The sequence below is a fragment of the Semicossyphus pulcher genome, unplaced genomic scaffold, assembly GCF_022749685.1.
Source record: "Semicossyphus pulcher isolate SPU_LCO1_2020_fin unplaced genomic scaffold, fSemPul1.0.p SCAF_2, whole genome shotgun sequence".
In the NCBI taxonomy this organism is placed as follows: Eukaryota; Metazoa; Chordata; class Actinopteri; order Labriformes; family Labridae; genus Semicossyphus; species Semicossyphus pulcher.
This window is the reverse complement of record NW_027211693.1, coordinates 18,081,946-18,226,124: the sequence shown is the minus strand read 5'-3', so window position 1 is coordinate 18,226,124 and position 144,179 is coordinate 18,081,946. Positions and strand designations below refer to the sequence as shown.

General features: G+C 42.2%; 1 protein-coding gene across 3 annotated transcripts; it reads left to right on the top strand.

Moving 5' to 3' along the window:
- The first annotated feature begins 30,004 nt into the window (after nt 1-30,004).
- On the top strand, nt 30,005-142,059 carry mid2 (midline 2). 3 transcript variants are annotated; one of them, XM_069669640.1, is made up of 11 exons: nt 30,005-30,016; nt 69,197-70,083; nt 93,469-93,534; nt 94,994-95,089; nt 107,447-107,554; nt 115,408-115,556; nt 117,650-117,777; nt 117,920-118,063; nt 125,654-125,815; nt 140,645-140,852; nt 141,194-142,059. In XM_069669640.1, the coding sequence occupies exons 2-11, from the start codon at nt 69,253-69,255 to the stop codon at nt 141,615-141,617; spliced, it is 2,316 nt and encodes a 771-aa protein (XP_069525741.1). In that variant the 5' UTR covers nt 30,005-30,016; nt 69,197-69,252; the 3' UTR covers nt 141,618-142,059. The 3 variants fall into 3 exon arrangements, with proteins under 3 accessions (XP_069525741.1, XP_069525740.1, XP_069525742.1); XM_069669639.1 differs by lacking the exon at nt 30,005-30,016 and adding an exon at nt 47,077-47,276; XM_069669641.1 differs by lacking the exons at nt 30,005-30,016; nt 93,469-93,534 and adding an exon at nt 47,077-47,276.
- Nucleotides 142,060-144,179: the final 2,120 nt, after the last annotated feature.

Genomic DNA, 144,179 nt, shown 5'->3' with positions numbered 1-144,179 from the left:
AAAGCAATGATATATAATATGGCTGCCTCCAGCAGTTTTTGAGCGACAAAGAGGAACAGTGCGCTGCTAGCTAAGAGTGAAACTTAAGTCAGAGCTGGCAAAACGTCAGGATTCAGTGCTTCGTAATCGCACATTTTGAAGCTGTACTTTTTCAATATCTAAATATTTAAAGTTTCATTATGTTAAAAGGTCTGGGTTTCTCTTACATTCTTTAGCTAACATAGGATGTCCAAAAGCCGAGCTGCAGCTAACGCTAGGTTAGCTTGTTTGGTACTCAGCTTGTTTTAAGGTTAGGCTCCTTCAGTCTGTAGCCAGGGACTACAACAAGAGCAACCATATCACATCCATACAGAATAGTTATACAGTCTCCAGCTGTTATATAATAATTTTTTTATGTAGCCTGCTAATGTCAATGGGGTACTGGCTGTTAGCTAATACTCAAGTCTAGATATCAGAATTTCTTATCAGGAAGGAAAATATGGTATGGGAACACCTCTAGAAATCATCAACCTGTCACTATTCTCTCATTCCCATTGAAATAAAAAACACGTGAATTCAAATGTATTAGAGTTTGGATACAAAAATAAAGCATCAAGGGCAAAAGGTGTTCTTTCAGAATGCCTGCAGAGGGGAACACTGACAGTGTCATCCCAGCCTTTTAGTGTGTCGCTGTGACAGCCTGTCAAACTGTCACATCCAGCTGAGTCCAGAGAAGTGCGGGTCTCACAGAGATGTGCTGACAAACAGCAAGCAGACAGGCAAAAAGGCAGAGGGTGAGACAGGCAGATCAGCATTTACTCGGGAACAGAGCAGCTTCTCCTCTGTCATCTCATGGCAGATAAGATTCTTCAGCAGTCAGGTATTCAGGCCTCGCTGGTGGGCTGTTTTCTTGGCAGAAAGCTGGACCAGGCTGTCAGTCAGATTAGAGCTGTGAGCCGACGGTGGGAGTGCAGTCCCGTCCTCTGGAGGGACAGCCGTTAGAAAGATCAGCAAATCCCCAAAACAGAGCGTGCGCACACACACACATGCACAGACACACACATGTGCTCGCACACACAACCCCCACTGAAGAATGAAGGGACGAGATCAGGCCGGGTCATGGGAGGCTCTTTTGAAAAAGAAAAAACCTCCTATGGGAGACTGCTGCCTCCTCTGTGCCCTTCATGCACATGTGCATGCATTTATACTCGAAAAAACACACACACTTAGACATCCTGTCCCCTCCTCCAAAAAAGAGAAAGGAAAACAATGACAAATGGTTGCATATACAATGTTCATGGGTCAGTGATTCTAACTGCAGGTTCTGGGTACTCCAGTAGCGTCTCTGTACATTTTGTCACAGTGTGTGCTCTTACATTTTTTAAAAAGTATAATTGAAATTATTAACGCCAAGATGTGCCAAGATATAGAAAACACAAGACTGAAGACGAGGGTTTCACCTCATCTCCATAATTGATTAATTTGTCAACTGATGAATCAATAAAGAATCTTTACTAATCAATCTTTTCTATGGGTTTGTTTGCACAGATGATGTAAGAAAATGTCAGTTCAATCTTTTGAAGAACAAGATGCTAATCTCTTAATCTTGCCGGACAATATATTTTATGCATGGAAAAATGTTTTGGAAAAGTTCTTTATGTAATAAAAATATATTGCATCTTTTCATATCACGACGTAAATACATTTGCCATATATATGAATAAATATTTTTCCTGACACATACATTTGCATTCACAGAACCAGCTGACTAGCAATAATTCCAGCCTTGTGATATTATCACTCCACGCCACTGGAGTCATTTTATTAAAGGCAGATTGCATGACCGAAGGGACGTGTGCTGCATTTAGAGCAGGGGGGCTGAAGCTCTGTATGACTGCGTGAGCCAACACAGGGGGCAGAGATGTTGTAATGCTCAGCAGGACTTGCTCCAAATCGTCTTAAACTACCTTAACTGTGTTTACACTCAGGTGGAAAACAACTGGTAGCAATTTTCACAAATACTACCCTGTAGCCTTCAGCTGTGTATTAAGAGAAGAAAAGGTTTCTATCCCCTCTGCTTCTGTACCTGGTGATTCCTTCCCTTCATCCTCAGATGAAACAGTTAATCCTTTCTTTGGAGATGCCAGGCTCTTGTGGGAAAATGTCCTTTCATTGTTTAAACGTTCCACGTGATTCTTTTTCTTCTGGTGGTGCACAGATTGGGAACAAATAGTCCAATATTGTCTGGTCGGATTAAGCCTAATCCAGTTTGTACACACAGGCCTTACTTGAACTTGTTGGTCAAATCATCACCTATGTATGTTGTAAGTGGAGACATGTGAAAGATGGACTGTTTTATCCTGCGTGAGTGGAGTGGAGTGTATTCAAATGCCCTTAAAGGAAGTAGTCTGTTCTTGCAGTGCAATAATACCCAATATTTACATGCGCAAAGGTTACATTAGTTTGAATAGGAGCTGAATTAATGATGACATCGACCTCTGCTTGTCCTCTGTTACTACTTGTTCTCCTTGTAATCACAGCAGGAGGAGGACACAGAGCAACAGTGAGATCTTCTTCCCTTAATTCACGCTGATAAATGACTCCTAACCTCTCAGTGTCTGTCTGACCTCTGCTGCCAAACTGCAAAGTAAGGACTTCCATGCACATGCATAAGCATACCCAATTCCCCTTCCTGCTCGCCTCTCCGTCTGTCTCCTCCTCCTCCTCCTCTCTGCCTTTCCATCTTATTGTGTCCCCCTCTCCCGTATTCAGATTCATTCGACACACACACACACACACACCCCGCCTACAAACATGATCTAAATCTTCCCTTTGTAGTTTCTAATCATCTCCCTAGCAGGCCATATCCGTTCTCCGCGCTCTGCTGCCACTTTCCAGCCAGATTATCTGTTTTGTGTCCTCCGCTGTGTTGATCGGAATGTTAATTATTAGGTTTATGGCGAGATGAGACAATTTGTTACAAGCATACGCTGCGAAAATTAGAAGGTCACGTCCATTTTTTCCAGTGACCCGCGCTAATTGCTTAACCTCATAGTCCGCCAGTAGAGCTGCCAGAACAGCTGACCAACAAAACATCCTCATTTATCTGAATCTCTTCTGACTCTCCTGAGGGGGTGGAGGCTCTAATCAATGTGTCTTGTATATTTACATGAATGAATAATGGCTGTTGGTTTATGGTTTCACAGTAGTGATGATGCATTTATAATCGAGTGTGGTTTATACTATAAAGCAATTAGCTATGTGAGATCTCTGTATAGTCTGCATTCTACGTACTCAGGTTATTATGCCCACATAATTACAGTCGCCTAATAATATTTGGAGGGACTCTAATTTCATACACCATGTCTGCCACTCTGTAATTCCCTCGTTATTCAGAGATGCTTGGTTTGTGAAGTTGTGTCATGAACAAAACCAAACATAAATCCATTCAATTACTTTTTTTTAGAAAGGCCACATTTGAAAAAAACGTGCCACAAGGCCTGAATTATCCATTTCAAATGTCTGACATGTAAAGCTACTAATTTCAATGTTTTTAGACATAGAGGAGAAGTAAGTTGTTTTTTCATTCAACACAATGGCTGTGTTCCAATACGGGGGCTGCATCCTTCGAAGGGCGTTTTTAAAGGCTGATTGCGTCGCAGCAGCGCGTCAAATGCTGTCTCATTTCGAAGGCTCCTTTTCCCGGGCCACAAAGGATCCATCGGGTGCATCCTTCACAGCCCAATCTATCCTTTAGATTCGCGGCCAAGGAATACGCTTTTAAATGTAAAAGTTTTTGGTTTCAATCGAATAGCTAGTGTCGCACATAGGAGCGGCTGTGGCTCAGAGGTAGTCGGCCATCTTTCAATCGGAAGGTTGGCGGTTTGATCCCCAGCTCCCTCAGTCTACATATCGAAGTGTCCTTGGGCAAGACGTTGAACCCCAAATTGTTCCCAGTGGCATAGCCAACAGTGTGTGAATGTGAAGACTGATTGACAGTTCGGCACTTTACGTAGCAGCCTCCGCCATGTGAATGAATGAGGGTGAATGGGCGAATGTTACATGTGGTGTACAAGCAGCTTTGAGTGGTCGCAAGACTAGAAAAGCGCTATAAGTACAGTCCATTTACCATTTACGTGTTAAAAATAAGGAAAGGGCCCTTCAAACAAATTATCTCTAAAATAATAGGTTAAGTTACGTGACGTTAGCTATGCTAGCTAGTTAGCCGGCTAGCTACCTGTTGTTTCCTCATTTCAGTTCGGCCTTAGCGAATAGCTCATCCTCATCCGCGTCCTTCAAAGGATGCAGCCCCTGAATTGAGACACAGCTCATGTTTCATTAAATATCTTTTTAAAAATGTTCCAATAAAATCTGCATTTCTTGGCTTAGAAACAGGCAAAGGACTAATATGTTAACAACTGAACTGTAAGGTCTTATAACTGATAACTGAATAAGGGCCAGATAGGTCTTTAAAGGGGCATGATTTGGACCGGGGTCGCCAACTGAATAGGTCTGTTGGATGTTATATTCCTTACATGTTTTGAGCACACTGTGTTCACAAAGTCTAAGGCAAGGATGATTCACAGGACCAAAGAGCGTGGAGAGTGAGTTGGCATTGCGTGACCTGCAGACCAAAATAGATCTTTTACTTTAGAAACACAGGGCAAGAGCGTCATCCCTCCCTAACCTGCGGTGACATCTTTTCATAGTGATTTCCGAGCTAAACCTGAGAGTGCTGAAAGCTTAAACGCTGAGCTCCAAGATTATATGATCAAGTCGGATAAAACTCAATAGGACTGGAGGGCTGAACTAGTTAGATTATCAGTTTTATTTTAGGAATCCGCTGCAGCCTGGAATTAAGGAGTTGACCTCTTGATCGGAAATAAATTAGAGTAGGCAGGGTAAAAGTTATGTCTCTTGTACGATATTGGATACAAAACTTTTGATCTGTGTTTAAAACTTTCAAACTCTGACTGAATCTTCTAAATCAAAGATGACAGCACTTTAAAAAGAGAGGCAGAGCAGATCTCGTTGGCCATCCCTTAGGGCCGATCGGGTCAGATGTTATCACACAAAGCAGGCTTTTACTGATCTGGAACCAGCCTTGTTGCTCTCATAGGCTGGACCATCTCCAGCACTCTTGCCCACCTCCTCCAGAATTTGCTTTTTCACACACAAAATAAAGACTCTCTATGTTGCGTCATGGCTTTTTTCAGATCCCGGGGTTGAATTCCACGACTGACGACAGAGGAAACTATTCTCAGAAAACCCTAACAAAAGCAGCCCGAGCATCCTGGGAAAATGCCGGCAGCCCACACCCTCAACCCTCCTCCTCATCACATGCCACCCCTAGTTTTATGCAGTTGCACTTGAGGACATGATCTAAGATAAAAACGCTTTTATTCAGGCAGCGTGTTTGCGTATACAGTTATCTCTGAATGTGCCTGGGTGTTGTCTGTCTTTCATATGTGCTGACATACAAACGACGCCGATGATGATTGTGTTTGAATGGGTCGAGATAATGAAGTGGAGCCTTTATGTTAAATTTTCATCACAGCACCGCTGCCTGTGTGACTACATAATTGCACCCTTTACACTTTCACTTCTGAGCGGAGAGACCCAAGGGGATTGGTTAAAGGCTGTTTTCACTGCGTTAGTCTTTGATATCCATATAGATTCTACGCAGTCGCGTTCATCTCATCTCCTGCAGGCCGTGGGACAAGAAAAGATTCATCTTTCTGTTTTTTGCTCAAAGCTGTTTGAAGTGAATTTTTCTGACTGGATCTAAGACACTTTTTACTCTGTGGACAGACTTTTGATGAAATATTTCATCAGCTTGTGACACACTTGTGCCTACTTGAGTGCCACATAATTTCTGTTACTTGTTAATGTTTATTTTAATGTTCTTGGCTGTGATGTCGGCTTTATCCATACATTCCCCATTAGAGTAATTGAAATGGTAATAAAACCATTGTATAAATCCCCCAATAACACTCACAAAGTATTGCATTGGTCAGTCAGTTTGGTTGGGCTGTCCATCAATCACTTGCGTGTTGTACTGATTTAGACTCTTGTCCTGTCAGCCAGTATTCACACATTGTAGGCCTGGGGCAAGTCTTTGCAACTTGCACTTTTCATTAATCATTTGTCTTTTGATTCATCAATTGCATCGCTAATAACCAAAGATGTTGTCTAACAAACAGTCCAAAACCCCAAATATTGAATTTGCAATATTATAGCAGCAAATCCTAACATGTGAGTGGCAGGTAGCAGTTTATGTTGTGAATATTTGCTCGGTTAATAACCTAAATGTCTAAGAAATTGTCAGATTTGATTATCTATTGACTAATCATATAATCAACACAAAGGAAGTACTTAAGTAGGAAAAACTCAGGATACCACATACTATGTGAGTTCAACATGATATTAAGCAGGTGTGCATCAACAAGTGCTTCACCCATCACCGAATTAAGCCATCAATTCTTCAGGAAGGGTAATCTCTTCAGATTGACAGCATTTGAAAGAGAAGCGGACAGCATATTGAGCCTGAGCCTCTCATGTATTTCCCATGGGATCTTGCCTGTGCCTCCAAATGCAGCATGGCATACAGTATCTGGCCCCGCTCTGCCTCGTAATTAGATCCTTACTGCTTTGAATTAAACAGTCCAGAGGCGGCAGGATATCTCTGCCCACTCACAAGTTAATGGTGCTGCATTTCTCACAGAATGACGAGGCTTCACGAGTGACTCTATCTTCAAATACATCTTTTCCAACTGCTTGAAATGTTCTATTTCCAGAGAGTTAGATCAGAAGATTGATACCACTCTTGTGTTTATGATAAATATGAAGCTATTGTCAGGACACTTTAAGCTTAGTTCAACACAATGACTTATAATGAGTAAACAGCTCATTCACCTGACAGCCCCTCTTTATTCACAATTTACTTCTTTTCATTCATCACTGGTTTATTAAAAACTTGCCTGTCAAAAGAACAAGTTGCAGCTTTGTGGGATTGGGTGCTTAGCTAGCTGTGTCTCTCTCGCTAGCTAACAGTCTCCTGGCACTAGCTTAAAATGTATGCATAAATCTCCTCAAAAAATGTTGTATTCTTCCTATACAATGATAAACCATCTTGTAAATTAAGCATTCCCTTGATAGAAGAATTTTTTGTCCCTGAACATGTTTGTCCTTGAAATTTGCCAAAACAAATGACTAATTAATTAGCTAAAACCGCTTACATCAAAGAGAACAGCGCCTCAAAGGGTACATGGAGTGCTAATTCCCTTTGCTAGGCTACTATCCAACTGCTTTAGCTAGCTAACCGTGGGTAACAACAGGGATTAAACTGCTGCTAAGAAGCTGGAGAGAAGTTAGCAACTGTTAGCAACTGCGCAAGTCTTCTTATGTTTTGTGTTAGGTGTGTGTGTAACCTTGTAGGAGTTGCGTGCTGTCGCTATAGTTCACCAGCTAATATAGGTGCTTGAGTAAACTCTGTAACAAAGTTGACTCACTTGAATCTGTTATCCAATGAAAGATAATGAAAAGACTTGACGTTACAGTACTTATCAAGGTGAATCAAAACAGATTTCCCTCCCACTGTTTGCTTCTCCTGTAACAGCTCGCGGTCGTTCTCAGCCTCCCTTACTATGAAAGTTTGATGTTCCCTTCATATAATGTTTTCACACATTTCTCACCAGCCTCTTTTTGAAGAATGTTTTTGCCTCACTTTCTTACAAAGACTCTCTGAAATATCCCCTGGTGTGATGAGTTACTTTTGTTCTTGAATTAGGGTAGCGTTTAATGTTTACCAATCACTGCCAAACCACCAGAGACGCAGTCCTATTCTCTATCTCTCCCACTGATCTCAACTAACTAGGGAGATGCTAATAATTAATGACATTTTGGAAATCTCTTTCAAGATGCTGTTGGAAACCGCACAAGAGGGGGAAAGAAGGAGCGTAAAATAGCTCGGAGCTTGCAGCAAAAACAAAAAATCAGCCAAGGAATCAAATGGGAGTTTATTTTAGCTGTAGAGAATCAAATTGGAGCGTTATTGCCATCAAAAACATCACTGTGACCCATTTAAGGTTCCAGCTAACGATTGAAAAGACACCCGTGTAAGGAAGGGATTAGTTTTGGAAAAAAAGTACATGAAAGATGTCATCGCAGAAGCGGTAGTGACACCACATTTAATTTGGAAGAATTCATTTAAAGAAGAAAAAACACGCTCGTCTTCCACTGAATCCTTAAATAGTGGATATGAGGCTAATGTTAAACCCGTATTGTTGATATCTGCACGATATGGTCGACCTTTACTGTCTTTAAATTCCCACTGGTCCCATTTTGTCCCAAGTTTAAAAAGTAGTGAGATTTTACACCAGAAAAGATCAGCGATAACTTAAATCCCATGCAGGCCATTGAACATTTTGTGCGAGAATCATTTAATTTAGCAGAAAACAGCCGTACCATTAAAGTCATTTAAATGTTGGATGGGCCTGGTGGAGTAGACACAGGAGAGTGCTGCAGCCTGGAGGACATGAGATAGATGAAACAGATGGAGGGAGAAGCAGTCGAGCAGGGAGGACATAAAGGCAGAATAAGTAGAGGAGTAAGGGACAGTTTGTCACTCAGTGTGGGCTCCCGTTAGCCAGATATCCTAAGCAGCAATTATGCTGTATACCCACACACGCAGACATGCAAAGCTGGGGCCTTTGTCCTCCGAAGCAGAGCCCTGTTTCATAATGCATTCACAGTACAAGGCTCCTGCCAGCCCGACTGTATTGAATTTCAGCAACAACAGCTCCTATAGCGCTGCGATTCAATACTGCAGAGGAATAGAGCAGAACGTGGAGCTTTTATCGGTTTCTCTGCTCCATCAGGACTATGTGTTTCATTTTACAGCTATAGGTGGCATGTTTATGTAACCTCTACTCTTGAGTGTACACTGTAGTTTGCACCAAACCTGTGTGGGCATGTGTGTGTGTGTGTGTGTGTGTGTGTGTGTGTGTGTGTGTGTGTGTGTGTGTGTGTGTGTGTGTGTGTGTGTGTGTGTGTGTGTGTGTGTGTGTGTGTGTGTGTGTGTGTGTGTGTGTGTGTGTGTGCAGAATCACAGGATGTTTTATTCTGATAGCTCGATGGGAACATTCTTGTTATTGTGAGAAAGATATGTTAGGAATATCTGACGGCACCGTGTCCAAATGTAATTGGAAATGAGTTTTGCATTTTGATTGGTGTCTAGTGTTGCTTGAAACATTTCCTCCGCTTCATGTGTAACAGTATTCAAATTTATCCCCGTACATATATTAAAAATGTAATTCTTGAAATTTCTACAATGGCGCCATAACTTGATTGTTCTTATCAAGTTTGATCATAATAACTATCAGAGTAATTGTCATTGTCACACTGATCAAATAACTGTTAATAATGAGTTATAATGAGTAATAATGAGCTTATGATGTCTTTTAGGAGTTAATAAGTTATAATTTATTTCAATAATGTTCTGATTTCTATTTATTTGTGTTAATATGTAGTTCATCTCTTATGAGAACTTGTCATGGCTTCCTCTTAAATGCTGCCCTTCATATATTCTTCAGTGTTTTTTCTCTGCTATTTTGAAGTAAATCGCCTTTTTATCTCATCTTTTTGTGCGTGAAAACACTTGAATTCTTGCGTATAATATGTGTACTTCATAAGTTAGATGCCAGCTCTCATACAGCCTAGAAGAGTTGTTGTGTTGGAATAGGGAATCAAACAACACCCTATAAAGAATTTAAAGGTAAAAGGTTGAAATGGCTTTATTTTAAATCAGCTTCTGTTCTGTGCTGCATAAAGAGGCTTTACTTAGTAAAACAATCTCCTGTCCGAGGTACGATCACAGCTGGACTCTCGGGTGTATGTGTGTGTTTTTGCATGAGACACTAGATGGCACTATGGATATATAATCCCTGCAAAATCTTGGAGCCTCTCTCATGCTCTCTCTCTCAGTCATACACACAAAGTCAGTTGGATTTTGTTGTGTCACGCAAAAAGGACAATAAATTGTATGTTTTATAGAAGATAATTAAAATCTGACCATCTGTCTGTATTTGTATTTGTGTGTGTTGCCATGTGTATTTCTGCCTGTTTCCAATCTAGCACTGTTTCCAATCTGGTTTCTGTATTTGATTTACTCTTGCAGCCTTGCTGGTTCTATAAAAAGTCAATCCACACTTTGATTGTATTTTTTCATGCTGTATATAAATACTTTACTTCAGCAGCACCAACAAGAGCTGTGATATTTTAAAGATGGATGTGTAATCTGGATGTAACCAAAAGTTGTGTTCATCCTCAGCTAAGGAAGCAGCCTCATAAACGTGCATTTTGTGTCATGCACGTAATCTGCTCCATGTTTGGGATTAGACTTCCCGTTCACAGAGAGGATGCTCTCTCCTCTACTCATTTTATTTCCTCTCGATGCATCTCCTTTCCCTCCCTCCTGCGTTATGTTCTCATCTTTTAAATTTAAATCTGACTTTCATCACCAGAGCTGTCTTCATCCATTGCCCCGTCTTCTTCCCTATTTTCCCCCTCCTGCTTTCCCCTCCTCTCTTCTCTCCCGTACGGTTCCCCTCAGTAATAATCGATGCAATCTAGCAGGCTCTGCCTCGACGCAGCCGAAGCATTCTGAGCTTCAATATGTGAAAGAATTAAAAAACATGACTAGCCAAATTGTTAAATGCACTGAAAACTACATCTGATAAACAATTGTGCTGGACTGTTGTCAAAAGTGCATCTGTAGTTGGCTCATGGAGCATTTTTCAGATATTAAACACGGACTCGTGCGCTGAAGCGTTTGAACATTTTGACAGTTTTGGCCACAGGATTTGGTTGCATGAAAATCGGGTCAGCTTCAAGTTGCCTGCGGTGTGTTTTAGTCACATTGCATGCAACATTACTCTTACAATCTAGTAAATATTTTCTTCTTCAGAAAGCAAAAACTTGAATCATGCCCACTGTAAAGGAAACACTGATCAAGGTCACAACTAAGGAAAAGCATGGTATGCTTTTGCTTAAGATCCACTCGCCATTCTGTTGCTAATCTTACCATTAAATACAGAACAGTTGGAAGTACTTGGAAGTTATTAAAAGTTCTTAACAGCACAAACTTGCTCAAACACTGCTTTAATCAGGCGATGGAATATGAAAAACTTTGGAAGCAACAACAGGATGTTTATGCAGAAGCAACATCACTGGATCCTTTGAAGAAGCTTGTGAAATTTCCTGCAGAAAGAAATTAAACAAAACTTAAAACAGTTTAAAAAAGTGAATTTTATCACGGATGACCGGCCCATTACATTTGTTAAGAAGATTGTGTTTCATCTCTAAACTGATCTCATCTCCGGCCGTGCTACACGCGCCAAAGAAACAGGAAACTGCTCACACACATCTGCTCACTCCAGTTTCTGTGTTTCTTTTGTAACACTTGGAAACAGTTGGGGAATCAAACAGCTGACGTGTGGATCTCAAACATGCTTCCTGTGACATCACGGTGCCCGACAGGACACTCTCGATATGTTGCAAAAAGCAACCATACAGGCCAAAGATGTTTAGCATTAAAGACCTAAAAATAAAAAGTAAAGCATTCTGGCTTGATGTAACATCTGACAGCTGGTCATTCTGTACGCAGCTTTGTTTCAGACTCGAATGTCTCAACAACTATCGGATGGATTGCCATGAAAGTTTGAAGAGACAGTCGTGGTCCCAAAGGGAAGAGGCCTCCTGCCTTCAGTCACCCTGACATTCTCTCTAGTGCGACCAAGAGGATGACATTGTTGCTTTATAGCAAAATGTATTTACTTTCATACTAGCTGTAAATAATTTAGGCGTGTATTAAGCCTCAAAGGGTCACTGGTTGAGCTCAGCAGTTAAATGTACAGATGCTACAGTGCTCGATGAGGCGGCCCCGGGATCGACTCCCACCCTTGGCCCTTTGCCGCGTGTCATCCCCACTCTCTCTCCTACTGTTTCCAACACTATCCACTGCCCTCTGTGTCTCTCAATAAAGGCAAAAATCCTTTATTTTTAAGACTGAGTGCAACATAGTAAATGAGCAATGATCACTTTTATGTACACTGTCTTTTATATGTGTCGTAGGCTGAACGCTATTGTTGAGAATTGACAACAAACAGCTCTATAATCGAACTAGAAAAATGCCTGTGAAGTCAATTACAGAATGTTTTCAGATGTACCCTGCTTGATGTTCCTGATTAGCAATCTTTCAACCTGAACGGTGTAGCATGCTGCAGCTTAATCTAATCTATAACATAAACGGTACGAATAATTTGTGATTGTTTCAACCCCGAGGTCTCAGGGCTGCAGCCGTGGTTCAAGCCTGCTCTGAGTCGGGTTATATTTGCTATAACATATCAGTGTGTTTAAAAGCACTGCCTACTGACCAAACAGTTCTCCTGATCCTGGAGCTGTGCGAGCAGAAAGGGTCTCTTAGGACGATAAGAGTATCATTTTTACATGAGTGAATAACTCATCCTTCATCATCCTTCAGCAGCGACTGATTGAATCCCCAAAGCCTTCCACTTATAAGATATAAAAGTAAGCCTGCTTACCTCTTTGAATTACGGTTTTTAGATTTATTTTTCATTTGCACCAAAGCTCGTTTGACACTGTAAGGATTGCAGATGAAAGCATAAGGCTATTATTGTCAGACCACAATAAGAATACATCTGAGAAACTCAATTTGCACAGAATACGGTGGGTCTCTTTTAGCCAGCTGTCCTTCATGCTGTAGCCCGCATTATGTGTTTTACTTCTACAGTGTTTTATATTTTAGTTTGCTCTTTTTTAGAATATGCCTCTTGCTGCTGGTTGACTTTGCGATTGATCATATGCTGCAATCATAGCCCCCATCCTCACTAGAATAGGAAACCCTGGGTTTATAACCACCATTGTGTAGCCACTTAATGCGATTCAAGGCTTAATGAAACCAGATAACAAAACCATATCCTGGGTATGTTTAACTTAGGCTCTGCTGATTTGTAAAGCATCATGTCATTAACAAACTGGTCATCCAAACCGCCCTGGCAAGAACTGTTGGTTTTTTCCTCTCCGTGACCTTTTCTCAAACAAAAGCTAACAGATCAATCCCAGAGGTAGCTCTATTAGCTTTAAACAAGCACATGATTATCAGCTCCACTGTTTACCCACACTAATTAGAGCACTTCACAGTCAAGAGAGTTGTCTGCCAGTGTGTATGTCTGTGTCTGCGTGTGTGTGTGTGTGTGTGTGTGTGTGTGTGTGTGTGTGTGTGTGGACTCAGGATGGCCGCTAACCTCACAACAAGACTGCTAGAAGTGATACAACAACAGCTTATCCTCTCTCCACAGGAAGGAGAGAAATAAGTAATTGATTTTATTTCAGAGGAAGGAACTGTATACCTGGATAAGTAAGAGAGAGGCTTGTTGGTTAAGTGATTTATAAAGTCCAATACAGATGGCTGTTAGAAGTGGGCTGGAGGCAGCGGCACTCTTCAAGGTGTCTTTGAGTAAAGTTACCAGCGCAGCAATATTTTAAAGATGAGTACTAGCAAAAAGGCCCCGAAGAAAAACTATGACATAGCAGTGTAGGCCTTGTAACAGGAAATGAAAGAAAGAACCATATTCACCATATTCAAGTGGCAGCCATCTTCCTCTGACTTCAAGCGCAGACTGGAAAGCTCAATGCTATTTAATTTAGACTACTGTATTCAGGTTACCAAGTTGTACTTTTGGCATCTGACAATTGTTAGCATTCTGCTGCTTCATGATACACGAGCAACTCGAAACACAATGTATATTAAAGATCTGGAGCAACGTCAGGTCATATTTTGAGGTTAAACAAAATATTTGATAACCTATTAGCTACTGTAAGGCAGTGGCTAATGCTAGCAGTCAACCACTTACTAGCTAAGATTAGAACTTGCTAGGAAGTAAATTACTAGCTAGCATTACATCAGTTAAAAATGCACACATATCCTGTTGTAACTATTGTGTAACACTACCAAAAAAAGAAATAGCATTAAGCCACTTCCTAGCTAACTGTAATGTAAAGCTGCTTTCCCACTGGTCTAAACACCCAGCTTTTTTGCTTAGTGGGAAAGGTTACAATGGGCATTCAGACCCGGGTCAAATGACTCTGCAGTAGACCCAGGTTATTATCGCCTCGGCTCCGATCGGCATTGCTGGGAACACAATACCTGTGTTGATATGATAATCTCCGCCCCCTTTCCGGCGCGATGCTATGCTCCGTAGGTATCTTCTTCGACTCCTTGTCATCTCAGCTACAAATTCCGCCCGTCTCCGTCCAAGCAGCGCTCGAACATTGTTCCAAATTTGTTGGCACTCAGTTTATACACAGACTGAATCAGCAATAGATACAATAAAGACCTAACCACCGTAACATCTTCACTGTTTACTAACCCTGTCTCTGGGCGTTTGTGACATCAGACGGTGACGCAGCAGAAAAGAGGGCGACAGGAGGATGCTCCACTGGCAATGGGAACAGGGACAATCTGCATTTATAAATGGGTCTTCCCGGGTCTGAGAAACCTGCATCAGCACGCTAAATTTAGGTGGGAAAGGGGTATAAGATAGTTAACGCCTGAATGCTAACATGAGATGGTTGACTGTAGTTGAGGATTATTTCCCCCTCCAGATTACATCGTCTTTTCAGTTGCTGATCAATACAAATGAAATAAAATGATAATGATTTGTCAGATTTAATTTATACCTCCTCCAAAATCATCTTTATATTATCTCAACAGCATTAGGACTTCCTACCCGGAGCATGACTTGCAACATTACTTTTACAAAGAAAATGGCCGCCCTATGAATATGGTCAGCGACAGGCTTTACTAGGCTTGATTTAAATGCAAGCACAGAATTTAATCTCCTTCCAGAGAAAAAGGCAATTTGGTTGATGAAAACTTAATTTAAGACTTTAATTTAAAAAGCAGAGAATACTGAACATCTACACTTTCTTTGTAGTCGCCCTTCCCTAGCAAGAGATTTAACAGATACATTCGATACAAGAAGCATGCAGGTTTCTAGTCTGATGTATCTTTTAGAAATCAGGTTGTTTCTCTGAGTTTGGAGGACAGTCCGATCTAATAGTTAAATCCAGACACTAGAGCGGAGATTAGACCCTCTGATCCAATCATACTGTCTCTGAGAAATATGGTCAACCGTTCTATCAATATATAACTTAAACTCTATCTCAGGTAACCATTTGGTAATCTTTTTTTGTGATTTTAGAGTCATAAGAGCTATACATTTTCATTCACAGATAGTTTTATTTTAAGCTAGGGATATTATTCAGTGATTATTTTGTAGTGTTATCAGCTTCTAATATTACCTCTAACTAAAAAGATGCATTCAGTGCAAACTGCAGCCCATATTGCCTGTGGGACTCGGTGTACTCCCGTTGATTACAGTAACATAATCATGGTTTCATTGCACCCTAGAGGCCCTGTGTTACAGAAAATCCTCCCAATATGGCTGTAACACAAAGTAAGCCAAACCCACTGCACCTGCAGAGAAGTTTCATTGCCCTATTGCGTGACAAAGCAGAGACACATCAGTATTAATGGGAAGTAATGGCCTCAACATGCTAGTCAGGGACGTCAGCATGTTAAGACTAACAGCCCGTCCAAACCACTGCTGTGGAAATACCAGGCCTTTCTGGGGAAATGAATGAGAACATGTCCCGAGATTCTAGCCCAGACACAATTTGGTCTTTCACTTTAAGCATTTAACTCAGAGTGGACAGATGGTTCTAGAAACATGTTAATTTCTGAGCTTACAAGACAGCACTTTCTCAAAGGCAGCACACTTGAATCAAATATTAATTCTCTCTTCTCAAAGACCCCATGGCGTTGGTCTGCAGTGATGTCCATTCTGTTTGCCGTCGATTGGCTGGACAGAAGAGACCCTTTTGTTGGATCAAAAACACAGAGGGCTGCCTTTATCCGTGTGTGCATCATCCACCACATGCTTGTGCAAACACATGTGGTTTCTCACATGCATGTGTGCAACCATCACTTCAAACAAGTCGTAGTTGTAGCTGTAGCCCTTTTCAAAAAGGCCCTTTGATACTGCATGTAAGATCTCCTGCTCTGGGTGTTTGGCTGCTCTCCTCATGCAGCTATGAAGGACAGTCCATTTATTCATGTCCGTTCCCAGAGCCCCAGCAGCCCTGCTCCCCAACGCTCCCTCAAAGAGCATGAACAAAGGGCATATTCTGTCACAAGAGAGCAGAGAGCAGGCGAAAAGTGTGTGTGCATGTGTGTGAGCGAGAGTACATTAAAGTTGTAGTGAGAGACTGTGCATGCATAAAGTTGAATGGTTCTTGTGTGTATCTGTGTGTCTGTCATGTGCATATGTGACATCCGCTAACTCAAGGGGAATACCGCCCAGATATTCAGCCACTGTTCTCTGTAAAACTTTGTTCTGCACAAAGGGCCCGTTTCATGCTCGGCTCTTTAGAAACTTATACATCAAAAATGCGACGGGGTGGGTAATGGGCTGCATTGTGACAGACTCGCTCGGGGCTCTTTGTCCTTGGTTCGACTCATGGGAACCAGGTACTGTTGTGACTTGTGAGGCTCGTGTTTCTGGTGTCAGTCATATCAGAGTGTAAAATCCCACATTATGAACAGATACCATATGTGTGAAGTCATTGCGGGTCATTTTAGTTTTAATTGCCGCATGTCCCAAAGGGGCCGAAACTCTCAATATTCTCACGTACTCCCAGGGAACTTTGATGCCTTTGCTGAAGCTACTTTATCTTCACTGGAACTTTAAGTGTTGGATGAGTCATAGGGATACTTACTTATGATTTCAGAAACAACAGGAGTGCATACTTTACTAGATGGAAATATCTACTGTCTGTTTGTTCTCAGAGCCCCCCTACCAGTGAGTTAGACATTTCCTACAGTTTCATGTGAACAAAGATGATAGATTTTGCAATGACTTCAGTCAGTGCAGCACATAAGAGGCATGCTGTTCTCTATGTTTCCCATCCCTTTAAGATAACAGGAATGAAAGCAGCCATAGCAAGATTCCAGCCTTGACTGAAGTCATCGCAAAATCTATCATTGTTGTTCACGTGAAACAGTAGGAAATATAGGAAACAGGCACTCAGAACTGTAGCTTTGTTGTAATGAACTGTCACTAGTACATATGATGCGCCAGTGCCAACTGTTGTCAAAAAATGTTTGTGTCACAGTTACCAGAAGCCACGTTGATGCCTTCAAAGAGCAAAGTTTCAGTTTACTACCAAAGAAGACTTGAAAAATTTTCCCATTGGACTGTACCAATGATGATAACAAATAATGAATCATTTACCAGATAATCTGCCAAAAGTTTCTGATACATTTACCAATCCTTAGGTCTAACATAGGAGAGCCATCATAGCAATGATGATCAAATTCTGCCATTATGGGATTCTCGGTTTTGCTAAGTAATGATAGACGACATAAAGAAAACTGGAAACAAGACTAGGTCAAAACCTAGTGGCTGACCGCATCGGGTCAATGTGCACTTTTGTGGGACATGTTCCTTTTCATTGAAAATGCATGGAAACAGATTCGTTTTCACAACACTGGCATCACACACACGCATCTCACGCGTCGGAAATGTAGAGAATAGGAGGCATGCGATTTTTAACGCAAGCCGTGTGCGGTTCTCGGTCAAAATACACAATGAAAATAAATTGTGATGAGTCCTGTTGACCTCTGACAGCAATATTAACATCTTTTCCTGTCGTTAAAGTCACCGGCATGGAGAGTAAAGTAGGTCAACACTTTCGGTATGCTTTTTCAAAGTAAAAGCCCGATCTGGAATTCTGACTCCCCTCGTTGTACGCAATGCTTTTATTTTGAAGTGTTTCCCGGGCCGTTGTTGTTATTTCTTTTACTTTATTTGGCTCTGAAAGTACCGTCACTCACTCACTCTCTCACTCAGTCACATACAGACCCATGTGTAGGGCTGACCCCGGCAGTCAGCCAAAAAAATGCCTAGTAACACCATTCAATAAGGATAGACATGGTGTGTGACCTTGCCGAGCCGTTCCACTGCAAACCTTTTTCCCAGCTTCAGCTAATGCTCTCACAAAGCGAGTGAAGAGTTTTAAACATGATTACTTTTGCTATTAATGATTAATGATGAGCTGACAAACCTTCACATCATTGTATGTAAAAGTATGTCACAGCAATGTCTTTGGGATTTGTCATTAGGTCCAATAATAAATGTAATCTAGTAAGTGAAAATCAAGAGGTTAAATCCTGCCCTCGACTATAAATCTGTTCCTACACTGGAGGCATGTTTGGTCGGACCTTCACCTTCACGTAAAAGCATAAATCCAGTTTATATCCCAGAGGTACCAGCCTTGCTTCTACCATTACCAGAAACTTTGCTCTTCATCTATTGTTTATAGCACAACTCTCAGCTTCGCCTTCTTGAGAATTCACAAAGTTCACTTGTTGGCTCTTCGGGGACGTGTTCATGTTCGTGTTCTGAAATTTAGACTGAATCTGAAATTGCAGTTTGGTTAAAAAAAGATTTTATCATTAAACTTCTAACTTCATATAATTCTGCTGGGATCTCAACTCTGCTGGGCCAATTTCAACTGAACTTTTAAATACTTTTAAATAAAGGGGACACTAGTTTCTAAAATTAATGCACATTTTGAAGGCAGCATTAGACTCCCACTCTCCCATTTCTCAGCCCATTCACTGAACCCGCTCCATTTTTTCTTCTTTAAATTTAATTTGGGTGCGTGCTTGGGTATTTGGGGCTTCCTTTTATCTGAGCCGTGGCAGAATGAAAATGAAGGCTTTTTTCTGAATTTATGTAATAAATCCTAAACTGACTCATAACTCATATAGTTCATTCAAAAGTACAATACATTTCCGTCTTGTCGAGAAGTTCATTCTCAATTTAGATGAAATTATCCAAAGCATTGTGGCGCGCATCATTGTGTGTGCATGCTTCAGCAAACACGCTGTCCCTCTCTCTGCCAGGGATGAGCAGCAGCATTTCCCAAACCCTGTCACGTCGCCTCCTTGCCTGCATGTGCACACCTCTCTCCATCCTCCACCAGGCTCCATGCCTCATTCTGACCCTTCACAGGCTGCGTGCCCGTGGATAAAGGGAGAAAATTACACCGAAATAGGCCTGAAAACATGCTCAAGCACCTCTCCACAAAGCCAGCCATCTGTAATCTTCTTCTTGGCATTGTTTGGCACCCTTTCTTTTATTCCTCCTTTCTTTGTCTCCCTCCTACTGTTTTCGTAACACCACTGAGTCAGTTGAAATGTGGGCCACTTGTGACTCTGCTTCACACTAGTAGTGGTTTTTGCTTGAGGTTGGAGTGAGTCGTTTTAAAAGCTGTCGTGTTCTGGAGGAAAGTGCAGAACGCGTTCACGTAGTACCCCAGCGAGCCACTGTAAATCTGGGGATTTTTAAAGGACACGCAGAACAGCATTCATATTCATGCATGGTGATCAAATGTAAACGATTACCCGTAGGATTATGGCAGCAGCAGCAACGTTTTCTCTCGCTCCCGGATTTTAGCATCCTGACTCTTTTCCTGGCTGTGCAGGGCTGCAGTTTAAACATCAAAGCCGTAGCGACGGATTTTGGCTCAGAAATGCAACAAGAGCAGATATTTTGTAGTGTACTGCTCATCTTCCCTGACTCATAAATCTGTGTTCTGTAATTGCTGCCATATTTGATTTTTAGTGTTCACAAAAAGCACTTAAAGATGCATGATATAGGACATCAAATATACAGTACAAATTCACACAAGAAGCTATTTACAGCATCACAAGTGGAATACCAATTACAACTGCATGTAGAAGCAGCCCTCGTTTTACTTCACTTTATAGTAGGACTGCACTGTATAGAGCTTTTAATGATTGATAAAACAGCTGAAGACAAGCTGATGATGCATTATTTATCGATTCCGTCTTTGTTCACTGAGCCTGTCTTCATTGCCTCTTCCTCTGTGAGGAAAACAGTCAATGCCTAACTCCGCTCCAGCAACAAATCAATGGCAAGTCTTCCTGATCAAAGAGCGGGACACATCCTTAACACAACATCAGGCTATGTATGAAATATTTAGATGGCAAGAGGAAGACAGTAGAGCGAGAACAGGAGCTGCAGGAAGCACTGCAGAAGGAACAAGCTGACTCCCACTCAGCAACCTTCTCCTCCAGGTGGTGTGTTTGATGTGGGCTCGTAAATGTGCTGCTTAAATAGCTTTCGTTTACTGTTCTGTTCCACTTTTTCTCCTCTTTCTCCAGCCTCTTATTCTGACTGTAGTTCTCTCTCATAAGCGTTAGACATCTGTCCATCCCATAAGTAGTCTTGGCCCAAATATGACTCCCATGCTCAGAGTAATGATGGCTCAATAATCCATGTGTTCTCTGTGTTCTCTCCTTTTTTGGGTCTGGTGCTGTGCTATTTCTTAAATAGTACACTCACACTGGAGTTTTTCAGAAGATGAGAAAGTAGTGATTTATTTTGCTGCACAAAGTCTGGTTTGCACATCAAAAAAAGAAGGCTATTAGATGTTCTTTACAAATAAGGAGCTTATTAATAATGTAATAGAACTGAGCCAATGTTAGCATGTTGCATTCAGGCTATGCTTTCATCTGTGATGAGATACTGTTCACTGGAACAGCTTGCTCCCATACTGAAGAAATAAACAATGAATCATTTCAGACTTGCATTACATTTACATAAAATTAACATAACACTATAGAGATGTAATTGTTATCTGTCTGGTGAGATGGTGGTTACTAGAGTTATCTGATACCAGATTGGGAGGTAAAGAAACTACTTTTATAGCATCTCATCTACTTAATCTACAGAGAAACAGGTTTAGCTTTAGCTCCAAACAAAGTAGCAGGGTGTCATCATAAAGTGGAGCACACCGAGAACATATGGTTAATTAAAACATAATGCAGCAGTCGAAAATGAGCTGGTGGCATTTCTTTTGATAAAGATACTCTTTGAAACGTGCTAGCTCTGCAGCCCAGCAGCTAACAAAGCTCAGCTGTGAGTGGTTACAGACTAGCTTAACGATTATCTGACACAGCGTTAGAGGAAGAGCAGCCAGTGGCTTAAAGATGCCGATACAGCTGAGTTACCTGCTAAATAAAACATAGGCTGACCTAGCAAGATAATGCGCTAAACACATAGCGCTCCAAGCTAACCATCAGTGTTACCCCCAACATGTGCTGTATTTCTAAAGTGCCAGTGGCCCAATTATTTAAGTTTAGTTAGAGTAAAGATTAATTCTTAAGGCATGTTTTTCAAATATGCAATGGATACATAAAATGTCTTTTTTGATTAGACTACATTTTCTTCACTACCTCCCAAAGCGATTGAGAAATGCTGAGTTTGTAGATGTGAGTGTGGTTGAAAGCATATTATCAAGTGTGAATTAAGTGGGTGGTTTATTGTGAAAGTGGATGACCATGAGCAATTGTTAGCAGCTAGTGTGCTAGCTGTTAGCACAGAAAATGTCTTGTTACACAATCCACCGCATTACTGTGTAGAAAGGATGCCAGGAGCATATACAGAACATGAATATAACGAACACTTATTACAAGAGAAAGAAGTATTGAATAATATATTTGTATGAGATACTGATAACGATTTACATTATGAATTTATAGTAGTTTAAATAAGACATTCTGTGCATTAAGTAGTATGACACCTAAAATTAGACTCATTTGAGAGGCACTTCTATAAGCTGATGCTTCATTCAAAGCTGATGGAGGAGTATGTGCTCTGCAGTAATGATGCCCCGGTGAGAGTTTGAGCATGAAGAGAGGAACAGCTGCTTGGTAGAAAGCCATTGTTTTTGTGTGTTTGGTTAAACCACAGAAATATGCACATTCGGCAGCAGGGGAACAACAACGCTGTTTGTGCAGCTTGTTTAGGCTTCTGCTCGTTCCAAGGAAGTCCTCCGCACATGACTGATGTGTCAGATTGTGATAAGATCTGTCACAAAAATCATTATCTCATTGTTGACAGTAGTGTAGTTGAACATGTGATCGTGCAGTAATTGTCCAAGTGATTCTGTGTTGTAGGTACAGTGTGTTTGAGAGGCAGAAACTGAAAAGATTTATGATTTTTACAACCGGTTTAGCATTAAAGCTGCTCTCCCAAGCGACCTCTCAAGGTCACACCACTCCTACACAGAATAACAAATAGGGCAGAGTTTTTTTGATCCGTATTAAAAAAGCGTCTACAGAAACTCAAACTGGGAATAATTCTCTTTAAATTTAGAACAAGGTTGCTTTTTCTTGTCATAAGTCATAGTTGTTGGTTTTGTCTGGGAACTCTGCAGCTCATAGAATAAAGATCAGCTCAGCAGCTTTGCAGGTTATTAGCGTAGCAGCCAGGCTAAAGATGGCCCTGTCATGAAAGGCAGTTCTGCTGCTCTGTGGCTGAATTCAGCAATGCTAACAGATTCTGAGCCTGACTTTGAGCTAACTCTGTAAAGTTGGAGGTTCTTAGTTAAAAGGCGAGCCCTGTCCTCAGAGTACAGATGCTACAGAAAGCCTTGGAGCTGATAATTAAAAGTGCATCCGACTGAGGAAAAAGAGTCGACAGTCATTAAGGTGAGAGGTTCGGCCTTATTGAACAGTCCACACAGGGACTGAGACCTGGACGTAGCTGGCGCCCCATTACAGAGGAGGTTGGTTATGAGCCACGAGTGCACAGCACAGTCCAAGTTCATTAAATCATCCAGTCCCTCTCATTAATTTTACAAAGCTAAACTCATAATGTAATTTAGTGCAAATGTCAAGCTCAAGAGCGAGGAGTGACTACAGCTCACTCATACAGACGCTGCCACATTTACAGAAGTGCACAGGATGAGAGGTGTTACGACTGCTGTAAAGAAAGCTCTATTTTTTATGAATTCTCAGAACTTTACGACTAACTTATAAATAAATGTCTCATAAAATGTTATATAGTTCCAAAGAAAGTAAAGCTCTGTAGGCTTGTAATTCAGTCTGTAATGGTAATTCATCAATGTACCAAACAATTTGATTTCACAACACTGCATCATATTAATAGGTCCATAAATTTAGACCATAAATTTGGTCTCTTATTGGAGAGTATAAGAGTGTCGAGACAAGACACGATTTTCTCCATAAAATGTACATAAAGTGCAGTGATTAAATACAGACCCAGCTAATGACATGACTCTAATCTATGCATGCAAGCACAAAGAATACAAGACAATTTACCAGTTTTTTGTCCGTAAAACATATGAGTTCCGACCAAGTAATCTGATTGGATAAGAGAGTGCTGATATAGAGAACAATCACTAGGACTTTTCACTGTGTATCACTCCGCCTCAGCCAGGTGTTCTGAACACTGTTAATTAACGTTACAGCAGACCGTGTATGTCTTCATTGATCAAGCTGGTACCTCTGAGGGCGTTTTCACATTAGATATGATTTCTTCGTACAGTACCCGAGTACTGTTGCCCCCCCACCCCCCACCGGTCAGCTTTCACATTAGTCATTTCGTTCCGTACACTTGCAGTAGGACTCTGAAGCATTAGGTGGCGGTAATGTACCTTAAAAACAAGGAGAAGAAGAAGAGGAGTATCATCAACTACGGAACATTGTTTATGTTGTCGTTTCAGTGTAGAAAAGCATGTGAATCACATGATCCCAAGCCCATATAGTGGAGCCGACCTTCATACTATGCCTACTATTATTCATATTTTGGAGAAAATCTCAAGAACAACCCTCTCGCCTACATTCCTACGGTATCAGCCCTAGCCGTGCAGTTCAGAGGATGAGATCGGCAGTGCTGCGTGCATACGCGGATTTCGGAGACATTATAAGAAGCAGTCCACTTCTGTGTTTTGGTACAGTAGCTTTCCACCTGATGCGTAATGTACCCTAGTACACATGAACCGTACTCGAGACCACCTTTTCAAGTGGACGAAGGTACGGATCAACGAACCGTGCCCGAGTACGGTACACAGTATTCACACTAATGAAACGAACCGGACTTTGGGGTCAAGTGTAACCTGGGCCCGGGTCTCTACTGTGAAAGCCCCCTGAATCACACTGCAGACTGTTATTTCAATGGTTGATGGTAAATTAAACCTACAGATCAATGTACATGATAAAAAAAAAAACAGCTGATCTGTGGTAACCAGTAGACAGAGTGCAGGAGAATGTTTGGGTTGCTTGGCAACAAACGTCCAGTTTCAGTTAAGTTGTGGAGCTAGTTGAGTTGGTGGCGCAAAAAGTAATCTACTAGTTTACTACTATTTGCTGCTTGTTTAACTGTTGTATAAAAGCAATATCACACTCGAGGTTGTGATGTTATACTGAATATCAGCACGGCTGTGATTATCTGCGAATCCCAGCCATGATCATATTCAGCGAAACATCACTCCGTCTCTTGTGATATTGCTTAAAGAATAAGAGAATTCAGTAAATGACCCAAACTATTTTCATTTTATTTTTTATAGTGTTGATATTTTATTTTGAAAAAACACACACTATCCTTTTTCTACAGGCCAGCAAAAAAAAGCACTGTGAGTTTTAAAAAAAAGACCTGCTTTCCTCATGCTGGGAAAGATTGTGATGGTTGACGTACAATGTTTGTATTCTGCTGCGAGTGAGGTCATACCAGGAAACGTGGCGAGGATGTGTGAGTTTCCCTGGCAATACAAAGTGGCTCCTGTGTGTTGTGGTGGAGCTGATAATGAGCATGGATGTGTGTGTTGTGTGTGCTGAGCTAATTCTGGAAAAGGCAACCAACGCCCTTTCTCATAAAACCGATGCCCCAGGGTTTGAAAGAGTGTCCCAACAAGTTACCACCAAACTCTTTCTAGCAAACTTTATGACATCATGACAAAAAAAGACGGCAAATCCTTTCTGGAATTTCTTTATGGCAACACCAACTTATTGATACTGTTTGTTGCTTTGCTCTGTTGCATCAAAGCCCTGACAGTTAATTTATTGCCTGTATTTGAAAATGAATGAGTGGAGTGAGCACAGCGACAGCCTCTGTTCAGGCAGGATAATTGAATGAAGTGAACCAGTCATCACTCTTGTCCTTTGTGTTTTATTTGAGCCAAACTGTGTCAGCGGGGTTCAAAACTCATTAGCCTGTGTACGTTACACCGCCGACATTATCTGTGTGTGATCCTCCCTTTTGGCATATTAATAGTTGATTTGTGATGGCCCAGAAAAGGGAGCCATTTTAATGTGATCAAGATGGATAGGGTGTTGGCGGAATATTTAATGGTGTTTGTCAAGTATTAAGTGGGTTTGTGACCAGAGAGTGATCACCTCCAGCATTTAGACTTCATAGAAAGTGGTTAGAAAAACTAAAGGACAGCTCATGTCAATTGGCGAGCAAACAGTAGAGGTCTGTGGCTGTACTGGGCGGATCCCGGTGGCCACCTCCAGGAAACTGTGGTTGTGAGTCGTGGAAAAGTACTCACAACTTGTGAGCTACTTGTCAGCTGACTCTTCTTGAATGGATTACAGAACTTAACATCTATCACACAACCAGGACGACAGAAATATGGGTGATGCCCTAGCATGATTTTTGGGTGTCCATCCTTCAAGTTGGACTTCCATAACTTTGCTTTGTCCTTGTAATCGATACGTGGACAATTGGCAGGGTAAATAAACATAATATAAAATGTTGAAATGCACACAGCATCAGGGTTTAGAGGAATCTCATTCACTAACAGGTTCTTGAAATTTCATGGTCGCGTCTTATCTGCTTGCGATCAGAAAGGCCTTTCATCTACATCAAAGGTTTCTTTCTGTTCAACACATGTTGCACAGGGTAAGCTTTATTTGCTCACAACGACCACTGGCTAATGTGGAAAAAAACGATCCATTTTCCAACACCAATTTAGAGTTTTACTTTTGATCTAGGGTCTCTCCAGCACTGCTAGTGAAGTTTTAAGGTGACAGAAAACACAAACCAAGGTGAAGAATGGTGAGTTATTTATCTCGAAAGAATTATCCCATTGTGCAACACTTGAATTAAATCTGAGCTTTAACAATCCCTTCACTTTTTGTCTGATGATTTGACGCTACCAATTCTTTCCCCACTATTGTCTGTTTTTCACAGCAGGGTAAGTAACAAGCAAATATCAACAAGTTGGATTGTGTCAAATCACTCTGCCTCGACAAGAACATATCTATGACCTGAAAGAAATGGAATCCCTGAGATATTGTATTGGTTTTTATTATATATTGGATATACAGGCAGAGAATTGAGGGCTTATACAATAACTTTTCTACCAGTAAGTGATGGAAGTGAAAGAGAAAAGCAAGTGGACGAAAGGAGAGTGGAATAAGAATGGAAGTGCTATTTTGATCACAGGTTGATGACAAATCTGTTTCCGAGTTCAATTGATATTTCTCTTTGTATTGAGATGGACCACCGGCATCACCAGCCCTATTAATTGTTGTATGAATGTGCTGACCCCTAACTTTGATTGGCACAACTGTTTCCATTCAGAGGATCCAAACAGTTTCCCTTTGGTTAAAACATTGGGAAGAGCAAAGGGTACATCAACTTCTATCGTATTAGATGGAGGATAGGATGTCTTGTTTGGGTTGCTGCAGGGCATTGCTACGAGCCATTAGGTCCTTTTAGAACAGTCGTGAGAGCTGTGTCTGTATTCTCAGCAGGAGGCTGAGCATGTTTATAGTGGCTGTTTGACGCTGCCATGGTTGTCCCTTGTCACTGGGTCCCTTTTTGATCTAAATAGACAAGATTTCAAGGCCCAGCCGAAGGGAGGAGAGTGTATTAAGTTGGGGTCTTCTAAAATCACTTCTCTGTCCTCTGCAGATGGTCTAAACCTGAAGGCAGAGCTTCAAATTAACCAGACAGTCTACCTTTAAACCTTCAACTATGGCTTTGGCTTTGGGCTTTAGCTCATGACCGAAAGAACAGGACTTCAAAAACAAGCAGAGAAAAGTAGTCCCCTCCTAAGAGTGTATGGCCTAACCCTCAGAGATAGAGTAAGGAGTTCAGACATCCAGAGGGAGCTCGGAGCTTAGCCGCAGCTGCTTCCTTGAAAGGAGTTAGTTTAGGTGGCCTGGGCCTCTGATAAGGATCCCTTCTGGGCACACTTTGGAAGTTCTTTTGGCACGTCCAACTGGTAAGAGACCCCCGGGTAGTCCCAGAACAGGCTGGAGGAATTATATATCTCATCAGACTCGAGAAGGCTCAGGATCCCTGAGGAGGAGCCGGAAGACTTAGCTGGGAACAGAAATACCCTCTTTAACCTGCTGCCATTGGGAAGAATGGATGGATGGATGGAAGTCGTCAATCAGTAAAGCAATGTTTGATCAAATTAATGCATGTTGGTGGAAACTTTCAACTCACTATTTTACTGTGCTACAGTTTCTAGAAAAAGACATCAATGGTGGGTTTGGGAACACGTTGACAGATCTATATATAGCTCCTCATAGTAACGTAATATTCATAATTCTGGCAGGTTGGACCCAAATGGCGTCCCCCTATTGAAATATATGTGTTATGATTGGATCTCATTCTGTTCTGTTGGAGGTAATGAGGGCCTTTTCTCCATCTCATCAGTTATGTTGCAATTTGGCTTGAACTTCAGTTGAGAAGCTTTCCACCTGCAGTATCTCACATTGTCTTTGATTGGCGAGGGGACGTGATAAAAGCATCAATCAACAAAACCAGTGCACCAGGAAATGCAAGGTGTATTGCCAAAATCTGTTGGGCAAGATTGTCAATTGGTTGAATTTACATTTAAATTAGTGTTCTCCCAATCCATGTCGTCTGTGCGAGGCTGTAAGATTTGCTGTGCATTTTCTTTGTACATCTGCTAATTGATACTACAGCTCAGATAGGCCATTCTCCCCTGTCATTACTTAGCACGAGCAGATGGTTCATTTATGCTGGTACAGACTCTAATCTAACATTTACATTTAGATATAAGAAATTAACTGGCACTAACATCCAGAGCTGTTAGAAATGAGTCCAATTATCGAAGTACCAATGATTATGTATCATAAAGATCTTAAATGTAGAAAAGTAAATGAAAGAAACAGTATCAAGAAAAGTGTGCAGTGGGAGTTTTGTTCATTCCTACTATTTTTAGAGTGACTTGGTTTCATAATAGCTATGTGCCTTGCATCACTTTGTCACCCATTGACAGGCCTCTTCTCCTTTTACTGTCTCTTTTTAGGCGACCATTATGCTGACGTGTGTATTGATGCACATCAGTGATTAAGAGACAGTGATGGTGGACAACAGAGGGAGGAGAGATTGGCAGCATGCAAGCCACTTTGTTCATAATTAATCATGATTTTGTTAGCACACCTCATGTGAATTAGTTAATATGCTAAATAATGAGCTGTATTGAAAATTAATGAATGTTTTGGGTGATTTATACCCGTAATTCATTATCAGTGTGCAGCAAATAGAACCTAATTGAAAACCATGAATTAAGCGATCACTCAGATGTACCCAGCTTATTGTTGGAATAGCTTCAAACTGTGATTCTTGTTGTTTCAGCGACACAGAAACATTGAAATTGATTAAACTTTGCATAATGTGGCGCTGGGTTAGCTCAGTGGTTAAGGTGCGCGTCCTCATGCTTCGAGGCACAGCCCTCGATGCAGCGGCAACAGGTTGGACTCCGACCTTCGGCCCTTTGCTGCAGGTCATCCCCCACTCTTTTTTTCACACCAAATCTATCCACTATCCTGTCGATACAGGGGAAAAAAGCCCTTGAAAAAAAAAAAACTCAACATTTGGTGAGTAATAAAACATGTCACCAAAGCCGTCATTATAATCCTAGTCCTTACTTTTACTGTTTTCAAGTCACTGAGTTGTTAAGAAAATCAAGGGAATTCAATAAGATACAAGTAGTGTCAAATTAACCCAAACAGCTTGTGCACCAGCATCAAAAAGCTCAAGTGTAGCAGAATTGTTCTTAGTTTTTAGTGAATATTTCAAATCCCCTATTATCCAGGTATTGAGCTTTACAATCTGTATGTATTTTCAGCACAGCTGCTCGGCACACTCTCTCTTGCCAAGTCTTCCTCTCTGACGGTCGAGGATGACTCACCGCAATCCCTGCTGAACCGGTTGGGAACAATAGCTTATTAGGAACCCAATGATGAGCCATGTGTTCTGTTTTCTCAGATTATTTTACTCTGACAAAAAAGTCAAACTGCACCTGGCCGGCCCTCGAGTAAACAATGCACTGATTGTCCTTGATGGGGCTTGTTGTGTTGTCTGCCTCTTGTTGCCTCGGTGCGGCTGCTTTCTGGTGTCAAAATGAAACTGCAGCCTCTCTGAGGACTCATGTGAAATTCTGAATATCAAACCGGAGCAATTCTGTAAAACGGTGAACGATTTCCATTTATTTTTTGAAAATAGTGTTTTGACGGAATCTGTGTCCCTGTTGGCTTAACACACGTCTGATTTGGGGCGCAATTGGTTGCTGAACTGCTTGTCTAGATGACACACAGGCTTGTCTGTTAGAAGGATTATTAATGGAAAACTCAGCTTCCAGCACCTACAATATAACACCAAGTTTGTGTGTGTGTGTGTGTGTGTGTGTGGTGGTGGTGGGGGGTTTAAACATTTGTTCGTTCAGCGTGTGCATCTGCCGCTGACTGTTGCTAGTCATTGCAGCCGTCCGCAGCCTACTGTGAAATGATTGTCTGTTTTTGACTCAAACATGGCTTTCATGGTAGTCTGACTTGTTTTCTCATTATCCTCCTCCCCAAACATCCCCTCCTCTCTTTTTCTGCTCATTACGAGTCGTCTGGTTTTCACCTCGTTTTATCCTCATCCCTTTCTCTCATATGTCTCCATCCCTCCCCTCTCTTTCTCTCTCTCTCTATTGCCATCTAACTGTGGGTCTCTCTCTGTCTCCCTCTCCAGCCTGTCGTCGTCCACAGCGGTGCCGCTCATTGCTAACTAGGCTGCCTCCGAGCCCACAGGTACGTCCCCTCCCCCTCCCCGTCCTCCCCTTCCTCCACTTCATGCTCTATTTTTAACTCCACTCTGCAGGATCCTTCCCCACGATTCTCCCTCCATAGCCCCGACACACATCTCTGTCAGCTCCTCTCTACCAGTCCAGCCAAGTGCTGGGAGGCTGTAGACCAATACCTGTTTAATGATTTATGTCCATGCACGTTTTATTTTTGTTTTTCATTTGTGGAAAAAGTGTTGTCTTGACATTATTTTAAATATGAATATTGAGTGGCGCAACGCATTCTTTTTTCAGATTACAACATTAGATGCTTTTTCAGCTGGTGACCTGGCCTATTTTTCTTGACATATTTTTAGTCCGATTTTTAGTCCAATATGATAGAATGGGGAGGTGAGGCAGAGGATAGGAGGGAGGAAATGACCAAGGTCTTGATTTGGAATAGAACACAATATGTTTAAGCCTCTGGAAATTTGTTATGAAATGGTTAAAATGCACATTGCAAAGTTAAGAGTCTCAGTAAGCATCTATTAAAATCAACCCTCAATTCAGGAGGGGCGCTGTTGTTGTTCCCTGAGCCAATCACAGCGTATTGGTTGAGTGTTGGAGTGGTTAAAATTAGCAACTGGGCCCCATTCAGACCGACGAACATGGCGAAAGAGCGATGCAGAGTTGGCCTTCTGGTGCCTCAAACTGGGTAGGACAAAATAACCGGCGGTTAGCATGCTAGCGCAGCAGTAACTGGCGGTTAGATAAGATAAGATAATCCTTTATTTGTCCCACAACGGGGAAATTTACAGTGTTACAGCAGCAAAGTGGATAGTGCAACATTACAATAAAGGGTATATAAAAATAAGTAACTAAAGTGTATCCTAAATCATATGTACAGAGCTAATAAGATAATACGCAACAGACCAAAAGAAAAACTAAGTCAGCAAGTGTACAGCAAGAACAAATGAACAAATGGACCATCTGATGTAATAATATATGAGCATGCTAGCGCAAAGCTAACCGTGATGCTGTCGGTGTTAGCTCAGCGGGGTGTCCGTGTTCTCGCACGAGAGAGTGAGAGTGAGCTTCTGGTGACAAAGAGCCCAGGAGGAGGGGCCCAGTTTGAATGTGTTGACAAAATGCGAGGAAAAATCCTCCTTATTATACCTTTAAGACTGACAGACACCTCCCAGCTAGGCACATCACAATGGTGCATGTAGCAAGTGCAAAATCAGTGGATTGCCATCTGAAAATATGGTCACTGGTCACTGAATGGTGACTTTCAAAGTGCTTTGCCATCCAGATCAGAGTTAGCTGTTAGCATACACGTGCACGTTAGCTTGGAGATACCCCTATTTTTTGTCAAGACTATGGTTGCATTGCTAAAAGATAGCTCTGCAGCGTTAGCTAGTTCAAACTGAACTAGCCCGCCGATTCACAAAACCTGTACAGAAAAGTAGATCATCAACAGCCCGAACTAAACTCAGGCAGCCGAAAAAAAGACAACAACGGTGTAAACTTCACAACAAAGCAGGAAATACTTGGCTAAAGGACGAAGCTAACGCTCGGTGTAAACAGCCGAATAGCTTCCGCGTGACTTTTTCTTATGATTGCATCATTGTCGTAAAAAATACCAGAGCATAACGACGCCTATTTCAACCCAATATAGGTGCAATGTACAGAAACTTTAATACAATTATTACAGTTTGGATTGAAACTAGTTTCTAAGTTTTATGTTGCTTATTATTATGCACATTAAACCCTGAATCACATCGCTAAAAGGCTATATAACCATAACCTGCAGAGAGCTACATTAACTTACATTAGAGGCTAACAATGATGAGTGTTATCTGCAGGTATGTTCATTTATGTCCAACATGGTTTGCTTTGTTAAGCTGCCACCTCTCCTCTCCTCTCCTTTCCTTGCATGGAGCCTGGCAGCCGCCTCAGCCCCCCACTGAGCGGAGGCATAATGCACTTGTTGGATTGTAAAGCTGAGGTCCGGAGCCTCGTCAGCCTTTTGTCTTTTAAGACTGCTCGACAGGATTTTCCAAGTGTACATCCTCCTGACAAGAGCTTACAGAACTTAACCTCCTCCAGCGGATGAGTACCACGCTCTCCAAGCTCCCTGTGTTTGTGTGAAAGAGCATATTGTCTTACATACAGGTTGAGCGAGGTGCTGAAGTGTTTTTACACTCCTGTGATGGTAAAGAAAAGCTTTAAATGGATTGAATTGTTCCAAAACCCTGATAGCAAAACTTTCCCTGAGTCACTTTCTTATTGTCGAGAGTTTTGTGCATAATTCATGTTTAAGAATAAATATATTCCTTCTTGTGAAAGTGGGTCAGAAGATCTCTATTGCAGAGACTCACTTTATTCCCCCGGCAAACACAATGTCTCATTAGTATGATGCAGCATGCAGATGCAGCTCTACGAGTTTTTAAGGTGGTATTGACTGGTGTCTTACCCCATCAGAGCAGATCTGTAATAGACATAATGTCAGCTCATTCATGCAGCACTGATTCTAAGTGATATGCTTTCTTTTGAGTCGTCGTCTCCCTTAGGCTTGGATGGCTTAATGGAGGGCACAAATAACAATCTATTTTTCTTCTGAACAAGGCGTTTGGTTTGTCTTTGATGTGAAGCATTTACATCTAATATGAACTTGATCAAGGTTGTGTTTGATACCAAAGGGAGGAGGGACCGAGGGAAAGAAAGGGTAGATTGTGCTCATTTAAAAGCCATTGAAGCCGGGCCTCTGCTATTGGCAAGCATTGTTTTTTAATGATGGCCTCTCAGGGACAGATTACACTTTAAATACATGCTGACTTAAAAGATGAATTTCCATTTTCCTTGTTGTCTGAATCAGACAATTGAGAGGGCTGGCTGTGACTGAGATAAACAACATTTTGTCAGCCTTAAACACACGTTCTGCCTCGATAATGATCCTCATCTGTGTTCCCAGACGTGCCATTTACAGCTCAGGACAGACCGGCCTTGCAGCATTCCTCCCCGATTCTCCCATGCAGAACCCACACAGGTATACGCACGGCGGCGAGAGAATCCATTTGTCAAACCCGCAGTCCTTCACGGCTATAGACAGCCACTGTCAATGGCAGGCTTTTGAGTTATTACGAGCCTTACCCAAAGAAGCATGCGGCCTGTTTTCAGAGAGGCTTTAACACACAAGCAGGCACTCAGAAATACACACACACATTAACTTTCCTCTCTCCCTGCCTGCCTCCCCCGTCGAGGCACATCACACACTCTTCAAGTGCTGAGTCTTTGCCTGTCAAGGAGACACACTCGGCAGCAGATGCAATAGGCCAAGTAGCGGCATGCTGAGATAATGTACACAGCAATGCTGCCAAAGTTGTGATGTTGCATGCAGCATTGAGCCTCGCTTTGAATGAACGGCAATCATTCCTTGCTTCTCCCTTTCACATTTAGAAACATGCACAGTTGGAGCATTAGATTGAAACACGCTCTTCAACAATCAAGTGTATTTAGCATGTAAACACATGTTGTTTTCCTAAATTAGTGATCACAACAGCAGAAACGCCACTTAAAGGATGATTTAGCGACGTTTCTTTCTCTGATTTTTCTGTCTGACATATTTTGGGTAAAAGCAGGAGACCCAAGTATCCGTATCAGCAGGAGCTTTGTAATTTGGCTCTTCTTTATGAGCCACAAGAGTCCCTCTGTCTCTCATCTCTCTGCTCCACTTCTCTGCTCTCCTCCTCCCTCTGATTTCTCTTCCTCACTCATCTTCATTTACTCCTTCGTTTTTTGGGGGGCCCTGGCAAAAGCATAAATAGATTATTAATCATAGAGGGCTTTATTTTCTGTTTCCCACTCATTGCACTTTCATTACCATTCCTCTCCTCTTGTCCAATCCCTCCTCCCTACTCTGGCGAACGGCCTCTGCCGACAGAGCTACCCTGCCGCCCGGCTCGGCCAGGTACAGCACAGGATGAAAGGCTTGCAGCCAGAGCTCTCTTTCAAAGATGCCTTCTGCTGCATCCCTGCTCTCCACGGGCACACGGTCGCCCCTGCCAGGCAGACGGAGAGAAAGAGGGCAGAGGAAGGAGAGAGGGAGGGGAGTAAGGAGAGGGAAAGATTACAAGAGAAACAGCAACAGGAAGTCGAGGAAGAGAGTGCGAGATTAAGATGTGTGTGACTCCAGATGCGGAAGTTGCACCTTGTTTCTGCAGACGATCAAACGCACTCGGGCATCCAGGGGAAGATTTGCGCCCCTGCTTTCACTTTGCTTCCAGTTTGAAGCTCCTCTTGTATATCCGTACTGAGCATGGAGGCCGCCATGGGACCAAAAGGTGTCTTTGAAAGTGTTCCTGACATGTTTTCATCATCTTGGAGTCACACTAAGGTCTGAGTTCAGTTGAGGAAGAAGCATCTTGTGCTTCCAAGAGAATCCAGTGAACGCCGTCCCTTAAGGTGAAATTGAAATAGCTTACTCGGCGTCAGAGCCAAATCAAGTCAGCACTGATTTCCTTTTAGTGTTTTTCACACTGAAACACATAAATCAAAGAGTAACAAGTAACATTTTTGTTCCTGTCAAAAAGAAGATTAATTTCTTGCGAGAAAACTAAATGTAGACTTATTTGTTGCAGCATCTAGCCTGGGGATCAATTGTAAATTCCTTCTTTAAAACTAATCAATGGGACGTGCTGAGTCCCCACTTCAAAAGATATTGGCGCACCACACAGGAAATATGTCCTGCCAACGCTCCGCTACATGGCAGAGCTCCAGAGTTAGCATTTCATTCTACTCAAAATAGTCCCCCCCTCAGCGGCCTAACAGTTTTACTCGACCAAATCAAAACAGTCCAAACAGACTTTTATTAGCTGCTGTCAGAAAAGTCATCGCCTTGGAATAATTGAAAACTTTAAGCGTGAAAAAGAGATTGCATTCGCCGTCAGAATACAAATTTAAAATAACCATCCTTGATAGCATTCTCCTCTGTGATTTGGATGGAGGGCAAGCAGGCGCTGTAGTATACCGACATAAATCTCATCTGAAGACAAGCAAGATAATGCAGTGTAGGTCTGAGCCCAGAGATTTAGCCTCTGGATGCTGCAGTGACAGGAGATACTGAGGGGAGGTAGAGCGGGCAGTAAAACAACTGACAGTCGGTCATTACGAAAGACGCAGGTGGGCAAAAAAATCCATCACGCCGAGACTGGCCCGGACTCTGACAGATGCCTGACGTCTGCCTGATGAAGAGCTCCGCTGTTCCTCAGAGCGATGAGGAGGAGGAGGAGGGGAATAGAGGGGAGAGTAGATGAGTTGGACGATAGGAGGAGGAGCTGCGGAGGAGGAGGTGAGTAGTAATGAAGTCCTGAATCAGGGCATCAGCAGAAAGAAGGGTTGAGCTACTGTATATGTTAATGAAGAGATATGGGGAAAAGTTGAGTCAGTGGTCAGCATTTCATGGAGTAAAAGGAGAAAAGATAAGAGGGGAGGAGAGGATAAGGAAGGGCAGGTTAGGAGAACAAAGCTGGAGACTTTTTTCGCAGCACCTGAAGTCAAGCTGTCATTGGACGTGGCTACATTTAGCGTAACAGCACTTTAACAAGACTGCGTGCAGGTTTCAAAGCAGGCCCGAGCCTGTGTTTTGACAACACCTTTATAGGCTATTTCATGGTGTCTGCTCAAACTGTATGAGAAAATATCCCAAGTGTGAAATTCCACTGCGTTGTTGGCCCGCTCTCAATAACTCAGAGCACTTTATTTAATTTTTTTGTCAATTTTCTCCTCATTTAAAAAGTGTGATATCAAGGTAAATTCTCCACGCCGGGGTAATGTCTGGGTTATAAATGTGCTTTTAAAGGTCGACCAAAGTCCACTGAGACTCTTTTCAAACAAGCTCCGCCGCTGTAACAGTTTCAAGGGAAATGACTGCAATCAAAGGGAACTATTTTATCATACATTCAGCTCCGTCTGCGATACGTGACCTCGATTAGCCAGACCCATCACAAATTCAAATATGAAACCGCTCAGTTCATGCTCAATTTCCAAAGAGTGTAATCGCCGGGCTCGGACCAGAAAGGCTAATGGATGCAATTGGATAGACCTACATCCAATCAGAGCAACAAACCGTGTGAGGTACTGAGCCGTGCAAGACTTATAGAAACATCAGCAGGCAGAGATGAGCTTTGATGGGGTAGCATTTACATACCTGAGAACAAATGATGCTGTTTAACTATTTGAATGTGAAAGTAAAAGGTGTTTTAGTCACTCGACTGAAATATTTGAATAAAACTAAAAAGACTGTGGTTGACTCTTGACTTGAAAGTTCCGAAAAAGTCTGTTCAAACTTGTCAAAAGTGTTTCATGTCCTTGTCGGACCCCTTTCTTTACTGCAGAGCAATGAGATATAACTGCAAATGGGTTGTTATGTTTACAGAGCATTAAGGGTGTAAGTAACACAGTGAGGTTTTAGCTTTAAAAACGGGATTGCCTCATAAAACAGTTGCTTGTGATGCTTGTTTGGCTTTATTACTGCCTTAAGCCAATGTTGCTTTATTTCCTGTTTTAAATAAAAAACACGCTTTTATTTTGAAAGAACATAAAAGACGCACTGCGCATCGTAAAAGAAACGCCAGTGAGGTAAAACACTTTGCTCCAATTAATAAATATTCTTCTGTATTTCTGTGTGTTTTGTAACCAGCTACTAAAGTGATTTTTCTATAATCTTAAAATCATCAGTTAAAGTGTCTGACCATCTTTCGGAGAGATGCTACAAATGCTATCAATGTGAGCCCAAGCATTTCAGAGCAAGTGCCCCAAGACAACATATTAAAGTTTTAGTGTTAGGGCAGTCAGGGAACACAATGATCAAAAACAGACTTCCCATATCTTTGCTCGTCTTGCACAGTCAGGGTAGAGATGTCCTGAAAAAACAGTTGTCTCTTTGCTTGCAGTTATTTTGCAGAATCATTATTTCTGACAGTCTTTGTTCACGCTCAAACTGTCTTCCAAGGAGCCGCAGGTCACTTCACCACACCCTGCTTTTAGAGCTCATTCACCTGAAGTGAACAGGTAGGAATACACCCCATCCTGACGGTTGTCAGGACAGCTGAAAGTCAAGTGGGATTATTGTCGACTTCTCACACGACATGCACGACCACACCTCGCATACGGTATGACGAGCATGTCAAGGGAAAACACCTCAAGCTGTGAGTTTCCTGACGTCTCTTTAAAAAATCATGAGGTCATTCGCCGCTGAACCAAGAATTATGAAATTACAGAAAGTGAGCAGGGCGTGCAATCAGTGCGGTATATGAATAATGAATGAAGGGAGAGATTATGGGGTTTCAGCTGCTCATCCCTTTGGTCTTAAGTATGCATAAATCATCATTTTACTACTACTACTACTACTACTGTATGTTACAGTCAATACTTTTTATTAGCAGGAAAAAATATATAAAGTTAACAAGTAGAAATTCACTTGAAATACTGATTCAGCTGCATGTCTGATACTTGGCCTAACCCCTGTAGCAAATCAAGACTCCACCAATACAGTCAGTATAGGTTTGCATAGATTTGCCCGCGTTATGACGTGAATCATTTTGCTAATGTTAGCATGCTTTTATTTTGAAATTCTACTTGTGAAAGCTGCGGTTATGCACACAATCCTGCACGTAATCACTCATGTCCAAATGGTCCACATGTACTTCCTGTTTACTTCCGTATTACTTCTTTATATTACACACATGAATTGAGGTCTCTATGTATTTGAATAGCTGCTGATACTTGTTCCTTCCATCCCTCCATTAATGTAAATGACTTCTGCGCAGCTAGAATACACGATGGAGTCTTTCCTGCCCGTTTCCTGCTCCATACTATCTCTCAATCTCTAATTATTTCTGCTCTATAGGGTACTCAATCTATCTTTAAGCCAACCTGCGTCTCCTACTTTCCTTCCTACCTACATGTCTTCCTCCTTTCCTTTTAATCCAACATCCGATCAGAGGCCATGAGGAAGAGGGACAACTCGATTAGGGCCTGCACATGTTTACACATTCTGCTTTACACTGTGCCTTCCCCGTTCCTTCTCCGTCTGACCCATATTTTCTCGATGTGCCTCCTCCGTCTTTCTGCTTTTTCTGTCTCCGGTCTTCCTCTCAAGCTCGCTGTGTCTCCTGCTTTTTCTGCAGCAGCAGCTCAGATACACACGCTTTGTTCACCATCAACCACTGACTCTATCCAAACAACACCAGTGAGGTTTTAATGACATGTCAGTATAGTTGATGCTCTAAAACATAATCTGTTAATCTCACTGTTTTGCTTTTTTGCCTTGGACTGCGGTCGTGTTGTGGGTTACGTAATAAACGCTATTAAAAGGGTGTGTTTGAGTGTTTGTGTGAGTGTGTGTGCGCTTCTCCTCCTGTCATCTGCCACCGAAACTGTCCCCAGTGCAGCCTCCCTTTATGTCACCTGATAGTCTGAGAACCGGAGAGCCTCTCAAGTTCACAAATCCAAAGGGGATGAAAAAATACTATTGTAGCACTTCTAACGCAATGTGCAAAATGGCAGGTTTAAGCAGCCAGCTGTTGACAGGGAGCATAAGGTCTTTGCAATAGGGGAAATGAAATTATAAGAGCTCAGCAGGAGAGCCTTATTGATCCACTGTGACAGAGATAAGATGCGAGAGCAGGTTTATAAACGCCTGTAATCCTAAACGACTTCCATGCTACCTGGGGGATTTGAGATACTCATTTCACATAATTCACCTTAACAGCTTATCTAACAACACTAAGCAGTACTCTGACATGCCTGATCCATCATCCAAATGTAATCAAAATAGAGGCCGCACACCAAACACTGAAACCTGACTGGACCTGGACTGGTCTTTTTTTCACCCGTTGTATTTGTAGCGATAGAGGTGCATTTAGACCTGACAGCTATGGTTCGTTTGGACAGGTGAGAACACGGATATCAAACTCTGGTGCAGAACCACCGGACCATGGTCCGCTAGAAAAGACAGGGATCAGTCCATTACCAAGAGAACCACAGTCCAGTTCGATTCAGGTGAGAACATAAATGGACTTAAAGTAGGACCTGATGTAGGAAGCAAACCAAAGAACTGTGCATTGTGGGTTGTTAGCCGGTGCAGAGACAGACACGCAGCCAGGCGACAAGGTGAGTAGAGGGCAAACGACGAGGTGAGGGCTCTGATAGAGATATCAACTCAACTTTTCAACTTTAACTTTATTGTCCCCTGAGGGAAATTTGCTTTACAGGCAGGTAAAAAACATAAAACATAGAAAACACAATCAATCACATTTAGATACAACACTGAAACGGATTGAGGACAACTGAAGGCAGTACCATCATTACATTGTTGAGAAATAAATGCATAATAACTGTTCATTTTTTTACATTTAAATTTTGTTGTGTCATGGCTTGTGTTATGAATGAATTTTTCATCCTGTTGGATTTAGCCTTTGGCAATCTAAATCTCCTGCCAGAAGGTAGGGGCTCAAACTCGGCATGGAGAGGATGATCAGGACACTGTATGATGTCCTGAGCCTTAAAGTTTACCCTCCTGCAAAAGGTTGTAGGCAGATCAGGTAGTGTAACACCAATGATTTTACTGGCAACTTTAACAATGTGTCCTAACCTCTTTTTATCTCCTAATGAGAGGCTGCCCAACCAGGAGATGATGACAAAGGTCAGGACAGATTCAACCATTGAGTGATAAAACATTGACATTAATTTGCTGCACACCCCAAACCGATTGAGCGCTGCTGTGATTTTTTGTAAACATGTCCGTGTTTTCATTAAAAGACCAAACAGTTTCACAAATGCTTATGGAAACGCACAAACTGTTCAGTAAACACTAAAGGAGAATTGAATTTATAGAATAAGGGAACAATGTCGGTTACAAGTTAAAAAAACTTCAGAGTGTTCTCCCTCGTGGAATTTCTGAGCAATCAGAGAGTTTCCTCACGCATCCAAACATTTGGCATGCTGGTCGAAGCTGCCGTGTGAACACAAACCAAACTGGAGGCACAATTATGGAGGCAACTTTAGGTGTGAAATAGTTTTATTGAGTATGAGATATACTGTTTTATAGATCTGAGGTCTGAGTCTGTTCACTAGAATCATGTCGTAATCTGGTTTGTATTCATGTATTGTATTTGGAGGATTGCTTGAAGGTAAAGTTTGTGGGCTGCCATTAAGCGATTTAGCACCGTGCTAGTAAACTCCCACATCTTGCCCTCTTCCTTGTCTGTGAGGTATGGTTCAAACACAAATGGATTTAATATTAATGTACGTCTTTGCCTTAACACTACTGTTGCAGTGAGCCGTTTTTAATCCACCTCTGCAGGTCATTAGGTCACAGTAAAGTAAAATACATAACATTAGTGGCTCAGCGACAGTCAGTTATGTAGCAGCAGTGTGGGACTCACTAATGTGTGCGTGTCCCATTTAGGCTGTGTTATCATCCACACAAGCTATCATCCTGCCTCTGGAGCAGCAGTCTGCTCACTGTGATCCTTTCTGGTGCTACCAGTGTTAAAGTGAACCCAAACCCAACTTGTTGCATTATTATAGAAAAAAAACAGTTCCCATAATCCGACACATTGTGACAGCTGATGAGAAGCTGTGTATTCCCGAGCCGGAGCAGCCACTCGAGCAGAAAACACCACTGTGACATTATGGAAAGACCTTGTTAAAGCTGGATTTGTCTCCTTTTCAGACGGCCATGTTGGTATAAAAGCCCATCAGATGAAGTTATGTAAGTCTCGCAGTGTTGTCATGAAACATTGGGTTGGCTTGGTGTTGGATGGCGCTGCCTTTATGTGCTGGATTTATGCTTTTCATTCTTTTAACAGATGAGCTCGGCCATCTGTCACTTTTCTTTTTTTATACGCGTTGTGCTATTTGTGTGATATTCTGATGCTCTGATATCCTGATTCTAGGTTATTTCTAGGTTATATCAGTGACACAGTGTCACATACTGTATATCTAGTCTACCTCAGAAGAGGTGCTGTTACTCCCAACATGTGCAGATTATGTGTCAAATCTCAGTCAGGTACTGAAATAGTTTTGACAAATTGGTTTTGCATTAATTTTATCAGCTAATCCTAATGAGGCACCCCAAAGCCCCTGAATGCATCTTGGCTCTATAGTGTCTCAGTATTATGTAATATAGATTATAGTCTAGACATATTAATGGCTAAATTAGCAATGGAAATTATGACAAATAGTGCTGGGGGGCTATAAAGGCTGTTAAAATGTGTTTATTTCTGTCAGTGCATCCAGGCTGCAAAGGTCAAATACAGTTAGAAGGATCATTTTCATTGAACATATTGCCTGTGTTAAGTCTCCCTTGTTTCACAAATGAGTTTATTGCATGGATGATAAACACGCACTAACACATTGGCACAGGGATCAAAGCTTTGTCCATCAGAAGGACCTCATAAATTATGTATGTAACAGGTTGAAAGTACAAATTTTGTGTTTATCTTCTCTTTGTTTTTCTGCTGGAAAAACCCGAGTAGTAGTCCCTCCTTTGGCTCTGTGTCTGTGGACAGCCTGTGTCGGGCTCCAGTCTGTCTCCGTGTGCAGCCAGAGGGTGAAGAAGGCAATGTGACTATGATAAGAAAGTCTGGGCATTCCCTCTGCTGAGCACACACACACACACACACACACACACACACACACACACACACACAGAGCCATTGCCGTTCAAAGGAGAGAGTCTTATTTCATCAGACAGGGGTCACCGTGTCTTCAGTTTGGTCTACACTGCCAGCTCCAATCTACTATAGATCTGATCCAGTCACCCATGTGACACAGACCTGACCTGTTCACTGTGTGTGCACGGCTGCACAGTTTAACATCCCTCCGATATCTGTGTCAGACTACATCCCGGAGGAAGCGGTAATATGTATAGATTCAGGCATGTTACTTGAGGCAGCATGTCTGCAGTAACAGAGCTGATTCTTCCAGCAATAGAACGTTTACATTCAGCTAATAAGCAGGTAGAACAGCACACAATGTTTAACTGATGTTTGGAGATCTGAATGAGTCTCATTAAATGCAACAGACTAACAGCATTCGTGACATATTCATTGTGTGTTAGGTCTATTCGGTTGGCTGTGAGAACAGGACGTCTGCAGCCTGACTGTATTGGTGAAAAATACCAGATTTGAGGTGGCGAGACTAATGGAAAGCTGATGGAGCCATGCCACACCCAGCAACTTCTTTGTTTATGCCCTCTGAGTATAACGATCTGTTTACAAGGGCACCGATTTAAAACAAGGAAAAGTACAGCCTTGAGCACATCAACTTTATGTACATTATAAATGTTTACTACCACCGACCTGTAGCATTTTATCACAAGACAATAACAAAGAATATGCATCACTTGTTTGACAAAGCTATTACTGCTCTGCTTTGTGAAGCGATGTGAGATTATTGGTTCATTTGTTGCTGAGTGAGAGTGAGAAAACGGTCATGGTGTCATATTACATCTCCTGCAATCTCGCCAGGTTAACAATGAGTGATTGTAATCACAGATATAATTACAATTGAGTCGATTTGGACTGAAATAGATTGATAGACATGATTACAGAGCGGTGTATATATTAGCACACCTGATACGAAGCAACGCATGAAGGAGAAGAATATTAATAGCTAGATCTCTCTTTGTCAAAGATTCAGATTTTCTGAGGGGAACAAAGGTTTTTTATGTTCCTGCAGTGTGTGGTTTTCTCCATAACTTAATGTAGCTACAGGACACACTGACACACACACACACACACACACACACACACTGCTGCTGTACAATAAGTCCCTGATGAGCTGTGGGCAGAGGGCAGGGAGGGGAAAGAGGAAAAGAGGAGCTGATGCGTTTCCTCTGGACACACACAGTTTGGTGGTGTGGGTGATTTGTCATGCAAGTGTGCACTTCTAAGTGTGTCTGCGGCTGTGTTAGACACACACACACACACACACACACACACACACACACTCAAACATTGTAAAGTACTGGCGCTGATGGTAATTTGATATGTAATATGCCCCACGCTGGGGCCACAGCAGCACAATAGCGAGGCCGAGTCTCCGGTGGCCGGTGTGTTTACTGTCCACAGCAGCCTCCGTCCCCCAGCCTGTCCTCATTCTGTCACTGCTCTTTGTCTTTCACAAGTATTCATCACACTTTTCATCGCGTCTTTTGTTTTCAAGGGCGAGCTTTTTATACATTCTTTGATTATTGAATGTTTATTTGTGAGAGGACACATACGTAGCATGCAAATTCATGTCACACCATAGCAAGTATGTCCCTGGATGCGCCTCTACAATACATATAAAATCAACTACAAATGCCCAATTGACCAGAACAAACGTAACAATAAATACATGCAATAAGAAAATAGGACTAAATATTAATACAGACAGAACAATAGATCCAAAGTATAATACAGTATAACACCATAAAACATCATTAATGCTCCTAAACTGCAGTTTGACAAAACAGTCACTTATCATGAAATCATGTGATCTCCTCATGTGGGAAAATCTGGAGAGACATCCGGACATATTTCAAGTTCTAACAACATATTTGTTAACTCATTATCCTTCATCAGACAACAGCTAACTTTAGCATTAGACGGTATAAAGAGGGCAGGCGTAGATTCCTTGCTAATGCTACTGTTAGCTAGGACTTTGCACTTTTCATACTGTCTAGTTTATTGGCAAGCTAAATTCTTAGCATAGTCTACTTAGTTAGCAAGCTAACGCACACCGCAGTAGCTAACGGGAAAGTTAGCTTGGAAATTTCATCCTGTATTGTGTAACACTTTTGAACAGCCTTGTTAGCTAAGAAATGGTTGATGGCCGATGTCTAACTGTAGCTAATGAGCTAATGTAGCTAATGAGTCATCAAATGTGTTGTTTTAACTTGAGGGGCCCTATCCCTTCAGATTTTCACCATCTGTTGTTGTTTAAGTTAATGATCAATCTGGAAGCAATAATATGATAATAATTTTGATTCACTACGTGTATAGAAGTTGCAACCTGAAAAACAACAGTAGAACATTATAAAAGCATTTGTGCTTCCCACCCTGAGCATGACGTCAGAGAAAAATGTCCTCCATGTAAATATGGCGGACACAATCTAATTTAGCCAACAGACGAAATAATTCATCATTATGTAAATCTCGTAAAGCATTGGCATCGAGACTCTGACCTCGTCAGTCTCTCGGCACAGCAGGGGAAATATAGATATTAACTTTTTCCCCAGAGTTGCTGGTAGTCTGGGATGGATGTGAGGCTTTGAAATGCTGCATGAAAAGCAGCAGCAGTGGCAGGAGTACTAAAAGTATGTGACAGAAACAGCTTTCAGGTGGCAGCAGACATGGGTGCAAAAGAGCAACCAAAGCTTGCACTGCTTCACGAACACGTCCAGAATGATAAGGGTGCTTTGGATACACGTATGCGGCAGTAGAGCATGTCATGTTAGTTTAAAGGCATATTTGAGTTGATGAACCAGTTTGCAAGCTTTGCTCTATTTCTTAGACAGTTGTGTTTGTGTATTCACATTGGAGTGTGGTAGAACAGACAGCTGATACTGCAGCAAGCTAGAATAAAAAAAAAGAAAAAGCATAAAATCAGCTCCTTGCAAAATGTCAATAGCAGTCCTCTGACCAATCACAGCGCAGCATCAAGTGGTTTCCCCACAGAAACTCTGAGTAAACATACATTAGTACAATCCAGCCCACAAATTGCCGAGTTCATTTAGAGTGCTGAACGCTGAAGCTGCCTTTCAGAAGAGACGACTGACAGACATAAAATTCAAGATCCACGTGGTCGGAGAGGATATCAGAGTAAAGACAGCGATGATGGACGCCTGAGGGTGGATACAGGGAATCAATCAGCCCATCAGTCTGTCAGGATTAAAGGGTCAAGGGCCTGGTAAAATGCAAGATATATCCACTGGCTTGTAGCTCGCTGGTTCATTTATACACTAATCACATACAGAAAATATGTTGGATGAAAAGAGACAGTTAACCAATAGTCTAAAACACATAGTGATATATCACTTGATAAGTCTTTGGTTGAACAAATCATAGCGAATTACGTCTGTGTTTTTAAATCATATTCTCTTTTCCTTTAGAAAACATGCTGTCTAGAAACTCACCACCATGGCCTCAGAGTGACAACATTTTCCAGTGTCTTTGTGGAAGAACAGGCACAGCAGATAGACAGATGAAAACAGTGCAGAACAGATCAGCAGAACGATTTGCACCCTGGGAGGCCCGACGTCGCTGCACACAGGAAGAGAGGGTTTGGCAAAGAGACGGTCCACAAACAGTTATCAAGACAAGAGAAGGCATGACTGTGTTTGTAGGTGTATATAATGTAGACAGATAAATATAGCAAACAGTATAAGCTTAGGCGTTCTTGTTGACGTTCGTGGAGCACAGCTGCCTGTGAGGACACACCTTGTCTGCTACTGTTTACCTACAGCAGCCTGCTTCTTTGTAGACTCATTTGATCCCATGTTAAACTATTAGATACTTCCATATTTCAGATATCTATGACATTAGTGTCAGGCAATAATCCTGCCTACTTTTGGTGCCTTAAAACTGTCAGAAATACCTCACAGCTGACTCCAATAAAGGTTGCTTCATTGAACTTCGTATTTAGCCTGCTGCCTTTGATAGCAGAGGAAAATCTTTTGGTATTTGACTTCACCGGCGATGAGACATTTTGGGGGCCAACAGTCAGAGATAGCTCTTCAAAGGATCCTTTGAACTTGGCTTTTAAACGCTGTTGATACAGTAGCAGTTTGTTAAAATGTCAAACACACTTTTCTGAATCTGTAGGGGCCTGAAGCGAGCAGTCATGTGCAACATTTACATCAATATTACATTACTCTGACTGTTTCCTGCATCTGTGTGTTTATGCGAGGCTCCCACAGTGCACGTGAACCTAATGCAGAGAGGAATGCACATGAAATGGTGTTACAAGCGGCGTTAGGTCAGACAGGTGAAGGGCAGGCTGGCAGAGCAGCAAGGTGATGCAGCAGCCTGCTGGAAAGTTCTGCAAAACCTCTTAACCTTTGCACTGTTTCCAAGCAAACGCACACACACCTGCAGGCACACACAGCTGCGCACAAGTTATAATTAATCTCTTGACTCTAAATGTTTGTACTACATGCTGTGTGTCTCCTGAATGTGTATTATCCTGACATATCCTATAAAATACCTTAGTAATTAATGGAAAAAACTGTCATACACACACAAAAACATAAACACATTACTTGGTACGCACACACACGCAATCATGTAATTAATCCAGGAAATTAAAGTGTGATCTCGCCATTATTATAAACCACTTATTCCCCAAATTTAAATCTATGAATATTCTAATTGCTGCCTTCAGGGCCCCTTGTTCGCTATTGGACATGGTATTATCCCTCCATGTTTTACTTATTGATAGCAATGAACAACGCAGGACTTTTAATATATCTGAATCGGGCTTTATTACCCGGGGTTGCATCATTTTCCAGGAGAAGAAAATGAAGAGCGATCTCTGGTCATTAATTCATTCTTCATCCTGAGTGGAAAAGCTGCTGTCATGTTCTCTAAATGCCTCTTTTTAGGTGAATCTAACAGGCTGTGACCTCACTGTTTGACCCTCGTTGCTGGGCAGCAGCGATGGGTTCAGTGGTAAAGAGGTAGCTTTAATCCATAAAGTCACTATCAGCCACTTGGACCTCAGATTTCAATCTGATAATATAAACAAGTGTCACACACTTACACTTTATACTGGTTGTGACGTTTCAGTGACAGACTGAAGTTTGTGGTAACGTGCTCTGAAGCCTCTCTATATGCTGCCTTTTGCTTTTTGTATTGTATGGGTAGGAGGAGCCGCTTTCCTGTGATTGTCTGGCTGCTCTCTCTCTCTCTCTCTCTCTTTCCCTCCCTCCCTCCCTCTCTCTCTCGCTCTCAGTGTGCCTCATTCCCTCTCTCATTTTTCCAAACTTGAATATTCCGCTTGCCTGGGAGCTGTCGCCAGCGGAGCAGTGCAGCCAGCTGACTGACACTGAACGCACCGGGCTGTTTTCTTTTTTTTCCCCCCGCGCCGTGTGGGTCACACTTTCGCGAGGGGATACGGAGGAGTCATCAACAGTAGGCTTTCCCGGCTCGGCTCAACTCCTTGCTGCGTTTCTTCCAACTTCATTTAAGGCTACTTTCAAGATGACAGAAGAAAAGAGTGTTCGGCATGTAAAGCTGGTAGGTGTCTGAGACCCCTCCCCTCCGCGCGCAGAGGTGTCTGGCTCGGTCTGGCTGTGTTGGGGTTCAGCGCTCTGACGCGCCGGGGAGTAGAGACGGAACCGGTGGTTACTTATTTCTAACGTCTGTTAGGATTTTCTTGATGTGTTTCTCAGTGAGCTTTGCCCTGAGTGGACCGAATTGAAACGTGTTTGAATTCGGCTGCTGTTATGTTGCTCAAACTTAGACTTAGGTGGTTTGAATAGAGGGATTCTCGTGTATTATAATGTGTAAAGACACGCGGACCCGAACTGATGTTATGCCATATAAGGACAGAAGAGTGTTGCTCGATACAGAGACAGACAGTAGATCTACGTATGTGTAGTGTGCTGTAAGTGTCATAAGATTACCACGGGGTCATTACCAGTCTTTTTTAGTTAAATTAAATATATAAATTGCTTCGAGTTCGCCTGTAACTCCAATGAGCCCACGAGGCGACTTTACTGTGGGAACCCCTGCTGCGCACAGCATTGCAGACTTGTTATGAGAATGAATAAGCAGACAGATTCATGTGTTGCTGCCATGCAAAGCATGTGGAACAGTTTTAACAAGCACGTGTGTGCCTCTGCTTATTGTGGGGGGTTTTAAGGCTCAGTTGGGGAGCTGGATGCTTTCTGTGCCATGAAATACAGACACGTTGGTTATTGACATTTTATCAGCTTTTATTAGGTGTAGTAAATACACAAGGGTCCTTATAGGCTGTCCAGCTTAATCTGTGTTCCTCCAATAGGAAAGCAGGAACCGGAACTGTTTTTATAGACCCCTCTTTGATATTCAATAGTGCCTTTATCCTTATTTCTTCTTGTCCTAGTTTCACTCTTAATACTCACAAGAAGTTTTGAACAATGCTTTTAACATTAATTAGATGCACTGAGTAATTAAACAATTATAAGTGTCATTTTTACACTGATTTTAATCTGATCTGAAGCAATGATCACTGATTCAAAATCCGACACAGATCTGCCGCTGGGTAGCGTTGCAGTGAGCCGGTGCCCCAGAATTAATTCCCTGTCAAAATGTGATGAAATGCACAGAGTTGTCAGCGGAGCATTGATGTGTCGCTGCACATTATTCAGCTCATGCCGTGCTGCATGCCAAACATTGAACTGTTGTGATGATCCTGCTGAGCTCAGCTGACAGTATGGAGGGGAACGTGCTTGTTGTTTGGCTGCTTTGGATGCCTCTGTATGCTGAAGTGTTGGGCAGCGTGAAGAGCTAAGGTCATGGCTGTAACTGTACTGAAATCAGTGGATCTTTGTTGTATCTTAAGTCCTGCTTCCTCACTGCTTTTCCTTGTGACTGAGCCAAGCAAAACCATGATGAGGTGGACTGCGAGCAGAAACCCAATCAGCCATGTGCACAATCTATAAGTGCACTATAGTAGTTTACCTATTTCTCTCTCTCTTTATACCTTAATGCCTCAGAGCTCTCCTGTCAAACCATTACACAACACAGCTCGTCAGGCCGATTACACATCAGCAAACTCATGTACGCTTCCATCTCGAGCAGACAAGTCAGTGCTCTGGGCTGCCACTTATACCTTCCAAAGCCATACGTCCTCTTTCCTGACTGTCTATCTTTAGGGTTGTTTTCCTGCGGTCTTTCTCTCCCTCTCTTCCTCCTTGTCTCTCATTTCTCTCTCTCTCTTGGATTATCCATGCATCAATCATCTGTCTCCATGCTCTCTCCCTCCATCCAGCTCCCTCTCTCTCCTCTCCCTGTCAGCGCTGCGAGGCACATTGCAAGGCACACTGTTTTTGTGTCTGCTTTACTCGCTATTAACCTATTTTTGTTCGGCGTTTTTGTGCTTAAAGTTCTCTCCATTCGCTGAGGACAACAAGGGGGATTAAGGGAAAAGGGGTCAGGGTGATGTGTGTTGGTGGGGTGAGGGAGTTAAATGTGTCCTTAAACACTCTGCTTGCCATCTTGCAGCTTTGGGAGTGTTTGTATCCAAGGTTAGGGGAGAAAAGGTGTCAAGAACCTCTCCTTATCCAAATTACAAAGTGGAGCTAGAAAACAACGCTGATAACCGTTATTACACTAGACCATAAGAGGGTGTTGTAACAAAGTGCTGCAGTTCACTCCAAAGACATGTGATTATTCTCATTGTGGTTCTCATTGTCTGAAAAACATCTCTGATTGCCCTCAGGACATTTTTACATCGAGTGACTTGTGACATTTATCTGATTTATCAAGAGGTCTGCAGGTACTTATGAGACCATAAATTATATTGTGTTCCTCACCTTTACTCAAAAAGACCTTGAGGACTCTTAAATAAGGTTCAGCGTTCAGCAGCTTAGATATAAGCCCGGTCAGGCCGGCCGGTGCTCAGAGAGGACTTCATCCTCATTCCAGAGGGGACAGAAGTCATATATCTTATTCCAAGTGGTTTTAAAATAGGTTTGAAAGTCTTCCACTGACCTTCATGAAACTCTGAAGTTGCTGTGAGGTGTGTGTTCAATGAGGTGGTCAGTTTAATGCAGCTGATACAAAACAGAAGTAATGAATCTGCACCCCTGATGTCTAAACTCCCCTGGCCGCTGCTCCGCACCTCACCATTCGTCACAGTGTCCCCGGCTTCCTGCAGCAGCCTCAGACCACAGCAATTCCACAAATTCCTCCAAACGGCACAAATAAATCATCTCAGCGAGCAGACAGGTCCCGCTAATAAGCTGCGCTCTCCTGAGTTTTTTACCCTCGGCCATGTTGTTTGTTCACACGCGGATGGTAAATGAGCCGAGAGACTTCTTCTGTATCGGGGATGAATCAGTGGAAGAGGGCTTTGGTGTAAATATGCTGTTAGATTTCAGAGTGTATGCTGCTGTGGCGGGATGAAATGCCATTATTTGTATTTCAAGGATCAATAATGCCCAAGATTTGCCGCTATGGTTGATTCAGAAGTGATGTGTTTGAAGCCTTGAAGTGTAATCACAGTATCTAGTGCTCCTTTTTGAGTCGAATAAAGAAGCTGCCAATAAGTGCCGATACTCACAGGCAGCAATTTTGCAAAATGTATCTTCTTTTCAGAGTAGAAAAAAGTGCAACACAACCACAGGGATCTGTAACAAGCTTTATGTTAGCCATAAAAATGTGTCCTGGAGGAAAGGAGAGAGTGTGGCCAACTACAGTGTGTTTAACAGGAGGTGTGAAGACAGGTGGAGCAGCAGTGACATTCCTGAGCCCTAACAAGCCACTGTTTCAGACGAGACTGCCACTTCCTGTTGCAAATCACAGACCGAGGTGTACGGAGTCAAATAAAGGTCAAAAAGATTTTCTTCCCCGTCAATGATGCACCTGTTGTCGGCCATCATGGAACGTGCACGCTACAGTCAGTTGCGCCCTGATTGGACAGTTGAGCTTCCTCTGATTGGATGGTCAGTGGACAATGTTGAGGCGAGCTGATTGGCTGGTTATCTGAGGTGAAAACTCTGTAGACAGGGACATTGATTTTAGGGATGGCGAGTGTTCTGGTTTATGTTTGTACTATGCTTGTAGTCCAGGTAATATTGACCAATCACGTATCAGCAGGCTGCAGCGAATGCAGGAAAAACTCTGTGAGGAGAGCAAAAGCAGGCGGAACGTAATCCGCCGTAATGACATCACAGCTCCCATCAGCGTCATCTGATGACGACTTAGCGTCTTATTAATCTCTATAAACAGACATCTGCATGCTAACAGCTAACAATCTGTTCTAGATCAAAAATTCAACTTGAGATAAATTCGCCTGACACTGTGTCACGAAAGCTGTCCAGCGTTCAGACTTCCTGACTTCCTCGAATGCATCGGACAGACCTGACAAAGCTTCATTTTTAGTTTTTACAAATCTGCATCATCAAGAATCACAAGAAAAGCGTGTTTTTTTCTCTAAACAATGCAGCACACGGAAAATGAAGTCTTAACTGGAAGTCGTTTATCAGTAACCGCTGGCTACACACCTGGCATGTTGACCATTATGCAAATTTTTTTCACATGCCTACCAAACGTGAAATACAACATTTTTTTGCAAACTCAAAATCTTTTGACCTTTCTTTGAGGTCACAGATAGTTTGCACTAACAGGGAACCTATAGCAGGGAACGTACACAACTGCCTTTTTGTTATTCATATGAGTCTATTAAAGACAACATAAATGTTGCTTGCAGTCAAAAAAATGTCTCTGTTTTTATATTTGCCCTCATAATTAGTTAGATGGAGGTGAAATTACATGTGAAATGTATATGTAAGCTCAGCAATTATTGTACAGCACAGCCTAGCTGTGGAGCACGGAGGAAACGGTACCTCTGTGAGATGGAATTGATCAAGGCAGTGAATGTAGGAGTGCAGGCAGACACAGCGTGGATGGATGTATGGTGTGACAGATTGCCTCCTGTTTTTGTCTCCAGACTACTTTGATCTCTTCATTGCTCTGAGTGCAATGAAGGTCCCTGCCAAGAGACGCATAGGCTGTCTCCACGATACAATTCCCCCCTGCATGTAGATCAGCAAAGAGCAGTCATGCATGGTAACAAATTCTCCCCTAGTCTAAAAACAATATTAGTGTAACTTCGCCTCTTTGTTGTTTGAACGCAGGTTCAGACTGGGGTTGAGCAGTTGCACAAATAACTGGTCATCTGGTATGCAACACAGCACACAGCAGTAAGGAATAGTGAAGAGAAGTCTCTGCTCTTGCATCTTTTTGTATCTCTAAAACTTTGATTTGGTAATGTTGATGTAACTTTACTATAAGCCTTCTAAAGCCAGACTATAGGGTTCACTTTGCTTACTGTGGTCGAGCTGCAAACCAAATGCGTTCCTCATTCCCATCATCATCTAATCCCTATCCCATAATTTGCACATCGGTCCGACTTCCAGCTGTTTCTCCCAATCGATACTTTGTGAATGTTTTCCAGACTAATTCCTCAGAGCAGAAACTGAGCCTGCAAATATGTAAGCAGCAAACATTGATCGTGGGCTTACTTAGGAGGGAAACCTGGGACCAGAAGTCAACAAACTCTCTGCAGTACTTAGAGGATACAGTATGTATAACTCAGGTTGCTTAATGCAAAACATACTTTAGGCAAAATCCAATACGCTGTGCCAGGAATTGATCCCATGATATGAACCGTTGTTTATTAGGTTATAACTTTACACGCATGGAGGCCGAGGTAGCTCACATGACAAAGTGGTAGTGGCAGGGAACATGTCACGCTCCGGTCTCTGAAGGTAAACCAGTGACAGCCAATCAGCTGCAGGCAGAGGCCCCAGGCTTTCATTCAGAGCTACACTGATTCCAGATTGGAAAACCTACTTAGAGCTCTGAAACCATAATCAGCAACACATGACGACCAAAGTATGTTAAAAGAAGGAAGGAAGAAAGGTAACTTCAGTCACTCCTGTCTTTGCATTTCCCCTGGGGTAAAGGTTGGATCTTCAGAGAGTTACGGAGACAACATTAAACGGCATCTGTTTGCGCTGGAATCCAGTGAGGTTAAAACCTTATCGTCTGCAGTTTTTCCGACTTCAGCGTAAGGGCCTGTGTCCACTAACAGCGTTTTCTGCTCTGGCAGCGCCCACAACCTGTGTTTACTGTCGCTAGGTTACAAAAGTTGTATTGCAGTATTTCCGCTTGCCTTGATAAGTCTGTTTTTTCAATCGCTCTGTATGCTTAATATTTGCCTTTATTCAAGCTAATTTTACAAAGAAAACATAAAAACAATGGAAAGGATTTGTGTCTGAGCATTAGCAGCAGCTCTACACTACAGATTAGCTTCTCCTCTGCCGTTGTTGTTGACAAAGTTGTTATCAGAAGTCCCGCCCCTTCTTGATTTTGGTTTTCGGTGAGGGAGAAGTGACATTGACAAGAGCAGCGGTGTTCCAAAACTGAGAGAGCGACACAACAAGGCTGACGTTAAGGGCGTTAAGGCTGAGAAAGCTGAACTGCAGTGGTTTTGTGTAGAAAATAGGCGCTGCCGGTGCCAAAAACGCTGTTAGTGGACACAGGCCCTAAGTCTATTTGATTGACAGTGGTATCATTTGAAAGTTGATCTCTCGAGATTGCACCTTATTGGACAGAAACAATGGCCTCAATGAAATGTCTTCTTGTAAAGCTATTTGGAAATGTTGACTCTGAGTCGTTTCCTCCACTGCTTTGGGAGTCAAGAAAAATACTATTTGAACTCTGTTGACATTAAATAAATGTACTCAGATGTCCCAAAATGTGAGCCTCAGTTAGAGAGCAGGAGGGCAAACTTTAGAAAAGACTGCAGATGTTCACTTCAGTTCGGAGAGATCAATATGAAATGATTATTATTTATGCTCACATTGAATCAGACATCATAAACACACGACAGCTTTATTCAGTCGTTTGGTTATAGACTTTTTAATGATCAGGAGATGAAATGTGTCACAGAAGTGCACTGAAAGCGTGGGAAAGCAGAGATGACTGATATAAAATCTGTTCATGAATTTTGACAGGTGGAAGTTTCTCAGCAGAATACTAAGAAATCAAAGAACGTTTCATGAAAATGTAGCGATGAAATTGACTTTGACCGCCGATAATTCTGACCTTGCAAAACTACGTGTTATGAAAAACTTTGGAAGGCTGGAACATCTTGAAAAGCCAGATATATTCAACATAAATCGGGTTTAAGTTTGAACTGAAAATAAGAAAGGTATGATCACTGCCTCGACTTGTCCTGTTGCTCTGATGTGTTCAAAACACTAAAAAACCCTCAAAGCACCGGGGTCTTAACCGTAAGAATCCACCCAGACATGAAGAGAGCGTGGGGCTTCTCCAGCCCGGCCTCACATCAGCAGCTGAGCCGAGCAGCCAGCCAACCTCCCAACACGCTAGTTAACAGCCAGCTGCCTGCGTCTCCTCCTGCAGCGACGCACGTGTTTCCCATGATCTCACCTGCTGGCACCGGGAGCCTGGGATCAGGCCCAGATCTGCTGTCATGCTGCCCACCCCAGAAGCCTCACTGCTGGGTGGAGCGCACCACACCTCCGCTCTCTGGGAGGACAGAGGTGGCGGAGGTTTGGAGCTCTGCCGAGGGAATAGTGGTGACACAGAGGTCTACATAGTGCACATGTGCAGCTCAAATTTTAGCATTTGAGGCTGTTTTCTTGCAGGGATGGCAGCAGTGAGCAAGCAGAAAACGTCCAGCTTGCTTCACACATCGCTGAATTAGATGATTGTTTTCATAAATATTACAATGCAAACCTGTTACTAACGTTCACACTTATTTCCAAGCCGTTAAACAGAAGCCAGTAGCCTGCTGTAATGAACATCTTTATACTAGTGCAAGGCTAGGAGGCTGTGGTGGTAAAAATAGTGGGATTGAGCATGAAAAAAAAGGTGGCAGGGAGGGAGAAATAAGTATAAAGAGACAGATCGAGAGGGTGGGTGTAAACAGGAGGAGGAGGCGTGAAAGAAGATTTTAGAGCTTCAAGGATGTTTGTTTGATTCAGGGGAGGGTTAATAGGGAAGTCAAGTAGAGAGAACAAACTTAAAGTCATGGGGGGAGAGAAGGGAAAAGTATTCCTTGGCTTAGTCATGCACTCACACAGACGCATGCATGCTTTCATCATCCAGCCAGCAGCCATGTTTAGGATGCACCTTCTCTCTGAAAGCTCTTTTCCTCGTCTGCGATCTCCAGGAATCTGACATTCTCCTAAAACGCTCTGCTAAACATAGATCATCTGTCAGTGCCTGCAGGAGGACACATTGTAACACATTTAGTTGGTAGAAACTGCTCATTGAAGTCTTCCGTATTCTCCAGCCCTGATTATCAGTTCTCATGATCCCGCCTCCAGCAGAAAGCCCTCGGACTGAGGCTTTTTCTGTCTTCGGGCCGTCGGTTCAGTTCAATATTGATATAGCAGTGGGCATTGTTAACCTTCACAATTATTCTCTTTGGTTTCGCTGCACCCCAGGGAGCGGCTGTTTCTATAAAAAGCCGGCAATGTTGGAAAGCTATTGTTTAGCCAACAACCTATTGATTTGTGCTGGCTTTGGTTACAGGGCTGCCGCGGAGGGGGGGGTGTTTACTCAGTTCACAAACACATTATTCAAAATGATTCAGAGGCTAAGTTAAAGGTATAATTAGTTGGATTTTCCTAGAAGAATAAACTACAGACTTTTCCAAATATAATATCATATAACTCATCACTTATGGACCTCTATACATGTGTGTTGGTGAGTGTGTACAGACCCTTGTGAGACCCTTCCCTCTGCATCTATTCTGTTGCTTTGCTTTGCACGGGACGTTTTCAGGAGAGGCGCTGTTGTGGTTCCCTGAGCCAATCACAGCATATAGGTGAGTGTGGGAGTGTTTACATATTTCTGCGATATTGCGCCACTCGTGTTTCCCTCAGTGAGTCTGCTGCTCTAGTTTAAGGCGACTATTTGGCACTTGAGATGAATCGGAAGACTTTGTTGCTGCAGCTGCGACCAGCAAGCTCAGATCTGCATGTGGACAGTGCGGTTACCGGCGACCTACAACATGTCTCGTATCAATAATTCAGAAAGGGTAGCGAGAGAAAAAAAGGCCGTTCATTGTGTTATGAAGCAGCCGCTAACGAGATTCCCCATCTCGAGAAGCAGCAAATGATTGTTTATCGGTGATAAATAAAACTAATCGAACGCACAGAGCTACAAGGCGCTGACATTTCGATGCAGGGAGCCTGCTGAGACGATCGAACGGCAGCCAAGGAAAACAATGGCTCATATAGTCTCCCCCCTCGGAGGAAATGCCAAACATTACAGCGCTGTATAAATAGAAGGCTCTGACTTTGTAGAGCCCGGGAGCGAGACAGAGGACAGGAACCCCCTCCCTGGGGTCACACTCACGGCAAGGTCTCCCACCTCTCCGCTCTCTCTCTTCTTTATTGCTCTTTTTGTTTGTCTCTCTCTGGGTGTGTGATCTATTTCCGAGCTGATTTCTCACGACCTCCCCGTGTTCTTTCATCTCCTTTGCTTCTGTATCCCTCTCTTACTTTCCCTGCCACGCGGTCATAATGAATAACTGAAAAGCAGAGTAACACATCACAAACACCTCCTGCTTTATTTATGCACCATCTACTACAGTCGGAGTGGCAAATGGCCCTCCTGGATGCATTATGTTGTGCAGTTTGACCCAAGGTGACACGCGTACTTAGAGCGGGGAAGCTTGTGTTTAATGGCTTTTGGTCAAGCGGCCTATTCTTCCTGCTGACAGCTCGGTGCAGTTCGCTTTAACTTGTGAGTAAATTTCCCTTTGCATCTGGAGAAATGCAGCCAATGCACATGGTGCTACAACGTGCAGCACGCAGTGTGGTGGTGAGGCCTTCTGCACCGAGGGCAACCCGCGCTGGGGTGGAAAATCAATCTAGGGTTTAAAATATGAAGTCGTCGATTTAATTTTGTCATTTCACACTGTTTCTTTTTTCCCCCCCTGAAAAGGGAGGGAGGGAGACAGAGTCGTCCCCAAAAAACGAGGTTAGTTGCTGCGACTACGTGTAATGAGGTTACGGATGATTCAGCCGAGACAACTCCAACAAGTCTTTCATCTGTACTATCTTTTGTATCAGGCGTATAAATGTATTTCCCTCGGCTGGCAGGCGGTGCACACAGTTTGAAAGATTGAAGCGCAGCTGCTGCATGCACACATCCATACACAAGGACACACATTCGCCACCAAGACAGTCTCTCTTTGTCTTCCTTTATCGCAGTATAAGCACCACGTACACTACCAGCGAGAAGAAGACGTTTTTCTCCTCCTGGAACATTTTATATTTCTCTCGCAAAATGACGGCTGTAAAAAGATACAAACTTCTGTCATTTTCTTGCTGACAAATCCACCACAGCTCAGCAGCACAACAGGCCATTTGATGTTTGTTAATAAGGACAGCTGTCACACCAGCTGCCAATGTTGCCGATGCTATTGAGGCCTTATATTGACCAGTGTATCTGCTTCCTCCGGAATCAATAACACCAGCTTGGACCGCATCATTTGCTAATATAGCTTGGCATGCTACTGATAAAGTGGCTAGCTCCTTATGGATCAGTTAGCATTCAAAGTCGTCAGCTGTTTTTCGCAGTGGGAAAACTTTTAAGGAATATATCGTCAATCTTTATTCTGAAAGCTATTGTTTTCTTGACAGTCTCTCCCAGGCTAATGCCAGTGTACAGAGGCCGGGGATGCAATTTCCCACAGAAAAGAACCTCTTTTTGGGGAGCTGAGAGTGCTGTTTATGTGGTGCGTAGATTGCTTTTTCACACGATGTGGAGTCCATTTGCATATATATGGAAAATACCAGTAAAAGGTAAGCCATTAACTTGCCATGCTCTTGTACGCACACACACACAGCCTGATGAAAATATAGAAAATTTGAAGCTGAATTGGTGCCAACTGTCGATACGAGCAGGTTTGTTTTCTGCAAGGCAAGACAATGGCTTTCTCAAGTTGTGCAGGGAGTGCTTTCTCAACCCATCATCTTATGTGAGGTCATTTTAGATTCAAAGCTGCATACAGTGGAATGGTTTTGTTCCATAATATTAGTAATGGCGTGGCTCTTCGGAGCTTAGTCATAGAATGCACTACAGAATGTTGTAGCTCTTGGACAGCGTTTACGGAGACCAGGGTTTGAAAATGTGAGTCAAAGTTGGTACTCTTTAGGCTTTAGAAGTCCAATTGAGGTATGTGATTGTGGATCCATCTTGCCCTGGCCCTCTTAGCTTGACCACTTTTTTTTAAAAAGATTATTGTTTTGGCCTTTCATGCCTTTATTGAGAGAAGATAGTGGATAGTGTTGGAAACAGGGGAAGAGAGTGGGGATGACACGCGGCAAAGGGAGTTGAACCCGGGGCCGCCGCATCGAGGACTATAGCCTCTGTATGTGGCCGCTGATTTAACCGCTGAACTGGCGCCAGCTTGACCACAGTCTTATCATTGAGCCTGATTTCCAAGGTCAACAGCTTTCAACCCTATCACTCCCTCTGAGCTCGAGGCCTGCAGACCGATGACATTTGTTGACAGTTAGCCGTAGCTCGTCCCTCCCTCACTCTTCATCCTTTCCTCCCTCCAGCATCCTCAGCTGCCTCTAAATATCTAATAAGCTGTTCAGCCAACTTCTGATCCCGGTTTGTTCTCACCTGGGAAAATGCACATGAATTATGGAAGCGGCATGAAGTGAGGCAGGGGAATGGTTGCTACCTAGCGCTGTGTTGAGGCCTGATAAGACTCAGCACCGCTGCAGTAGAGCCTGAGCGAGCTGATGAGACGACGTCTGACAGTATTAACTTTATTACCCACCGGCTGCCAAGCTTTAACAGGCAGAAGTATTAAGTGGAGGGTGAAAGAGGAGGTGTGTTCTACTCGCTGTCACAACCCTGTGAAAATCTAATTTCTTTCTGCTTTCATGTTTAAATGTATTAAACCAATTAGCAAGTCTGGCGCGGCCGTGCGCTTGACAAAAAATTGATTGTTTATTTTATTTTCAGTGTCTTGCATCAGCGAATGTCCTTCACACAATAGAGCCCTCATCGGCACTGCTGACAGGCGGAGAGGAGAGTATGGGAAACAAATACGGCTGTGGAAAAGAGTGTGGGGGTGTGGAAGCACACAGTGACAGGCCTGCAGAGTCATGCAGGACTGTAATACTGTGAGACACACCTGCATGGGAATAGACTAAACAAAGGCTTGTGGAAGAAACCACAAACACACACAAAAGAACAGAGACAACCACATTGTCTTAAGTGAGCACGGCTTATTATGTAAAGAACTGGGGCATAGTGGCAGCACTTAAAATCTCATTTAAATGTAGGCAGACGAATATGCAGCCACTAAAACACAAGATTTGAAGCAATCAACCACCTCCTTTGTTTCCTCTGTTTTGTATTGTAAGGGGAACACTTTAAATCAGGTGTAAACAGTAAGAACTAAACATAAAACACTAAAAGCATATTATGTCAGTGCCAAACTCACCTTGGATGACATTTATGTCAACACTTGCCAACACACCTCTTACCTCCTGTGCAAAGTCATTCTAGCAGAGCTTCTTGCACTCTTACGTAATAAAGGGAGTTTCTGTGAAATCAATTGAGGCACAGTGAGATGACCCAAAATAACTTCTCCACAGAGTCACAGCCCATGTTTTCCCCGTCGAGAGCTAACGCCGCTAACCAGGGAAAGCTAACTGCTTCGGTGATTCAAAGACTGTCTGCTGACATTTTCTCCTCCACTGATGTGCAGGATTAAAGCAGGCTGACCTTGAAGCCTGTCAGATGCTCAGACAGTTGATAAGTGGGTGTTTTTTAATATATCAAAATATATTTCAAAAATGTGTCCTCATGAGGACTCCTGAGAGTAAATAATTTGGAAAAAAATGTAAAATATCCTTTCTTTTCAATTCTTGGCGATGTATCAAATGTTTCATGCTAGTTTTCTTTTGAAATCCATTTTGCAACAGAAGCCGTCTCCAGCGTAGCAGCGAGAGGGTTAAGCTAAAGCCAGCCTGCTCAGCTGCACTGAATGTGAAATGGAAACACCGGCTTGGCTGCATTACTGTTTACATTCTATGAATAGGAATCACATGTTTGGTGAAACCAGCCCGCTCCGAGGCCTGCTGCACAGAGAGAGGAAGAGGAAGGCAGGAAAAGATAGAAGAGAGAGAGAGGGAGGAAAGATTGAGCCAGTGGAGGCGGGAAGAGGAGTGAGACGAGAGGAAAAGATGAAGGGAAACAGCGAGAATAAAAGGGGTGGCCAAAAGAACTCCCGCCAGTTTCTCAGATGCGATGAAGCTTTCCTTTTTCCCCGTGAAGCAGCTGCATTGAGACACACGGCTTCTGTCAAAGGCCACAAGAAAATGTAACACAGCAGGCTTCATGTCCCGCTTGATCCCACTTATAATCATATACAGTTTGCTGAGCGCTGGTCAAATGCAGGGCTCTCACTTTTGGGGTTACCCCACTTCCTCTTTCCCAAACCACAGTGGAGAATATCTTGAGTCTGGCAAAACTCAGCAGTGCCTGGTTCTGACGTGTGTCTTATGCCTGTGGGTATTTTTATCCCGAATTGCTCCAATAAAATGCCCTCTAAAAAATTCCAACATTTCAATCCACTAATGCAACTGAATGCCACTCAATCTACTCAACAATGTCCTGTTTCTTTGGGAATTAACTGCTCAGCTAAGGTGATTAGTTTAAGTGCCATGTTTAGGGCCGCAGCTAGAGAGTTATGTTTGCTAACACGGTCAGTAATGGAAGTATTCATAAAGCAGTGCTGCTGTAGGGTGTTTTTATTTTCTTTGTAATGTGCACACCCTTGATTAGTACCCACGCCTCTCCAAAATGTGCGACGGTCTGTGATTTACCAACATTGCACAAACAGGCCAGCCATTCTATGTGGATAGACACGTTTTAGCTGCAGGTTTGGTATTTAGTAACCTCATAAAGTACTGAATGGAGGCTCTTTATTGAAGAAAAACAGACTGCGAGGCAGAGAACTCGCCATCTTGTCCTGCCATGTTGGAACATTTTCCCCGCTCCATAAACATTTCAAGCTTCAATTTGCTCTTTTCTTCCAGGCAGGGTTTTAATTAGTAATGTGTAACCGTTTCACATGAGTTAGCGGGAGAATAAAGTCTTTATTAGCATCTTTAACCTTTTGCCTCTTGCGGAGATATTTGTGGAATGCTCGCTGAGTAACAACAGGTCCAGCAGATTGAGATCACAGACAACAGGCAGGGCTTGTAAGCTGATAATCATCTGTCTTTGTTCAGTTTAACACCAGTGTGGAGAATCAACCTCATGGCTTCCATGAATGTAGCTGGCCTTGAGCACACTGTTAGCAAACAACTATTATACCATTTCCCACCAGGTTCTTACAATAAAGCAGCTGTTTAACCAAAGCTCGTTGTGATATTGCCCTGTCTGTTTAAAAAAACAGTGAAGTTAAGCTAGCACTGCTTGTTTTAGGCTTTCTCTGGAACATGAGGTTGCTAATTTACAGGATGCACTTTTTTAAAAATGTGCTTTCTGCTTTTTTGCTTTCTTGCCGATAAGAGAGACGGTATTATGCCTGCTGGGTAAATGTGAAGTTATAGCCAGCAGTCCATTAGCGTAGCTTAGCTAGCTAGCTTGAAAACTGACATGGAAAACAGGTAGCCTGGCTCTTGATATCAAGATTTATCAAAATCCACCTCCCACCACTGCTAAAGCTCACTTACTATCACATTAAACCTTGTATGTTCAATTTGTACATGTATAAAAACAACTTAGCTTAAACTTTTGTACAAAATGAAACAAACACATGTTATTAGTTAGCTTTAGAATTGTTAGTAGGCTAACTTTGTGTAGATCCATGCTAGCTGTGTCCTGGTTTTTAGGCTTCATGCTAAATTAAGCTAGCTGTCTCTTGGCCCAAGTTTATTATTCAGACATAATATTCAGTGGTATTGATCTGATCTGACTCTTAGCAAGAAAAAATTGTCACAAACATGTCCAACTGTACTTTTGACGGAGTCTATTTTGTGTACATAGAAATATCAGTGTTTCTATGCTGTTCAGTAAGCTAATCTTTTTCTTAGCTTTCTGGAATAGGAGCTGTGACAGGTTGTTTAATTTTAAGGGAATTTTGCACTTCTTTGAATTTTTCCTTTGTCACTTTCTGTGGCTTTAATTACTTATCAACCGTTCTTTAAACTTTGCATTTAAGCCAGCCTATTCGTTTAAAAAGTAATGTCTCAATTCCTTAAAGTAAGACCCTTATACAGAAAAAGCACAGGGTAACATTTCCCACAATGAGAACGTACATACATTCTGCTGCTTTAACATCCCTCACACACATAAACATGACTGTCTCGGGAAGTGTTTTTCCATAGTCCTCTCAAAAGGAAATACCACTGACACCTTGCTGCTGTGGTTTACCGTCGTCTTCCTCTCTGGAGGCTTTAAAGCTCAGCCATGTGACTTTGTGCTCATCTTCCTTCACTGTGATAAGCCTGTGATTGACAGCTCCAGTCAGATAGATAGATTCAATGTACACTACAGGGAGGAGAGAATAGTTGAAGGGCAAACAAAGGGATTTGGAGGGGTTCATTTGGGGGGTGATGGCTGGAAGATACATGGTCAATAAGACAATGAAAACAGTTGATTTATTTTAGATTCCCACAGTTTTGAGATTAAGTCAAAGTACTTAAAGTGCAAGTCATTGTGTGACTTGTGTTGTTCAGGTCAGGGATGAACATATGGATGTCGATGCATACATGCGCTTTGCTAACACCCGTATAATGTACCTTGCATTGAAGCCAAACGTTTCCTGGAAGCAATCCTTTCTTCTTCTTTCCACCCATCAAGTCTTCTTGATCGATGTCTGACATCTGGCTCTGGTTGCACATCAGCAAGTTCTAAGTATGTTTGAAGTATAAAGCATTCAGTAAAAACAAGCTTTTATCACTGTCAGTATTAGAACATTTTACATAAAGACTTGTGGGCTTATCTTTTAGTGACAATCATAAAATTTTACTGATACCTCTGCGGCAGTGTCAATGTATTTGTGTCTCAGATTCAAAGGTCTGTGGTGGTTTGTTTTAGACCGTTTCCCTTCCATCCCACCAAGTGTCCATTAAACTCCAGTTTTAGCTCTGCAGCTGTGCGACTACGATGCAGGGGGGAGCAATTTGGTTTTTACAAGTGGATTGTTTACACGAGGATAATCATCTTTGTTCCACGAAAGTCTTTTCTTCAGGCCGATGCATGCGTCAACACAGTGGATTCATACACATGCAACCATACACCTTGGGGACCGTCACTGTGCTTTAAATAATCAGCCTCTTTTATTGTTTCCATGTTTGCTACATTACGACATGACAGAAATCGTGACATCAGTGTTTTCTATATCGAGGAATTCCCCAAGGTCATGTCTGGTAAACTGGTTACGGAATTCACTCAGACTGCTACATGTACTGGATCTAATTGAAGCACTAAAATAGCTCCGTACAACTGATTCGAATGCAGTCACAACATGCCAGTTGCTGGGTTCTTGCATTGGATTACATTTAGGCAAACTTTACCCAACAGCTTTAAATTATTATGGTATATATCAGTTTGTCCACACCTTTCATGACCTTTAAACTTTTGACCTCTGTTAGGTAACTGATTGCCAATAAACAGTTTCCTATCACACTCCTCTGCCCCACATTCTTGTGTTTCAGACCTGGCCAAGCATGCGTGAATTAATGCTGTGCTGCTCCATAAACAACTGAACATGTCACTATAGTCTGAAAGGAGAACAGGTCTGGAATGGCTGTCTGCTTGGAAATGTTCTTGTCCTTGCACTTGTTTAAAGGATGTCGCATGCAAAAGTATCGAGCATAAGCAGATTCACAATCTGACTCTGTGTATGAGTGCTAAATAAAGTACTTATTCAGCCCTGCCTCTTCAGACAGACTAATGATTCATCAGTAGGGCTGGGTATCGAGAAGGATTTCTCAATTCAATTCGATTCTGATTCACAGAGTCACGATTTTTGTTAGGGGTATCTAGTTACAATATCAATGCACCTCTAACCCCAAAGAAGTTGCATCATGTACTTTTTATTCAACATGACAAACACACAGCAGTCAACACAATATTAACAATTTTATGAATTAGACAGCTTATGAACTTTTTATCCAGTTTCAGATTTTTAGTTTGTACATCTGGCTCATGGTTTTGATTAAACAAACTGGGCTTCAACTTGCGCGAGATTTGGCCGCGAGATCTCCTAGCGTGAAGAACAAAACCACACGAGACTGAGAGTTATAGGGAATGGCATATTGTGTAACAACATGCCAAAAATACCCTCGCTGTCAAAGGCGACGCTAACAGAGAGTAACATAAACATCAGTGCAAAACTAACGTACATATTCATGGATGCACACGCGATAAAAAGAGTCTGTCAGCGATCACTGATGTTTCCATAGTAGGTGCAGTACACAAGTCCGGACATGTCTCCCTTATTGTCGTGTTTTGGGGGGATGCGCTGTCGTGCTGCATTCAGGAGTGCTCAGAAACGTGAGTGATCACACACGTTTTCACGCATATTTTTAAAGATCAATCTCGGGATTTATTAATAAATATTGGGTCATCAAATGAGAATTGATTCGAATCGGAAAAATTGATTTTTTAAACCCAGCCCTATTCATCAATAATGTCCCCTTTTTCCCTGTTTCTCTTATTTCATCGTTTTTAGACTCCCAAACATCTTGCTAAGGTAATCAGCAAAACAGATTTATGTCTGTGTGTGTGTTTTTCTTCGAGCACCAGCTCAAGCTGCTCTGCGTCCAGATGGGACGTTGCTCCTAAACAGGAATGGCAGATGAAGAGACACAATGAGACAGAGTTTGTGCTTGTAAATGTGAAGCTCTGACTGCCTGTGTGTCTGTTTTTTTTTTTTTAATCTGCTGTACAAACACCTTTACCGTGAAGCTTGCAATTCGGCCCCTAAGTGGCTTCTATCATAGGCGGCGCTGCTTCCCCAGAGTGACACAGCTAAAGCTTAATGGGCCTGTTGATGGTGTGTTAAAGCTTGATGGTAATTATAACACCATGCTCCGTTAAACACAGTCACATTAACATCAGCACAGGCAGCACTGTGGCAGGAAATAGAGTGAGACTGCTGATTCAGACTACATTTGAATTAGACTGTAAGACAAATCCAGGATAAGGCCCAAGTATGTATCTCTGCTGATGTGATGGATTTAATAATTGAGGGTTTTGGTCCTTTGGATGTATGCTTGATTATTTCCTTGTTATGATACTGACAGATGTATAATCCCTCAGCATACTTGTTGTGATCACTTTTTGTTTATGTCTGTGAGTAAGAAGGAAAGTGAGGGATTTGTGTCACTTCCTTTATTCTATTTGTCAAATACAGATTAGTGGAGTGGCAGGATTTGTTGGAAATCATTTTCTGAAGTGCAGTAAGAACATATTTAAGGACTTATATTTTCTTTTTCCTCCGAGTATGTACAGTGGTATGATAGAATACCATTATTATTCTCAGTTGCATCAATTTTACCTACTCCCGAGCTAAGGTCACATGGTTGTGCTGTGACCTGATGATCTTGAATCCATGTGTATCCTGAGAAGCTTAATGAATGTGTGCCTTGTTTCCTGTTGTTGACATATTTTGGCAATGAAACAGCAGTCATATGGAACTGCTCAGCCTAAAGCTGCTCGCTGTGACCTTGAGAAAATATAGATCTCACTGACTTTGACTATTTCAACATCATTTATTTGTGTACTTTTACAGATTGTTTTTAAAACCTAGTAATCGTTGAAAGTGCTATAATTGTTTTAAAATGATTGAAGAAATGTTTTTCTTATTCTCTTATTGATCCTGGAGCAGCTGGCAGCCAAGTGGTTACAGCATATGCTTCATTACCACAACATGATTGTTCAGTGTAATATTCACAGACAAAAGACTGCAGATTGATTCAAATAAAAAAATACTAGCTAATGGTTACATATAGTGTATACATATAAAGGTTTATATGTGGAAAAAGATCGTACAATGACCATTTTAGGCCGGCCAAAGTCTTGGCCCCAAGAAGTGGTGGTTGCACCGTTTTCTGGAACCCCACATACGATCGAGTTCATACTTAACAGTGCACTCCCTTGGGTCCGCAGCAAAACACCCACCAAGTGTGAAGTCAATGAGTATAAAGGTTCTTGAGTTATAATAAACTCATTAACACATTATGATAGAAAGAGATCCCTTCCTTTATAGTTTGATAGTGCTGCTACAATGGCATCTATCGGCCAAACGGCACCAAATTTACCATGGTCACTCAGACATCATATGAACACTTTTCCACCAAATGTTGTTCCAATATAACAAAGCGTTCAGGAGATATGACATTTTCTGTAATGTAAGCCCTGTTCATAGCATTTGAGCAAACTTTGAGAGGAAGCTGTAGCAAAAGTGAAATCCAAAAATAAAAAACGTTTTCTGGCTTAGTCTGGATTTTGTCTCCTAAATTTGTTGAAGTTCCTAACAAAAAAAATAACTGACTGAGCAAAGAGGGGGCGTGGCTTATATGGATCAATTTGAATTGTTGTTTCTTGTGTATTTCAAAAGGCTCGATTTAAAGTTTGTTGTTTGAACACCACCATCTGATCAAACTGTACTAAATTTGACACTGCGCTACCTCAGGTCCTCAGCCACTTACCAGTTAAGTGTGAAGCTGTCCGGATGAACAGTTCCGTAGATATGACAGACTCCCTCAGAGATTCCTTCCTGTATAGATTTGTACCTTTACTCTGGAACCAGTGGCCTTGTTTGTCATCAAAAGGTCCTGAAGGTTGTCCTCTCCTCCCTTCATCACTTCCCCCACATCCTGTTTCTGCGTATTTCCATTCAGCTTCCCCTGGTTATCAACTCTCCGATACAGTGCAGATAAATTAGACCTATTGTTGGCGTGATGAAGCAGAACCTCTTGTTTGCTCGCTCTGTGGAAGCTTCCCTCTAAACTCGCTCTCTCTCTGTTTATCCCTTACACAGCCCGCCTGTGATAACAACCGCATAAAGCATCTGATAAATAGCAGCCAAGGTGAATATTGGAGAAGGTCATTATGTGTACTCGCGCAGGTACACACAGCTTCCTAATAGACAAGTTAAACGTACCTGCCTAACACACACACACGCACACACACACTTATTTGCACACCGGCACAGTGCCCACTGCCTTTTATCAGTGTAATATCTGCATGATTGGCTGCGAGCAGTTATTTATTTCTTTTCCGGATAATGAATTTTGTTACAAAGCCGCTGCATGCATATAACTACTTTCTTCAGTTGAGTGCCTTTCCCGAGCACTTAGCTGCTGCTCAAATCATGTTTGCTTTGAACACAGCTCAGTGTCGAGGCCTGGTTTATGCTGCTGCAGAAAGGAGGAGACTTTTGTTACAGCAAATGAGTTTGAGCCTTTGAGCTCTGTTTCTGTCTCTATAAAGTCCTGTCTTCAGATCGTCCTTTGCCGGTTTCAGAGATTAAGGGTTGTTGTGTAACGTTGTGTGTTACTTCTCGATGCAGCAAGTCATGAGAGTGTCACGGCACAATAATTTTGTCACAATGGGCTGTGGATGGAGGAGCTAATTCAATATATCTTAATATGAGTAACTCAATAGATATAACTGAAGGACAATGCCACGCGTCAGCGTGCTGTTTTGACAATAAGCTGTGAATTTCATTATCTATCTGGAGTCATGAGGTCATAGTTTCAACACCTCTAATCTGCGTAATATTGGGGCTGCACTTTGGTGCATAGGTTGGTGCTGTCGCCTCACAGCTAGAAGGTTCCTTGTTCGAATCCTGGTATTTAGTTTGCATTTTCTCCCCATTTCCACCCACAGTCCAAAGACATGCTTGTTCGGTTCATTGGTGACTCTGAATTGCCTATATGAGTGTGAGTGTAAAAGGTTGTTGGTGTCAATGTGCCCTGCGATTGACGGGCGATCAGTCCAGGATGTACCCCGCCTCTCGCCCCAATGACAGCTGGGATCGGCTCCAGCTTCCTGCGACCCTGAACAGGATAAGCAGTATGGATAATGGATGGCCGGATGGATGCTAAATATTTTCATGTTTTACCATCTCAAATGGAGGGATTTGTTATTTTCCTTTGTCGTATGTGATAGTAGGTTAAAAATATGAATCATTTGGACTGTTGGACTAGTGAAAAGCTAATTGAAGACATTATCATTGGCTCTTTTTCTTAAAAAGTAAAATGAAACCAGAAAATTATCCACAAACTAAAATAAATGAAACACAGTTTGGACAGACTGAATGGTGCACTTACTGATAAACACCTATTGTGTTCCCTGATTTCATGTTGAGCACTTAGTCTCCAAACTTTTAAACCTTGGAGCAAGCCCAAGTGTTTTATACCCACACACTATCCTAGTTATGTTAGTATTCCTTGTATCTGCTGCCCCTTTCACGATAACATATTTCCAGGTGAGATTTAAAAGCTCTCTTAGTGTCTGAACATAGTCACCTTCATGTACACAATGACCTAAGCTGCAGAGTGGTCACTCACAGGAGTTTAAACACTGTTCCACTGATGACAGGTACTTTCTGATTAGTCACAACCCGTGAAACCCAGTCATCAGTAAATCCTGCATGACTGGCACAGAGGCAGACGGGGGCCGTCTTTCAGAAACGACCTCTCCTAATGAAATTGTCACTGTCAGCTCTGTGGGGTCGTCTACTTTAATACTGTAGTTTCACGGTGCCTGCTTTGTTTCTTTTAAAGGATGGAGCTGTGCACGAGTACGACTGAATCAGTGAGGAGTGGGGGGGAGGGTTATAGGTGATTTCTCATGTCAGTGGTTTTAAGGCCACCCGGGGGAGACAGCTTGATATGCAGGCTGTAAGGTCCTGAGATTTGGAGCGCTTGTAGAAAGAGAAGAGAGGATCTGGAATCAATTTTCTTGTCCTGTTTCAACCCTGTTTTTACTGTTCCACTTGAAATTGTTGTTTGGATCATGGTTTAAAAGTTGATGTCTTTTGGGTTAAGTGTTTGTTGTTTGATAAGTCAAGCTGATCTTCCCACAGTCGCCATGAAAAATAGGCAATGTCACAAAGATGGAGCAAAAATGTCTGAGAATGAATGAAGAGTAGAAAATCTAATTTTAGGAGTCTGTCAGGGTGTCTCTGCCTTTTTCTGCTCATCTCTTCCCTCCATTGATTTTTATTTCTTCCCCATCAGTCAGTTGACCTCTTTGTTTTTCCACTGTCTTCAGTTGTTCCTCTCATTCTTACTTGGCTCTGCAGGAGGAAAAGCCTCAACAAGAAGGCCCAGTCGGATGTACAAGCTGAGCAGAATAGAAGTGCAAGAGAAAGTGTTAATACTCATCCAAATCTTTCCTTCTTTGTGCAGGTAATCGGCCAGCTTCCGTGGGATTTGATGTCACCTTTAGATTGGTTCAACTGAAGATGGAAACACTGGAGTCTGAGCTGACCTGCCCGATCTGCCTGGAGTTGTTTGAAGACCCTCTGCTCTTGCCCTGCGCCCACAGCCTGTGTTTTAACTGCGCCCATCGCATCCTGGTGTCCCACTGTTCCACCAGCAAGCCCCTCGAATCTATCTCGGCCTTTCAGTGCCCCACGTGTCGTTACGTCATCACGCTGAATCACCGCGGCCTGGAGGGCCTTAAGCGCAATGTGACGCTGCAGAACATCATTGACCGCTTTCAAAAGGCCTCCCTCAGCGGCCCCAATTCCCCCACCGAGAGCCGCCGCCTGCAGCCGCAGCGGCCCTACACCGCCACCATTAGCGGAACGATAGCTGGAACGATTGGCGGCGGTGGGAGTGGAGGTGGAAGTAGCGCCCGCGGCAGCCCGGCCTCTTCCAGCCACTCCCACTCGCACGCCAATCACACCAATCATGCCAACCACGCCAACCACACCAACGCAAACCACAGCCCCGCTGTTGTTGCGAAAATGGATCCGCGCATCAGCTGCCAGTTCTGCGAGCAGGATCCGCCGCGTGAGGCCGTCAAGACGTGTGTCACGTGCGAGGTGTCGTACTGCGACCGATGCCTGCGCGCGACACACCCCAACAAGAAGCCGTTCACGAGCCATCGTCTGGTGGAGCCGGTGCCGGACACGCACATCCGCGGCCTGACCTGCTTGGAGCACGAGAACGAGAAGGTCAACATGTACTGCCTGGTGGACGACCAGCTCATCTGTGCCCTCTGCAAGCTGGTGGGACGCCACCGAGAGCACCAGGTGTCCTCGCTCACTGAACGCTTCGACAAGCTCAAGGTTAGTCCTCTGTGGGCTTTTCAGTTTACAGAGCATGCTGGGCAGTCATATCAGCAACAGTGTCTGTGTTCTGCCCCTATTCTTTATACTGTTTAAATCTGTTTTACTGAAGAAAGGTAAGTCACCATCTGCAACAAGACTGAAAGCAACTGATGATTTACTGTGGAGCTTTGAAGCCATTCTCACAAAGAGGTTCTCATTTAAAGCCTGCAACATTCATTATGATATCTTTGCTTGCAGTTAAATCTTTAATCCATCCACTCCTTCCTCGGGGGTGTTCATTCTGCACATTTCTGTTGACTATGAACTTTCGGTATTGCCACAGTTGCATCATACGCACTCACAGCAGCCTTTGTTCAGCAAGAAGGGCAGAGAAACAGATCACAAACAGAGAGAGTCAGAGAGGGAGAGAGAGACAATTCGGATGGTGTGCTGGTGAGAAGGGCAGAGAGAGGCGGAGAGCTATAGGGAGGCCGTCATTATAATAGTCGATGAGCTGGCATTCCCTGTGGTTACTGAGCTTTCAGAGGCTCTGCGTAAAGTCCAGGACTGCTGAATCAGGGTGAAAAACAACAGAGAGAGGCAGTCGCTGGAGCTAATTCCACAACTAAAGACCTCCAGCAGCACGCCCTATATGCTGGCCTGAAAACTTTTACCATGAGTCTGTTTGTCTTTTGTGTTTTTATATACCTCTTCATGACCCCTTTAAAAACTGGAAATGAAACACAATGAAAGAAGTTACCAGTGTCATCATTTCTAGATTGGCTTCTGTGAGAAATATTCAACTCTGATAGAATTGAGTACGAAGGGAATTATGTTTAGTTATACTCTGGTTAAACCATATAAACCTGTGAGTAGTCGTCCTTATTGCTACAAATGTAGGCATTAGCGCCATATGGGCTGTTACATATACTGTGTAATTATGTAGATTATCTGCTTTTTAAAAAGTAATCCTCCTACTTAAAGATTTTATCCTCTGTACTTCTTACCATTCATCCAAAAAGTCGTCTGGATTAAGAAAATTCCAGTCTTGTTTTCTGTCCCCGGGGTGTGAAGCTGTTGCAATGCTTGGATTGTGTAGCACGCAGAAAGAAAGGCGCCCTTGCGAAAGCGCTACAATGTCAGTTTACAGGCTCCATTTGTAGAAAGGTTCTTGTTGGTAGGTTGATGTTCTTGTTTCGCAAAGAAAGTACATTAAAATGGTCTCACATTCGGGCACTTTGGGCATTTCTGTCCCTCCACATTACAAAACTGTGGGTGTTAGAATATGTAAGCAGCGTTTGAAGAGACATTGTTAACATTCCATTTGCAACAGAAATCCATCTCGCTGGGTCTCAAGGTGAACACAACAACAGCAGCGATGTTTTCAGCAGCATAAAACATGAGATTTATTCTAGAGGAAATGTAATCCAGCAGTCTGTATTATTGATGCTTTAAGCTAGCAAAACTTTGGCTCTCACTCCCCGTTTCGCACCAACATGTCAGAAAAATTCAACCAGCTCCACACCTCATGTCGACTTAACCCTCAGGAGCAGTTTATTTTCACTAGCTCTCTCCCTTTTTTTTTTACACCCACCACCCCTTTCTGCCACCACATTCCCCAGAGTTTGCTGTAAGTAGCGAGCTCTCCCCCTCTCTGCTCTCCAGCTCATAGCTGGCTGTGGTACTTTTCAACGTTCCCGAGCCAAGGCTTTGAACTCTCTTGACTTTGAAATCCCCAATCTAGCCCAAACCTAGGAGGAGCTAAAACCCCGGTCCAAGCTTCAGCTCAGCTCAGCAGTGGCAGCAGCAGCTAACTTATAATCTTCTTCTCACTTATGGAAAGGCAGAGAAGAAGAAGTCCTTTTGTGCATAGCTAATCATGGAAGATGTAGGTCAAAAAGGGGTGTGCTTTCCCCTGTTCCTTTTTCTGCAAGTCTAATATTAGAAACAGTCTTGCTTGAGTTTTCAGCCATATGTAACTAACGCCGTCATCGTCTGAATGCCCTTTTCAGCTACTCTAATTGGCTGCTAGTCAGTGTTGCTATTTAATTGCACTCAGTTGCCTCAGTTTGACCCCAGCCTCCCTCCGTTTGATCTTTGACCTCTGGATTACCCTTCACATTACTTCCTCTGTCTGCTGTGTGCGCTGGGAGCTACTCTGACACTAAATGATTTCTCACACATTAAGGGAAAGGTATAGCTTCCCTCCAGCGAGGAAGGTGGATATTTTCAGGAGAGAAAAAAGCCAACAAGAGCCAACGCTGTAAAGAAAAAAAGAGAAAATGTGGCGCAGCTGAAACTGCAGGGAAGTCAGTTAATTCCCCAGGCGCCTGTTAAGAAGAGCTCTTTGCTCAGACGCACAGACATTTGTGTCTTATAATTGGCAGAACTTGGTTTTAGTGTTTTACTTTGATATTCTTAAAAGACTGCAGATTAAAGGTAGTACTCCCTAGATTTGTATTTGTTTTTACACAATCACAATCACTGAAACCACTTCTAGCTAAGCTACATGCTGTTGTTGCAGTGAATGTTTCATCACCTGCTGCTGTGGAAGTGTCTGTCGCGGGCTAATTACTGTGTAATTTAGGTATATTTGTGGCAGCCTAACATCCCCATTCAGCGGGACTCTTACATGTGTGAGGTTACACTGGTTACACCGGGAGGTGAGAAAGTCTAACACCAAAGGTGAAACTGCCACATTGTAGGTGAAATGTTTGCCACGTAGGGTCATGACAAGTCACAATTTGACTGTTGTTTAAGCAGTCGGGTTTGTAGCATGGTATTTCTAGTATTTCTAAAACATTACTAGCTTGGTAGCTAATGGGCTTTTTCTATACAGTACATGTATGCTAAAGCTATGAGTGGTGAAAAATGTGTAGTTGCTGTCATAAAGAGTTAAGAAAGGTAAATGTTGCAGGGCGAACAAGTCCACTTGCCAATCTTGTAAGACTGTAACTGAGTCTTGTAACTGAGTGCTAAACACGCTAACGCTGGTGTTCTTAGCGCTTTTATTGTAGAGGATGTAATTTTTGTGTTTCCATTTGCATCGTTATCTATGCATTAAAGGAATTGAGACATATATTCTTGTTATGCTGACAGTTAGATGAGAATGTCGCTCTGTAAGTATTTCAGTTATAGCTTGAGCAAGCAGCCGGTTAGCTTAGTTTTTTCTTAGCTATAGCTTAGCTTTGTTTATCTTGACCGTAACCAGAGACACTGAAACGTTGCTGCTCCTGGCCAAGAATCAGTTCCATAACCCCTCTTAAAACATGAAATATTAGCGTGTACATTTTGGGTTTTGTGTTGATTAAATAAACCATGCTACTCGATGTTTAGTAAGCTTCAGAGGTGCTGGCAGGAAGGCATTGCTAGCTTTGGACAGAGCCAGGCTAGCTGTTTCCTCAAATACCACCCAGTAGCCACTGTTTGATTAAAGAGAGACACTTTTATAACAGTAGGTGGTTGGAAAGAAGCAGGAAGAAGAGGAAAGAGACAGCGAGAAGCAGATGGAGAGAATAAAGTGTGAGGGAAATGGAGAAATGATGATAAATGGATCACATCACGGGGCTAATAAGTCGCTCTCTCCTCTTCTAGCTTACTGGCAGCTAATTTAGTGACTCTCTAACTCTTAAGGGTTTGAAGTGTGTGTGTGCTTTAGCATCGACTGCTAATGAGCCCACACGGTGGCAAAGCCTATAGCAGAGCTGCTGACATTTCTGACACCCAGAGAAACACTCGAAGTAAGCAGAAGATAAACTTAAAGACCCTAGGTATTCAACTCTCGGTGGAGACATGTGCAGTAACCCTTCGGAAATGGGATTTGTAGTTGTATAAGTGTGTGTGGGTTTCTCTAAGGTCTTGACAGGTCTCATGCATACTTGTACCAGATGATAGTCTGTTATGTATATGAGAAGAATGAAGAAATATGCAAAACATTTCTCACCGATTATTGGATTAATTCCTGTTTTGGAAGCAGAAAGTCACAGACACAGACCCCCCCTCCCCTCCGCCTTTTCTCTCTCTAACTTTCCTCTCTCTTCATTTCCTCCAGCCCTGCTTCTCTCCCTTTATCCCCTCTGCTTTCTTCCTTCAGCCCCCTCGCCCCTCTTCATCTTCTGCTTCTCCTCCATCTAAGCTCCTTAAGGCACTGTCTAACTCTTTCCTATGTGATGTGTGAATTAGCTGCTTGTGCTGCTGACTCCACTCCTGCTGTATTTACACCGGGGTTGCTTTGCTAAATCCAGAGGCGATCTTGTACATGTGTGCGCACACACACACAGATTCATGTACATTTAATCTCATCTACACTCACAAACTCACAACTACTTCCTGGCTCTTTTTGTTTTTCGCACAATAAAATACAAGAAAATACAGAAGAATTTGAGTTCAGATCGTCTAATCTGATTGTACGCCGAATACAGGAAGACATTATTTAAAGAGGAAATTAAAAGGCTGCTCAAACAAGCTGAATTTTTCATGCTCTCACAACTCTTTCAGTCTCACACACTCTCTTTTCTCCCCAGACACAGACGCCCACTCTCTCTACTACCGTCCTCCCGCTCTGCTGCCATATTTCTCTCTCTTTCTCACTTTTGCATGCAGAAATCAACCTTCCCACCTGCTGTCTGTCACTCTCTTTCTCTCTCTCTCCCTCGATGGCCGCTGGCCAGTCTGTCTTGTTTTAGGTAACACCACTCCTCTGCACCCGCCGCTGTCGCCCACAAACCCACATTCACTGCAGCAGCAGCATATTGCCAGTAAGAGGGAGACTCACAGCCCTCCAGTGTGTTTGTGTGTGGGAGGGTATATGATTGCCTTCAAATATGTGTGCAGGATTCACAGGTGTGTATGTGTGAGAACATGTGGGTGTTCATGTGTGTCGAAGCAGATGCTATTATTCCTGACATGTGTGGAGAGATTGGTGAGCTGGGTGTGTGAAACCAGGGGAAATCACGGCTCTATGTGGAGAACAGTGTGAGATGGAGCACACTTAGTCATGCTGACGGAGCCGCCAAGGATGTTGAAAGCTCTTAGTATAGCGTCTATGTGAATGTGTGTTTGTGCCTATATTTCACAAGTCAATGCATCATGCATGTGTTGTGAAAATGTATCACGCCAGCCCGTCATAAAAGTTAGGGGGTCATGAAAAAAAAAGGTGTATGAAATCACTCCCAGCCTCTGCATCATGCATATGCACCATTTATGCAAAAAGATAGTGGAAGGCTTTTAAGAGCTTTGGTGTCTGCAGTGATACAATGTAATGCAGAGAGAGTGATTTAACTGACTTCACTCATCTGTGAGTTTTTCATGTTTCAGAGATGTACACATTTTCCCATCATCCATTCGTTTCTCTTTTTCTCCCCACTAAAATGAGAGAAGTGTTCACTGTAGCTGCATCCCTCTTATTCTCAGTTCAGCCATAGTGTGATATTGATATTCCCTGCTATAGGGATTGCAGGGTATTGAAATACATCCACTATAGTCACATTAGTGTTGTTCACCAGAAGAGAAAAACACAGTAAGTCTGATATTACTCTATTTTCTCTTGAAGGAGCTATTCTCCCCTGGAAAGAGCCGCTGTCAGTCAAAGCTGGTGTTCTCTATAATCAATAGAAGCAATAATATTTGAAATTGGCGCCATAGCTGTGGAGAAAGTTGTCCAAACAGCTCGTGGTTTCACCCATTCTACATTCCTACAACATCCAGCGCCCCTCCCTCTGGTTTCACTGCAGGCATCCGAAATATGACGAGAATATACCGGTGGAACGTCTAAAAAATCTTCAGGTCTGCAGTCTACATTTCAAACCTGACGATTTTGGACTGTAGCTCGCTCTCACTGGCAATATGCTGCTGCTAAACTGTAGTTTAGCGAGCTCCCTGGCCTCCGCCAGATGACTCGTTTTACCGCTGTAGTCTGGCGGAGGTTTTCCAGGGCCCATTGGAGAAGCGGATAGCGTCCTTTTTCCTACCATAATGGCATTAGCTCCCCGTAATAACATGATAGGACTGAGGTTGAAAATCTATCCCACACTCTGTCCTGAAGTGACATGATGTCTGCTTGGCCTGGGAGCCTTTAATATTTATAAGAGTTCTGGTGAACCATCAGCTGAATACTATTTTAAGGTTGTTTTTTTTACGCCTCCAACAATAACATGTTGGGTAAATTCAGCAGGATAAACTGGACAACTTAATATCATATTAGCCCCAAATCCTAATGACCATCAACCTCAGCCTGTGTCCCTGTATTTGCCTTCTAAATAAATCTGCAAGATTTTGTTTATCGGTGTCTTTCTTCTTTTTTTGTCTGTTTTTTTGCAACCCTTCTTTCTGGCTTTAAACAAGGTTTAAGCTGAAACTCAGGCACTCCAAGGCTCTGCTGTGTGTATTTAAGGGTAAATCTGTAAGAAGCTGACAACATAGGAAAGCTTTGCTGAGCCTCTGACACTTCTGACACTCAAGGAAAACCATTTTAACCGAGCACTTTCTGGATCTCTGTAGCCGCTACCACACAAACATGTATGTACACTTCACAGTGCATTCATGTGTGCTGGGATGAGTTACTTAAATACATCATATACATTATTTTCTACAGTTGCTGTACTGGTTTATATAAAGCAGGGGTTTGTAAGAATACATGGCAGATCATAAACTCATTATTATTTATGTATTTTAGTCAGCGGGCTCTCAGCTACACAGCACAACGTAAGAGGATTTACACATTAATCAACAGTGGAAACTCATCCTGCTATGCTGATGGGTTTTTTTTCCACTGGCTGCCAAGCACTTGAATTCCAACCTTTCATATAGTGCCACATTATTTGCCTGTAATATCTGATGAGTAGGCACTTCCTTGTATTAATCTGCAACAATGCGTAGCACAGATCACATTTATATGAGGGGAGGAGGGAGAGAAGTGATGACACATGCAGTCTATGAAGATTACTGAGAGGCTTGATTTAGGAATTACATTTCAGTAAAAATCCACTCATTTAAATCACACGAGAGATTTTCTGCTGAAGATATTTTGTTTCGTGGCTCAGCGTCAGTCGACAAGACAACAAATCATAACAGGAATATTTATACTGAGTCTGGAATGTCAGTTTCTTTGCTCCCCTACAAACACATCCACAGCATGTGTGCGTGTGTGTGCATGATATAAACGAAGGCTGAAGGCACATTGAGTCTGTTTTCTCCTCAGTATTATGTTTTGGTGTCTGTGCACAGCACACGCTTCCTTTTTGCGTGTGCGTGATGAGTTCTGCGTCCTGTTGTGAGGCTGCCAGGCAGGAACAGTGTGTCGCCACTGGGAAGATACTTAGTTTGAACTAATGACACCAGAGTGAGATGAACAGCACGTCTTCCCGGGCCTGAGGACACCAGGGACCTCTGAATCATTCTCTAACTTAAAATAGCCTGATGGTTAGCCTTCTCTGAGCTGCACAGAGAGCAGTAATAGTTCAACTCTATCGATATTGTCTTATCTAAATGTTGGAGAGTACATTTTGGCCAATTTTACTTTATATTCAGCTTAAAAACCCTGAGTCAGGTTCATAAAATAATTCTAATCAGTATTTTATGAAGCTAAATAATGTTTTCGTTCAGCCCTAGCTGGCAACTGTTTTAAGCAAAAATGCGCTAACGCTGTAGCTTATGCCATGTGTTTAGCACGAAACAGCAGCAATCACATTTAGCAGCTAGCTGGTGAACATACTGAAGTGTTTAGCATCTCTAGGGAAAGATATTTTCTCAGGATGGTGAAGACCAAAGCAGAGATACAAGAACTCAAAATGAATACTTCTCTGTTTCCGTTGGATGTGTAAATTGGGAAAGTCTTTGCTAACCTAGCCACGCTAACAACCTCTATAGGTTGGAACTATGTCTGTGTTGTGTTAATTAATGTTTAAGGACTTGGTCACAGCAAACAATCGAAGCACCAGAAGCTAGCTAACAAGAAGTTAGCTAACTCTCATAACTAGCTTAACCTGCGAAAATCTGCGACTTAGCTAAAAGGGTTGAAATTTTAAAACACCCATTTATCTCTACTGTTGTTCTTCTACTGATTGGGACTCAATATTGTGGTGTTGAATAAGTTTTCCTTGATCTATTATCAGGTGTTTTAAATTTAGTGTAGGCACAGGACTGAAATGTGTAGCTGATGACCGGTATCAACATGAACCTCATTTGCGTCACTCCTCCTTATCTTGGAAAGATTTTGGTCTCTTTTTATTGCTTTTTGTGATTGTCACTTCTTATTGTACATCCTCATTATGGGTCGTTTCCATTTTTAGAAGGCAGTGGCTCTGTCGACTTGAGTTTTGGCTCCAAGAGACAGCTGGTCTGTTTTTAAACAGCTTTACTGTTGCAACTGCTTGAAATGTAAAAATGGATCGTTTCCCTTTCAGCAGAGAACTGAAGAACTCGGCGACACTAAGAGCAGCAAATGACCAGAACTGGATGTTGGCCATAACACGCACAGCTACTTAAGTTAGAGGGGAACCAATCTTGCCTTTGTGCTTAGAAACACACTTGGTTGAACATCATCTCATTATGTGTTTTTTCATTTTTCAGCCTTACATTAACAAGACTGAACATTTCAACCGTAGAGCACTACCACTACAGTCACAGTGAAAAATGACCCCTCTGCGAAGGCCAGTCAATCAGGTAGCAGTTGGCTAAGTTGAACATCACAAGAATGAGGAAAAAAATGTAAAATATGGGAAAAGAGCCGATCAAAAAATCAAAAAAGGAATATTGGCAGATAAACTCGTGAAATTCTTTGAAAAAGCCCCTCATTGTTATCCATTGATCTCCCCATGGGCAGCCATTATTTCAGGATTTGGTTTTCCTCCAGTTGCATTGCAGCAGATTTATTATGGATGAGAAGTTAACCAAAGAAAAATGGTGGAGGAGATAGTGAAAAAAGTTCCCTTGCACTTTAAAAATGTGATATTATGATGATAAAATGATATTTTTTCTGGCAGTGGCCATAGGAATGTGAAATGGACACAAGATTGTTTAGCTTCAGTAAAGTTTTATTTTTCGGAAATGTGTAGAATTCTGAAGTTACCTCGACCCAACTATGTATTCATACATATCTCTCCTACATGAAGTGACTCTCCTCTCATCTCCTTTGGTCATCTTGAGAAGAACTTTAATGGATCGTAAGCGTATGTGTTGTTTTGGCTTTGTGGGGTGAGTTTCAGGCTCCCACACTGTTCTCAAACATCTCTGCCTGTCTCAGACACAGCTGCCTTGGACAGATGCGTTCTTCAGTGCATTCCATTCCCATGAGCGTCTTTCTTCCTGAAACATGCACGTTCTCTCTCAGAACACACGTACACAAACACAGCACTGTGAGCACCGTTATCTAACGCAGTGACATGGACATATAGGTAGTGTAGAAAGCCTGAATGTGCTGCATAATAGAAACAATCCCGAGTCATTGTGACATATTTCAGGGTGATTCTTTGGGTATGTTGTGTTGGTGACTCTGATAGTATGCGGCAGTGTTTTATATTGTGCATAAATGTGTATTTTAAGCCTTTTTCAGTTGTATGGTTTGTATCATTAAGGATTAATTTAAGAAACAAGACAAATGTGGGAATTTTTACTTCCTGAATGTCTTTCCAATTGTAATTACCCATCTACAGGGACACTTTCATATCGCAGTCGAACCAGAAAACTGAAGTAATTCTGTGTAGAAAGTGCAACCATTGTTTTTTGCACAGAATGTAAAATGGATTTGTGTGTGTTAATATATATACCTTTGAAAAAATAGTCCCTGTATCCCCGTGTTAGTTGTGCAGGGCTGTATTTCTCCACTACATGAACTCTTGACCACAATGAACCTGCGTCTCCTGTGAGGGCCACCAGGCATCTCCACAGTGAGTTCAAGTTGGAGTGTAAGTCCAAGATGTTATTTAGATCTACAAGATTTCTGACAGGCCTCAGGAGCAGACAGGAGACGAGCAGCGGGACAATATGACCATGAATTGACTTTGCAAACTTCAGTTACCTGGGAGCTTGTTCGCTTTATGCCACTAGGAGAGATCGCGAACAGAGGTTAACGGCACCGTGCTCCGATGTCACCCTCTCTTAAAGCCTACGAGAAAGAGGAGGTGTGCTGATGCATGCTTAATAGCATGCAGGGCTTCTTTTATGGCTTCTAAAAAGGGACACATCAACCGTCCTCTCTGGCTGGCATGGTGGTGACAGCAGCAGCCAGCACCCTGTCTGCTTAAGCTCCATAAAGAAACACAGCCACGTGTACGTATGAGGTCATGCATACGGTCCAAACATGGGGACACTATATAGGCCTTTAATGACTTTGTCATGTTATTTTAACATGCATGAAAGAGACACAAACCAGAGACACAGATTACAGCGCACGCTTGAAAATGGACTTTTCCTGTTAGAAAAAACGAATATTTTCTTATTAATCTGTCATCTTGAATAACTGGCTATAAAAGTCACTCCATATATAGCATATACACACAAACAGAAACGTACACAAGCCCTCTCTGTATGCGAAAGCACTGTGTGTTTTCCTTGCAGCTCTGTGCACCTTCTTTAGAGATTTCCCTGTGGAATAATACATCCAACAGCGCTCGTAAAAGCCATCAAGCTAATGCAATTTCTTTTTTTATTACCCAGTCCTTCATTGTCCTATAACCCAACCACGGCAAGGAAATATGTGCTGTGGATTTACTTCTTCAATTCTGCAGGTGGCTGCTTCAATTTGATTGTGTGCGATTTCAGGAATTTGCCAAATTTCAGGTTTCAGTTCAATTTTGATTGTTCTCAGACCTTTTCATTTGTGGCATAAAATCTTAAATCACACCAGAGATTCTGTTCACTAGGGTGTGACATTCGGAGATGTGCGTTCAGATCAGTTTTAAACCCTCAAATACATCAAACTCTTTCTTCATGACCCCAATTCTGACATCGCTGACCTGAAACAACATCCCTAGAAGTTTCGGTTTGGCTCGAGTTACTCAAAGGAAGTTCATCCCCCGGGGGAGTCATACAGCGAGGAATGTCTGCTCCAGATTTTGACGCCAGAAAGCCCACCGTGTAGAATCGCAGGAACGCTGTGAATGCGTCTTTCCTATTTGCGGCGAGCCCTCTTAACCATCGCAGACACTGTCCAGAGCGGTTCCCTGCACTAAAGCTTCTGGTTTCACGCCAAATTGAGGAATGCTTAGCATGGAGGCTGAGCCTGAGCTGGGGTTATGTGATGTTTCATTTCCATAAGTACACGGAAGCTGGGATTCTCAGCATGTAAATCCATAGTTGTATGTCACAGAGTCAAAGCCACATGTCTGAGGATGTCATATTTATCTGTGCAAAGATAATCTTCATATTTCTTCCTGTCATCCTCCTCCCTGTCTCTGAATCTCCTCTTTCCTGCTCCTCTTGCCTCAGTGTCCATCTCATCCTCTTTGGGCACCCGTCCAGCAGCTGGCATGGTAACAGAAGTCATATATAGATGTTATGTATCTGCCATCAGCACTAGTGTTACATGACCTCATCTATAAATACATGATAGTGACATGATTTACAGGCCTACTTCCTGGGCACGCTCTGCCAATTAGATAAGGTAAAGCACAGTAGAGATGGAGTAAATCACTTTGCCCACCTTGGAGGAAGCAAACCCATCTGTTAGGGTGGACAGAGCCACTTTGATACTAATGGAGACACTCTGTCTTGTCACTGACCACTGCCACTGTGTGTGGAAGGGAGGAGGAGAGGGTACGTTTGTCTGATTCGTTGTGTGCATGATGAGAGTCTGCATCTTTTTTTCTGTTCTACATCTGAAAGCCCGCAGGGCCCGATGGGGGGGTCACACTGTGGTGGGAAAGATAAAGCGCTCGAGGGTGGAAACCTCACTGTTTCTCTGAAATGGGTCTCTGTATGGCATAATCTACTACCGCATTCAGTACCAGTGAAACAGAAGAAAACAAAAAGCTACATTTTCCCCTTTTTATAACTCCACATCGGCTTTTTTTCCCCTCCCTGCTGATCTTTATGTACTGCCAGTACATTTTAAACATTTATTTCCTGCAGAACAGCGCTCAGGGAATCATCTCTATAAATCGCATGGATATAAAATTACACTATTAACTTCTGGAAAAAATAAGGTTTGTGCATAAGCAATGCTTTTAATCTGAAAGGCAAGGAAATGCAGAAAAAAAGAAGAGTTAAAACCACTCTCAGATGTGTCGAGATAAGCAGAAGTCTTATGTAGGAAGTTTGTTTTGAGGCTAAGCTAGCTCGGCCACTTTTACGTCACTGCCCCTTCTGGGCCTCCTAAATCATGAGTCACTAATGATACATTATGTAGCATTAAGATGCTCTTGAGCAGGCGGCACCTGAAGATAAACTCTGACACACATCATCACATGTGCTGCTGCGTGTGTTTACCCTCCTGCTGTTTGCATGGATTTCATGTGCTCACAGAAACGAGGCGTTCGCCGACGCCCAAGCCAAAAAAAGAAATCGACTGACTGTGTTGCTCATAACCTTATCGCGCTCTCGCAGAACCAACCCCCATTTTCTGTACTCTGTGAGCTCAGATGAACTCCTCTGGAGGTTTTACTAGAAGCTGACAAGTGTAAAGCTTTTAGCTCGGAAAGTGTCAATCACACCGGATTATTGTTCCCGTCGTGTGGCTAAAGGTTTAAAAAAGATGACGTGAGCATCAGGCTACAAGATGACAAAAAAAGGTCCAAAGAGGCAGTGGATTTATTTTGTTTGATTTTAATTATTAAATATATTAAAGAGAGCTTCTTCTCTGTATCTTCAGGCCCAATAAAACATGTATAATTAGAGCTGAGACATAGAGATAGCACTAAGTCTTAGAGACAAGACTTGTCCTGTCATTGTTATTTAGTTTTTTAACAGTTGAAAAAGGCGGAACAGAGAATAGGAAGACAAGAAGATAAAGGTCAGGATTGCGGAAGACATGCGGAGAGGAGGCAGATGACGTTGCAGAGGAGCAGGAACGAGGAATCTGAAGTGGCAGGAAAGCAAAAGCGAACAGTGAAGGCAGGAAAGAGGAAGAGAAGCTACAGGGATTCCATGATGGTGACGTTCGGGGTGATTCACTTATCATTGCTGAGTGTGTAAATGACAAGCACTTCTTCTTTCCTACCTGCCTCCAGCGCAGCCACAGGTGAAGCTTCAGCTGTCAACACAGGACATTTAATGGGAAATAGTACAGAGATGCACTTTATTTTAGGAGGTGTCTGGTACTCTATGAATAGAGTTTTTGCTGCACTAGGAGGAAATAATCGTGTGTGTTACATATTTTATGTATTCACTTGATACTCCTATCTAGAGAAACGATGAGGCGATAAATACAGAGTAATAACAGGAGAGATTTAAACAGAACAGATGCGGTTTAAGGCCTCATGTTGGCATTTTAGGGTAAGTATACGTCTCTTTAAAGTGACTGAAAGTTAAATATTAGCATAAAATCATTCAGAGGATTATCAGATATAACGCACTGAAATGAGTCTTAGAAGAGCAACAACAAGTACAACACTGAAACACAGAGGATATGACAGTCAAAGTGTTCATACTAATGCACAGAAAGAGATAAAGAAGGTGAAGAGGGCAGTTATGTTGATCAAAGTGAAACCATTCCTAGACAACCACCACTTCTGCTTGAATCTGTTTCCTCTTTCAGGCAGCTTTCTCTTCCCTCAGACAGGGAAAATGGGTTTGAGGATCTTGTACCAGCTCGACCAGAAAGCCCTGAATTCCCGGTGTTTGTGAGGTGCACATGAATTTTCCACAAGCTCAAATGTGCTGCTGCCCATGTGTCGGATGTGAGATTATCCCCTGTGTCACTTTGCCACGAGTGATCCGGTAAAACACCGTCAAGGACTCTTGAAGCTGTGGGGCCGCCGTGATGGAGACCTCAAAACTGTCATGTCAGTTATTCATTGCCTTTTCACAGGCAAACACAGCGATGAATCTCAGTATCTACAGGGAATAAAATGCCACATGTTCTCCGACAGACCTTCCCAGTGGCTTTCAACAACTTCCTCTTTCCTTCCTCTTTTCCTTCAAGACAAGATAAACTCTGAGGAGGGATGGCAAAAAAAATGTGGAGGTGACAAAGCAGAGATGGGAACCAAGGTGACACAAAATGTTATATAGTAGTAGGTTATATTGTAGTATTTAAAGCTTTTATATCTTTCTACGGTGGCCCTGACAACATTTGCTCTAACATAACTTTTCACTGAACACAACATTTAAAAAAAATGTTTCACTAAACTTAAAAATATTTTTAAAAAAACAAAAACATTTCATGACATATGACATTTCACACATTTTAGGAAAAAACAAAATGTCAAGAAACACAATAACATTACACAAAACTACATGTCCAAAACATTATAACGTTACACAAAACTACATGTCACAAAACACGATAACGTTACACAAAACTACATGTCACAAAACACGATAACGTTACACAAAACTACATGTCACAAAACACGATAACGTTACACAAAACTACATGTCACAAAACACGATAACGTTACACGAAACACAACTAAAACACTAAACAACATTTTACGAAACAACAACATTTCATTAATCACAAAAATATTTAGTAAAACAAAAACAAAATCACGAAAAGTCACGAAACGCCACAATATGCCACGAAACAACAACATATCACGAAACACAATACGTCATGGAACACAACAGTATGTCACGGAACACAACAATACGTCATGGAACACAACAGTATGTCACGGAACACAACAATACGTCATGGAACACAACAATATGTCACGAAACAACAATATATCACGAAACACAATACGTCATGGAACACAACAACATGTCATGGAACACAACAATATGTCATGGAACACAACAATATGTCACGGAACACAACAATATATCATGACACACCACAATATGTCGTGAAACTTTCCTTCTTCCTTTCTTTTTCCTCACCTTGTTGCTGCTTAAAGGCTTAAGCAGAGCTTTAGTGAGAACAACACCTTCGTTTCAGCAAAGCATTCTTTTTGGATCAGCTAACCAGGCGCCGCTGACGGCTCTGCTTATCTCACTTGTGTGGTGACTTTTTGCACAACACTGGGTGTGTTTGAAATGAAATAGGATTATAGTATTTAATCAGACGCACTCGCTGATTGTAGTTATTAAAGTAAAAGTTGTGATGGTATGAGGTTCATGCAGCCACTGTAGAATCAAAGCTGATGTGAAATTGCCTCTGAAACCTCTGGATCCAGAAACCAGCAGGGGGGAGCTTTATGCTTGGGCACACAGACGCTGTGTTTACACACACAAAACATACAAAACCTTCATACTTTATCTTTGGATTTTCTGCACTCTCAGGACCCAGCCAACCAATCAGATTACCTGTTTTTTTTTCTCTTGGCAAACATCCTCTACTGCAGTGATTTGTTTCTGTGTGTCAGCAGCGTTTCTCATTATGCTGTTATATTTGTGAGTGTGCACACACTTCCCTGTGACCTCCTGTAACCTCCTGTGGGTGCTAATCTTTTTGAACTTGACTTACCACTTCATCCATTATGATTAATGTGACAGTCAAATGAACACCTAACATTTTGCTGGTTGCTAAATATATGAAGTATCAGATCATTATCTTAATGTTTAGTCGTCTGGTGACATAGTTGGTGGAAATTCATAACAGTACTTAGCTCAGTAGAAGATGGTAGTTTGTGAAACATTTGTCATTGCAGCAATGAGTCGGAGGCTTTTAGAAACACAGAGCCAAGCAGCGGCCTCCGGGCTCCCATCAGTCAGAATGACTCAGACCCAACACACTGCTCCCTCTGTTATTGCATTTTAGAAAATAAGGCAAAATGAATAAGCGTGTCATATGAATTTACCAACGAGCCGGCAGCTAGATAATTGTATTACAGCCAATGAAATGTGTCTGCGTGCTGCCAGACTGTGTGACTCTCTCTTGCTGTTAGGCACTTTTTCTTTCTTACCTTGTCTAAGTTCGTGCAGGAGCCAAGCAGGCATTTCGGCAAATTAATCTGTGAATATAAAATTCATTTTCAATAGAAATCAATAATTAGAAGAAGAGGACATTGATGCTACAGGCTGAGCCAGGGGACGTGAACGTAGAGGAAAAGTACTTCCTTATCAGTTAGGGGATTTTTTCTTACTGTAACGAATCAGGCCTTAAACCAAAAACTACTATTTGCAAAATGTCTACAATACATAGCGTATGTGTTCATTTATTTATGAAACGCTGCACATTGATAAAAAAAAAATAGATTAAATTTGCAAAGGTTTGCCAGAGGCTTGTTTCCATGCCCTCGAAAGCCCTAAAAACGTCAAAACTGCAGAGGAAATATCAGAAAAATGTAGGTTATATATGAGATTGTCAAAACAGAACAATGTTCTCTTGTATATTGTGGAAACCAATTTGCCTGACAATGCAAAAATAACATGTCAGCTCTTTGTAGATAATGCCGCGGGAGCTGAACTGTTTCCAACGTGCAAATAGTGCCAAGACTGTCGATTTTAGTTTTTTATTACGGAAAAGAAAAGAAAAAACATAGTATCTTTTTTACCGCTCTAGTCTCACAGACAGAGCAGAGGTATAGGTCAACTACAGGGCCGTGTCTTTGAAAGCAGCAGGCATCACTGGGTCACTGAAGGACACTTGAGTTGAGACGCGCATTGACTCAAGAGATTTAATCTGGATTACCTGCTTGGTGGGAAGCCTCCCTGCTGTCTTGGCCATAATGCTGCCAATCAAAGCCTACGTTTTTACATGCTGCTGTAAACCGTTTGAGCCCTTAGAGGAATTCTGCAACATTTCGGTAGATTCTCTTTACCCTAGAGTTAAAGGAGCAGATCAATATCAATCTGTGTGTTCAATGCAGAGAAAGCACAAATGGCTTGTTCAGCCTAGGTTAGCCGAGGGACTGCAGCTTCTTGTGTTTTTTTCACATCTTTTACATTTTCACCACCGCTGCTTTATTTATGAGTCCAGATCAGCTATCAGGAGTTTAGAGGTGTGCACTGTAATATGGGTACAGATATATGTTTAATATGCTGATAGTTATCTGTGAGTAAAGCATACAAAACAACAAATCAGACCCAGACATGAAACATGCATCCTGAGCAGTTGTCTGTCTCCGTTTTCTACTTGCATCTTGTGACTTTAAAATCAATAATGCACACAAACTTTAAAGATAACTGAATACTGATATTGTATTCTGAACCCTGTCGCTGCTCTATCAAAGCTCTGTTATATCCTCTATCTCCACATAGCAGACAAACAGCGGCAACGGGATGATTAGATCTGTAGTCAGGATCACAGTGGTCGGCTCCAGCTCCCGTCCGAGGACACGAATATTCTCTATCTAACAACCTAATGATATCATCTGTTCTGAGCTGAACGTGCACTGAGAGGATTTGTTATGATCTGCACTGAGTACAAGTCGGATGATGATACTATTTTAAAGGTTTGCTCACACCTCCTTATGATGTACCATCGGCACCCGGATCTGCACTGTTTGTGTCGGTGCACAAACCCATGGGAACATGAAGATTGCAAACAGACACTGAAGTTAGATAACAGTTGTTATGTACATGACATATTTCCTGTAATTTCCATATGTCAAAGTTTCCTCTTCTATGCAAAAATTGTCTGACAAGCTTTCAAACTTTCATTTTTTTAATTGATTGGCCGACCAAAACCTGTAATTACAATGTTCTTTAGAGGATTTGAATGCAGCATTTAACCACAATAAAACAACAGTTGATTGATTTGTTATGAAAGCATTTTGTGCACGACATGCCTAACATGGTTTCCATTTGCAGCATGCACACAGTGTCTCAGTCAGAGCTGACTCTGTGACATAAAACCACCAGACTTTGAGGAATGTGAGAGAAGCACATGGAGTTATGGCTAACATGTTAGTTCTCTGTTGGTTGCTGCTGTGCTGTGTTTTTGGATTGCATGAACACACACCGCTACTGTTGTTATTCCGTGATTGACAGTTAATTATGTGGTTTGGTTGGAGCGGCCGCAGATTCCAGTGGGAATGCCTTTAAATGGTTTTAAAAGAAAAGCAGACAGAAAGCTCTCTTGTTCCAGAGCCTTGCCCTATTTGTCAGATGCTTTTAATTAATATATCAAATGAATGGTACTAATGTTAAATGATTTGACATTAGCAGCGCTGAGGTTTGTTAGAGAACTACAAATTATTTAATTTGCTTAAAGGAAGGTTTTTTTTCTCTCAGTGTTTCAGTTGATTTTGCTCAGCGGTCTTGTATTCATTTGTAATGCATCAATGTTTTCTCTGTAGATAGATATGGATTATATTAAGCAAACAAGAAACTAACACGTACACATGTAATAGTACTTTCTCTGTATAAATCCATGCAACTGAATGGCATTGTTCCAACAAGAATCCAGCGTAGGCCGATTGAAATGAAAAGAAAGATCCTTTAAGCCCATTCAACCACATCACTGTTTTCCACTAACTCCACTTTATCTCAGTCCAGGCCCCCTAATCCGCAGCATTAAATTTCTCTTTACATTCAAATATCACAGTATCCTCAGCCTGTAATCTGATATGAAATTGTTTAATAAAGGCTTCCAGAAGGTTGGGAAATGATCAGCGATATTTTGCTTTGCGCCGCGTAGCATCTATTTCTATCATTGCTTTTATATTTTTATTCTTTTTCGTCATTTCTTCTTTGTTTTCAGTCGTCCTGGCCTGGTCTTGTCCCTGACCCAAACAAATAATTGGGACGTTAAACGCACATACATGCCTGTGGTGGGATATCATAGAGTCTGATAAACAACACAAATCAAAATGCCAGCTTGTGTCTTGTCCTCGCTGCTCAGTAGTCATGACCATTCATTATTCCCCTTCAGAGAAAATTCTCCATCCTAATCCTCTCATGTGGCTAACAACCTGAATTACTATTTGATTTGTGTGTATTTAAGATCCCTCATAGTAAGCCTTAAGGGAGAAAAGAAACTGAAGCAGAGTCCTAGTGCTCGACTATGGCGGTAGACTTGTCCTTCCGTACCCTTCCTTGCTTCGCTCTCCTGTTTCCTCCCAGTAACTTTGTTTAAATGCCCCCAGAAGACTTACAAATGAAAGCAAGCATCTTCCAGCAGTCTTTGCTCATTCGACGCTGCAAAGCCTCTTTCAAAATTCTTTTGTGTTCACGCTCAACGTAGTCAGAGGAGTTCGTTCAGAGTTCAAACACCGTTAGCATCCCAGAGCTAACACTATGAAAGCTATAATGCCTTACATTAGCTGTAAAACGTGTGCTAATCGTTGATTCTATGTACATTTGATTGTGAATTGGTAGTAGAGGAGAACACAGTATAAATGCACAATTAGACTGTTCTGCGAGTGAAAAACAGACAAAAGTCTTAACATTTTAGCTAGCATCTTCTAGCTGTCTTTTCCTCTTCAACGCTACTCAGCAGCTGTTCCAAAATTCCTTTAATGTTCATGCTTGTAGTTTGAAGGTCAGACCAGTTTGTTCACAGTTTAAGCATCATTAGCATCCCAGAGCTAACACTATGAAAGCTATAAGGCCTTACATTAGCTGTAAAACGTGTGGTAATGGTTGTACATTTGATTGTGATTAAGTAGTAGAGGAGAACTTTATCCTTAGTGCTAGACAGACACATTATAAATGCACAATTAGACTGTTTTGCCAGTGAAAAACAGACAAAAGTTTTAGCTAGCCTCTTCTAGCTGTCTTTTCCTAGACAGCAGCTGTTCCAAAATTCCTTTAATGTTCACGCTTGTAGTTTGAAGGTCAGACCAGTTCAAGTATCAAACATCATTAGCATCACAGAGCTAACACTATGAACGCTAATGCCTTACATTCGATGTAAAATGTTAAGTGATTGTTATTTGTTTTTATGCTGAATTGGTTGAAGAGGAAAACTTTAGCCTTGGTGCACAACACACAGACATATAGACAGCTTCTGCACGTGAAAAACACAAAGTCTTAACATTTTAGCTAGTTTTGAGCATCCCTATTGGTCTCATTAATTTGGCACCAGCCAGTGGCTTATGAGACAAGCGTGACTCCCCGTTTGTTATACCCCTGCTACAATTCTCCAGAGCTCTGCCCTATGGAATATTATCCTCAGACAAAAACCCCGTTTCCCAGAAGGCTTGTGTTACTGACACGTCCAGCCTCTGAAAAGCCTCTTGTTAACAACAGCTGTAAAGTGAGCTCTCTCTATTCTATTGCTCTTTCTCAAGTTTAATCTCACCCTTTTTTTGTGTGTGCTTTCATTTCTGTTTCTCTCACTGTGTCATTGTTTCTCCTGAGCATGGAGAAGGATCCTGAATTAATTAAAAGAAAAAGACTTTGAAGTTGGATACTTCGCCTCGGGGCTTTCTGTTCCATTTTTGTTTTTGTGGTGGCGGTTGAATTTTTTGTTGTTTCAAAGTCGTAACGACCCAGAAATTCAACTACTGGACAATGTCATGTAATTAGGCGACTGATGCAGAGCAGCATGAAAACTTTATGTAAATATTTTCCCCATACAGAGCATTTCTGATCTTTAGATGACTGTCTTCTTCGGTCTTGTGCGACATTTCACTAAACCTGTCCTTTTCTTATAACGTCTCGTACCTTTTTTTGTGACTACATTCTTAACCTTGAATTAAACCCCAATAAAAGTCCTTTAATGCTCCTGTGGCAGAGTAACAATGAGCTCAGCCAATGCCTCAGGTTGAGGAGTTACACATAATTCTGTGATTGGATTACTGTTACAGATTTAAGAAAGTACCAATTGTTAATTTGTCACAGGTCCCGCTGAGTTCACTTTAGCAGAAATTAGCTGTTAGCTTCTCAAAATCGTGTATTTGAGTTGTCATCTTACAGACACAAATAATTGTTCCTTTATTTTGGTACTTTGTGATGTAATTCTGTGCAATTTCATTGTTTCTGAGTAATTTCAAAGGACCTACAGTTTCAGACTCTGTGAGCAGCGGTGACAAGAGATTAAATTGTGACAGCTGCCTCAAACTTCAGTTGAGTGTGTGTTCAGTGAACCCTTTATCATACGCAAGTCTCCTGTAAGAAAGAGGTATCATTTTTTCTCACACTATCCGTCTCTTTAGCTGCTGTAGTATAAATAGGGATCTGTCCTTTTTTTGGATTCAAAGAAAAAATGGGATCATCTGTGAAGGAATGAGACCCAGGAGCCCCTCGACACTATGAAGTCATATGAGGGGGTGGTGATCTAACCAGAGATGATGGGCTGTCAGCAGCTGCACTTCTAACTGTGCCGAGACGGACGGAATAAGGACTGAAGTTGCGAGGCACAGAGCTAGTGAGGAGACAGAAAGTCAGGGAAGGAGAGGAGATGCACAGAGAGAAGAGAGGAAGGTAGAGAATGACAGAAAGACAGATACTAGGGAAAAGAGAGCGTCAGAAGAGACAGATGACTGAATTAAAGGGCAGGCCAGACTGGAGCTACTCTGCCAAGCTGCCCCTTTCAGCACGGGACTCGTGCCTATTTCCATCTCATCAGCCCCCTCCGTCTCTGTTCACTCTCATGACATGCCACGTCCAAAGCTCAATCTGTGAATGAATGATATTACCTCATGCTAATAACCCTGCCTATACCTCAGCTGGCCCCAGCATGTGCCTCAAGCAGCTGAAATGCAATTCGTCTCTCGTTTCTGCTTAGCTTTTATTTTCTCCTCACTCCACGCTAACATATCTTCCTCTGCTTTCCCTTCTCTTTTAGCTCTGCCTTTATCTCTTTAACAATCTATCTACTGTTATGTACTCCTTATTTATTTTGAATTCTTACTTTCCAAGGAAGAGTCACCAGATTCTAAAAATGAAGCGCTAGCATAAAAGTTGAGGTAGCGCTATGGCTGCTGGTTGAAATACGCTCTTTGTATTTTAATACTTAGAGTACTTAACTCTTTAACACATGGCAAGTTTAAAACAAGATGCACACAACAAGCTGTTGTTAACGGCGCTTACAACCTGTAAAGTATAACCTTTGTGTAGCTAACTGAATTAGCTGCCTAATTAGCTTGCTAACATATGACTAGTTTCCACTCTGGAGTGAAAGAGGTAATGTGTATATTTATATCTAGATAAAAAAGAGTTACCTATATTTAAAAAGGATTAACAGTTTAGGTAAATTTACATTGTTGTACCCTCTCAAGTATTATTTTTGGAAGTTAGGCTACCGCCAATTGTGCTAACGTGATTTCCTGTTTGATTTTGGTTGGACAGTGCTACAGATATTAATTAGCAACCATTTTACACATTACTAGCTACACTTCTTGTGTTGACTTGGAAAGAAATTAACCTTTTAAAGGTGACACCTGGTTTGGTAAATTAGTAGTTTTTAACCACTTAGTAAAAGTAAAAAAGTTATGGATTTAGGAGAGCTGGTGAAATCTGCTACTTATGTCTTTTTGAGCAGTGGCTGTAGTCGTTAACGCTGATGATGCTTCTGACACAGTAAGCCATCATATCATAGTACAATAATGTTATCCTGGTCATTTTGCTACCTCCTGCATGTCACCATGCACCATACACTTGTTGGCACCTCCTCCTGAACCATCACTCCCGTTATTACCCCTGTTTCTCTGCTCCTTCTCTCTATATTTGAGTGCTTCTAACCGTCTTTGATGTTTGCTGTGTGTTTTAATGAGTTTGTTGTTGACGGTTGCTCTACTTCCCTTCTCTCTCTGCCACTCCGGGCTGAAGCCGCTGGAGTGCCAACACAAGTCGGCCAGAACCCTAACTTCACATACACACGCACGCAGCAGATTGTTTCTGGACACATGGAGATTCAGTGCCTTATTTTTTTAAGAATACACACTCTCAGAGACATACCGTACATACATCTCTGATACAATACATGCTGAAATGTGTCATAATGTATGCGTTACATCCACTGAGTCACACACACAAAGGCAGGCAGAAACATAAGCACACACATGCATGTATGCAGAGGACAGTGGAGTCTGTTTCACTGCAATCTCTTGGGAGGCAGCTGTGTTCTGATGTATTAATCATCTTCGTCTCCAGCTTGCTAATTAATGACCCATCTGTCCCCTCTCACTGATGTTCCACTTCAAACCCCCTCGTACGAAAACACACCCGCACAGGGCTGCGACACAACAGCCAAACGCTCGTTCCAGTGATGATACTCACAGACGCTGCGAGCCACACCGTCTCATCTGCATTCAAACCCAACTGTATGACTCTTAGAGGACTGTTTGTGGCAACTTTATCAGGGAGGAGTTCTCCTCTTCAGCCGTTTAGGTGGCAGACTCTGTGCGCTCAGGCTCGCCTGTGTGTGTGTGTTTATGTGTGCGCTTATGTGGGTGTATGTGTGTGTGTTCGTAGGCTTATCAGGTGAGCCCGGGCAGAGTGTCAGATGCGGTAATGGAGGCTTCAAAGACAAGCGCTGCGGTGAGTTCCCTGGCTGCCTTTTACCTCCAAACCCCCCATCCCCATCCCTCTTCCTCCCCCTCCTCCCCCTTTCCCTGCTGCTTGGACGCAGAGAGACACACAGGTAGACACCTGGATGGCTAAGGAAGGGATGCTGGGAGGGAGATAAGCAGGCAGATAAATAATTAAGTGGGTGCAAAGTCAAACAGACAACAGGAAGTCAGAGTGAATCAGGCTGAGCGACAGGCAGAGGAGATATTGGAAAGCAGGGTGGCTACCTGACAGACCAAGATAGAGAGAGAGACAGTTTTACAGTCAGACAGTCAGAACCGTGGCCAGGTGCTTGTCCAGCCCACCTCCCTTTCACTTGCATGAGTAGAGCTACTTCAAACACCCGCCGCTTCTCTGCTGCTTTGTTCTGCTCTTCTCTCTGCAGCTGTGGTTGTGGTTGTTGTTGTTGTTTTGATTCATATCGTCGTCGCCGCCGCCATCGTTGATTTGCCTCCTTTGAACAGCAGCTCTATTTCTGGCTCGCTATTTGCCTGTTTCCATTTTCATCTTTTGTGCTGTATATGTGTTTGAGCAGGTTTATTTATTTTTGTTTGTCTTTTGTTTTGCATATGAAAGTTGCATCAACAGTTAGAGATGGAAATTAAGTGTTTGATCTTTAACGTTGCCAACAGAGGTTGATTGGTTTAGTGTTCAGGGTTCTTTTTGTGGCTTTAAAGTAATACATTTCTAAAATGTATAAGTAAAGTTATAACACATCAATCATAAATCTTATAACTCATGTCGTACAGTAGTATATTTTGTTTCAAAGGCTGATTTCAATGTATTTAAGTGTCACTGTAGCTCTCTTGGCAACTAAAATCATTTTAACGCTTCTGTCAAAGGGCCTGCAGACAGGTATTTAAAGAGCCTTTTACTGTACTTTTGGGTTTTCGTTGAGTTGTTTGCAACATAGCAGAAAATGTGTGTATTTCTACATGATTTCGTGTCTGACAAAAGAATAATAAGCCAATTACAGCCAATTTGTTTCATGACCATAGTGGTAGAAATCCTTTATCCTGAACCCTAACAGGCCTACATTGCATTTGGATACAATTAGTGAACCATTTGACATGACTGGTTGCCACACAACAGCAGAAATGCACAAAGCATTCCTCAGGCCAAGGTCAAACGTCTATAGCACAAAGGTTAGGGCACAGCCTCACACTCCAAGTCCTTGTGCTTTTCATTAAAACTGTAAACAGGTATGAATATAACATGAACCAGTGCTTAGTGGGTAAGACATCATGCAACATCAAATATGTCAGAAACCTTTCCAGTTTTTCCTGAGAAAGAGTCAATTTCTTCTGTTTTTACTGAATGAAAATACACAATTGCATGTTCAGAAATACAAATGATTGATCATCCCGGTCATCCATTACTGACTGTCTCTGCATACTCTGACAGCTATATCTGCTTTCCTTTCCAACAGCAAACCCTGGAGAACAACCTGACCAACCTGGTGAAGAGGAACAGTGAACTGGAGAACCAAATGGCCAAGCTCATCCAGATCTGTCAACAGGTGGAGGTATGTAGCATGTTTCAACATCTTCATGTGTGTCTGTTTAGTAGTTCAGCGAGTCTAAAGAGGTCAGAATTATCTCCTCAAAGATCGTCAGAGGTCAGGGTCAGCTTCAGGACGGCAGCCTTGGAGGGGCTAAGGACACATAATTAGGGGAAATTGGTACAACTGAAACCCAAGGTGGACTGAAACCGAAGGTGGCTGGTTGGCGTAGCTTAGCTCCCTGGCCACGCCACTAAAGCTACCAGGGATTTCTGCTAAAGCTGACACAGTCCCCTTCCAGCTCTATCAATGCGTCAAGCTTCAGAAACAATCTCATAAGAAGCCTTTTTGGTTCCAGGACAATGAATAACTCACAACAGAGATGGTTTTAAGGGTTAGGATAAGACCTTAGCCTGCATGGATTTCCTCTCCTCCTCCTTTAGAGACACATTACCATCCAAGACTGCCGCTGTTATTGATTGTATACAGCTGCCTTCGCTAGTGGAGACTCCGCTGCCTTGCTCCTTACACTTTGTCTCTCACTCTGGATCGCTGATTGAAGAAGTACCCGGGTAGAAATTGGATCGCCTTTGTATCAGTCTCTCACTCGTCCTTTATCCTGGTCGCAATGAAATCAAAGCTGCTTTATTTCAGTTGTCTTCACGAGCTTTATCAAATATTGATTAGTCGCAACATTGAAAGTTAATTTCAGATACGGATTGCGGGTTCATCAGGAGGCCGGTTTCGCAGCTCTGTTTTCAGACAATTTATATTAGAAGAATTATTCATTTGAACTTCACCAAAGAAACAGAACGGATGCATTAATAATGACTTAAATCTATCTTTAACATTTATTTTGTCTTTAATCTCTTTATCTAAAACTCCTTTTTACCGTCAGTGAAAAACAGTGATGCAGTGCTCTGCTTTGAAAATGAAAACACCGGTTACCAGTTGGGTCTCGGTGACCTCTTGTACTTTGCCGATGGTGGCTCTCCAGACAATCTGACTCAAACCATAACTCAAGAACAAACATGCGCTGGAGTAGCTCTCAGCAACCATCCAATCTCAAACGGTTTGAAGGGGCAGTTATGTAATTCAGACAGCTCCAAACATGGAAATAACCACTTAACTTAGGGCAACATTACCCAAAAGCCCATGTACCCTACCACAGGAACTTTCAAGGTGCCAGAAGTTCAATTTGATTCTTTTTCTGTCATAAATTCAGATTTTGAGCCTCTTCAAGGTCATCGTCTCTCTCTGTAAGAGTGAGGTTTGGTTTAATATCATTTTTAAGGATGATTTACTGATGGAAAACTCAACAGTCACTTCCCTCTGGTGTCACCCGTGCAAGTAATTTATATCCAAGTTTCCAGTTGGACGATATATTTATCTGTCAAAAGATGAATTTATCCTCCAAGTGGAAACTTTATTTAACTTGTCTCAGGAGAGTCGTTTTTCACATCTCACCTGGTTAGATTTAGTGACATCCTTGGATGAGTGTTTGCACTCTGGTGTCCTGGTGTGAACTCAAACCTGTCAGGAGCTTATTATATCTCAGGTAGTCTTGTCCCCGTTGACCTCTTCCATTTGGGCTCATGCTGTGATTTAATGGAGGTTCTGTGTGAGTCCAGTCAGAGAGCAGTAATGCCACTGGTATTTGTCTGCAGTAAAATGTGCATGAACAAACACACACAAGCGAATACTTTCTGTTTTAACGCACTCGCTCTTTTTAACCAGCATCATTACTCTGTGGGACTTGACATTAATGGCCTCAGAGGACAAATGCACTCCGGTGGCGCCATCACTCCCTGCGCAGTTCATTTCTTATTAGCCGGGCCTGACTCCATTTTCTCGGAGTCAATCTGAGGTCCGTGAAACACGAGTCTTGCAGCCGCTCACCCAATCAAAATTAAATGATCGCAGCGTGATTCATTAACAGCAGACAAACTCTTCGTCAACAATGCGCGGCCTTCTTTTGTAACTCTCTGCATACTGATATTGTGCCTCCAACAACAACACGATCTCATCACTTATTCATCAAAAAGAAATGAGGAGCGATAGCAACGAGGGGGGACATGCTCCATTGACTCTTAAGCAAATTATTAAAAGAAACCCGATGTTTTCCGCCCTGTTTGCTCCCATTCAGAGCTATTCTCCTGTGTGATGTCAGTGTCAAAAGGCTACTTTGATTATTGGCGCGTTTTCAGGTGAGTGAGTACGGTGGGAGGAGAGGAGAGCGGAAACGGGGACTAATTAAGAGAAGAAGATGGAGTAAGATGGAAGTATTAGGAAAGTAGAGCAGAAATGTGAAGGTTAAAGGAAGAGAAAGATCAGGGTTGAGAGGGCAAGTAGAGGAAGACGAGGGAAGAGGATGTGAGCGTTAGCGTGAGAACCGATGATCTTTTTGACCAAAACAAATATTGTGCAGAAGGAAACACAGGCGCTGAATGAAAAAGTGAGTGGAGTGAGAGAAGTTTGTGCGAAGTGAGAAATCTCTGAAGGGCTTTGAGCATGACCTGGATTCCTCTGCTCCTCGTTTGCATCACGTTGTATTCGTGCCAAAGATACAATCAAACACAAGTGTGAATCAGCTTCCAGTGTGTCAGCAGACGCAGCAGCGATGCGGCGCCGTTCTCCCGGGGTTCATCTTTGGGGAGTTATCTTCTCGTCACTCTTGGAAAAGAGAGGCATTGATTTGATGCTGTGTAGGATGTTCCTTTCTTAGGAGGCTTCTCTCCTTATCACAACATTTGGTGAAGGATTGTGGAATCTGTCGCTGTGCTTAATGACATTCAGGATAATGTTTCAGACTTTTTGGAAAAATTGAGCAAATAGTACGGTGCTTAACAATTTGCAGTGCTGGTGGAGAAGAAACTGTTATTCATTCAGTGCCAGGTAGCAGGCTGGAAAATAATGGCAGCAGAGAAAAGACTCACTGAGGCTGTTGGGCAAAGAACATTTTACCCAAAACCACTTTGATGCTGAATAGATGCTGATACAAAAGCAACTAAAACTACATGTGGAGCCAAAATGAGGGCTGAGATGATACAGTCAGTTATATATTTCCTACGTTTGGTTTGACTCGATAAAAAGCTGCTTTAAAATGCCAAAATCATAGCTTTTGTTCATCCCAATTCATGCCTCATTGCTTTACACTTTCAAAATAATGTTACCAGTTCAGAAGTACAAACCTTTTATTTTATTTTAAAGTAAATGCCAATTGTTATAACTGGCATCTCAAAGGATTCATACACAGTTTTTTGTTCGTATTGTACACTCTTTGAGCAGATTTATTAATTCCCACGGAGCATTTGTTTTTCGACTTATGTAAAACATCCTTAAAGGCTTGTTCACTTGAGACATGCAACTCTGTTAGCGATGGGAAGTTCTGGATTTTGCCTTTTATACCCCTCTCCTCTGAATTCACCCATTGATGAGACTCTTCCGTCGTGTTCTGTCCCACTTTATCCGCTCTTGCTCACTGGGTTTGTGCCCACTCAGAGGTTGTGTTGCGACGAGGCGTCTTCGCTGGCGGCTTTTTAATGAGGGCACTCCCTAATAAGGCGTAGGTTTGCCATGGCTCATGTCTTGTGTCTCATGGCAGGGAACACATCATCCAGACATGGCTAATGTGGAATAAGCATTGTTTTAGGAAGCAGTCAAAGCAGCAGCCACTTTTTTCCCCCCCAGCTCCTGAAACTGTGTTGCCAGCTGGGAGGAAACTAAATTAGCTCACTGTTAAAGTTGTGAGTGTGTGTTGGGATTTAAAGGGGAAGAATCACATCAGACAGAAGCCTAGTGGGTTTTAATCTTCAGACATGTAAGTCTACTGATTAAACAGTGAGCAGTAAGTCATTAGTCAAGACCTGTCCAGGTTTATGCACACTGATCTGATCCCTCTGTGTGTGTGCAGAATATAAATCACCTGGGTTGAGATGGCTGTAATGCTGCCTAATCCTTTGTATCAGGGCTCATCTCCCCCTTTCTTTACCTTTCTACAGGAGCATCAGTGAGATGGACGAGTCTGCCGCTGTTGTTTGTCTTTGCTTTATTTCTAAAGCCATTACTGCTTCAGCTTTCAGCCGAAGATGAACACGTCAGTGCTGTGGGATATTGGCTGATAATGAAATAAAATCCTTGTGGGGACTCAGGCGCTGTTTTCATTTTCAGTTAAAGTTTTTCTTTCTTTCTTTGTCCTTCAGTTTGTCAAGTCCATTCTTTTATATTTACAATATTTCAGCGAAAGGGCAGATTATGTCAAGGATAAAGAAACATCAGCAAGAGATGACGTATGCTAGCATCTTTCTTTTCTTTGGCACAATGGTGCTTTAAGTGAAATGCTAACAAACGAATCCTTACACGCTTAAAGGTGGGCTATTATGCTAATTTATAGCTTCATATTTCACCCTGATACCTGTGGAGTACCTTATCATAATTTACAGTAAAAAAACTCATCATTTTTCTCACTCTGGTGCTCTGTGCAGGCCCTCATACAGCCTCTGCCTGAAATGACTCAGTCAGCCCTGTGCATTTAAAAAAAGCCCCTTTTCTTCTGATTGGCCAGCTGAGGGGCAGAACTCAGCGTTTGAGGCATGCCTCCTACCCTGTTGCCGTGTTATACCCCTGTCCCACCAAAATTAGCGCGTTGATGCAGGTTTTTCAGACCTGGGAAGACCCGCTAATAAATGCAGATTGTCTGTTTTCCCATTGCCAGTGAAGTATACTCCTTTCGGTCTCTTTTCTGCTGTGTCACCGCCTGACGTCACAAATGTGCCAGAAACAGGGTTAATAAACAATAGTATGCACAAAGCACTTACATTATACTCTTTGGTAAGCAGCATGGAGGCCAGTGAAGATGTTACGGTGGTTAGGTCTTTATTGTATCTATTACTCACTCAGTCTGTTCATCAAACTCGCTGCCGACAAATTTGGAACTATGTTCCAGCGCTGCTTGGACGGAGACGGGCTGTGTATGTAGCTGTGCGCGTCATAGCATCGCACCGGAAAGGGGTAGGAGATTAGCGTGTCGACCCAGGTTTTGTGTTCCCATCATTGCCAATCGGAGCCGGACCGATAATTACCCGGGTCTACTGCAGAGTCATTTGACCCGGGTCTGAATGCTGATTGTAACCTTTCCCACTAAGCAAAAAAGCCGGGTGTTAGTGGGTTTTTTGACCAGTGGGGAAAAAGGCTTTACAGAGTAAACTTCCCTTTTTACGATTTGAAATCAATGTCTGGTGCTGGGTAGGAAGTTCTGCTGTGTCTCAGGCAGATGCCCAAATATAGAGCTCCTCCACTTTGTTACATCACAAAGTGAAGCGTCTGGAGAAGTCTGTCCGAAACCTGGCGTTCATAGCAGCCTGCAGACTGAGCTGAGAAGCCTGGGGATTACTCCGGCATACTTTTTATAGATTCAGAACTTCACCTACGTTTAGTCTGGACATCCAACATTGTAACATTATATAATGTCTTAAAATGTGAAACAGCATAATACCCCCTCTTTAAGTTTAGTGGGTGACAAGTTTACAATGTTCACCGTCTAAGTTTAGCATTTTAGCATGCTAGCATTTGATAGTTAGCGTTAGTTTTCGAGATATTTGGTCATAAACTAAAGAACCTGGTGATGGAAATACATGAAAAGTCAGAGGTCTTTAATTTTGCATTTATTATTGCCGGTGTACAATTTTTTGCCAGTTTATAAAGAGGCTGAAAACTTGGTAGTATATTAGCTATGCTGCTAAAGTGGCTGAACAGTGAAGCGTAAACAGAATTAATTCACCACTACAGCACGACGGTCTCAGTTTTTCTACAGACAGACAAGTGCAAGTTAAATTTTTCTGATGATTAATGTTATCTCTGATGATATCCATGATGATTCATATGTGATTAATATAATATAAGTTAGCATAAAAGTTCAAACAAACTCTCTGTCAGCATAAAGAGACAGCCTTCAAATGCAGTGCCAGTGAGGCATTTCCAATTATCACCTCCATCTGACAAAACTCCCATGATGCATGTCAACATTCTTTTACTCTATTGAATCTATTGAGCCATTCTTCCCTGTTTTAGAGCTAAGTGCCACTCGGGTGTCATAAATCTGTGGGAAGTACCCCGGAGTCTGTGGACAGAGTCAGAGATAAAGCTGTCAGGCTGAATCCTTGCATCTGTTTGAGGAGATCATGCCTGAGAGAAAGGAGTGAGGTGGGGGTGCAGAGAGAGAGAAATTGAAGTGGTCAGTTAGAGGCACAGAGGATCGGGACCTGTCAGAGAGGAAAGCTAAAACAAAGAGAAGAAGAAGAAAGTAAAGCAGGATGGGAGGCCAGAGAGGCTGATGGGAGTGGAATGAGCTCAGAATTGATTCAAGATGTGAACGTTTTGGTGTCAGTGAGAGGTTAACAGCTGTTCTGGACCCGGACCCGTCCGCACTGAGTTTGGATAGAATCCACTTTGGCCAGAATGGGTCATTTTGGGAGCCATACATTGTTCATTTGTCAGGGCTTGTTGTGTGCAATTTGGGCAACAGGTGTCCACATGCTGAAGTTAGTGGATGTGCTGTAAGGCAGGGCAGTATGTGATGTAATGCTACAGTAACATGGCAAATGTATGAGAAATAACATCTAAATGTTGAAATGTTGACAGTGAATTGGGTTGTGCGTATTTATGGCTTAGGACAATGCAGCTACAGTATTTTTGAGTTGTCACCCAACCCCAGTATTACTATAGATTGGAATTAGACAGTTGATAGAAATGACATGTCGGGGTGGCCCGATGGCCTCGAGGTTAAGGCACCAACCATGAACCACAACGTCCCTGATACGTGTTCGACTGGAACATTTCTTGCATTTCATTCCGCATCTGTAATTGATTTCTAAGTATCTCTCACCCTTCAACCAGCTAATGAAAGGCATGAAGTCCTCAGTACAGATGCAACAAAGTTCGAGGGGCACTTGATACAATCATGGTTTCTGTTTTGGTACGGGGAATATGGAGACTTAAACGCAGAGATTGCAACAGGATACAGGGTGAAATTTAAAAAGCTTAGTACTTACTGGAAAGCCAGGCAGTAGTACACAGGAGCAGAACAGCAAAATAATCCAGCAACAGAACAGGCAAAAATCCAAAAACCAAGATTCAAAGTATAGTCGAAAAAACGTTGAAAAGAACACTAGGAAATTTCTGGAAGGTGATGAACCCACAAGGACGAACAAAGACAATCAGGTAGAGTAAAAGGGAAAACAAAGGAGCGTGTGAACAGGGTTTACTAACGACAAATTAAGGGGCAGGTGTGTAATGAGCACAGGTGTGGTTAATCAAGGGACCAGGAGGCACTGTGTGGTGTGAATCATCTGCAACATCTTTCTGATGTTGTTGAAACTCAGGCCTTACTGTTTTAAGCAGCCATTAAACTTATATGGTCCCCTTAAATTTCCTTGTAGGTCTCCAGAAGCGAAGAATATGAAACTATTACATATATCGTCTGCATCAACACATAATGCAGACACTGAATAACGTGCTCAAGTCCCAGGCTTGGTTTGTCTTGGTTCACCATTATATCAAATATAAGTCAAGCCGTTATGCAGACATCTTGTGAATAATTTAAACAATTGTCGTAGTTCAAAGTTGAGTAGTTGAGTAGTTCAAAAAGAGTTGTGTGGGTTTGAAGAAAGCTTGTTAAAAAGATTAACAGTCCAGGAGAATAAATTGTGATTTGATATGTCAGGGTTGGCGGATAATTTAGCATTGTTTGCCATGGTTTGTGATGCTATCGTGGTATTGCAGCTGTGACAGTTGCACAGCTTTATCAAGACTGAATGAACATTGCAACATCATTTCAATCATACACACAATTCAGCTTATTTATCTGGAGTCAACAGATCTTTTAAAAACACAGAATAGTGACATATAACAATATAAAAATCACAATATGGGGGCAAGTTAAGAAGAAAAACTTAATTTAAGTTCTGTGATTGACAAGATGTGGATGATTGACAGTCTGCTTGGCCACACACGTCAGTCACGTCATTATGCTCCATGTGGGTGGTGAATAGTGACTGTCAGAATAAAAATGTAGCCGCATAGCTCATTGTATTTCATTATGGCCTGTAAGTAATACAGTACTGATTTCCACAGTAGAACATTATGGGCAAATAATTCAATCTTGACATTATACTGGAGCTGAAGTAATGATGTAGGAACAGGATCAAATTTTATCCACCTGTAGGAAAGTTGGAACGCGCGGTGAAGTTATTCTTCCTGATTTAGGTTTGTAATGAATGAATGACTCTGCTGTCAGATTACATTCTGTGGATACATTTTGATGGGCTTATTAAATACTATTGGGTTGCATATTATGTCTGCATTACCTGATAGAGTGTAATTACGACTACCGAAGCAACATGTGGCTGTATTTTATTTGGTTTCATGGGATAATCAGTGGATGTCACTGAATTGGGTGAACTTGAGTGTCAGCTGCATTATCGCTAGAAGAATGTGCAGCCGAGTTAGAATAGATATGCATTAACTAGATGAATTAATAAGATACGACAGATCTTAGTGGCTGGATTTTTTTTGCATTACTTCCAATGAGAAATTATATTCGCAGTAGGGCTGTCACGCTAACCGCATCACTGCAACACTGCAGTTGTGTGACGCCAACCGCGGTTTGGACCCAGTGTCCGTCATCACCTCCATTTTTTCACAGTGATGTTGCCAGGTACGCGTTCTGTGTCTCTAAATGCATTAAAATCTAAAGGGACACAGTAGACACATTTTCAACAACAAACCTCTGTAAAAATCACAGTAATCAGCAAAAGAAACCTGGCTGTCAGAGCACCGCTGTTTCAATACTCTGCGGATCTAATCGGCGTAGACAGGCCCGTGTGCTGTCTCGCAACATGCAGTTTTTGCCGCTACAACAACAACTAGCCCGTCACCACGGATTTCATTCCAACAATTAACAATATGAACTTAGCTGTGGTTAATAAACTCACGTTTCCAGCGCTCATACTGTGTTCACTCCTGTCGATGATGTTTTACCGTCTGGGGGACACGCTGTAGTTAAAGAAATAGAAGCACTGGTTGGTCTGCCAGAGAGGGTAGGCGGAGCTAATGCTGCAAGTAAAGTAAGTTGCAAGTTAGTTGCGAGTAAACGGTAATCTACTATGGCTGAACAAAGAAAGAAAAGATTGATGATTACAGATACAACTACAACGAAAATCCAAAGAAGAAGAAACAAACTTGACGCTCAGATGAAGGCAAACAGTCTAAAAAGGAAAGAGACCATCAGCGAGGAAAATCAAGAGTTACAACCGTTACAAAGGGAGCCAACCATGGACATCCAGTTATCTGGGAAGTGTGCTCCCGCAATTGCCGTTTATTTTCATAGGTGCTGCCAAAGAGAACGAAACTGACATCTTCGAGATTAGCACATTAAATAATCAAAACATACTCGGTTAACCGCTGAACCGCAAGGGGGGGCGTTAGTGTGGCACTGTGGTTAGAAAAATTCAGTACCGTGACGGCCCTATTTCCCAATCAGCTTACAAAATACTGTAAATATTATCAAGTATTATTCTTCAGTCATTCTTCAGTCATTCACATAGCCCAATAATAGACCTTGACATGGAGTTGGCTCTGTGATTTCACTGCACCTGCAGAGGAGACATGCAAAGAGAGATGCACAGTAGGTGACGTGTGTGTGTAGCAGGGAGTGTTAATAATGTCAGAAGCAGACAGAGAAGAAGGAGGAGGAGGTTTACAGTGAGGGGAAAGAGCAGCAGGACAGAGATGTAGATTGTTTCCTCTAAGCTGCCAAGTAGTAGTTGTAACTCACAATGATCCTGGGCAGCTGCATTCATCATTTATCCTGCTTAATTACTAACCTGCAGTCATAAGATGGCTCTCTGCACAATTAATTGTCTGTGTGTGTGTGTGTGTGTGTGTGTGTGTGTGTGTGTGTGTGTGTGTGTGTGTGTGTGTGTGTGTGCATTTGTGTGTGTCGGTGTGTGTGAATAATGAGGCTTAAGTGGATCGGCGTGTTGTAATGAGCTTTGTGGAGTGATGAGTGGAACTTGGTGTTTGGTGTAAGTAGTTTAATAGTCTGCAGCAGGACAGGAAGTCACAACCCTGTCACATTTAATCAAAGGAGATAAATCAGTGCAGAGTTTCACACTGTATTCAGAATGAGTTTGCACTTTTATGTCATCTTTTACAAATATTATATTACCTTATTTTTTCACTTCACTTTTTTTCCTTCCAAATTCAGAATGAACCGACTCTCTTGTACTCTAGTTGTGAGTCATTTGATGTGATTCAGTCTTGCATTAACACCCATTTATGCGTGTTTGTGCATAATATCCGAGTCATATCCGGGAAAGGGTGTTTCCTCACAATCCCTCTCTGTTGTAGTACTGCTGTGGGGGTTCAGCAGTCCTCTTACTACTGTCTGTGCACAACAGAAAACGCTCACTGGTGCTTTTGTGACACTACAGCATCCAGGGAGGCAGTTAAAGGCCTTGTTTGATGGTGAGCCTCTCTTTGATGTGATAGTGGAATTCGTCCTCTCGTCAGTGCAGCTCCAGCCGTTTAAAAGCTGCCAGTTTGAGTGAAAACTTCCCACCGTCATCACACTGGGTTGAGTATATTCTGCAGTAAATCTGTAATTTCTCTGATGGACTGAACTGGCTTCTGTGCGGAGACAAAATAGTGGTGGAGTTGTACTCACAGCAAAGCCCTGTGTGTGTACAACTTTGTCTTTGATGATACATTTAGCAGTACTTCGAATAGGGCTGGACCTAGACTCAGCCCAGAGAGTGCGGAGCTTTCTCGATAGGCCCTTATGATAGTCATTTTAAAATACACAACTGTAAAATAGCTGATATATCCTCTCCTATTGTACAAAAGGTTGTAGATTGTGTGACGATTGCGTAGGACGTTCTCCGGAGAGTTACAGCGGGAGCGCATGCTGGAAATTTGAAGCAGGCACGCTTTATGAAGATGCCTATGGCTAAAAAGTAACTTATTAGGGGGCCCCCACTGAGCGTGGGCCCTGGGGCGACTGCACCCTTTCCCCCCACGCGATTGGTCCGCTACAGCGTGCGAAGAAAGTATAACTCTTGGAGAAGACAAAGCAGTGATAAGGTTTCTCTCTGTGCGATATAAGATGGCCACCGAGTAAAGTTTTTGCCTCATTCAGAGAAGACATGTGGCTTCTTTTCTTTTAAATTTGCAGGTGAAACAGCCTGCTCGGAGAATCAGTCCCTGAATGCATCCTCATTGTGTTCTTTAGCTGCGAGCACTGAAACTAAACTGTATATCATTTGTAGTCCTGCCTTAGCTTTAGGTGTTACCACTGTTGTTTGCATTCCTTTTTGTTGTTTCTGTAATTGTATTAATAAAAGGTCTGTTGGTATGTGCAGCGTTCAAGTCAGGAAACACCTTTAGTGTTAGTCTGTAACCCCCATCCACCCACATAGGTTCGAGCTGGCTGTTCATTTAGTGTTGGCCTGGCATAGTGAACTGAGGATGAGTTGCCTTGGAAACTTTGCTCCTAAAATAATCACAGACTCCATTAAATTGTTATGGTGCAAGCACATTTTGTCTGTGAATTAATGAGCGTCTACACAGGGAGCTTTGAGATGAATATTCCCTCAATCCGCCACCTATTTCTCGTTCATAATGAGTGAAATAAACATGTTTTAGAGAAAGGTGTAGCTGTTCATTTCATGCAGCACATTATGGATTTTTTTCTGTGTAATAAGATATAAGGCACATGAACAAGAGGTGGTTTAAATACTGCAGCAATGTACCCATTTTTATGAGCTGTCACAGACTTTCCCTCCAGCAAAGAACAAATATGAAGTCCCATCTATATTTTACATTTTCTGTTCTTTTCCCACGAATAGATAGGTGACTGTGGGCCTATAAGTGTTTCTAATCTATCCACTTTAAGTCGTTCATTCCCTGATCAATGTGTGCTTTGTTATATAAAATGATTTATGGTCTTCCATGTGTCATAATTGAAGAGTGGGAAATCACTTCACAGTTCATCACAAGTTAAATCTAATCTAGGTGCACATCTTGTTGGAGGCGGCTCTTCCTTGTGTGCAGAATGCGTAATGAAATGGAAAAACAAATGACGTGCTCTGATGATATGAATCACCAAAGCTGCTAATCCAGACATCTTACAAAGCTCACTCCAAAGAGAAAGGGATGAAAAACACATATTATTCTTGTTCATATTATTGTTTCTAACATGTCATATACAGTCAGTCGTTTAATGTGTATTAGTGCAACTTTAAGTGTGTGCCAAAGAATCTGTGCATGTGTGAGCAAGCCTATTCCTAAGTAAAGTTCACATGCTTACTGTCTCTCTTTCTGCAGGTGAACACAGCCATGCATGAAGCCAAGCTGGTGGAGGAGTGTGATGAGCTGGTGGAGATCATCCGCCAGAGAAAACAGGTCATCGCTGTGAAGATCAAAGAGTCAAAGGTGAAGCATTCCCTGGATGCATTTCTACTTTTTTTTTTAATACGCGTTAGCCTACTCAAGAGATATTTTACTTAAAGCAGGCAAGTTTAAGTATTAAGCTACATTAAAATCTTTTTGGTCATCAAGTTGTTTGAAGACAAAACATAAGAAGTAAGCCGACAGAAACAATCATGTTATTACATTTCAATAAAAAGATGCTATAGTTAGCAGTGGTTAGCTAGGTGGTGCTATTGGTTAGCTAGCATTAGTAACAGCTCCTTGAATACACACCCAGCAGACAATGAGCAACATTATCATCCATTTGAAGTTACTGCATTTGTTTCTAATAACTGATGAATGTAAATTAGTAAATCACTGACCTCTTACCTCTGCTTTTGACTCCACTAACTCCTTAGCTAGATAGGTTGATCATCTGCATGCTAACTGTCTCTTGTTTAGACTTAGACTTAGACTCAACTTTATTGATCCCTTTGGGATGACTCCCTCTGGGAAATTCAGTCTCCAGCAGCTTATACAGTACAATACAATAGGAAAGAATCAGCACACAGAGGGTAAAAAATAAAGATCAAAAGTTATATATCTATCGATATATATATATATATATAAAAAAGTACAAAATTAGATAACAAAATATATAAAATATACACTCTTAGAAAATGTACAAGTAAACAGTGGGTAATAGTTCAATTAAACTAAATTAGGTTATTGCACTGTGGTGAGAGATTATTGCACATTGACAGATTTTTATTGCACATATGACCCTTTGAGAAATAAATAAATATTACTATTGAATAAAAGAAGTTAACTACTATTAACTTTGTGAGGTGAATTAGTGGCTACCGCTTGTGAGAGAGTCTGTCCCTGTTACCTCCTCCCCCTAAGTGAGGAGTTGTACAGCCTGATGGCATGAGGGACAAAGGAGTTCTTCAGTCAGTTTGTCGCAAGGCAGGAAGTATATGCTACGTTTGTTGAAGCTATTTTTCAGAACAATCCTGCTTGCTTATGCTTGAAATGGTGTTGATGGGGCCGTGATACTGAACCAAACTGTGAATATATGGCATTCAAATATTGTTAACAAGTTAGTGAGCTGTTAGCTAGCATTAGCAACTAGTTGCTTGGGTACACACCCAGCAGGCAATGAGCAACATTATCATCCCTTTAAAGTTACTCTATATGTTTCTAGTAACTAAGAAATGTAAATGAGTAAATCACTAATTGACTCCACTAACTCCTGAGCTAAATAAGTTGGTCATTAGCATGCTAACTGTCTGTCCTTTAGTGCTATCTAGGTACGCTACAGTAGGTTTGTTGAAGCTATATTACTTCGCAATCCCACTTCCTGCTGCTGGAAATAGTGTTTATGAAAGTAGTGACAGTGAAACAAACACTGAATATGAACACATGTAGCTTGAAACCAAAAGTGGCTGATTAGCTTCATAGAGATGCATAGTTGAAAGATAACTGTCTGTTGGTTTGTAATTCTAAATGAACAATAGGACAGTGTCATTATATTCAGTGCTAATATTCTTAATAAAAGGAATTTTAGGTTTATAACAGAAAGAAGTGGAGTTAAGTGATGGTTTTGTCAATTCAAACAGCTACATCTCTCTCACAGGAGCAGCCGAGTTACTCAATACATATTTTTAAACTCAGCACTGGGTATGTGCAACAGAATAAATATGAGAGCAGCGGTGCAGTGGAAAGAACATATTCGTCCACGTTTCTCACTGTCGGTTTTCATAAGGCTGCCTCTGTGTTTGCCCACTTGTTTACCCAAACACACATCACATGGACGCTTTAGGAGAAATGGAAAAAGAGAGCGAGAGCAGCACACTCTCCCACATGTAGGCAGCCAACCTGAATGTGTGTGGAAAGAATCTGAGACGGCAGTTGTGAGAGTATGGGACCTACTGTACAGATCTGTGTGTGTGTGTGTGTGTGTGTGTGTGTGTGTGTGTGTGTGTGTGTGTGTGTGTGTGTGTGTGTGTGTGTGTGTGTGTGTGTGTGTGTGTGTGTGTGTGTGTGGACACGTGCTCCATGTGGGTGGATGTCTACCCATGAGTACCCAGGGTTTCAGGACAGAGGCAAACCCTGAATCTCACCCTCCCAGAGAGGTAGTTTTAAGTTCTTGTTTGGATCCTCAGAGGCAGCAAAAGAGCTATGTCAAAAGATAAAAGACTTCCAAACACTGAACACAAGGACTGACCGAGGTGTGTGTGTTTGTTAGAGTGTGTCAGAGTGTGTCCGCAGTGATTGCAGACAAAGAGCGATGCTTGTTCTCCTGAGAGTCTGGCTCTGTAAGAGGCTGTCTGAAAGAGGCGAGAGGAGTGAAATACACCAGAGGAGCGCCTGATTGATGTTAGCCTGCAGGTGATGTGTTAATATGGGAGGCTGTTTAAGGGTCAAGAAAGGTGAATGAAAAAAGACTTCAGCAATTCATATAATCAAAGGTGTACTAAACTGGATGTGGAGAGGAGAGGAAACAAGAACCACTAGAGATCATGTTAATGTTGGGTGTTTTAGGCGACAACTATTGCTGTACTATTTCTCTAAAGCACAGTGTCAGAGAGTAAAAAACTTAGAGGTGACTCTGTAACAGAATAACAGGATTAGGCAGGCTTGATCATGGCAGAGCTGTGAAAGGTGCTCCCATCCTCTCTCACCTCCTCCTAACAAGCTCTATGTCTCTCTGAGGAGGCTCTGCAGTCATGCCTAATCTCTCCCTTCCCAAACAAAACACTCTCTTCTCCCATGTTCTGCTGTGTGCAAGTCTTCAGACTCTGCTTGCCCTGCATTCTTCCCTGCCTCTCATGCTCACTCGATTTCACTTAATTTAGAGCCCCAAGAAGGAACATCTCAGATGTGTTTGATCAGAAATCGGATATTTCACATCACGAGGTCATGGCTGAAGACTAGCCTGACAATGCCAGACAAATTTACAAATGCAAATTAGTCTGGAACCTCCCAGTTTGTTTTCCACTGGGTTTTATCAATGTGCACAGACCAAATACCTCTGGATGCATTTGAATAGACGTGCAACCCGAGCAAAGAGACGTGGCGTTTCAAAAAATGTTGCAGAAAAACAAAAGCATAAGGAATCTGTTTAAATGTGTAAACTGCTTTCACGTTCAATTTTAGTTTTCATTAAAGGTATAATAAGGAGGATTTTTCCCTGCATTTTGTCAAGAACACATTCAAACTAGGCTCCTCCTCCTGGGCTCTTCATCACCAGAAGCTCACTCTCACTCTCTCGTGCGAGAACACGCCCACCCCGCCGAGCTAACACATGCAGCAGTTACCGTTGCGCTAGCATGCTAACCATCAGTTAGCTTGTCCTACCCGGTTTGAGGCACCTGCCTGTCCAACAGAAAGAAGGACAACTCTGCATCGCTCTTTCGCCATGTTCACCGGTCTAAATGGGGCCCAGTTGCTGATTTGGACCTTTCCCACACTCACCTATACGCTGTGATTGGCTCGGGGAATCACAACAGCGCCACTCCTGAAAACGTCCTGTGCAAAGCAAAACAACAGAATAGATGCAGAGGGAAGAGTCTCACAAGGGTCTGCACACACACTCACCAACACACATGTATAGAGGCCCATAAATGATGATTTATATTATATTTATATTTGTAAAAGTCTTTTTTATTTTTCTAGGAAAATCCTACTTATTATACCTTTAACCATGATCTAATCTTTAACCTCTAATTACCTAAAGGAATAGTTTTGACATGTTGATGACGCAATTAAAACCACTCTCATATCTGTTCAGTAAATATGAAGCTACAGCCAGCTGCTGATTAGTTTAGCTAAACATAAAGAGTAATAACAGAGAGAAACAGCTCGCCTGCTTCTGTCCAAAAAACAACAAAATGCACATACCAGCAGTGTTGTGCAAGTTCACATTTTGTTCATTTATTTGTTTTTTTAGCTGCACCGAGCTGCTCTTTCCTAGAGCCTCCTATGCTTCCATCCCCAGCCCTCAATCATTGTCAATGATTTCTTGGAGTCATCATTCACTCGCAGATTAAACTTGATGTGTCGTTTCAAATTTGTTGCTGATGGGACTGATGTTTTCGGACTTGTGTTTTTCAGACCTGGGGGGCACAATTGGCATTAAAATGTGACATGTTTCCTGTTGGAATCTGTACTGATTTGTTCATAAGTCTGGCTAGCTTCAGCAGCTCCAGCAGTACCCGTGGCTGAACTGTCTGAATTGCTAGCAGCATTAGCCATGCCGGATGTACGCCGGATGCTGTAAATCTGCGCGTTCTGGCACAACACTGCCTACTAGCACCTCTGAAGGTCACTTAACATCTTGTCTGTTTTGTCCATAGAGAAAGAGATCTGTCAAAATGACAAATTGACGCTTAAGAGTAAAAATGACGATATGTCTATTTGTGCTAATCTGACAGAAGTTAGCTACTTAAGATAAGATAATTACTTTTATTGATCCCCAGGGGGGAAATTCAGGTGTTGCAGCAGAACAAATACAAAATAGCAAGTCAGTAATACAGTATGCCTGAAGCGCTCAGTTTTGCACCTTACTTACAAAGTTAGCTAGCTTTCAAGCTGCTAAAGTAAAGAGGAATTTGCTGAAATTAATGAAATCAACCAACTTTATTTTTTATTAATTTAGACTTTATTAACATTTTCTGACACTTCAGTGCTACCCCAGGATGATAAGAGAAAGAGTTGTCCAGCACTAGACAACAGCAGGAATGTTAAGAGGTCGTTCAGATTGAGTGAGATATGTTCTTATTGTTGATAAAAGCAAATCTGCAAATACGTTTATTAACCACAGAGCAGATTTCTGTACGGCTCAAATCAAGTTCATCTTTGCAATTATAAACAAAATATAATTTATGCCTTTAAAAAAAATACTTCTGTGCTCGAAATGTCGCGTCACACTCAGACAAAACACACAAATATGATTCAATAATTCTTTTCATTTGGTACCACATTTGGGCTGGTGCTGGTATTATTGTTAATATTTAAGCTATGATTGAATATTGATTGTTATATTTCGGCTTTAGATGAGGCAGTCTTTACAAGAGATAAGACGCTCACACACTGAAACCCTGCCATATTGTCCATTATTCTTAGAGAGGCTGTAATCATCTCTGGAATTGTTGTTTGCAGCATACGTTGCAGAATAATAACGAATCTATTAAACCCGTCTCACTTCTCCTCTCTGTGTGGTCAACAACCTTTGAGGTGGACGAGCAGCTAAGTCATGAATTGTAAACTCCCGATAAGTCAACAGTTCAGAGAGGCTTCTCAGCAGTAGAAAGAGAGCTCACTTTAGATTTTTCTATTTGCATATTTCACGTCCTGCAAGCAAAAATGTGTGGCTGTAAATTTGAATGACTAATCCGTTAAGGCCTCTCATCATTTTAGACGCTTCTGCTCTTTTTAGTTTCATTTTAGAGTTTAGAGATTCAACTTGTTAGCTGTTTAACGACGGCTGTTTTCAGACTTCCTGCCATTTCAAAGTTCACTTAGGTTTCTTTTAATCATCCAAGCTGAGACGCTCTCTCGACTGAAGCTGCCGTTTTATTCCACAGCTCACCTTTCTTTGGCAGTCTGGAGGCTCACAAGCAGGCTGTGTTATTTCCTGTAGAGAGTTTCGTCAATTTAAGTTCATTTGAGGAACCAGGATGTGAGCCATAATGAAGATAAATGGATTAGTTTAATTTTGAGTAAGCAGAGAAAGGCGTCTTTATGCTCAGTCGGAAATGAAATTACACCTATTGACGAATTACAGTCAAAACAGGCTGCATTACAACGCTCGGTCTGTGTTTACCCTGCCTGCCTCTTTGCAATGTATTGTAAGAAGAAGATGCAGTAAATTAAAAGGGGCATTTGTGTTCCTTTCTTCTGCGCTTTTCAGGGCATGCTATTCATCAAGCTGCCTGTCCTGGTTCCTCTAAAATACACGGCAAGTTTATGGAGATAAATGAGTGTGTGTAACTGAGGTTCTGGTGATTGTAGTCCATTTAGCAAAGCTGTCCCTCAGCATTCTGCACTGTAACAGACAGACGCATACAAATTAGTGACAAATTAGCATGTCGTACACATCAGATTACAATGCTTTAGGATACTCACCTCCGCCCTTCTGTTGTGCATCACCTCATAAAGTCAGAGCGAGAATAAAGAGCCAGTGGGACTGCTTCAATTCTGACCCTATGACCAGAACTTTCTCTGTGTCTTCTCTCTCGTGAATGTCTGTGTACGTTTCTACTTCTACATGGACTCTAGAGGTTTAACGTTGAGTGTCACAAGGTGAAAGAAAATTTGCACATTTATTAAGAGCTGCCCTTTAGCTAGGCAGGGTGTTGAATTACATCCTAATGATGTTTATTTTTGTCCTTTAATTTAATCCACTCTTTAACTGCGATGATGTCCTCTTCTCACTGTTTCTACAAAAAGATTCCCCTGACAAGATAATACTTGAACAGTGTCCAACACTTTAAATATCTGTCCAAGATTCCCGCGGTGTGTTTGTGTTTGTTTATGTGCTCTCTTACAGTAATAAAACTTCAGACATCTTGATAGTCTGTACTAGGGCAAGTTGTTAGTGACACCCAGCAGGAAACATCTCATGGGGGTGCTACCAACAGCACATGTCACTCCACTGTTCATATTCCTCCACTGGCTCCTGGTTACTGCTCGCATCAAATTCACAACCCTGTTGCTCGCTTACAAAACAGCAACTAGAACAACTCCTGCCTACATGAACTCCCGCATCCAGGTCTACACTCTCTCCCGCCCACTACGCTGTGCCAATGAAAGGCGCCTTGTACTTCCTTCACAGCAGGGCCATACATCGCGACAAGCTAGACTCCTTCTCCTCCATTGAAACTCCGCAGAGTCTTTTTCCACCTTTAAAGAGGGGGTATTATGCTGTTTCACATTTTAAGACATGTATATATAATTTTACAGTGTTGGATGTTCAGACTAAACGTGGGTGAAGTTTCAAATCTGTAGGTCAAAGTATGTTGGAGTAATCCCCAGGCTTCTCAGCTCAGTCTGCAGGCTGCAAGGTTTCACAGTTTTTTCGACATGACGTCACAAAGTGCAGCCTCAGCCGGCTTCAGAAAGCTGGCCAATCAGAAGAAAGCTGGCATGTAGGGGCGGGGTTTCTTAAAGGGACAGAGCTAACTGAGTCGTTTCAGGCAGAGGCTGTACGAGGGCCTGCACAGAGCACCAATGTGAGTTTTTTTAACTGTGAATTATGCTAAGCTACTCCACATAGAGTGAAATATGAAGCTTGAAATTAGCATAAAACCCCCGTACATTTTAACAGTGTTTTTTAGAGCAATTTGGCAGCAAAGCTTAATTATATTTTATAAAAGTGTTGAAAATATGTTTGGATGATTTACCTTCACAATTATGAATGCCTCATACTGAAATCATTGGACCGGTTTTAAAAAGTATTTCTGTGTTAAAGGGAGCTCTGAGGCCCTTCTTCCCCGGAAACTAGAGCAGTGAGCGGATGTGAGCTGCCATGAGCAGTCTGGAAGTTATTTTCAGCCACAGGAGATGAGCATAAAAGATCAATAACACCTGGGACTACTTTTGTCTGAGTATTGGAAGTCGTGATGAAAGACGTTGTGTAGCTAAGAACTCCTGCATAGCGGAAGAATGTGGCTGCCTTTGACTATACAAGGCGATATTCATATATTCATATTCATATGGATATAAGAGTGTATTCTGTGTTCTCATTATTAGGAGACAAATTGAACAGGCTAGACGCCAAAACAGAGACGTATTCCTTTAAGGCTCAGATTGAGCAAATAAATAAAAGTTTGTTTCAACACATCGACATGTTCTGTGTTTGTGTGTTTCAGGTGATGAAGCTGCGTAAGTTGGCTCAGCAGATCGCAAACTGTCGCCAGTGTCTGGAGCGTTCCAGCGCCCTCATCACACAAGCCGAGCAGAGCCTGAAGGAGAACGACCACGCACGCTTCCTCCAGACTGCCAGGAACGTGGCAGAGAGGTGGGTGATGTAGGGTGGAGGATGATGATGAAATATGAAATGGTAAATCAGGCTAAAACACACATGAATAGATGCCCTCTTAAAGATGAGACATGTCAGGCTTTTTCCTCTGAGGCTTTATGTCTTAAAGGAGCAGTTCGCCTCTGGAGAAAGCCGCTGTCAGTCAAAGCTGGTGTTCTCTGTAATCAATAGAAAATAATATTTTAAATTGGCGCCATAGCTGTGGAGAAAGTTGTACAAACAGCTCGTGGTTTCGCCCGTTCTACATTCCTACAATACCCAGCGTGCATTGCGCCTCTCCCACTGAAAGGAACGGCCCGGCGAGAGACGCTGGAGTGAAATACTACTGTTTGCTGCAGGCAATGGCTCAGAGCGGTACGGACTGAAATATGATGAGAATATACCGGAGGATCGTCTAAAAAATCTTCAGGTCTGCAGTCTACATTTCAAACCTGACAATTTTGAGCGAGACATGACATTTGAGGCGGGCGTCATAGATTGAGGAAGTGTAGTTTAGCGAGCTCCCTGGCCTCCGCCAGATTTTGTGTAGTCTGGTGGAGGATTTCCAGGGCCCATTGGAGTAGCAGATAGCGTCCTCCAAAAAAGAATGTGTTGGTGATTGGTTGTTATATTTCATCTCACCTGTATTGTGTTGCAGGCCACCACTGTTAATTTCATTAACGAAAATAATGGCGAAAAATGATCTTTTTTCCATGACGAAGACGAGATATGATGAGCTAAAAACAGATTGTTTATAATAAAAAACTCTGAAGATGAATGTTTTGTTTTCGTTAACAAGACGAGATGGCACTTGCACAGTGCGACTAATCTGTCTGTCAAAATACAAGCAACTCATTCCTGTAACTGGGTAACCCGGTTCGAGAGAACGGCTATCATGAAGGTGGTTATGAACTCTCTGTTATCCAGGCTTTCTGCTTCAGGCTCACAGAAAAAGGGGCATTTAGCTCGTCATGTGACGCTTCTTCACCGGCTGTCTGCTTCAGTCAGACTGTTTAAATGAGAAGTGATGATCAGTAATCTTTAGATGCTGTGTCTTCATCGTTTATTTTACTGTATGGATGATCTGCTGAAATTTAAAGACTTAATTTTACCTGAAGCAAACAGGTAAAAGGAGACTGGGGGGAGGGAGGGTTGACTAAAAGTAATGTCTAAAATGTGATGACTTTTTATTGACTGAAACTGGACTAAAATGTTTTGAGTTTCCGTCGACTAGACTAAAACCATTAAGGGTAAAAATTTGTCTAAAGCTAACAAGCATTTTCGACTAACACTGAGACTAAATCTATAGCTGCCAAAATGAACGCTGCAGGCCACACACTTAAACTTTTAAAACTGTATTAGACATTACAAATATGTCAGCGCCCTTCAATGAGTTCACCTGTATTGACATTCTTCTTTCCATGAAATCCAATCTTGGAGGAAAGCTAAATCAGAATTACATCAAATCTTTCAAGCTCCTGCGATCAATGTCAGCCCTCTGTGAAAATCATCTCTGCACTCTCTTTTTCCACCTTCATGCTCCTGTAATACCTTCATCCCCACCTCCCAACACGGGCCCGCAACTTTCTCACTGTTACCCTCACACACACACAGAGCTCCGCAGCTGCTGTTGTGTTTTTTTATATATACTGCGTTTTTTCCAGCACTTGCCCTGGTGGTTTATTGAGCGACTTGTTTCTCTTCACTGAGGAGCAAAAGTCTTAAGGACTCGCGCTGGTCTGTAACCCAGCCTGCGCTGTGGTTCAGGCTGCTTCCTGCCACAGTCGGCAGAAGAAAGAGGCACATGTTTCCACAGAGCGGTGCAGGATACAGAGTCAGTTTGTCAGTGTGTGTCTGGCCTGTTGTGTTTTGATGGATCTCTGGGATAATATACAACTGTGAGTGTATGTTAGGACTTTTGTTTGTTGCTGTAAAAATGTCTAAATTGTATTTTTTCCCTCTCTCATCCCTCTCTCTCTTCTTGCTCAAAAACTTCTACCCTCAACCTCCTCTCCCCTCTGTCTCCTCACCTCCTCCCCTCTCCCCCCTGACATTTCCTTTACCCTCGCTTCCTCGTCATGACCTGGCTAAAGGGTTGCCATGGCGACCGCCTCCTCCCAGGTACTCATCCCTGACGTCAACCTGAACGAGGCGTTTGATAACTTCGCCCTGGACTTTTCCCGAGAGAAGAAGATTCTGGAGGGACTAGATTACCTCACAGGTCAGAGCTGAGCTGTGTTAGCATCGTCTATGGACATTTACAGAAAATACTGTGATTAGATTTTTTTTACAGGATATAAATTGTCCTTTGTGTGATTTACTTGAATTAAATCTTGATTTATAACTTTCTCCTCCACATGTAGCTCCAAATCCGCCCTCCATCAGAGACGAGCTGTGCACCGCCTCCCATGACACCATCACTGTCCACTGGACGTCCGAGGACGAGTTCAGCGTCACCTCCTACGAGCTGCAGTACACCATCTACACCGGCCAGACTAACTTTATCAGTGAGTCATGCGTGCGCACCCACACACACACACACACACACACAAACAAACATAGGTATGGCAATAAAGAAATTTAGATCAGTACTGATCAGAGGGGATCAAATATTTTGTTGATCTTGTTCAGATACTTTAAAGTTTTAATTTGTCGACAGAACTGAAATATTTGATGTGTTTTCCAGAGCGAGTATTTCCTCAATCTACTTGTTTATCAAGCTTGACGTAATCCGAAGACACAACTCAACGAGTAATCCTAGTACATGTCAAAGTGCATTACTGAAGGTCTCTGACTGTTTTATCATAGGAGGAACATACCTGCATGCTAAATCAAAGACTAGAGATCAATGGATCTCTCTTGTATTAATAGTGTTTTCATCATGAGTGTTTTCATCAGATGCTGTCAAATGAAAAACCTTTTAAAGTCAGTCTGTGGAACTCTTACACAATCTTCTTAAAATGAAAAATTGAATTCAAAAGCAATACAACACAATTTTGACTGTATAAATAATGTATGTAGCCACCGTCACCCTTTGGTTTCTCGACTGTGAAAATGAAGCCAAAATATGGCCGCGGCCATCTTGGTTTTCTGGAGCCAAGTGACCATATTCGGATGAGAGAGTGGAGCTGGAGAGGAGCGACGGGTGGGCAAACGCCAAGTTCTCAAAGCTGTCTGTGCCACAGTCTGTCTGTGGCTGATCTACTGACTGTGTTTCCCACAGAGGAGATTCTGTTTGTGATGGTGACTGACTGCATGTGTTTATTCATGAGACTAAAGAAGTAGCGGACTCGCCGCCGCTCGCCCGGTGAGATAGCAGCGTGTGAACGACACGCTTAGAATAGACTCAAAGATTGTGCTGCTACAGCTCGACTTGGTCTGGTCCGATCAGTGAGAAGTTTTTCTTACTTGATCTACTTATGACTTAATTACTCTACCCTTCTTTTATGCAACATTGTAGCATTAAGTATTTCATAATTATGAATTGTGGCAGCAGTGACTGCTCCAAAATGTATAAAGTGTATCCTTAAGTCATTCGAAACCGGGTTGTTTATTCTCACTAATGCGCACAGCAACAGTACCAACATTGGAGAGGGCAGTTTTACAGTAGTATTCACCAGAATAAGACTCCCCTGGTCACTATCATGCAACGAGCCTGCACCTACACACCCTCATGCACAAGCCCAAATGGAATAAAAAGAAACACAGCAGTCAGCTGAACTCTCAAAAGTGGGGCACAAAATATTTTCAGCACTGCTCAATCTGATTTTCATATGTTCAATATTTTATGCAAACTCTGTTGCATAACGGAGATTTTCCGTCCGGCTCTAGTCTTTGTTGTCTTCTGTGCTTTTATTTATAGAGACATAGTGCTGAGTTATTAAGACTTCTTGTTATTAAAATAGGACGTACAGTGCGTATCAAGAGGGGAGGCTACAAACAAGGGGTGAGAATGTATAATAACTGCTGCCCTTTTGGAACCCAATTCTCCCTAAAACTCTTGATACATTTGCACCAGATACAGCTGCAATCATTTCAGTAGTTTAGTTAGTTTTCCGGCCAGATTTGAGATCCTATATTCCTACGATGTGGCTGTTTATGCAGCCCTGTGTTTGGCTCATAGCTTCAGAATATGAAGATCTGAAAATGTCTCTTCGATCAAGTCAAACCAACGTGCAGCGACGAACCAACGTGTGTACAATCTTTCCCAATATTTTGTATATAATTCCAGCCATATTTATTTCCCATGATTGAACCAACTGACACTTTGAATGTGTGCCCAAATCCAGAGGACACATGCATATCTCCTACCTGGAAAATACAGCCAAATTTCAAAGATATTTCACCTGCAATTTGTGGTTTTGCATCATGACACAGTCGTTCTAAAAGACCTCAGTACCTCATGCGTCTTACTCTCTTGAAACTTAGCTAAACTCAGACACATTTAAGTTTCCTGGACATGATTTACACATTAACCAAACATCTGGCCCCCATTTCCTCATCAGCATTACAGCTAATTGTCTGTGCCTCCATAAATAACAGGACAGAAAGCAGACTGTGGAGGAGGAGAGGAACAGGTGAAATTCAGAGTGGATAATGGTTACATAGGGGAGGTGAAAATTAGCACTTAGCACTGACATGAGGACGATCTGATTAATGTACATAATCGTGCACATTCAATCACACACACACACACACACCTGTGCCTCTCCACCTGCACTCCCCTTGTTAGATCCTTTCATCATCTCCTCTCCCCTGAGCAGCCTGACATTTCTCCATCTAACCGTGCAGCTGGAGTGCCCCAGACATTTGAAACACCGGGATACATTTCAGCTGTTAGACTGAGTGACTCAGATATTCACAGAGTCCTCGGAGATTCACGGGAGAAACTGAGAAAGAGAGAAACCCATTTAGCCTGCCATGCCACTTGAGTTTTTACCATTGCATTTTCCTCTGACTTTTCAAGTGGCTAAATGCTCCCACTTGAGCGCCATCCTGTCTCGCTCTCGCTCTCCTTTTCTCTCGTCTGGCCTCATTCTCAGCCTTGGCTAGCTAGAGGATCATCCAAGCACAGAGGCAGAAAATAGAACCAAAGTGTTAAACCAAATAGCATGGAGGAACGTTAGCAGTGTCAAAAAGGGAATACGACTGCGAGTAGAGATGTCTGCACTGTAACTGTGCAGCTGCTACCTGCGGCTCTTTGAAGGTGAAAGCATCTAGTGTTGTTCACCCGATTGTTTATCTGCAGACAAGCATCCACAGTTATCCACTTGTATGCGACATCAACTCTTCTGTAAATATTTGTTTTTCTTCCCACTTTGTAATCACATGTAATACAAACTCTAGGTTCGACTTATTATCGTCCCTCAGCTTTTATTTTGATGTTGGTTCTTGCTATAAAGAAGGAGAAAGATAGAACAAGAAAGGAAAATAATTTAATTAATTTAATTATATAGAAATAATAATAATAATTGAATCATAGAAATGTATTTTAGTTTGATTCATCCTCCCTTTAAGTTTGTTTTTTATACTCGACTTTAATCACATGCTGCCTCCTAAACAAAACATCAATAACACAACAATATATGTAGAGAAACTGTGATGGCTCTAAATTAAATGATACTTTTGGTGATACCGATTTTATTAATTGCTTAAACTATCATATTGATAAACTATCAATCAATCAATCAAATGTTATTTATATAGCGCCAAATCATAACCAAAGTTTTCTCAAGACACTTCTCAAAAAGAGCAGGTCAAGACCGTACTCTATTATATTTAGAGAGAGACCCAACTTGAATCACCATTAGTAGCAACATTCGGCACAGTGGCAGAAAAACTTCCTCTTACAGGCAGAAACCTCGAGCAGAACCAGACTCATGTTGAGCAGCCGTCTGCCTCGACTGGACGGGCCGTAAAGTGGGATAGAAGATGATGCAGGATAGAGACAGGCAAAGAGAGCAACAACAACATATGTTGTTGTTACAACAACAGTAACAGATAACACAGACTTATGCTTACAATGTCAATGATCATGGTACAAATGTGTAATATTAGCAAGAACAGCATAAGACAATAATATAGATAATATTGACAGGAGAAGTCAGCAGGTCTATGAAAGCCATTAGCAACTATAATAATGATAATATGGGGAAGACTGATATTAACAGTGGATTGCACTACATAACATTAACATAACGAGCGGCTGTGGCTCAAAGGTAGAGCGGGTCGTCTTTTAATCGGTAGGTTGGCTGTTCAATCACCAGCCAGAGTAGTCCACATGTCAAAGTGTCCTTGGGCAAGACATTGAACTCATCAGTGTTAGGTGCTTTGAGTGGTCAAGAAGCGTAGAAAGGCGCTATATAAGTGCAGAACATTTAACATTTTACAGGTTCTGGTATAGGAACTGTTTTCCCTGTTTCCAGGCTCAATGCTAAGCTAACTATCTCTCAGCATTAGCGTCTCGTATAAATGTTTACATGCTAGTGGTAAAGAATCAGTCTTCTTATCTAACTCAAATGAGAATGACCCAAATCCCAGCATGTTTAACTTTTATTTAAATGTATTTGAAATGTAAAATAAAGTCAAAAATAACAAATGTAATAGAATTTTATACATTTTGATTTCCTTCTTTCCTTAAATGCAGCAACTTCTTTGCCTGAGAGACTTTAAAGTGTAACAGCTCTCACTTTCCATCCACTGCATCATCTTTGGTTTCCTTTAAAGCCTCTCCATGTGTCTTGTGACTATATACATTCATAACTCCTATCCTATAAAACCAACAAGGCGGAGGCGCCAAATAGCCTCACTATTTCCAGACTCATCTGCGTCGCTCAGCTGAAGCGATCTTGCTCTATCCGTCTGGACTAATAGAAGTCCAAACCTCCTGCCTCCACTGCCATGAGACTTCAACAATTATTTTCACAATTTCTACTGTCAGTTTGTACATTTCCCTCTGAGGCCTGCATGTTAAACACAGCAGTAACACGTCTACCTGCTGACTGTAGCTCACAGCATCCTCTGTCCGGCCTGTCGGGAGGTATTAGTTTGATTATCACAGGTGAAAGAGAGGATCGCAGTGGGCGTTAGGACAGCAGAGAGCTTGGTAGAATCCTTCTGTCAATGAAAGTCGACGGGGCATCTTTCAAAATAAGAGCGTGATCAATCCGTGTGTTAAAGTAGACAAACAAAGTGCAGGAAGTAATGTAGAGGGAGCAAGGTGTTTTTATTGATGCACAGCTGCACACATACACACACATTGTCTCTGTGTTGCATCATCAAAGCGAAACCTTGTTTTTCCAGGATACTTTGTGTTTCCTTTTCATCTGTGCGTCTCACACAAACACACAAACTGTACATACACTGACATAAGCTGATATTTTTCCTCCCGCTCCCTTTTTCTTTCTACATCCAGTCACCCCTCCACACTTTGCTCTCCAAAGCAGCTCAGCCAGTGTCAGAAAACCCCTCTTTTCAGCCGCAGAAGTAGCGATGGAGTATTTCTGTGTACTGACCTAATTTGATTTTAGCAAAAAGGGAGAGGTGCTATGGAGATCAAAAGCTTTAAAAATGGAAAGCAGCGTGGAGTCCTTCTCCCTCGTCTTTCCCCTGTTCCTCTTTTTTAAAAGCCCAAATAACATTGTAGCCTCCACATTTTCTACACGACGCGGCTAAAAGGACGTTCGGGAGGCATCATTTCCGTCACAACAAGGGAGCGGCGCCTCGGTAGCACATTTTGTGAGGAAAGTGGTGATAGAATTATTGTGGACGGTGGATGCGTATTTGTAAGACTAGGCTTGTAAGAGAATAAAAAGCATCTAAAAGGAAGATGAAAGATCTCCTCCATGTTGTCTTTGTCTGAGAGAAGCTTGTAGATATGTGAGGCCTTCACTCTTCCTCTAACAGCCCTCCTCCCCTCATTCATTCTTAAAGCAGCCTCACTTTTAAAGGCCGTATTTGCGTCCTGTGAAGTATTTATATTTACAAGCAGACTCCCGGACATTACTTATGCATGCTGTTGCCATCTTGTTCAATAATTCACATCGCATCCTCACCAGAGGGGACGAGGCAGGCCTGGCCCTGAGAGCTCTCTCTCTCTCTCTCTCTCTCTCCTCCTTTCAGGATTTTTATTCCCGAGGATGCAGGAGGAAACAAAAAACAATAAAAGGGATTGTTATTCTGACTTCAACTCTACAAACATTAACCTCAGCTGTAGTGCTCCTGAACGCGATGCTTTGTTTGTTTTGGCTACAGTTTATGTGAATGTGTGCAGAATTTTTGAGAAATTAAATTTTAAGCGTGGCGGTCGCAAAACATCATTTCTGCGTGGTGTTCTGTTGGCACATCACAGCGGGATTAATCAACGTGTTTATGAAGTTCAAGGTTTATCTAACAGTGTAATAAAAACTCATTCATATTCATCAATGTTGTTACACAAACATATTTACTGTGGTTTGAGATGCTCTGAAATCCGCTACAAAGGAATATTAATCAGTTTTTATCCACCTGTCCTCGATAAATCTGTGCAAACAAACACTGCCAGTGTGCAGCAAGTGGCAAATTTCACACTTTGTTTGAATTTTCACACTTTCGCTAGAAGCATAAGTTCAGTATAACACTTAAATAACAGTTGTTTTTTTCTAACATGTCATTTAAATAAGCAGCTTCCTCCATACACTCCTTCTCAACAACGCTGCCATCTTTAACACACACTCTAAAAGCATATGTGTCGTAAAAGGAGAAGTTCGGTATTTTTAAACCGGGGCTCGATTTTTTACAGATTCGGGTGTCGAAATGACTCCTAGGAACAAAAGCTTTTGGAATAGGTCCAGTACATGGCCTCCGCAATGACTGCAACATAATCCCCCTGGGGCAGCCGGCCTGATCAAAGTACATCCACTAAAAGTGCTTGTTTTTGACGCTGACAAGCGTCCTTTTTCTGAGAGAGAGATTTTGGTAGAGATTGTCTGTGTACAGAAAGTGTAGGTTAGTGTATTTGTTTTATCCTCCTCTGCCTGTTGCTCCTCTCTCTCTGTCCCTCTTCAGTTTCTATGAGCTCTCCGTTCATATACTCCACTCGCGAGATTTCAGAGCGAGACTTCTCCGTGAGCGAGACTTCTGTTTCTGGTTACACAAAAAGGATCTTACTCTTTCAAAAAAGGACGATCTTTGTAGGGATAATTTCCGTAATGTTGTCGGTCACCTGGAGTAACAATCTGAGCCTGTCAGCGGCAAAAACAAGCACTTTTAGTGGACGTACTTGATCGGGTGCAATTGCCCCAGGGGGATTATGTTGCAGCCATTGTGGAGGACGTCTACTGGACCGAAGTTTTTGTTCCTATGAGTCATTTCCACACCCAAATTTGCAAAAAAAAATTAAATAAAATAGAGCCCAGATATAAAAATACTGAACTTCTCCTTTAAGGTAAAAATAAAAGCATAAATATTTAAATTAATCTCCTTTATTTTACAGCAGACTAGAGGCCAATGGAGCAGTCCACTGTAGTCTATCCTCCTCGTAAGTTTCCTCTTCATCCTTCACGCTCAGCTGCAGCTGAGACACTGCAAAGACTCTGTTTTTAAGCAGGTGACTGCAGAGCTAACCCAGCCATCACTAACCCTCTGCTCCAAGTCGCTCTGAATCAAAGCCACACACCGGCTGAGGTCACGCCCGTGCTGCCCACGTTGCAGTACATTCGAACATGAAAGGCTATCACACTCTCTTGCCCTCGGGCGCTTACTACAGATGTTCACTTGTCATATTGTGTAAGCACCTTGTTCTTAATAGGTTATAGATTCAGCTTAGTGAACACACAACATGGCCGCAGGGGAGCCCGCGTGATGAAGCTGATGGAAAGGTAATGGGATGGATCAGTGTGTACACATAAATGTTGTATAACGTGGTGGATGATCGCTGAGGTTTTAAGTGTGCGATGACTCACCGCAGGGCTGCAGGAGAAATAACTTCTCTGGTCAGTGTTTTTTTCTGTTTCTGCTCTTTTCTCAGCAGGAGTCAGAGCAGATCTGTTTACTCTGAAACAGCAACACAACTCGGTGACTCATGCTCATGTGTGTCTTCTGTGTGTGTTTTCTGTTAGGTTTGTACAACTCGGCCGACAGCTGGATGATCGTACCGAACATCAAGCAGAACCACTACACGGTGCACGGCCTGCAGAGCGGCACCCGTTACATCTTCTTCGTCAAGGCCATCAACCAGGCGGGAAGCCGCAACAGCGAGCCGGCACGCCTCAAAACCAACAGTAAGTCAAGGATCATGTGACACTCGTGCAATATTTTTAAGCCCTGTTAACTCTGTTTGATATTTAATGTCAAACATTTGAAACATTTAATTGCCTACAGTGCAATGAGGAGAGTTGAGGACATTACAAGGTGCAGGGGGAAGAGGCTTTCTCTGAGAATCAATGCACATTTCTACTACATGTAGATAGAAGAGAGACCAGTTAACAAATTCATTAAGGACTAGTCTCTCACTACCATGAAAAAGACTCCATTTACAGAATCATGGGCATACTTAAGGACAGGCCTTGATCGCTCTGCAACACATTTGTATTTAAAGCGTATAAAAGTGGTGAAAGCACACAGCCCACAGGAGATTCACTTGGAACTTACTTGACAGGGTACCACTAGACCGGACCCTCCGAGATCTAAGTCACAGAGTAAACATTCTGCACTAAAATCCAATCAAATAAATAATAAAATTAGACACGATGTGTGCAGGAACATGTGGCTGAATACAATTAAAATGAGAAGAAAAGTCAATAAAAAGTGTTCACGATTGGCTCTTATAACCCTCCAGATGCTTCAGTACAAGATTTAAAAGAACAGCTGTAATGTCCTCATCTCTTTTCATTGCCCTGTAGGCAAACCGTGCAACATGCCGTGCACCGGGCATAAGGTTTCTGATCTTACAAAATGTTTAAATGTTTCCCTTATCAAGGGCAACATCATTCAGTGCCGAAGGAAACCTAACCTGTGCCACTGGCACCGCAAATAATCCCTTCAACATGCTTTCTGTTGTCCTAAGGATGACTATGAAACATATGTTCAAAACCTATGGCCCCGTTTTTAGGCACAACACTTTAATAACGTTCCCGGTCTTCCATCTGCACCAGGGCTTTCCCTCCTTTAAAACATTGTAAAGATTTACACACACACTCACCTCATCAGCTTTAATCTACCAGCCTGCGGGCCCAGATCTAAAATTAGAAAGCTCATCATTGAAATTGCAGAAATCAAACCTGGAGCAGAATGTGTTTTAGACTTCTGTCGATTCAGCATCAGGCTTCACACGATATAAAACTCCTCTATTATTCTTTTTAAGCCAACTTTGAGAAACCCTTTAATCAGCTCACCCTCAACTTTCCTTTTACACCTGTTTTTAGCTGGCTTTACTTCTCTCCTACTTCGTCAACGGTATCTTGTATCCTTGTTATCTCATAGTAAGACAGCTTTCTCTGGTTTAGAGAAGGTTTAAGGGATTTGATAATCCAGGGCTCATTATCTGGGAAGTAGTATGTTTTGTGAGGAATCACCATATTTTCATGAAAGTTGGACTTTTGACTTCTTCTCTTCTCTTCAATAGTTGCACTCTCTTTTCCTGGCACATATACAGTGGACTTTTCTCTCACCAGATGAATGCATTAAGTAGGCTTCGTCTTCTGCTTGGTACATACAGTATAACAAACAAGTTTAAGTGATTCTTAATGTGTCTTAAAAAGCTAAAGAAGGACAATATGGCCGTCCATAGAGAGTCAGATCAGTCTACTCTGAACTCAATGCTCCTCACTAGAATCTCAGTCGCTGTGATAGCATGTAAAGGGTTAAAACCTCAGCAATACAGCTAATTTGGGCTGTGCCTCGAGGGGGCCCAATAAAAATTTCAAATCAGTCTTAAATTACAGTGGCAGTGCAGTGAAGCTGAAACGGCGCTGATATGCCAGCTCCTCTTAGCTGCTGTCAGGAGTCTGACTGTGGCATTTAGGATTAGGTGTAATCTGGATACACTCTGCTCGGTGAAATAGGTGTGTGGGAAACTGCAGTCGTCAGGGGATGATCTCTTTGACACTGATACAAACACACACACACACACATTCCCCCTCTCTCTCTCTTACTTGACTGTTGCTCTTGCTTTCCCTGTTAGCACCCAAATCTTAAAAGAATAAGAGATGTACTTGTTAGCAGAATGAGGACAAGGGGATCAACAACTGCGACACCCGGATGCACAGTTATTGACTTTTTTCATATATTTAAAACCCTGTGTGTTGCTTTTTAAGTCTACGTGTCCTCATCTGAACAATAAGTATTTAAAACTTTAAGCTCCATCTTAAAATAAAGCTGTAAACTACCAACAAAAGTATTGTTTTCTGGACATTTACTCCTATATTGCCGATGTAAGGATTAAACAGTTTTTGCCCGCAGCTGGCAGCTGTTTCCAGGGAAAAAAAACAAAAGCCATCTGTACACTATCTGCTCAGCCGGAAACAAAAAAGAAGCACAGTTAATGATAAGCAGTTGAACTAAATGAAGCATTTAGCAGCCAAAGAGTTACCATAAAAATCCACAATATAAATCGCGCTGGAGTATAAGACGCAGTCTGTTTTGGGGGTATCCCAGAGGGAAAAAGGTTTTCTGTAGCTATTTATTCGCATGTCGAATTTGCAATCCAACTAGCAACTAGTGCAGTAGTTGAGTAGAGCTCAGCCTATGGTTACATTGATTGGCTAAATCCAAATCTCCACACTCACAGATTTGAGGCACGTTCACAGTAAGTGTGTGAGTTCTTAGTGCTGTCCCACTGTCAAATTATCAAGTGCGTGAGGGCTCTGATGCAGACTTTACAACTCCAAATTGCGTTTGTCTTTCCGTGAGTCCGCATATCTTCAGACTCTCCTATAGTAGTTACCCAGAGTTCATAGCCAACTTGGTGACGTATACCAAGGCACCACAAATACGTTTATCTATAAACGACAACATGTAATTAATCACTTTTGTGTTATTAAATATTAAATATTCACAATACTCCACTCTCTCGAGGCGTCCCCCAAGGTTCAGTGCTCGGTCCCCTCATCTTCATGCACTACATGCTTCCCTATGGTCACATAAAGGGGAAGCCTTCCTGACGTTTGACAGTTTGCTATTGTTGTGAGGGTGGTGGTTGCACTGGCGATCATGACAGCACATGTACATGACGAAGCTTTAGCTAGATTATAGCATCATCGTCTGGGTAAAATTCCATAACACAATAAAATACCTTTCTCTGCATTTTATGCTGGTATATTGGTATTAAAATTGTGTCTTATACACCGAAATTTCAGGGTAGATTATTTCCCCTGGTTGGGACCAAAAGCAGAGCCTAAAGAGAGGGATGTTATTGATGATGATTCTCAGTCGCTGGATGTTTAAGCAGGAACTGAGAAGCAACGGTTTAATTACAATTTCGCCACATCAACCCATAAAGGTGTCGCTATGTCTGTTCATTTTAGTGCCCTAAAGTGGCCAAAGCAAGGACAAGCCTGCACAGCTGCTGGTGTATGTAAAGTAAAGATTATATGACATGTAGGCCTAGTTTGCATTCTATGTTCTTTTAATTTCACGTTGCCAATTTAATATGTTTTAAAGTTAATAGTGATAAGGGCCCTCTAAAAACAGCTCTCCACCCGTTCACCTGTCCTGCCCTGTATTTCATTCCGCCATCTGCTGCTTTGAAGTGAACCTTTCTTCATCAAACATCACCAGCCCCCTCCCATCTGAATCCGTGCCCCCTCCTGCCAGCCACCAGTCAGACTCTTCCAGACCCGCTCTGCCTGTGGGACATGCAGCATGTCAGCGCTCTAACTCTTTTCTTATGGCATTAGAGTGGATTACTGCCGCAGCGTGATGTGGGCACGACATGCAGCCGGGGAGCGTTTCGGAGGTGAAGTGCGGGGTATCTGAGGCAGGCAGTCGGCTCGCTGTCACTGAGGCTCAGGACTCTTACTGGGCAAAATATAAATAACACTGAGCAGCACTTCAATTTGTTATGTCCTCCTCTGACACAGATAAGTGGGATGCAAGTGAGAAGGTGGTAGTTTTCATTGTCAGTCTCACTTCTGTTATGTCTCTCTCTGTTTCTCTGTCTCTCACTATAGCTCCGTTCAATGAAGCTTTATTGACAGATTAGATTTAAATAAAAATGTTGCCAAAGCATCCGCAGGAACATGAAATCTGAATAGTGATAACACATATAACACAAACTCATGTTTCTCTGTAGGAAAAGCAAGTTTACACTGTGTGTTTTGGCACAAAGAGGATCAGTATAATCTCTTCTTTTGGAACTCTGTTAAAGACTTTAATTGGCTTTATTAGCAAGGCATGTGTTTCACAGGCATATAGCAAAAGAAAACAATGATGATCAATCGCAAACTGGTTAAATAAGAAAATCAATATGTAGTAAACCATACAACCTCCCACATGTTTAGAGTGAAATATTTCTTCTTGGCTGTACCTTAGCTTTTCAGGTGTGCATCCATCCTGACTGTACAATTAGATTTGTGTCAGAAGCTATATTGGAGTTATTTCCATCCATCCATCCATCCATCCATTATCTATACCGCTTATCCTGTTCAGGGTCGTGGAGGCTGGAGCCAAACCCAGCTCTCATTGGACGAGAGGCGAGGTACACCCTGGACAGTCAATCACAGGGCTGACAACCTCTCACGCTCACACCTACTGGCAATTTAGAGTCATCAATAAACCTAACGAGCAGTATTTTTCCTTTTTTTAAGGGGCTGTCGCGTAACAGCTAGAAGTTTCCAGGTTCAAATCCTGGTTTGGACGTAGGGTTTGCGTGTTCTCCCCGTGCATACGTCGGTTCCCTCTGGGTACTCCGGCTTCCTACCACAGCTCGTTAGGTTAATTGGTGTAGGTGTGAATGTGAGTGTGAAAGGTTGTCTGTCTCGATGTGTCAGCCCTGTGATTGACTGGCGATCAGTCCAGGGCGTACCCCGCCTCTCGCCCCAATGACAGCTGGGATCGGCTCCAGCCCCAACCGCGACGTGAAGTTCCTGACAAGTCACAAAAAAATGTTCACTGGCAAAGTATTTCATTCTTTCACAATGACAGTTGAGCGGCACTAAACTCAGGATGCAGCAACAGTGCCCTATCATAATAGTACTTATAGCTTTGTTTTGGTGGAGCATTTGCAGTCGGGGAGGTGAGCCCAAAATAGTCAAGCTCTTCTTTCTCTCAAAAAACATTACAAAGAAAGTTCTCAACATAATATAATTGGTAAAAAAGTAAAGAGTATAACATAACTGTAATTTCAAAAAGACAACGTTGCTAGGCAACATCCTAAACAAACTGAAATTGGAATCAGACACTCTGTCATCTACCCCTTACCATCCCTGTAAGTGAGTACAGTATAGTACACTATTTTAGCACAGTACAGTATATTGTGTCCAATGTTTGTGTAGTACGATGCTTAAACATAATACCCAACTCTTTCTTCCTGTTTACTCCCACTTCCTGTCATTCCTCCTCTTCTGTCGCAGCCCGTGCTATCATGGGGGAACGCTTGTCCGCCCACAGCCAAGTTTGGTTGAGATTCTGAGCCTGTGATTGGCAAGCAGCATATTTGTTTGATGTAGTAGTTTGGACAAGCCATCAAAGCAACAAAAAAACTTTAGATATTTTTATCCATGATTGAGGTTTCATGTTTTTCATCTTGTCACCTGCATCATGTGTGTTTGTGCATGTGTCTGTCAGCATTTGTCCCTCGTTCTTCCTCTTATCTCCCACTCTCTCTCGTCCCTCTCGGAAGCCGAGCGGTGCTTTTGATTTAAAATGGGTCACTACAAAACTGATCACAAATATCCCGCTCTGAAAGGCTTATTAGGGTTTTCTATACACTCCGCTGCATGTTCAAGCTTTGGTAGCAATCTTCTGAGCCGGGAACCACAAGTTCTTTCCTTCCGCTTGAAGTCTCTCTTTCTGTCTGTGGCTGGATTGGAGGGTTTAGCTGTCACTTTTTTTTTAAGATGAGAGGCTCTGCAGGCTTTTAGGCTAAGCTCATCATACTTCAGGCAGAGGCTTGCAAAGCAAAGAATGCAGTGACAAGTTGCACTGATACTGGGAAGACATACATCACAGCCCTATCTGTTCAAGTCCTAAGTACGTTGAAAGTGCTGCTCTGTATGTGTGTAAAACAAATTACAAATTGGCAAACTGTGCAAATATGGCACCATAAAGGCTTGTGAAAATGCAGTACAGCAATTTTACAGTATATTTATGGCAGTTTTCTTCATTATCACACATATTATGAAGGTTTTGCTGTAGCTTAAACTTCAAGAATAAAATGTGTGATTGAAGACAAGTCTGCCCTCTTATGCAACATCTTTCCGTGGCCTCAAACTCTCCATGTTCCTCCTCTCTGTCCCTCTCTTGGCACCGTGTCCTCTGTGACCCCCGGCTACGGCATATGATCACTTCCTGTAGGGCTCTTCCTTCAGTCTTAATGCCATCTGTCGATTCCTCCCAGAGGTCAAGTTTTTCATCACAAGACGCCAAAACTTTTGATCTCATTGCGCAGACAGGCCAGACATGTTCACTTTAATCCCACACAGATGTACACAAAGCCAAAGAATGTATACACACTTTGGAGGATGTAAGTTTGTTTGTGCGTTAGAGGGAAGAAAAGGAGACACAAGACAATGTCCGTCTGCTACAGTTTCTGCCTTCAAGGACTTGCTTTGAAGAGACCTGGAATAACGCATGAAGCTTTTTGCACCAAAGTATGAGGTCAAATATAACAATATCTAATAGGTTTATTTAATTATACAGCAGTATTAACCCTGTATTCTTCTTTTTTCCGTTTAAATTGGTGTCCAAAATCTGTTTATTTAAGAAATCGTAACAAATAAAGGAAGGCTATATAATGAAGATATTTTATATGAATGTACCCAAGAGGAATGTCACCAATTGTACACATTAATATCTCTTTCCCAGATAAGGGCAACATTACTTATATGTGAAAACAGTTTTACAAAGGGTTATGTGTTTTTTTTAATAAATGTTGCAGGGCAGGGCTGCATGGTGGTGCAGTAGTTAGTGCTCTCGCCTCACAGCTAGAAGGTTCCTGGTTCAAATCCCGGTTCGGATGTAGGGGCCTTTTTGTGTGGATCCTCGTGTATTTGTGAGGTTTCGTCCGGGTACTTCGGCTGGTTGTCTATATCTATGTGTCAGCCCTGTCCATCAATCAAGCAAGTTATAAATTGCCAAAATAAAATTCGAAGGATACAGAAAAAGAAAGATGCGATCTTATCCAGACGCCTGTAGCACTCCGCTTCTCTGCTTCAGGCTAATGGCTAGGCGCTAGATTAGCCTCTGCTAGCATAACACAGCCTATAGTTTAAATGCAAGTTTTAAAATGCCAAAATAAAATTCAAAGGATACAGAAAAAGAAAGATGTGATCTTATCTAGACGCTTGTAACACTCGGTTTTCGGCTACGGGCTAATGGCTAGGCACTGCATTAGCTGCTGCTAGCATAATACAGCCTATAGCTCAACCGACAGCTGTCAAGTTGTACTGTGGTCGATACAGGGGCCAGGTTTTCACAAGGAGGAATAATGTGTCAAAAAAGAGGATATCTATGGTTCTACTGCATCAATTTCATCCTTAATGTTTTTAACCTTCCGCCCACAGTGTTACAGGAGTGCAGTGATAAATCAATAGCTAGTCTTTTAATGGTTTCACACCTCTGCTGCTGCCCTGTCTCGTGCCATTCCATCGGCTTGAGACAGATAGCTTTTGACAACATTTAAAGGCTTGTTGTGAACTTCCAAAGCTTTTACAGGCTTTTTAGGTCACTCCAGCGAAACCACTCATCAATGCCTGAGTGGCTCAAAGTGAACAGTGGCACAAAGACGTATCACTGTGCTGTTAGATGGTCACAGCTTACATGTGAAGTAGCTCACAGCTTCTTAAAACACGTATGAATTAAGCATGACAAAGAAGATGGCCGTTAAAGAGAGTGTGTGCATGCATGTGTGTGACCTTTTATTGCTATTACTACGTCTCTGCATTTACCTCAGAGTGAACTTTGACAACATTTCTACACGACCGTCCTCTAAAGTGAAGGGAGGAAGCAACAAAGAGACAGAGAGCAGGAGGAAGTATGAAAGCAGATGAAAGGTGACAGATTGAGAGTGAGAGAGGGAGCGTGTTGAGCGAAAAGAAGACACCAAATAGCTCTTTGCAGGGATGAGTGTCTGCAGACGTGAGTGCCCTCAATCCATTGCTTTTTACCCATTAATGCAGTCCAGGCCTGAGCCATGCACACGGGTGAAGTCACACAGCGCCAGTCCAGTTACAGTCGATGGTTAAGATGTTGCTTTCATGCAATTTCACAGAATTATTCATCACATTCTTCTCTTGCTGGTTACATGTTTTCATAATAAATAAAGATAAATCCCTGATTTTTCCAGTATAAAAACAGAAATAATGAAGCCGATCTAATTAATTCAAATTCCAGCGTGTATCCACTCATTTGAAATTAAAAAGTCAAAGCTGCATCCTCTGGCTGACAACATAATAATCATTATATTTTCATTTAAAGCACCCTATTTTTAGACATTGATGAGCATGAAATTGAATTAAGGTTGAGTTTGGTCATTACTTATTAGAGTGGCAGCCGACAGAACGAGCACCCGCATTAATGTAGACGGCTTTTATTAGACCGTGGCCTGTTTATGCTTTTTAATTGGCTGCCTGTGTCGGTAATGAATTCACACCAACAGGAAACAAAGTTGCAGAAGGAAGGAGGAGGAGGAAAGCAGTTTTAGGACAGAGGAAAGTGTTCATATTTAGGACTGAGGCTTATGTAGGCCATGTTTTTACAGTGATATTCCCGTCTTTAAGCTTAGTATTCAGTGCTGCAGGCCTGTGACTATCAGGTCCAGTCAGAGAGAGCAGTTTGAATGTTCATAGTGCCGGGTTTGATTGCGAGCGCAGGTGGAAGTCAACTGCAAGATGTGATTTCCTCAGACACAAATTCAGCACATGTACCAAGGCCGAGAGCAACCTTTTTGTAAGATGTCTCTTTAAGAGGTTTTTGAACTCCTTTGCACACTATCTGCTTTCCTTAAAGGTATTTAAATGTCATTTTATAGAAGGGTAAACCAGGATTAATCTCCCTGACTTTATTATTGCGATCTGTGCATTTGAAAAGAGGCCAAATCTGGTTTAATCTTCCACAAAGTTTCCCACAGCCCCCAGGGTGCGTCCACATTGGCTCGCTGCATCGAGAGTCCAGCCCCCTGGTTTGACATCTGCACCTGTCCCACAGTGTAAAGCCTCTTAGCACCAACATCCAATTTAGTCATTTTGTAGAACAAAGCTGCAGGATGGTGTGAAGTAGGAGTGCTAACAAAGTAAATCCAGGCTTAAATATGTCTTTATGTAGCAGCTCTTTTGTTTACACGGCTCTATTTTGAGTAAGCATATTGTTTGTGTCTAAACAAAAGCTCATTTGAATTCATACCGGCCTTCCTTTAGGCAGCTACTGTGCTGACAGTCAAACACTGGACTGTTGACTTTATTATGTTCGTCATTCTGTTGGGAGACTATTCCTGGCCTCCATATTGTGTGTACAAAGCAGGGAGTCGGCAAGCACCCCAGAATGTGCATGTGTGTGTGTGTAAGTGTGTATCCTCAGATCCACGTGTTGAGTAAGCAGCTAAAATCCAGGCTGAAAATATCACATGTCAAGGTGCCCCAGGGGTACTCGTACCTCTTTGCTAACTGTTTAAGGACCTGCAATAATGTTTACCCAGCATGCATCTCTGATGACAGGCCTCAAGCTGCCAGGCAGCCCCTAAAGTAAACAGTAGGAAGTGGAGAGGAGGCGAGAGGAGTGTTGGTAATAGAAGAAGAGAAAGAGGTGAAGAGGAGGATAGAGAGTGTCACAGTGGAATAGTGGTATAAGGTGTGATCTGTGTGATTGTAATGTCCACTCCCTTTTGCTCTCCTCTTGTCTTTCTCTACTGTTGCCTGTAAAATGAGGCAGAAAAGCTGAAACATTTTGACATTAAAGCATCAGAAGAGCAGAGAGAAACACTAACAAGATGTAATATATTTCCTTGTCAAGGACACAAAGGTCCCACTTTAAAATAGATTTACATAACAATAGAGAAGCACCTTTTTAGTATTAAAATAAATGCACATTTAAGGCATTTCCATAATACTGAATTTGTTTTATTTGTTTGTCTCTTCTACAAACAGCTGACCCAAACAGCTCTTATGATACCGTGCGCTGCATGCGTAGGCAGCTGTGCGGAGTGCTGAAGGAAAGGGCTGTCTGACGTCGGTGTGAAGCGGTGACAAGAACTAAAAGACAACGTACACTTCAACTGAAATGTTTGTTTATGTGTAGGACTCTTTTAAGTGTACGTGGCACTCCTGACCCCGTCTGCAGCCGTGCTTCGCTTAGCTTTCGTGTAGGAACCCTGGCCGGTTTCTCCACGCAGGGGCGCTGCTGACTGTTATCTACTGTGCGTAATACACTTACTATTGATAGGTACCTCATACAACCCCACTTCAAAACCCCCCAAACTATCCCTTTAACAAGTTTTAGTAAAATGGACTCCATCTCTGTACCACAGCTTGATGAATAAGGGTGGTAATCGTCTGTAGCTTTCCTTTTTGTCAAGTCTTGCCTGATAAAGCGTCTTCCTCTGCCTACTCTATTGTCGTCCACAGATGAATTAGTCCCAAATAAATGCATTTATTCCCATTTGGGTAAAAATGTTACAAACTCCAGTGTCCAGCTATTTTAGGAAATGATTTACTAGAATTATAAAATGGAACTGTGGCTCCTTTTTGTACTTCTTTAGGAAACAGTGGCTTTGTGTCTGTGTGCAGCAGACAGGTTAGAGTCGTGAAAGTATTAAGAGACTGCTGACGCATTGTCTGCTTTGGTCTTTTCAAGGGATTAACTAACAATATATGAGGGAAATAGAGAATAACAGCAGCCTTTATCCTGTAGAGCTTAAATCTGCAGCCTTCCACGTTTATCTGGTGTTGCATTTGTGACATCGTGTCAGCTTTTCGGTCTTATATCGCGCCATTCTAGCTAATGGCATTGACCTTCCATCTGACCTCGTGTACTGTCGCATTTTTAAAACTGCCAGCCGGGACGTGTGGCAGAATGTGCGGCTGTAACATCCTGTTTTAATGTTGTACCATGCTTCCAAATACAGGCATAGCATAACATATTATAGCTATATTAATTTTAAAACTATGCATATTTTAGCTTTTAGGTGGCCTTTAAGGTGTTATTGATGCACATGTAAGGTCACCTGTTGTCTATTGATAGTGAAAACAAGCTAATCAGAGCTGGGATTCAACATTAACATTAATTGAGTGTTAAAATACTTTGTTTAACCAGCCAAAGTGTAGTTGGAAATACCCTTAATGCGCTTTAGATCATGTGCTATAGATCATTTAAATAGAGCCACTAAGTGTGTGTGTGTGTGCATTGACTCCCGAGTAGAGCCGACTAGCATCATTAAAGCTGCAGCAGCGTTTTAATGAATGAATACATTTTACGCACACAACCAATAGTACTCATGGTGACTCTTGCTGAAAAAAAAAACATCTTTGACGTGGTTTTTTACTTAATCACAGAAACTTTATATCCAAAAATGGCTCCTTAATCACAGGGAATTTAAAAGCAGACGGAGAAGCCTCAGTGAAAATTATTTTTCTAGCACTGGTCTCTGAAGACTGCGTGGAGTTCATTACAGGGTGAAGTTAGAGGAGATCAGTCACCGCTGTCTGTTTGTCTTTGCTCTTTAGTAAACGAAGATGCTTTCTTACAGAAGTTTGATTAAAATAGGCCAAAAAAAAAGCCCAGTTAAAGGTTAGAAGACAAGACGCGGTACATGAACGCACCTCATACAGCTGCTGTGCTTTTGCGCATCCCCAGCCGTGTCGCATGATTGATGCATATTTAATCTCACCAGTGTAAATCCATGTTTCAGCCGGGCAGCGCTGCTGAATTACATACCACATTACATATGGATCAGCCAATTAGAAGCCAAGTGGCATGCAGCCATGCATTTTAATGACACTGAGGTTCATCACAGATGTTGCGACCTGGGTAAAGATTTGAGCTTGAGCTCCGTGCGTCCCCGACGCTTCTGTTTCTCCTGCAGTAATTGTTCAGTTATGCGGTAAAATGGAGCTTTTTCTTCTTTAACTCTCCCTCATTACTGAAGCAGCTCAATCTATCCCTCAGCAGGGACAAAAGGAGCGTGAGTGAAATAGACTGAATTGAAATAAAGTCGATTACCCAGATTCTATCCCTCTGCAGCTATTTCGACAAGAGCTGAGTGAAATGAAGTTAGAATTAAATCGCTTTTTATAAATGCTCCCCTAATACTATCCCCCTTTTATTTCTCACCTCTTTTTTATCTTGAGACTGTTTTATTATTATGTTCTACAAGTTTCCATTTAAGACTTTCAATTCAGTAACAATGCACAGCTTCAAGGCAGAGAGCAGTTATCGCCTCTGCAGACAGTTAAAACATCTCTAATTATGTCTGTATTAGAGAGTGGGAGCAGACTAATCGCTGACACTGCTAAGAAATCCAGACAGCAGGATTAGCTGTTCAGGGAGCCACTGTTGTTCTGTCCTGTCTTTATTGTTTTGTATTTCTGATGGCACGTAAGTGTGTTTTTATTTAGTGTGTTTGTGTTTTGTCTTTGAACAGTCAGCGAATTTGAAATGATGCTGAACTTTCTTAGACGTCTACTTTCTTATTTTAAATGATCCTTACTGATGGACTCAACCACACACTGGTTCTTTACGCCTTCGGGCCGGCAGTGTAGCGCTCCAGAAGAAATCACAGTTGGCACGACTTCTGACTGCTGCTAGCAATAACCAATAAATACTACGAACAGTGACTGCCAGTCTGGTCATTTTATGTCGACTCTGAGACATAAATGAACCTCAGAGGCGGAGGAAGTGATCCAATTATTACATTAAAGTAGAAACTGTACAATAGGGAGTAATTACAACCAAAAAGTCCTGCATTTTGACATTCAACAAGAGAACTTAAAACTCAAAAGTAATTCAGAATGACCTCAGTCATACTGTTGTAATATTATGATTATTAATGGTGCTGCTCGTCTGTAACAGTGTATCACAATTTAAAAACTTACCATGTGTTTTGTAAACTGTCAGGAAAATGTGGTAAAAGTACAATATTCCCTCTAAAGTGTAAAAAAGTACTCAAGTAAAAATACTTTCCACTATCAATACGTGGACTTGACTTGCCCACTCCTCAAAAAAGAAGTAAAAATTATACTTAACAATGCAAATAAACACCTGACAACATGACATGACACTAGTGTCAAGCAGTCAGAGCAACGATGCATTCACAGCTGTGTGAAAATTGGGAACAATTTGCTTTTCCAGCCTGCCAACACTACGGCAATTAAAAATTATGTGAAGTAGTTCTGTTAATGTTACGCCTGCCATTTTGCATGTGCAGACCTCCAAATTCAGTTTCCCTTGGAGCATGCAGCCAGCCATACAGTATGTGCATACACATCTATTCTCACATAGGCAGGACTCGCTCATTCAAACCCGATCTTATTATGCATGACTTTTCCCTTTTACGAGACTCCTGCTGGCGTTGCTTCTAAACATTTGCACATGGCCTCGTACTGTATGTCTGCTTGTTTGTAGGCCGGAGTTGCTGCTCTGTGTGCGTGTCTGCTTGTCCTCTACGGTCACGTGTGTCTCCCCTTCCCCAACCTCAGGCCCAGCCCGGGCTCTCAGGAGTCATCCCCTGGAAAGGCATGACAGAGCCCCAGTGTTTGGAAATGGCTGCGCTGGCAGCGATAAGCAGTTCAAAGAAGAGAGCGCATTAATGTAATTGGCTGCCAGCAGCACATTGGCCTCGTTGTCTCATATCCACATGCGGTAACACACACTCACCACGCGGATTATTGGAGGGAAGTGTGTGAGAGAGGAGGGAGGATAGAGAGGATGAGAAGGAGAGAATGGGGGAAGAGAGATGAAGGAGAGGACAGATAGAGGGAGGGGAGGAGGTCCTCATTGTGTCGCTCATTAAGCCGTGGGAGGCTCAGGGAGGCTGAGAGATGAGATGAGAGGTGTCAGAGTTAAATGTCAGGTCTGGAAGGGACGTGGCTGACCGCCATGAAGCCTACACACGCACACACACACACACACACACACACAAATCTTCAGCCTAACATTATCCCCTCAACTTCTCCTCCTCACTCCTGAACTCCTCTCTCTCTGCCACTCACCTAGTTTCACCCGCTCAATTTTCCACCCATTACACCCAAATTACTGGTGTCACTGCAAATTGAATTGTTGCAAGCGGATCGCAGCATTTCCACTGAATAGCCCCGTCCGCTACCTACTGCAGTGGAAGTGAAGGCTATTTCCTTCAGCTAATTTCCAAGTCTGTGTGATGGCAGGCACAAAGGAGAATGCCGGGTGGCTTCCTCCTGTTATGAAATGTTTTCACCAAAGGCTGTGAGACGCTTTGAAGTTTAGACTCTCGTCCTTGTATTTCAAACATTCTCCTCTTCTGTCTCCCTGTGAGTTCTCTGCGAGCACTTCTCAACTCTCTTTCTATTTATTTTCTTCCTTTTGCTGCTGCTCTGACTTCAATCTTGCTCCATTTTTTTGTGACACGCAGCTCTGATCCGGTGGTATCATCTGGCCGATTCTCCCCAATTTAAGAGAACATGAAATTGCCAGAAAACATATAAGGAATAAATGGTGGTATATTTTTTTTATAGTCGGGATGACTTCCTTTGTAGACCAATCAGGACTGACATTTTTATGTAGTTACAATTGTGGTTTTCTCCTCCTGTTTGTTGCATCTTGTTATAATAGAGGCGCCATTTTGGCATAAAAAGACGACAAAGATGATGAAAATGATATTGCTCCTTATGATGACTATCATATGTGATCATTATCATAATCATGACCCACATCAGCTATCAAAACACACTGATAGGCTCTTGAAAGCAAAAATTCTGTCTTTCCAGGTCAACCCTTCAAGTTGGACCCAAAGACCGCCCACAAGAAACTGCGTCTGTCCAACGACTGTCTGACCATGGAGAAGGATGAGAGCTCGCTGAAGAAGAGCCACACCCCGGAGCGTTTCAGCGGCACGGGCTCCTACGGTGCGGCCGGTAACGTCTTCATCGACAGTGGGTGCCACTACTGGGAGGTGCTGCTGGGAGCGTCCACGTGGTAAGGACCATGCACAGTGGTGCGTTATATAAGCCTGCAAGGAGGCTTGATAAGCCGAAATATCTTTCTTTAGGGAGTTTGAATCTAGGCTGTTATGCAAACTCATCCACACATACACACAACAGACACGTACCCACCACACACAGCGTATACTTTTTCCTATTTATATTCCTTTCACTAATTGGCTCTGAAGTAGTCCGCTTCATGCAGGAAAGACCCAAAGGGGAAGTGCCTATCTTGTGTGTCCTCAACATGAGGTAGCTTGACTGTTCAAGTAAAGTCATTAAGGAGGACACAACTTTCAGATCGCTAATGCATTCCAAAATGTTCCTCCCCTGCAGGTATGCCATCGGCGTGGCTTACAAATCAGCCCCCAAAAACGAATGGAGCGGCAAGAACTCGTCCTCTTGGGTCTTCTCGCGCTGCAACAACAACTTTATGGTGCGCCACGACGGAAAGGAGATGCTGGTGGAGGCGAGCCTGCAGCTGAGGCGGCTGGGTGTCCTGCTGGACTATGACAACAATTCACTCTCCTTCCATGATGCAATGAACTCCCAGCACATTCACACCTTTGAAATCTCCTTCCTCCTGCCTGTTGTACCCACATTCATGATCTGGAACAAGTCGGTCATGATTCTCTCAGGGCTACCCGTCCCCGACTTTGTCGATGGTGTGGCCTCAGATCTTCAAGAGCAGCAGCAGCAGCAGATGGGCCTGTGCCGACAGGAGTCGCCGTACTTGACGGGGATGAAGACCTGCCACTGAGGAAAGGCCGACAATGGCCGAGCAGAGTCCACTCAGGCCCGGAGGCTGAAAGACATGGACAGTGTGTCTGAGTTCTGCTCTCTCCTCTGCATTAAGAGTGGACCAGTTACTTTCTTATGGATTTAGAAAGTGTTGGAAATATGCACACCAGTCTGGAAAAAAGGCAGTCCTGTCAGTTTGTAGCCATCCAATGCTTTACAAATCCATCGGTGAATGGGGAAGAGGGCTCCTGACTGTAAATTGTTCTGATGTTCTAGAGTGACTGAAGGCAGGGCTGGACAGCTGGTTTTCTCGACCATTTAAGGTCTTCCATTTTGATTTATTTGCCTCTTTAATTGACCTAATGGGCAAAAGTCCAAGGAGGGAATGTTCTTCTTATCCATTTACAGTTTGGAGCTACAACATGTGAACAGTGAGATCAATTTATATCTCTGAGATAGTAAAAAAAAACATTGACATTTAACTATATTTCAAATATCTAGACATACCGTCTCATTAAGGTTATGTTATTTGTCAAGTTAATTTAATTTGACAAAAACTAAATTAAAAATTTAGGTTTGAACATTTTCGTTATTTGCTTTCTTTGCAAGAGTTAGTTGTGAAGATTAATATCACTTTCAAGCTACAGCCAGGAGCTGGGTTAGCTTAGCATAGCATAAACAGTCAAACATTTCCAGTCTTATAATCTTACACATCTCTTATAGTTATAGTTCTAACATGTTCATTTGTGGGCTTCAGAGGTGCAAGGTGGATTTCATTGTATCTTTTGACATGACCCGGCTAGCTGTTTCCAGTCTTTGCTCTAAGCTAAGCTAAACACTTGCTAGCTAAACATGTGAGTATAAGTATTTGTCTCTTAATCTAACTCTTACCAAGAAAGCAAATAAAAGCAGGCCTATATCCAAAAACAGTTACTTGTTTAAATGTTTAAACTTCATTATGTGGGCTACATGCTAACGTCTAGCTAATGCAACTACATGCTAGCTGTGGATTCTTTGTGTTGTATCACAACGGGATGTGGTGTAACTGTTCATGTGTTGTAGCCTCAGTATATGTAAGTGGCCGTTGCTAACTTTTCCTTGCTCTTCCTCCTAGATTTGACGCAGCAGTTCCTGTTTCTATTGGCTGGTCGTAGCTTCCAAGTTTCAGGATTTGCTAATGTTTCTCCCAGATGCTAGCAAGACCACAGGGCGTAGATTTGCATCATGTGACTACTCGACTTGTATAGTAAGAGTTTTATTGAATATAACAGGAAAAAGCTTTATTTATGACAAAAAAAGATGGTTTACTTTTATTGTTAATCTCGACATATTCATGATGCACTTTTTAATTAACACTATTTCCCCTCTATGAGTATGAAAGTAGATGGAGCGAGGTGGCAGGGACGTGATGGGGAGGGAAAGTGACAACTAGCTCTACTGCTGGTTGTGTTCACTCCTTTAAAAATCTACATCACATTATTTTCTTACTCATATTTAAAAGATGATTTGTGTTAATGAATAATGATGGTTACTGGATATTAACCATGTGAAAGTGTATTGCAATAAAACACTGTTAAAACTTTTGTTTTGCTAACACCTGATGTAGTCTCTCAAAGCACTTTGAAACAAACAGAAGCCCCTGCTGTAAAGATGAAAATATTTTTCACTGTGCTTTGAACACAACTAGTTACTTTCCTTCCCCATGGCTCTTTTCCATAGCATATAGAAACTTTATCTTGTTTAGAAAAGGGATATGATTATGATGGTGTTTATGCGATTTTTATCATGATGAACTGAAGATAAACTTATAGCTGTTTTTTAAAAAAAAGTTCACTCTGTTGTCGACAATTCAGGGAAGGAGGGAGTTAACACTTTAACTTGCTGTCTGTCGCAATGTCATGGCATGATTGTGTTTTCCTCTGTGATTTGTTAACGCACACACGCACATGCACATGCACTCACAAACCAACACATGTCATGTTTCGTTTAGGTTTACCTCGTCGTGATAAATGCATGAAACATTGTAGGATCCCACACTGGTTGAAGAGATAATTTAAATAGCTCACCATATCTTGTTTTACATCACATATATTGATATTCGCTTACAACAGACTTGACCTCAGACTCTTTTTGCCACCCATCACCATTCAAACAACAGCGTCTGAGCTTGATCCACTCTTCTTTTATTTGGAGGCCTCGTGTGGCTGACAGCTCCTCTGTGGTTTGGTATTCAGGTGGCGGCTCTGATTCAGACAATCAAATATGTATCATAGTTTATGCAGATTTAAAAGTAGACAGAGACACACAGTGACACCTGTGGTTGTGTAGAAAAAAAGCCGATGTTTTACTTACCATCTTGACTGACTCTTGACGGATCCATTTTCATTCTTTTAATACTTCATTGGGTATGTTTGTTGAATGTCATGTAAAGCTACGTTCTTACAGGTTGTGATTTCCTTGACTTGAAAAACACACTCTGCTTTCAATCATTTGCTATCCATTATGGTAACAGAGTTAAAGCAAAGATCCAGTGATGTAAAACTATGGAAAGATAATCAAAATCTTACATGGCATGGCCTCC

What these genes read in the sequence shown, in the direction of transcription:
- mid2 (XM_069669640.1), top strand. Translation starts at nt 69,253, where the DNA reads ATGGAAACACTGGAGTCTGAGCTGACCTGCCCGATCTGCCTGGAGTTG. An exon ending in AGATCTGTCAACAGGTGGAG is followed by an intron (nt 95,090 to 107,446) that starts GTATGTAGCATG and finishes CTCTTTCTGCAG; the next exon opens with GTGAACACAGCCATGCATGA. An exon ending in CTGCTGGGAGCGTCCACGTG is followed by an intron (nt 140,853 to 141,193) that starts GTAAGGACCATG and finishes CCTCCCCTGCAG; the next exon opens with GTATGCCATCGGCGTGGCTT.